Source organism: Nyctereutes procyonoides, unplaced genomic scaffold (genome assembly GCF_905146905.1).
Source record: "Nyctereutes procyonoides isolate TBG_1078 unplaced genomic scaffold, NYPRO_anot_genome, whole genome shotgun sequence".
Classification (NCBI taxonomy): domain Eukaryota; kingdom Metazoa; phylum Chordata; class Mammalia; order Carnivora; family Canidae; genus Nyctereutes; species Nyctereutes procyonoides.
The window spans coordinates 22,320,519-22,464,697 of NW_026575037.1; the positions used below are offsets into that span (position 1 = coordinate 22,320,519).

General features: G+C 42.8%; 2 protein-coding genes and 1 pseudogene across 5 annotated transcripts; 2 read left to right on the top strand and 1 right to left on the bottom strand.

Moving 5' to 3' along the window:
• Positions 1–468: 468 nt before the first annotated feature.
• On the bottom strand, positions 469–1,265 carry LOC129505877 (cofilin-1-like; annotated as a pseudogene).
• A 36,598-nt stretch (positions 1,266–37,863) lies between these two features.
• On the top strand, positions 37,864–42,819 carry CUNH1orf53 (chromosome unknown C1orf53 homolog). Its single transcript, XM_055319181.1, has 3 exons — positions 37,864–38,118; positions 41,108–41,209; positions 42,519–42,819. The coding sequence occupies exons 1-3, from the start codon at positions 37,864–37,866 to the stop codon at positions 42,588–42,590; spliced, it is 429 nt and encodes a 142-aa protein (XP_055175156.1). The 3' UTR covers positions 42,591–42,819.
• A 4,982-nt stretch (positions 42,820–47,801) lies between these two features.
• On the top strand, positions 47,802–66,995 carry LHX9 (LIM homeobox 9). Of its 4 annotated transcripts, none has more exons than XM_055319404.1 (6): positions 47,802–47,829; positions 53,017–53,135; positions 54,920–55,122; positions 56,351–56,706; positions 62,498–62,700; positions 63,934–64,191. In XM_055319404.1, exons 1-6 carry the CDS (start codon positions 47,802–47,804, stop codon positions 64,189–64,191), a joined length of 1,167 nt encoding a protein of 388 aa, XP_055175379.1. The 4 variants fall into 4 exon arrangements, with proteins under 4 accessions (XP_055175379.1, XP_055175381.1, XP_055175378.1 ...); XM_055319405.1 differs by lacking the exon at positions 47,802–47,829 and adding an exon at positions 58,444–58,449 and having other exon boundaries at positions 53,019–53,135; XM_055319406.1 differs by lacking the exons at positions 47,802–47,829; positions 63,934–64,191 and adding an exon at positions 66,900–66,995 and having other exon boundaries at positions 52,962–53,135.
• The last annotated feature ends 77,184 nt before the right edge of the window (positions 66,996–144,179 follow it).

Here is a 144,179-nt window from a genome sequence, read left to right on the forward strand (position 1 = left end):
TGTGTAAAGGTGAGTGGGGGGTACAGGAGACCAGTTATGGAATAAGTCATGAGGCTAAAAGGTGCAGCATCGGGAATAGAGTCGATGACATTGTAATTGTGTTGTGGTGACACAATTTATTTATTTATTTATTTATTTATTTTTTAGTGAGCCTTTTTATTGTTGTGTGTGTTGTTGGGTTTTTTTTAATTGAAGGTCCCTTACTGGTCCTGTTTCCATGAATGCGAAGACCAGGGGACAAGGGGAGGGGAACCAGGTAGCACAAGGAAGGGTCATTTCCACAACATTCCATTTATACACAGAACTAAACAGACAAGCACAGAGTCACTATTGCGGTTAGAAGTTGGCAGCATGGGAAAAGGGAGGAACAGGCGGGGAACTGGGGTGTCGTTAAAAAAATACAGGCCCCCCCAAACTGGGGTGCCTGGGGGGAACTTGGTCTGCTTCAACCCAAGAGGAATCAGAAGATCAAAAGCGGTTTGGGAAAGCCAGAACCGTTAGGGATAGAGAGAGGAGGAAGGTCCAGGGGGTGAGGGAGCTGTTTGGCAACTGGGGTGAAGGGATTGCCCTCCCCCTGCTGGGATCCCCCAGCCCCTCTGGTCTGGCAGGAAGGGGGCAGCTTGCAACCCCCATGGGCAGGTCGGGGGCTGCCAGATGCTCCAGGCAGGGAGCTGGAGGGCTTGCCCTCCAGGAGATGACGCCACTGCCCCCCAGTTTCTCTGCCAGGGTGCAGTGGTCCTTGACCTCCTTGTAGCAGTTTGCTTGTAACTCATGCTTGATCCCGGTCAGCTTTTTCTTGATGGCATCCTTGGAACTGGCATAAATCATTTTGCTCTTAAGGGGTACAGACTCAGGCGCCAGAATATAAACACCAGGTCCTCCTTCTTGCTCTCCTTGGTCTCATAGGTTGCGTCATAGAGGGCATAGCGGCAGTCCTTGTCTGGTAGCATCTTGACAAAGGTGGCGTAGGGGTTGTCTACAGTCTGGCCCACATCACCTACCAGGATCTCCTTGCCCTCCTCGAGGGCATAGCGGCAGTCCTTGTCTGGTAGCATCTTGACAAAGGTGGCGTAGGGGTTGTCTACAGTCTGGCCCACATCACCTACCAGGATCTCCTTGCCCTCCTCGAGGATGATGTTCTTCTTGTCCTCGCTCAGGCAGAAAAGTACTGCCTTCTTGCACTCCTTCACCTCCTCTGGTGTTGAAGACTTAGGCACCTTCATGTCATTGAACACTTTGATGACACCATCAGAAACCGCCATGCCAGAGGCTGGGGCGAGCTGAGCACAACACACAGAGATGCTGAATCACCGTGTTGTTGTTATAGACCTGAAACTAATGACGTTGTGTGTCAGCTATACTCAAAAAAGCTTTAAAAAAAAAAAAAAAAAGCTAGAGGTCTAGCTTTGAACTGATTACTATAGTGTTTTTCTTCATAAGGCAATTGAGTTAGTCCTACTCTGCTCCCTCGGTTCCTCAGACCATATCAGAGAAGAAATCTGCACTTCAACACTTACGCAGAGGAAGAGTGGTGTCAGAATAGATTATCTCATAATGCTCACGTCATAGTTTCCATATCCTACTGCTGATTAACATCAACTTGGCTTTCAAACTCAACTTGGATTCTTAAAATCTTCTATATATTTACCCACTTTCTCCAAACTTCTAAAACTACAGGACACGTAGGGGAGGATAGAATGTCCTTTTTATTTTTTCCTAGTTATTTTGAAAATAGTCACTTATTTATTTTGAATTCATTACTTCCCAGCTAGATGCTAAGGCAGGAGTTGCAAACTCAGAGGCTCAGGAAGCCTGTGCGTACCTCAAAGAAACAGTCAGTGGGGGCATGGGGATCATGGTGAACTGGACCACATAGGCTCCGGTCTAAAGGCTGCAGCTCTTGCTCAATTGCAGTTCGTTGAAATGTGGTAAGAATGTAGGCCCAGAATGGCCAAACTTCCAGTTTCCCAAGAGAAAACCAAAATATGGGATTTTTTTTAATGCGGCAATAGGAAGGCAATTTGGTACCCTATCCAGTATAAAATGTTTATACTCTTAACCTGTTGTTAAGAAACAAAATTCAACTGAGTAAATTGAAAGGTCTAATTGGCTTTATTGAATGATTCACAAATCAGGCAGCATGCCACCCACCAAGTAGAAGGGCACTCTGGGAAGTCATACAAAATGATGGGTTTTTATAGGAAGGAAGGTGGGGTGAGGAAGTTGTAAACAGAAGAAAAGAAAAGACTGTTCCAAGCAAGATCACCTTATGTTAGGGGGAAGGGCAGGAGGTGGGGGTTCTTACTAGGGAGATTACCTCATCTTCCCTTGGGGGTTGGAGAAGGCGCAAGGCACAGATTACCTCAGTGGTGCTTATCAAAAAATTCCTGATTGACAGGCTGAGACATATTTCTGGGGGAGGTTGAAACTGCAATTAGGTTAGGTAGTAAGCTCTGGGTTAGTAACTTGGGCTGGCCCAAGTAAAAGCCACTTTGGATCTAACAGCATCCTACAGAAAAAAAAATCCTATCAAGTACACAAAGATATATGTAGATTGCAGTTATTTGTAACAGTGAAAATGGGGGTTGGGGGCAGAAGTAAAGGGTCATCAATTGAGAATTGAATAAACCAATGGAGAACATCCACAAAATGGGGGGAAATATATGACTATCCTAGCAAAGCATTTTTCATTTTTCTTTTTTCCTTTTTCTTCTTCTTTCATCCTTTCTATCAGTCTATGTATCCTTCTTCTACAGTAGAAAAAGCAGCTAAGTGTCATTCCTTAAAGCACCTGTAATGCAGACCAAACAAATAAACAAGCAAAACGAGTAGCCTTGAAGCAACTGCACTCTTCCCTGTCCTTTGAGTGATAACCATTTAGTTAAGCAAATATATGGCAAGAAGTCCCCTGCCTCTGGGAAAATATAAGAGCATCTTTGTTTGGTCTGGCAAAGCTGCCCCTCCCTTTGATATATTAAAAAAAATTGCTTTGTTTAATAACATCTCCAAGAAGGAATCACCTGGAGAGGAAGGGCCTTGCCCTATCTGAGATAGCGGCCAAAGCTTTGGTTGGATTCTCCATGCTATGGACTAGACCCTCAAAAATAACTGCTTTTTCAGAAGAAAAAATTCCAGCAGACCAGAACATGTAGAGATATTTTGAAGAAGCTTTTGGGTATTTGAGCTGAGCTCAATAATAATTATCCTGGGAAAAATATTTTAGCTTTCTGTCTTAGGTAAAGCTTGACTAAAATAAGGTGAAAAAAAATCATGATAAATTTAATTCAATAAATATTTGTTGAGACAGTTATTGAATCTGCTAAGTGTAGAGGTGTATACTGGGCATGATAGGACATCTTTGGGTAAAAAAGATCTCCAAAAAATTACCCCTGGCTTCAGGGAACTTACTGTTTAAAAATGGACTAATATGTAGCCATTAGGTACACGTAGCTATTTAAATTTAAAGTAATTAAAATTAAATAAAATGTTGGATTGAGTATCTCAGTCACAGCAACCACATTTCAAGTGCTCTGTAGCCACATTTCCATCATCTGATCTAGAATAGGGGTGTGCAGTGCTTGTCAGCTTTGAGAGTCATACAGTCTCTGTTGCAACTACTCAGACCTGCTGTCGTAGTGGAAAAGCAGCTATAGACAATGAAGTAAGGAAACGGACATGGTTGTGTTCCAGTAAGCCTCGGTTGACAAAAATGGACAGCAGACCAGATTTGTCTTGTGGACCAAAGTTTGTTGATCTCTTGTCTAGAGAAAGAACTAACTTTAGTGTAAGGCTTTCACAGGGAATAGAGAATAAAGTAATTGCCTTTCTGTGGAAATTCAGAGTCTTTATGGATGCATTACCTACAATAATAAATGATTTTTGTTTTAAGTCACTGATATTTAGGAACTTTGCCATAGAGCAGTAGGTAACGGACACATTTCACCCTGCTATATCTCTAAGACCTTGCTTAAACAATGTTCTGAATACCAACATGTAGTATATTTATCGTATCTTTATATCTTTTAATGCTCAAAATCCACATCCTCTGTGGAAACTTTACCAACTTTTTCATGCAAATCTGTCAGGCTCTCCTCTAATGGCCATAAACATTTTAACATCGCTATTGCCATATGCTGAATTCCATTTGTTATATGCTTCTCTCTAAGTAGATAGGTAAGCATTTTAGGAAAAGAGTTTATGACTTTTTCATCTTTGAATCCCCAGCATTTAATACAGTTCAGCACCTAGTAGCTGTTCAGTAAATATTTGTTAAGTCAGTATAGCCATGATTGACATTATTGACAACACTTTCAGGGCCTACGTATTTGGCATTTTTATAAAAGTTCTGTGTTCTAGGTATTTTAAAGCGGTTGTTTAGCCATTGCTTAATCCCTGCATAGCTCAAGATGAAGTCTGTACAGATTCACTGAAGCTATGCGTTTCTATGCACTGCGTTTCATTCATCTAAATTTTCAATTTTGAATTCTTTTTATTCACAGATGTCAGGATCTCCAGACAGATCAGTCACTCGTTTATGCATATATACTTTTTCTAAAGAAAAAAATTATAGATATTATTTTGCAAAATGGCATGATTTTCATTTTTGAATTATGTGAAAGGCAGTTGTGTTTTCACCTAAATCTCCTGTGAATATATTTTTAAGTGACTATAATTTGCATATTAAATTTGCATTTTTATGACCGGGGGTTGTAACTGAAAACAAGGGAATTGGAAACAGAAATAATGAAAGATTATTATTACTATTACTTAATAATCCAACTGTATCTAGTTAGAAGCCCTTTTAACAAGGAAGAAGCATTCATAATATCAGATCACAAAAGATTACCAGTATGAAAAGTGTATTTTCATAAAAAGTACACAGGTAAATGACTGCATTCATCTTTCACAGGGGAGAAACCTATTCTGTTATATGGAATTGCATTATGTTAAAGGTCTAGAGAAATAACCAGATTTTTTATTATTCAAGAGAAATGACCTCTGCCCTAACACTACAATGCTTCTTAAAATTGATAAAGTTCATTATCTGATCTAACTTTAACATTTTAATTACATGTTTGAAAAATAAACCAGAAAATAAATGAAAGCAAAAAAAAGAATAATTTATATTGTAAGAGTTACACTTTTTACATCCATTTAGTTATTTCAAAATAGCTTTTAAAACCAGCTATTCATAATGACCTTCTAGAGTCACATAGGAATATGAACCAGATGACATAAAAGTGCCCTACATTGTATTTATTTTCTATATGTTAAATTCCATTACTATTAATTTGTATCAAATGTGACTTACTCTCAAAGCTTTCAAATTAATGAACACAAGCATAAGAGAAGAAAACTATTCTAGAAGTAAAAATGTAAAAAAAAAAAGAAGTAAAAATGTAAGTAACCAATTGTCTAAAATTCCTATCCCATGTAAATGTTTTATAGAATATATAAATCATTGTTTTCTATTCATATGTGGCTCCACTTTATAGCAGCTGCTACAGATGTGTCTTTTTCCTGGAACAAATTGATGCCACTGGCACATTGGATGCCAGAGCTATTGAAGTGGTAAGTATTTTGGTCTATACTGACAGTCAGAAGGCACAGAAGTAGTTGCCATTCACCTGGCAGGACAGCAGGACACCTTCACTGTCTTCTTCCACAGTGGTGACAACTCACTGCCACTACTGAATCCATGGATATGTATTGTCTCACCATCCCACAGGAGTTCATACAGTCCCCTCTATTGATGACAACATGCTGATAAGGGTCTAGGAAGCACGTAGTGGCAGCTGTGCAAGAAGCCTTGATAAGAGACTTGTGTGCCAAGGGATAGGATCTTAGTTCCAGGAAAATGCAGAGATTTGCTGCCTCAGTAAAATTTCTGGAGATCCAGTGAAATTGAGCATGTCTACATACCCTCTCCAAAGGGAAAGAGAAGTCCCGATACCTTTTCACCATCTACCATAAAGAAAGAGACACTGTGTGTAGTAAACATCTTTTGATTTTGGAAGTAACACGCATCACACGTAAGCATGCTGTTCCCATCCATTTAGCAGACTTGCCAAAAAGCCTTCATACTTCTAAGAGGTCGCAGTCAAACACTGGGGAAAACATGCTCAGCTTGCCTTCTACACTACCTATTTTTAGCAATAACAATCTTCTTTGAGAAATAGCTCTTGATTTGATCTACCTACCCCTGATGAAGAATGAGCGTCTGACTTTGGGACATCAGGTGACATGATGCCACTGTTGGTATCATAAACCAAGAGTTACCAGACTTCTTGGTCGCAGAGTTATATGTATCCAGTGACATTCCATTATTCAGGTGGAAGTAAAATATGCGAGTCCAGACATGGTAGACCTTGAAAGCACATGACAAAAATCTTAGCTTTATTTGTCCTTTATTTTGACTAATTCATATATTTTATTCTTTTTTTGCCCTTGCTCACATTAAGCTGGAGTCAAAAAATTTGACCTTTCTTTCAGAGCACTGGCCGTTGTTGCTGACCATAAGAAGAAATACTGCCGCTGCACTTCGTATATATTACATGTATATGTTTTTTAATACGTGTCTTTATTATATATTTTAAATATACATATATTTTTAGGCATATTGTTTTTGTGTTCTGTCTTCACAGCATAATCAGGAAATTCCATTTCGCTTAAAATGTTAGAGCTCCACTAATGGGGGGAGAACACCAGGGGGATTCTATTCTTCTGCTTAAAAAGTTTTGCAGTAAATACTTCATGCTTGAGATGAAAAGGGGGGAAATGTACACTTCCAGGTTCATAAAACACTCAACTTGTAATATGTTCCCACTTCCACAAAAATACCTTTGTTCTTTTGAGGGGATGTGGAGGATGAAAAGGGGCAAGAAAGAAAGTAGGGGTCGGGGACAAAGAAGAAGAAATGAATGCATATAAAGATAGGAAGTAGCTCTCTGAAGGAATTTGCAGGGTAGGTACATTTTTGTAATTATGAAGTCCTTCTTTAATGAAAACATTTTTAAAGTTTTTCATTCTGAAAAGCAATATGTATTCTGTAACGACGCATTAACATATATGGGAAACAACTGATTCCTTCCCAGCCTCCGTCCTGAGGTGACCTATGTCAGCAACCTGGCATGTGATGGTCCTCACCTCTCCCCTTATACGTATATAAGAACATTCAAAGGTATTTGGAAGTTTTTCATTTGTTTGCTGTTCCAAATATTAGATAATACTGTACACATTGTGCTGGAACTAAGTAAGATTCCATCATGAACATCTCAAGTCAATAGAAGTCGAAATCCTTCTTTTAAACAGTCACATAATACTCCATAGCAAAAACGTACTGCATTTAACTCTTGCCCTATTGATAGATAATGAGATTGTGTCCATTCTTTGGCCATCACAGTCAATGCTGCACCAAATATTGTTTAATGTGGCCTTGAAAAACGATGATTATATTTCTAGAAAAGCTATTCAAAAGTGGAGTTGGTAGGCCAAAGAGTATATGTATTTTAAATTCTAATAGACATTGCCAGATTTATGTCACAACTTATACTCCCAGGAACAATGAATGTATTACTGCTGTTTTCTCATTTATGTCTTAACCAACAAGGAGTGTTAGGACTTTTTGATTTTTGCCATCAAATAAGAAAGATTCTAGATTATCAAAAGAAGCATTTCTTCGTGTTTTCTCTGGATTGAACTTAGTATCTTTGCTCAGGTCTCTGGCATCTGTAGTAGGTTTGCTCCATGAAGTCAGCATGTGGACTGCACTGAAGCAGTGATGTTCTTTGCCCTACTCGGAGTCATAGATTGCCTCTAGGAGACTGTACCATCCGAATTGTACCACCAGGAAAAAAGCATGATATACAGGTTCTATACTACCTTTGTCATATATGAAAGATACCTTGATATTCACTGGAAACAAAATGATAGAAACAGAAAATCTCAGGGGTTGAAGGGGCTAGCCAACGCTTAAATCTTAATCTATAAAACCCCTACCAATTTATTATTCCAGCTCCGCTTAAATTCCTCTGATAGGGAACCTACAAAAGCAGACAGCCTATTCCATAATAAGAAAGCTAACTTTTACTGAACGTTTATTCTGTACCAGACACAATTGAAAGGGCTCGGCGGGAAGCATCTCATTTAATCCTTACAAAAACCCTATGGGGAGGCGTTACTATTACACCTATCTCACAGAATAAACCGAGGCACAGATCACAGGGCTAGGAAATGGTGAGAGTTAGTTTGAAGTCAATGGGAAGCCATACTCAACCTCTACACCCTACTGCCTCCCAGAGGCAGGTTTATAAAACTGTGAACACCAACCCTTTTGCTTTGCAGACCTAAACATTTCTTCCTGTACTTTTGCTTCACTGCTCCTACTTCTACTCCTCTTATTTCCATGAATCCCCCTAAAACCTTTTGCATACGAAAATACTAACTGAAAGTAGCTGTGAGGCTCTTTTCCTATTAGTCTTTGGTTCTAGAAACCAGAGTGTATTTAATGGAAGCTAAAGAAGGATCAACTCACAGCCCTCACCCAGTGGCAACAGTGAGAAAATGAGAGTGTCCCTAATCTCTTACTTACGACACGTCACAAATCAGGCCAACTGTGAGTCTTTACAGGAAACAGGCCTAAACATTTCCAGAGGAAGGATGAAGTACCCAGCATTAAAACACAAAACATTAATAGGAAACACTCACGTAACACCATTGTATTTTTGAAGTCTTGTCCATCACTGAAATGCATGCTCCTAAAAAGACTCCCACAGAATACCTCACATACCTAAGGGTTAACTCTTTTAAGAATACAATGACAGAAGAGAGTAGGGCCCAAGAAACAGGTTTAATAATGTCCCAGGTATAGGTATTCAAAGATAGTGGAAGATAGAATAATAAAATTAGCATCAAAACCACCAAAAATTTCCACATTTATCCTAAGAGGATGGATTCAGTGAAAATTCAAATAGAAAACAAAATTAGATAGTACAATGGAAGTAAAATATACCCATGATGAATATCGAGTATGTCAATCAAAGGTTAAGCAAGGATGTACTAATATAAGGTCTTTATTTTTTTATATATATATATTTTTATAAGGTCTTTAACTATGTTAATTTCACTGTTTAGAAAACCTATGATAAAAAAAAAAAAGAAAACCTATGATGTAGGTTGTAAGTTCCATTTATAATCTCCTGTATCAGAAGATTATTTTTTTTCTCACTTTTTCTCTATCCTTTGCACTTTCAGAAAGGCCAATCAAATTAGTTGTGTTCTTGAAATCTAGGCCATGTGAACAGTACAGCTTTTTTATTTTGCTAAGTTATTTGCACACATGTGAGGCCAAGAGCTCATGGAGCTTTATTCCTGTTGACTCCTCCACATTTTCTCACTGCTTACTCCTCAGTGCATTCATTGTCATTTCTTTAAACTTGAGAGGCCAACCTATATTGTTGTCTTGCATCAAAATAATTGAGAACCCAACACTAAGCACTCCACTCAAACAGTAAATACAAAAATTAGTAATGAAAATGTAACTTCACTGGGTGATTATGGGGTTTTTTTTGTTTATTTCTTATTTGCAAATCGTAAGCAATTTTGTATAATACTTCTATAAATTTGGTTCTACATTTTTAAAATTAATGAACTGTTAAGGTCATTGTTTAATCTACCTGAATATCGCTGTTATTGGTTAGCTTTGAACTAGCTTATTAATTATCAATTGAATAAATTGAAGATAATTCAACCACTTTGAAGACTTAATATTCAGTTTTCTAAATTTAAGTGAGGTGGATGGGCTATTTAATAATGTGGACTTCAAGAACAAATTAGGGGTTACCAGGTGTGTGAATGGGTGACATAGGTGAAGAGGATTAAGAGTATACTTATAATAACAAGTACTGGATAATGTATAGAATTGTTGAATAACTACATAGAAACTAATACTGAAACTAATACTGTATAGTAATTATACTGGAATTAAAATAATAATAAGTAAAAATAAAGTGTGTACTTTACTGAAAATTAGTTAATATATAAATTCTTGAACCACTGTTTTATACATAAATGCATAACCATTAGTGTGCCTAGTTATCTGAATTTTTCTATCAAATATTCCTGTAGAACATATACAGGGGATTGGCTAGCTTTGGACATTTCTTTAATTGATATATAATTGGCATTTAAAATTTATTATTAAAAATATATATAAAATTCGCATCTAGCATTGTATTAGTTCTAGGTACACAACACAATGATTTGAGATTATATATATATATATTTGTAAAATGATTACCACAATTAGTTAATATCCAGCATCATGTATCGTTGCAATCATTTTTTTTCTTGCGATGGGAACTTTTAAGACCTCCTCTCTTAGCAACTTTCAAATATATTATACAGTTACCATGCTGTGCTTTACATTCCAGGACATATTTATCTTAGGACTGGAAGTTCATATCTTTTGACCACCTTCACCCATTTTGCCAACCCCCCAGCTCCCACCTGAGGTGATCATCAATCTGTTCTCTGTTTCTATGAATTTGGTGTTTGTCTAAGTTCCACATATGAGTGAAATCATATCATATTTGTCTTTCTCTGACTTATTTTGCTAGCATAATGCTCTCAAGTTCCACCCATGTTGTCACAAATGGCAGGATTTCCTTCTTTTTATGGCTGAATAATATTCCATTATACATATATAAATACACACACACACGTATACCACATTTTCTTTATTCATTCATCCAACAGTGGACACTTAGGGGTTTTTTTCTTGGTCTTGACTATTGCGAATAGTGTTGCAATGAACATGAAGGGACAGGCATCTTTATGAGATAGTGATTTCATTTCCTTCAAATTAATACCCAGAAGTGGAATTACTGGTTCATATTTTGCCCTATGTAGTTTAATTTCCACAAATTTGTGAATTTTCCACTTTTCTTTCTGTATTAATTTCTAACTTCATCCCTCTGTAGCCAGAGAAGATACTTTGTGTGATATCTGTCTTTTAATATGTTGTAAGAATTTATGGCCTAACATATGGTTTAGCCTTGGAAAATGCCCCCATATACCCTTCAGGAAATGTATATCCTATTGTTGTTGATTATTTTATACATGGTAGATCTAGTTTTTGTGGTGTTAAGTCCTCGGCTTCCTTACTTTTATCTGGTTGTTCCATCCATTATCAAGAGTGAACTACAAAGTCTTCAAAGATAACTGTAGTTCTATTTCTCCCTTTAATTTTGTCAGTTTTGGTTTCATATATTTTTGTGATCTGTTATTAGGTGCATAAATATTTATAATTGCTATACACCTTATTGTACTGAACCTTGATTGATATATACTTAATATATTATTAATACACAATGTCCTTTGTCTCTTATAAGTTTTTTTGAACTAAAATCTATTTTGTCTGATCATAGTATAGCCATCCTTGTTCTCCTTTGATTACTGTTTTCATGATATATCCTTTTCCACACTCTAACTTTCAACATGTTTGTGTCTTTGGATCTAAAAGGAGTCTCATGTAGACAATATACAGTTGGATCATTTTTTAATCCATCCTCCCATCTTTTTTAAAAAAATTATTTATTCATGAGAGACACACAGAGAGAGGCAGAGACACAGGCAGAGAGAGAAGCAGGCTCCATGTGGGGAGCCTGATGTGGGACTCGATCCCGGAACTCCAGGATCAGGTCCTGGGCTGAAGGCAAATGCTCAATCCCTGAGCCACCCAGATGTCCCCAATCCTGCCATCCTTTTGATTGGAGATTAATTCACTTACATTTAAAGCAATTACTGATAAGGAGAGACTTCTGCCATTTTGCTTTTTAGTTTCTATATGCCTTATCCATTTTTTTTATCCCTCATTTCCCATCTTCTTTTGTATTGAAATTCTTCATAGTGGATTACTTGAATTCCCTTATCATTTTCTTTCGTGTGTATTCTTTAGCTGTTTTTTTTGTGTGTGTGGTTATCTGAGGATAAAATTTAAAATCATAAAATTATAGCACTCTCATTTGAACTTATATTAGCTTAACTTCAGTAATGTACAAAAACTATGTTCCTTTAACACTTCTGTCCCCAGGTTGTTGATGTCACAAAATTACATCTTTATACATTATGTGTCCCAAAACATAAACTAACAATTTTTAATGCATTAGCCTCTTAAATTATGTAAAAACAAACAAGGAACAAAATAAGGAGCTACAAACCAAAGTTACAATAATTGCTTTTAGACCAATAGTTTTTAAAAAATGTACTAGTCTCTTAAATCATGTAGAAAATAAAAAGTGGAGGTAAACACCACTGTTACAATAATACTAACTTTATAATTCCTCATGTAGTTACCTTTAGAGAGATCTTTGTTTCTTCATACAGCTTAGAGTTGCTATCTTGCAGGGCAGGCAGTGGTAATACACACCCTCAGCTTTTATTTATCTGGAAACGTATTTCTCTCTCTTCCGAGGGACAGTTTTTACAGATATAGGATTATGGGTCAATCATTTTTTTCTCTTAGTGCTTTTTACATATTAGCTTACTTCCCTCTAATCTCTAAAGTTTCTGATGACAAATCTTCTGACAATTATTGAGGATCCCTTGTAGGTGATAAATTGTTTCTCTCTTGCTGCTTTCAAAATTCTTTGTCTGTTTCTTTTGGTGTTTGATTATAATGTGTTTTAGTGTGAGTCTCTTTGAATTCATCCTACTTGGATTTCACCGAGCTTCTTGGACATTTATAGTCATGTCTTTCCTTACATCTGGAAAGTTTTCTGCTATTATTTCTTTAAGTATTCTCTCCTTACCTTCTGAGACTCCCACAATGCATATGTTGGTCTGTTCGATGATATCCCACAGGTTTCTTTGGCTCTGTTCATTTTTCTTCAATCATTTTTTTTCTTTCCGTTCCTCAGACTCAATAATTTCCATTGTCCCATCTTCAAGATTGAGGATTATTTTTTCTGCCTCTTCACATTTTTGAATCCCTCTAGTGAATTTTCCATTTCAATTATTGAATTTTCCAGTTGCAGAATTTCTTGTTTCTTTATAGGGTTTCCATGTCACTGTTGGTATTTCCAGGTCATATGTACATCTTTTTCTTGTCTTTCTCTAGGTTTTCCTTTAGTTCTTTGGGCATCTTTAAGGAAGTTATTTTAAAATTATCATCTAGTGGATCTACCATCAAATGTTTTTCAGGGACAGCTTCTGTTGGCTTGGGTTTTTCCCCCCCCTTTAAATGAGCCATACTTTCTGGTTTCCTTGTACCTCTTGTGATTTTTTTTGTGTCAAAAAGTACATATTTGAATCTCATAATATGGGAACTCGAAATTAGACTCTCTTCATTGCCACAGATTTACTGGATTTTGTTTTCATTTTTGTTTTTGGTTTTATTGTAGTAGGTTGTCTCTGTGCCAAGGATCAGCCCAGTGTGGGAGCTTAAGATCTCAAGTCTTTTGTGCGCGTACACCTTTCCCTGGACCTGCATGGTTACTTTCTAAATTCCCCTATATATGTAGTTGCTTTTGGATTGTCTATTCTTCAATGTTTGGCTCCCAAGAGGAGAAAAAGAAAAATGAATGGGGTAAGGGTGAAAGGCACCATTCCTTTAAACCCCCTGGAAACCACTTTGGCCAGAGTGAGAGGGGCTTGCAACAATAGGGGGAAGTGCAACAACAATGGCCACTGCTTCTTTGTCTGCCTTCTTGTGATCAGAAGCAGCACTCAGAGATCAGAACACAGATCTACAACATTTGGAACAGAAGGTCCTTTTGCCCACCCTCGCTCCTGCAAGCTACACCCAAAACACATGCACGGCTGCCTGCCACAGCGCTGAGGGGTGGAGGATGGGTAGCTGCTACTGTGCTAAGATTCAAAATCGAGCAAAATAAACTGCAATTTACTCTTTGAGACTTCCCCTGCAAGTTTCAATCTCCAGTAGACTGAAGAGTTCCGAAATAATTATGTCAGACGGATTCTTCCAGTGCAAGTTATTGTCTGGGTTAGAGAAAGATTTCTGGTACTCCCTACTCCACTATTTTCCCAGAATACTCCTCTTTTGCCTGTTTCTGAATTGGATTGTTTCTACTTTTCATTCATTTTAAAATATGAACAAGATTATGTTAGTTCTTATATTGGACCCCTCAATGCCTTCCCATCTCCGCATTGAATTCCAATCCTCTTACCCAGATTAACAAAAGCCTACGGGATCTTCATCCTGCTGCCTGTCTTTCTTAGCACCATTATGATCACTCTCCCCCTCACTAACTCCTCTCCTCTTATCTTCCTCACACTCCCCAAGTTCATTTTTTGCCTTAGGCCCTTACATGGGCTCTTTCCCCCCGCTGCACTTTCATAAATTGAGAGAGGGAGTGTAAATTGGTACAACCACTTTGGAAATTTCGAAGGGTCTCTTGAACTCTGAACTGAATCTCTAGAATGCTTTTTTCTGCAAATTTTCTCAGAGATCGTTCCTGACCATTTAATTCAAGTACTCTCCCACTCACTCCATCCTGTCACCTCTTTACATTTATTTTTGTGTAGCACATAGCTGCATGTTTAATAACTTACTTATTTCTTCAAAATGTATGTTTTTTTATTTTTTTATTTTTTTAATTTATGATAGTCACACACAGAGAGAGAGAGGCAGAGACACAGGCAGAGGGAGAAGCAGGGTCCATGCACCGGGAGCCCGACGTGGGATTCGATTCCGGGTCTCCAGGATCGCGCCCTGGGCCAAAGGCAAGCGCCAAACTGCTGCGCCACCCAGGGATCCCAAAATGTATGTTTATTTTAACCAGATTTTACCTATATGAAAAGGTGACTGGCAAGGGAATAGAGGGGGGAAAGTTTGGGAAAGAGTCCTGCCAAAGGAGCAAGGTATTTTCTGTGTTAATGATTAATTCAAAAAAAATTATTAAAAACCTACTATAAGCATAACGAAGAAGAAAAACTGCCTACTATCAGATATTACATTTTACTGGAGACTACTGACAATAAGTAAACAAATACACAAAAATATATAGTAATAATCACTAAGAAGGAAATAAAGCAGTAAAATAATAGAAAATGCTGCGGGGGAGAGCAGTCAGTTTTAGAGAAGGTTTAGTGGAGTATGGGGTTGAGAACAATAAAGGCAGATTCGACTAACCTGTAGAGCCAAAAGAAGTAAAAGAGATGAAAAGGGATAGGAGAGCTTGGTAGGTTTCAAATCTGCAAATTATGGAAATATATTGAAAATAGAATCTTCTTTTTTCTGGATCATTCTACAGTTTTAGTCTATAGCACTGAGATCCATTTCTTCAAATAGCCAGAGAAATAAATTTAAAAAAAATAATCTTTATCTACTGGGAAAAACTATAAGCTCATGGAATTGGAAGACACAGAGGGAAACGAGTCCAAGATTCTCATTTCAAAAGACTTCCAATTACTGACATATTTGGGGTAGAAGAATCCTATTTTCCTGAAACAAACCAATTAAGAAGCATTTCTCTAGTATTACAACACAGCCTTTCTTTCAAATGCCAACTAAGACTTTTGGAAAGATGTCTGAGGTGCATTTGGGCTTGAGTGATATCAGGCAAGTCATCTAATCTCTTTACAACTAGGCTCTTCATCTGCATCTGCACTGTGGTATAATAACATAAACTCTGAGGTATTTTGTAAGCACGTAAGTGTATTAGTTCAGGTTGCTCCTAGAAGCAGCTGCCAAGACAGGATTAGACATGCAAGAGATTTACTGGGGGAAGGAGCAGATGCTGGTTTGACCTGAGTAGAAGGAGCGGAAAGAAGGAGGAATGGGTGAGAAGAGTCTCAGACTACAGCTCAGCTCTAAGAAAAGTTCAGCCAGGAAGATGGGTTGTCCTTGCCCAGAGTGACCTGTGAAAGGGATTCCTCATCTCCCTGGAATGGGCCTGCTTCTGTAGCCTCATTATGCTTAGCCATTGGCGAGGAGAGGCTGGTGGGAAACACGGCATCTATGAGAACACAGGGGTGGACCCAGCGGAGATCCCAGCAGCACGTTTCAATGACTACAGCAATCCATCTTTGTGCCTCAAAGACCTATCACTCCAGTCAAGTTTAGGAAACAGCTAGCTACTCCATGGTTTCTGGAGGCTTCTTCTCCTGAGGGTAAACTTAGTAAAGGGAGGATAGTGGGACAAATTATACCTCCCATTGTTGTAGTTGGTTGGTCTCCTGGTCATAGCTGGTGGCTCACAGCTCACTTTTTACTATCCATTCTAGTGGGTCCCCTGGTTATGGTCCCCCTCCCACACCTTCACTGTGAACTGAGTCCCTGGGTTGGGTGCTATATTGTATGTGATTCCATGGCTGGGGATCAGGAGTTCAATCCAATCTGACCCTGGATTATGGTGCTGCCTGAGGGTCTGAGGGCAGAAATTCAAGCCCCTCCTATCTATCTATCTATCTATCTATCTATCTATCTATCTATCTATCATCTATCTATCATCTATCTATCTATCTATCTATCTATCTATCTATCTATCTCTTTGGAGATAAACCCCTGAACCTTCCAGCATGGAAAGGTCCCCGTGGAGTTGACTTGTCACCAAGCGGCTGGCTGGTCTCCTTGAGGGATAATGCCACATCAGGAGCTCAGCGTTGGTCTCTGTGGCTGAGACCAACAACAGATATTCAGAAGCAGCAATAGCTAGTTGAGTCTTACAAGTGGGAGTCTATTCCGTTGGGCCTATGTACATGGCCTCCCTCTCTACCAACATGTCATTTATTTGTCCATCACACCAACTCTATTAACTAGGTAAGTCATTTTGTCTGGTTGGTTGTTCAGTGTCTATTCCATGGTAAATTCTCTCTTGTGGTTATCGTAAAAAATCTTCACACTCTCTGCCTATTACCAGAGTCCATCATGACTAGCTCAAACTTCATCTCCAATCTTCTCCTCTTTTCCTTCTTGGCCCCTGACTAGATGGCAAAGTCACAGGCCCCTGTCCATGAGTCAATGTACATTCTAACCTCAGGCTACTTTTCTTTCCACACAAAATGAATGACCAGGTGCACTGCTAACAGCTCTATTAAGAACATTTTTCCATTTTACTGTCTTTTAAGACCACACCTGAAATGTGGCTAAATGCAGACACCATCCATTTTCTGCCTATACTCACAAGCCGGCCCATCTGCACACTAAGCATCAGCCTTTTCTCCCCCTTCATCTGGTCACGTGAAACCCTCCATATGGCCATAAGTATGACTGTGGAAGGGGCACTGGTGCAAATGTTGGGAGTAACATGGGGGCTGGGATGTCTGTTCATGCAGTTTACCCATGCCCTTCGGCCCTGCTTAAACTTGATCTCAGGTGTGCCATTACCATCTTATAACTTGCTGTCACTGGTCCCATCTGACTTTATGACTTGGTGGGTCTGATACAACATAGTTTATAATGGGCTACTCTAAATGCACAGTCCCTTAGGACCCCATGTTCAAGTACTACTTCTCTATCAGAGTCCAGGAATGTGTCAGAAGCTATTTTTCAAAAGCATATCATGCTCTGCTACAGATGTTGCTTGTTCCAGAATCCCAGAGGCCTGTGTTATGACTCTTTCCCTGGGGCTCTTTTCCCTCTGCTGACACCTGTAACATAATCAGGTTTGCTGGATTTTATGGCTCAAACGGTAGCACTGCTGCTTGCACTGTAGCCTAGACCCGCTATGCTATGGAACTCTCATGCTCTGGGCCACATTCAAAGCAAGAAGTCTTCCAGGTCACCCAACAGATCACCTCGACCGGTATCCTTACATGTGGATATGTTGCCTCCAGAAACCCGAGAGATCTGTCAGCTATTGTGCTGCCTGCTCTGCAGTTGGGGATGCAAAAATGTGGCAATTTGTAATTTATTTTGGGGGGAATATCCCAACATTCTCCTGATTACTGGACTTCTAGAAGCATCACCAAAGTGGCAGGTCTCTGAATCTGCATAGGATTAATGTCCCACTTCTTAGAGTATATGTGTCTTGCCAAGGCCTCCAGATTACTCACCACCTCTTGTTCGTTTTGTCCAATCATTACAATGATTGCGTGGATACCTATGCAGGTTCAGGCAGCCCAAATCTCTTTGGACTGTCTTACGATGGGAAGTGGAAGAGTTAAAGAGCCGTGATGCAAAACTGCAAATTATAATTGTTGTTCATCCAATGTCAATTCACACTGATTCTGGTCTTCTTTTCCACGGGTCAGCAAAATTTTCTATAAAGGGAAATAGTAAATGTTTGAGGCTCTGCAGGCCATATGGTCTCTGCTGCAATGACTCAACTCCGTCATTATAATGTGAAAACAAACAATAGATACATGAGCATGACCACGTTCCAGTAAAACTTTATTTACAAAGCAGAGAGCTGACCAGAGTTGATCCACAGGTTATATTTTTGTTTATTCCTTCTTTTTTCTAATCAGAATGGAAAACAGTGCATCCACTACTTCGATTCCACATACCATTTTCCTGTGACCTTACTAATCTGTTCTAGCCTTGGTACCACATCTGGCATAGCAGCAAGTTGAGGCCTGTTAATTTTACAGTAGTGTGTAGTCATTCTTCAGTTTCTATAGGAGCCAGACTGCTGGGCTGTTATGATATGGAAAGTTATGCCTGCATCCTTTAGGCCTTTAATGATGGCATTAACCTCTATCATGACCCCTGGGATCAATAATGGTATTGGTTATTTATTTTGGTGGAGAAGAGGGTTGTTGCACAGTTTTCCATTTGGTCTTCATCGCTGTAAGAGATTTTACTCCATAGGCTTAGAACCCTATGTTGGGGTTACTCCAGTTGTCAAGTATATCAAGACTGGTGACACATTCAGAACTTGGGGAAGTGACTACTGAGTGGATCTTCAGATCCATTGTGTCCTCAGTGGGTCAGACTCCCTGGGAGCCAGAAATTTATTTGAGGAGAAAATTTGGGCAAAAAAATGGATGGGGAGCCAAGAGAGGCTGGGAGAACCAATAGACCAGGATGTAGTTCTGACACCAAGTGAAGGAGAGGGGGCAGGAAGGTTGGGTGAGGTGTCAGTCCTGCCATCCTAAGCAAAGTTTGGCAAGGCTATCTGGGGATTCTCAACCCAAAAGTTGCCTGTGAGGGGAGTCCTTCACCTCCCAGGAATGGTCTTAACTTAGTATCTCTGCCATGCTTAGTCACTGGCTGCAAGCACCCAGGGAAAGCATAGCCTCAGCGTGAATATGGTGCTAGATTTTAGCGCTCAGCCAGTGGGGCTGTCAGCTAGTTATTCTCTCCAGGCACAGCTACTACAGTGCTTCAGCTGCAGTATTAAAGTCAGCTCAGACTCTGCATCCAGGAGACTCTTATAAAGTCTAGATATCCACCTCTTCTCATTAAGGAAGACCCAAGGGAATTATTGCACTATATGCTTGTCATGGAGTTGCATGGTTCTACTTCCTAGGAACCTGGCAACCTCTTCATTAATGGGTTCTGGATCCAAAAATTGATTGATTAGACATTTCATTGGGGTGACCATCCTGAGCATTATGTCTTCCCACTCTTACCATTTTTTGTTGTTTGTTTGCACATGTTAAGTAGCCGTTTTCTTGGCTTCCCACCCTCCAGGTTGCTGTTATCTATTAACTATCTATTAACTACCAACTATCTCCACAACTTCCTGTAGTTCAAACTCTCTTGGCTGTCCCTCAAACCTAGCCGGACATTACAGTAGTTGTGACCTTCTGGCTTCTGGGGTTTAAGTATCATCACCTGGCCTCTGTTACGTCAAAGCTCCATCATGTCCATGAATTTCAGCAAGCTCAGTACCATGATTATTTCCTTCTCCCTGGTTTAAGGAGGAGACACATCAATGATAACGTTGGTACCCCTCTCACCAGTGCATTCCCAGTGGCCTCAGTGAATAGTATCTCCTCTGGGTCATGACATTGAACATATTCTTTCTGGAGATTTTCTGGCCTCACAAAATTAACTCCCAGCATATTTACTTCCCTTCGCATCTTTATTCCTTCTTCCTTCTCCTAGGCCATCTTGAGCATTTATACTTCATTTGGCATTCTTTACTTTTTTAAAGACTTCTAAAAGCCATCCTAGCAATGAGTTTGCCAAATCCTAGGATCATTGAAAGGGTATTAAACTCCAAGAGTGATCGTTCATGGCAAAGAATTCTTATTTAGTCTGTCTTACTTTCTGGCCATGAAAAAAAATCCAATCCCAAGGATACTCACTGACTCCTCCTGGTATGCCTTATTACTAATTCCTGTACCTCCCTGGTGACTAGTCCCTTTCCTCACTTCTCAGTTTATCCTCAGGTGGGTTATGCTGAAATTTAACTCTAGATATCAACCTGGCAGCCAGGAAAGGAAGCTGGGGCAACTTCTGAGGGAGGCACCTGTTGCCTTGTAGAAGAAAAATTGCTAAGGCATCTTCCCAGCACAAGAGAATTGCTAGCTCTTACTAGAGAGCTCTGAGGTTTCAAGTCACTCTCTAGAATATCAGGGGCACCCACCTAGACATCTCCACCCCATGTTTAAAGGTTCCAGGTTTTCCCAGCCAGAGTAATGACATTAATATGCCAGACTTGCCTAGGCTGAGCATCCAAATGGATCCCATTAGACGACCTACAATCTGTTGCTCAGCTACATCTGCTTCCTACTACAGGAGATAACAGCCTCTTTATAAGGTACCCCAGAGTCCCTCTCGTTCTCACACCTGGCCTTTAACGGACTGTTAATGGCTCTCAGTTTCTCATTTTCCCTCTGCAGGGCACCAGTTCAGTATGGTCATAACCAGCCAATTTTACTGTCTATAAGCATTTTCCCCTAGTTTCTTTCAAATACCTTAATTATCACACATCCAAGGGCATTCTCCACCCCTGGGATGTTTTCCTGGGTCACTGGGATGTTTTCCTGGATCACTATTGGTGAAATATTTAGCAATTAGGCTACCATCTTGTGCCACGGACTATCCATGCACCTACCTACCTTTTTACTCCCCACTAGGGAGTGAGCAAACCAGTCACAAATCCCCATCTTACTATCTGTTTTCTCAGACCACCGTTGGCACCACTACGTATTTTGAATCTGCTGAGAGGCAAATGCCATGACAGCATTAGATGGGCAAGATATTTATTGGAAGAGACAGCAGGAGAAAGCAAGGAAAGCTTTAAGACCATATGCAGGTCTGACAACTATGGAAAGAGAGAAGGAAGGAAAGAAGATCGGGTAGGAAAAACTTCAGATAGTGCCGTTCTAAGAAAAGTTAACGCAGGCTCATTAAAAGAGTCCTACATCTTGCCCAAATGGACTTGCCCCTGTGGTGTCCAACGATTGGTCTCCACATTGACTCAGAGGGGCAGTGGCAGGATCACTTGTGCTCCCTAGAGATTTGAACAGCACATCTTTATGCCCCCCACATTTTTTAAGCAGGAAGAGTTCTTTTATCTGATACATACAGAAACCATATAAATATACAGATAATAAATAATTATCACTTTGATTTAGGTTCTCTGTAACAACTCAGTTCTCTGAGCTATCAAATGACTTAACAAATCAAATAATTTAATATCTATTACATCTAGTTGATAGGAGTTTTTGGAGACTCAAATATAACACTTCCTTTAAGGATGCACTTGAAAGTTTTAAAGGTAAAAAACAGTATTTGTGAAAGGTCCACACAACTGAGAACCGCTCTTAACGTTCCCCTTTTCGCTCGGGGAACAAGACCGAGATCGGATAAGGAGATAGGAAGCACCCTAACAAGCTGAACTCGAATAAATCTCTAAATATCAGTTGCAGTCGGAGAGCTAAGTCTTTGCTGACCATATATCCTGAAGAAATGCATTTAGAGTGTATCTTATCGAAGGTTTCAAATCTTGAAATCCTAAAACGAATGACATTACTTAAAAGAGTTTTCATCTGTTAAATTTTAAAGCAATGACAGGGGGATCCCTGGGTGGCTTAATGGTTTGGCGCCTGCATTCAGCCCAGGGCATGATCCTGGAGACCTGGGATCGAGTCCCGCATTGGGCTCCCTGCATGGAGCCTGCTTCTCCCTCTGCCTGTGCCTCTGCCTCTCTGCGTGTGTGTGTCTTTCATGAATAAATAAATAAGATCTTTAAAAAAATTTTTTTAAAAAAAGGCAATGACAGTAAACTGGTAAGATCTTTTACTTAAGCAAGTGCGGGTAAATGGAGCTAGAAATGAGACTTAACCATATGTGTACCGGTACGTAACAATCTGAGGCATACCATAAGGCAATGCCTTTCAAATCATTCCACCCAAGTATCCTTACCTGAAAAGGAAAGTAAGTTCAAAATCCAAAGAAGGATTGGTTGTCCTGGAACGTACTGGTAAGTGCTATGAGCCAGCGAGGCGTACCTACAGAGTCGTAACAACCTAATGCTCAGCAATAATATCCTCTTTCTAATTTTCTTCTACTTTTATCATTACAGAGGCAATATCATAAACGTTAATCAGAAGAACAGCATGAGGAACTCATAGAATCGCATCCACCCTGAGAAACTCAATTAGCACCTTGAGATCTTTTCCTGTGAGTCATGTTCCCATTCCCGGGAGCACTTCCCTCGTCTCTAGATGCGAACTTGCAGGCTAAGTGAATAGACCTTTGTCACAGAAAGACTGCGGTCCGTTTCTCAGTCTGCTGTATTTGCTGTGCCCTGGGAGTGGTGCCCTGCAACAATTGTCTTTCTGGTGGTGGGAGCCCTGCTGAGCTCTGGAATGCCAGCCCTCTAGGTCACCAGGGCCCAGTGATCAAGGGGCACCCCTGTGAGGATCTGGTGGCCCAGTGATCAAGGGGCACCCCTGTGAGGATCTGGTGGCCCAGTGATCAAGGGGCACCCCTGTGTGGGTCTGGTGGCCCAGTGATCAAGGGGCACCCCTGTGAGGATCTGCCCAGTGATCAAGGGGCACCCCTGTGAGGATCTGGTGGCCCAGTGATCAAGGGGCACCCCTGTGAGGATCTGGTGGCCCAGTGATCAAGGGGCACCCCTGTGAGGATCTGCCAGTGATCAAGGGGCACCCCTGTGAGGATCTGGTGGCCCAGTGATCAAGGGGCACCCCTGTGAGGATCTGGTGGCCCAGTGATCAAGGGGCACCCCTGTGAGGATCTGGCCCAGTGATCAAGGGGCACCCCTGTGAGGATCTGGTGGCCCAGTGATCAAGGGGCACCCCTGTGTGCCCCGCGCGTGACCACTGGCTTGAGCAAGGCAGCCAGAGCGCCGAGGAGCAGGGCACACTTGTGGGCTCGACTGCAGGCCCGCTGGCTTCGGCAGTGGGCTGGGGCCTGGCTTCGGCAGGCACGGCGTTGGGCTCTGGGTGGGAGCGGGGTGGGGGTGTCCCCGCTGCCTACGTGCACAGAGCTCAACTCGGAAGTGAGGGCTGCTTGCCCACCCCAGCCAGGGAGCTGGGCAGCACTGGACCTCTGAGCCCTGGGCTCCCTCCTGCCCACTCACCCCAGCAAGGTGATGGGTGCTGCTCCACCTGAACTTGCTCATGCCAGCAGAGCCTGGAGAGAGCACAGGAGAGCACCCCGGGGAGCGTCGCAACCGTACCCCTCCTCCTGCAATGCCCCGAGGTCAGCATATGAATCTCCCTCAGTGCATTTCAGACCTGCGGGTTTTACTCTGGCTCTGGGGGCTGGTGAGACCATCCTAAGGCCACCCTAGAGGGGAATCTCGGTTTCTAATACCACCTTGGGATCCCTGGGAGTCAGCCGCATGGGTTTTCCAAGCCAGACATTCCGGGGCCTCATCATTCCGGGGTGGATCCCAGGGGCCAGAGTGCCTGATGTGGGCGCCAACCTGCTGCTCCTCCAAGAGCAGCACCTGTCTGGGGAGATCCCTCCGTCTTGGGTGTCAGTGCAACTGGGGTGGAGTTTTGTGGGAGAGCACGTCTCTGCCTCTCCTACCCATGTCAGGGTCCTTTTATCCTTTGTTACGAAGAACAGTTCATTCTGTTTTCGGATCTTTCTTCACAGGGATATGATGCGTATGTAGCTGTAGTTTTTTTAAAAGATTTTAAGTCATCTACACCCAACGTGGGGCTCGAACTTACAACCCCGAGATCATGAGTCATGCTCTACCCAGCCAGGTGCCTCTGCTGCTGTGGAACTGGTGTGTCCCTGGGGGGAGGTGAGCTTGGGACCTTCCTACGCCACCATCTCAGCCCCTGCCTCCAATGAGTTTTTAATGTTAGTCATTCTGTTTTTCATTTGTGAATCTCCAGTTAGTTGTCATTACAATGTCTGGCTTTCAAAATCTTTTGTGTTGTGTCCGTCTCATGCTTTCAATGCCAATTTTTATTTCTTTAAGCATTTTAGATTGTTATTTTATATTCTGTAATCAATAACTTCACCGCTGTCTTTGGTTATCGGAGTTTAGTGTTTGTTATTTATGTCTGCTGTTGCTCAGGATTCCTTGATTCCTCATGTCCTTTGTAATTTCGTGCTGTGCAATCACATCAGCAGGATCTTTTCTATAGAAATCTTATGGGGCCAGGATCGAAATTTTATCTCCCTAGAAAGAATTTATTTCTCTCGTTTCTCTTCTATCAGACAACCAGGGGTTCTACTAACTTAGGATAAATTCTTGTTCTTATCTTGGCCTGGATTTTAATGGACTAAGTAGGTTTAACGAATTGAATTATGTACTTCCCTTAAATTCGTATGTTGAATCCTAACCCCCAATGTGGTTGCATTTGGAGATGGGGCCTTTTTATTAGGTTCAAGTGAGGTCATAATGGTGAGGCCCTAATCCAATGTGGCTGGTGTCCATACAGGGAGGAGAGGAAGAGACACCAGGGATGCATGTACCCAAAGGGAAGACCACGTGAATGAAGATAAGGGAAGAGAACAGTGATTTGCGAGCCAAGGAGAGAGGCCTCAGAAGAAACCACACCTGACAATATCTTAATCTTGAATTTCCAGCCTTCAGACTGCGAGAAAATACATTTCTATTGGTTGAGCAACCCAATCTGGGGAACTTTGTTATCACAGCCCTAGCAGGTTCATACAGTAGGAAATGAAGCTTTTGACCTCTAACTCATGGGTAGGTAGACCTTTCTTTATAAATTTTCAGGGAAGTCCAGGCAGAGAGACTCTCCCTACTGGTAGGCAGATTTGCTTTATAGTCCCCTTATTCACGAAGGGCAGGGCTATGAATAGGGCAAATGAAGTGTCTTATGGGCTTCATGGTGGGCCTGGCCCTGACTAAGGGTAGCTTAGCTTTTTGAATGTCTAAACTATATAACAGGATCTTGGCTGAAACCACTTATCTGGCATAGGCCAAGGCCAAGTCTCTTGACTTCATTCAGCCACTAAAACTCAGGCATTATCGTTACCAAGACTGACAAATTTCTTCAGAGCAACAATAGTGCCAGAGATGAACTACCACTTTGATGTCAGGCTCAGTTTTGGGTTTTTGCTACCTGGATGTTTTCTTCTTTTTCAGATTTACGCATTTAAAAATACACTTTAAAAAATTTTCCCATTGAGATTTTTTTGTGAAGGTTTTTTTTTAAAGCATATCTTCCTTCACTCAGCATAAGGCTGAGTGAAGTAAGTCAATCGGAGAAGGACAAACAGTGTATGTTCTCATTCATTTGGGGAATATGAATAATAGTGAAAGGGAATATAAGGGAAGGGAGAAGAAATGTGTGGGAAATATCAGAAAGGGACACAGAACATAGAGACTCCTGACTCTGGGAAACGAACTAGGGGTGGTGGAAGGGGAGGAGGGTGGGGGGTGGGGGTGAATGGGTGACGGGCACTGAGGGGGACACTTGACGGGATGAGCACTGGGTGTTATTCTGTATGTTGGTAAATTGAACACCAATAAAAATTAATTTATTAAAAAAAATTAAAAAATAAAGCCTATCTTCAGTGCTATATGCCTGGAAACCAAAGCATAAGAAAACCATTCCCAGAAGCCTCCCTACAGAATCCTCCCCCCCATGTTTCATTGGCCAGGAATTTGCATAAATCAATAAATGCAGGAAGAATCAATCTTTCCAAGATTGATTTAGACCGGTCAAAATTTTTCTCAGGGACCCACGTGGGAGGAATGGACAGTGAAACAAATTTGGGAAATAGGGAATGAATAACTGTTATGGAGACAAAATAGGATGCCTACACTACAGATAATTTAGGGGAGATTGAGTAGATTAGTCTGGCTAGTACAGAGTGACCTAGAGTGTAACAGGACCTAAGACTAGAAAGGTATTTCAGGGGTCACAGTATGGGAGTGCCATTAATGCCCAGCTAATGAGTCCATATTTTATCTTACATGTAAAGTTGTGACATTAGGGCTTTTTGAACCAGAAAATGACTATAAAACTGGTGTGGTAAATACTGTTATTTTGACAACAGTGTTAAGAGGTAATTAGGGAAGGAGGAGACTAGAGGCAGGAGTTATAATTCAGGAGTCTTTTCCAGTAACTTAGGCATAGAGCGACAATGACCTAAAACCAGGTAACACCGCAATAAGGATTTAAAGGACGGGAAACACATGATGAGAAAAGGATGAATAAAATTTGGTGACTGAATTGGAGACAGGATAAAGGCAAAGACTGAGTTCACTTAAATAAATATATCTGATAGCGTGATAGAGAATTAGAGTTAGGTATTGGGTGTGTCAGTCCCAGGTCGGCTATACCCTAGGTAGTAACTTGGGACAAATTACTCAGAAGTTTTGATCATCAGTTCTACGATTTGTGAAAATGAAGATAATTATATATCTACTACCCTAAAATTTTGTGAGAATTAAATGAAATAGAGTTTCTGAATGTACATTGAAAATTATATAAGGTCGTAAATGTCTACTAGGGCATCTCTACCATATACAACATTTAGATTGGGTGCTGCAACAGAAACTCGTAGATATGACTCCATTCTTTAAGGTTATGGCTCCGTGTGAAGACCCACATAATTATTCACATCCTGAGGAGGTATGAAGAACAAAGGGCTAGAGGGATAAGTCAGAGATGGCAAATATAGTTAAACGCATTTCCTATCTACTTTACATCTTGGTAAGGCGATATGGCCGGTGAACGAAGCCACTTCCAGGCTGAGACGGTCAAGTACCTTTCAGAAAACTTAGAGGTGATCTGTTAGAAAATAGTGCACCAAATGACGAAAGAAGACTTAATTCCTGCATCACTACTTGAAGGAGGGCTGACCATGAGAGCTGACCAGACACATCCTCAATGAATTTTACATGAGTAACAAATAAACCTTGATTGTGTAAATTCACTTGGACCTTGGTATTGTTTGTTGTTGGTTGCAATTAGCCTCCTTGGACTAAAACATGGAATTTAAGAGAGTGTTGCAGTCAATCATTGATGTAATGCCAATTACCTCAATATTCAGTGGGCTGAAGCCAACAACCACGTAAGTTGGTCCTGACTCTATGGGCAGCAATTTGGGCAGGCCCAGTTAAGCCGTTCTGTTCTCCCTAGAAGTCACTCATGAGGCTGTATTCATATGGCACATTTCCTGGGGCTGGGCCTTACTCACATGACTGTCAGTTGGTGCTGGATGTCAGCTAGGGTGCTTCGACTCTTCTTCTCCAGACCTCAGCCAAATCCTAACACGGGCTCGTCTGCATCATGATCTCATGCTTCCACGTAAAAAAGGGGAAGCTCCGTGTACAAATGCTATTTAAATAGCTGCTTGTGTCACATTTGCTAAAGTCACACTGGACAAAAGCAAGTAGTATAAAAGTTCCAATTCAAGAGGGAAAGCTCAACCCCACCACTTAGTGGGAGAAGATGCAAAAATCACAAAGTGAGGGAATATGAGTATATGGATAGGGGGATTCATTGAGGTCAGTTTTACAAACAAGCCATCCCAAAAATGGAGATTACATGATTTACATATGTGTGGAATTTTTGAAGGGAGAAATGGTATTTTAGGTGGGCCTGAAAAATATTTTATCAGACTTAAAACAACAATTTACTCTCTCAGAGTTTAGAGGACAAGAAGTCCAAAATCCAGGATGGCTGCACTCTCTCTGGGGGATCTAAGGGAGAATACATTCCTTTCCTCTTCCAGCTTCTCCTGGCTGTCCCGGCATTCCACCGCTATATCACTCCATGTCCACGTGGCCTTCTCCTCTCTTACAGACACTTGTCATTGGATTTAGACTCTTCTCAACTCCCAATCCCCTGATAATCCAGGATAATCTCATCTTAAAATCTTTAGCTTAATTGCATCGGAAACACCCTTTTCTTCCCCCCAGGAAGGTGATATTTACAGATTCCAGAGATTAAAACATGGACATATGTTTTGGAGGTCTGCCATTAACCCACTACAGGTCTAAATATCAATTAAAAGCAGAGACTGAAATCAGATCTAAAAAAAAGATCCAAGTCTGTGATGCCTATAAGAAACACGTTTTCAATAAAGACCCAAATAAGTTAAAAGTAAAAGGATCGGAGAAGATACACCATACCAACACTTACCAAAACAAAACAAAACAAAAACAAAAACAAAAACAACTGGAATGATTATATCAATATCTTACAAAACAGATTTCAGAACAAAGAAAAAAATTAGAAATGAAAAGGGGCATTATATAATGATAATGGGCTAAATTCATTAAGAGGACATAACAATCCTGTATGTTTATGCATCTAACAACAGAGCTTCAAAAACCCATAAAGCAAAAGCTGAAACAAGTGTAGAAATAGGCAAATCCATACTAATTGTCAGAGATTTCAATACTCTTAACAATTGATCGAAAAAGTAGAAAATTAGCAAGGACATAGAGGACTTGAACTCACTGACAAACAGCTCGGCCTAATTGATATTTATTGACTATTCCACCTAACAGCAAAATACACGTGCCATTCCGATGTGTGGTCAAAGGAAGGTTGGGAGGAAGGGATTACAAAAGGGCATAAGGAAACTTTGGGGTGATGAATATGTTCATTATCTCGTCATGATGATTTAATGATGTGTATATCTTATCAAACTGTGCCCTTTAAATAAGTTCAGTTTACTCTATGCCAGTTATACCTCAATAATGCTGTTTTCTAGAAAAGAGATAACCAGACTAACACATACCTACCTGGTAACAGTTATGTCCATGTTTTGGCTTTTGTAAATAATGCTGCAATGAAAATTGGGAGTGCAGACATATGTTCAAAATAGTGATTTCCTTTGGATATATACCAAGAAGTGGGACTGCTAGGTACATTTTCAATTTCTTGAGGAACCTCAATACTGTTTTCTACAAAGGCTGTATATTTTATATTCCTGCTAACAGTGCACAAGGGTTCCCTCTCCCCCACACCTTCGCCAACCCTTGTAATTTTTGTCTTTTTTGACAACACTCATCCTAAAAGGTATGAGGTACTACCTCATTGTGGTTTTGATTTGCATTTCTATAATGATTAGTGATGTCACGTACCTTTTCATATGCCTGTTGGACATTTTTATGTCTTCTTTGTAAAACTGTTTAATCCTTTGCCATTTCTTAACTGGGTCTTTTGGTTTTCTGCTATTGAGTTGTAGGAGTTTCTTACATAATTTGGATATGAACGCCTTATCCAATATTTGGTTTGTAAATCTTTTCTCCCGCCACACAGGTTGCCTTTGCATTCTGTTCATTGTTTCCGTTCGCTGTACAGAAGGTTTTAAGCTTGATGTCGATTTTTCTTTTATTTAATTGAAAAATGTTTAATCATGCACACAGCTAACAAGGTTTCGTCATTTACTAGTAAAAAAAGGAATAACTGGGATCCCTGGGTGGCGCAGCGGTTTGGCGCCTGCCTTTGGCCCAGGGTGCGATCCTGGAGACCCAGGATCGAATCCCACGTCGGGCTCCCGGTGCATGGAGCCTGCTTCTCCCTCTGTCTATGTCTCTGCGCCTCTCTCTCTCTCTCTCTCTCTGTGACTATCATAAATAAATAAAAATTTTAAAAAAAAATTAAAAAAAAAGGAATAACTGTTCAACCAAGCTAAGCCTCATGCCATAAAGGACTGACAGTAAGATAACCACGGAACTACTGAGCAGCTGGGAGCTAACATACAAGAGAACTGAAAGCACAAAAGCACTTTCCTAGTTCAACGGTAACAGCAGATTGTGAGCCTGGCACCATGCCAGATGCTCTGTATACAATATCTCATTTAACATTCACAGCAATTCAGCTCTGAGATAATTCTCACGTTCTACAGAGGAGGAAGCCCAAGGGTGGAGAATTCAAGTAATCTCAATGTCACCGAAGTAGGAAGTAGATTAAGATTCAATACTAGGAACTGAACAACACTATTTCCACGTGCTACCACGCAAGGATTTATTCATTATAAATAAATATAAATATAAATTTATTATGGGTCAGGTGCCGTTGATAACAGCAGAATTAAACGGCAGGCGGAATATATATATGTATATATTCCTACCATAACGGGATTTAGACTGGTGGATGAATTACTCGATTATATTCCACACGTACCACGATTTCAAAAAAAATCCCAATACGGACAGAGCGCTGTTGCCGTGTGCTGCTCAGTCAGCCACGGTATTCTGATTTTTCTGTGATTACTGCTCCTACGATGCAGTACAAACAGGCTCAGCTCGCAGCAACGCCATCTGAAACGTGCCATCAGACGATATCATCAGATAGAGCAACTGGCGCTGATGACACCCTTGCAGATTACACGAATATGACAATTCACAGGGCGATATTACAGTTTCACTACACGTGAAAGGTTCCCCTTCCACTGGATTTCAAAGAGGCATCAATTTTACACCTGGAGAAGACCTAAAGGGGCCGTGCGGCCTGTGTCGATCGCTGAGGCATATCAGCCGGGCCCACCACTGGGAAGATATTAACATGCATCATACTCGGCGGACTAGTCCTACACGTCCATGTCATGGGTATTCGACCTGAAACTCGGCGTGCCTTTCATTCCAGTCATGGAACAGTGGGCTTGCTCTTCTCCCTCAGGCAGCAACAGGGGTGCAGAGAACAACGCTCTGATTTGTATGTTGTATGTACGGCCTTCACCAAGATCTCTTTACTACTGTGCTGGTGTGTGGGAAATCCTACAAAACGGTGGCTGCCCATATCATTTTAAAATCACAATCCTAAAATAAATAAATAAATAAATAAATAGATAGATAAACAAATAAATAAATAAATAAGATCACAATACCGACCCATTTTTTTTTGTAATAAGGCAAAAATGGAATTACATACTTGTTGGGTTTTTGAAGTGATGTTTTTCTGCGTGCGGATTACCTTGTTAATATTGAGTATGCATGAGAGCAGGTTTCATTTCTAATACTTGCATAACAAAAGGGCCAGAAGTAATTAGTCTGGATATTTTATGTGACAGTGATTGTGTGCATGTACTTTATAATTGGAACGATTGTTCGGGGCTAACAAGGCTGTACTTCACTGTCAACACAAACTTACTTCATCTGAAACGCAGCCCATACACTGCACTTACCATTAATTCAATGACCGTTTGGGGGGACTTACTAAATAGATTGCCAAATAAACTCATAGTTACCTTGTTATCTTAGTTTATTGTGTCTCAGAACAATATCCTGGAAACAACTGATGTGTTGATAAAACTCAATACTGATTCTGAACTGGGATATAATAAGGGGGAAGGCATTTGTATCATTTCTTTACTACGTGACTCAGAGGTGAGGTTTTGTTCCCATTATTCATTCACCCACTCATTTCAACAAGCATTTCTTGTGCAGCCTTTCCTAAGTACTCGTGCCACTGGGCAATTACAAAGATAATTAAGACAGTATTTACGCTTAAAGATTTTACAATCTGGCAATCCAAAAAATGCCCTCAGGAACATAAAACTATACAACAAGAGGGGCACCTGGGTGGCTTGGTGGTGGTCGAGGGTCTGCCTTTGGCTCAGGTTGTGGTCCCGGGGTCCTGGGATCGAGTCCTACATTGGGCTCCCCGCAGGCAGCCGCTTCTCCCTCTGCCTATGTCTCTTCCTCTGTGTGTCTCTCATGAATAGATAAATAAAATATTTTTTTTTAAAAAAAAACCTATACAAGAAAGTACAATGTAACATGTTTTGGATAAACTGGGAGCACTGAGGTGGTACACCCAGCCCAGCGCAGCCTGCAGAGGAGCCGGAGAAACCCTAAACAAAGAGAACAGTCCGGGAGAGTTTCCCAGCGGGAGCAACAGAAGGGCTGCAGATTTAAGGATGGGTGTAACTTCACCAGTCCAAAAAAGATAAGGGTATTTTTTTATCAGAATAAATAGCACATATACACTTATGAAACAAGAAGTCTCTGGCATTCAGCAGAGGGGCCTGAATATAGAATAAGCCCTCATTATCTATTATTTACATCAGTGAATCATTCCGTCCTGGTTGTAGTCATGGGGAAAGAAGTGATAATGAACTGAACTACAGCAATGATGGGGGCAAAGGAGGATCGGTTTAGATGCAGATAAGCAAAACTGAAACTGGTAGGACTTGGTGATTGCAGGGGAATATGGGAAGCCTTAAGGGTCACTCTAAGATCTCTGAATTAGATGAATTGTTGGATGGCTGTATCTTTAAAATAGAAAATAAACAGGGATGATTTCAAAGGGGATGATGATTAAGTGCATTTTGGATATGAAGAGTTTGGGTTTGTTTTTTTTTTTAAGATTTTCTTTATTTGAGAGAGACTGAGACCCAGAGAGATCCCAGAGGGAGAGGGAGAAGCAGACTCGCCCGCTGAGCAGAGAACCCCGAGATCATGACCTGAGCCAAAGGCAGACAACCCAGTGAGCCACGCAGGTGCACGGAGTTTGGGGTATTTTTAAGTGTGTATGTCCAGCAGGTGGATGGATAGATAGGTGTGTTGCTCTCATACACAATGACTCTGAAGCAGAGACCATTAGCATATATGTAATAGATTAAAAACCTACGCATAGATATACTCAGGGAAATATTTTACAGGAAGAAGGACTGAGGACTACGGAAGAAGGGGAGACGATGGACTGCTTTAAAAGCAACATGCAATTTTAGTCAGGTAAGTAGTGTCTAAGTGCACTGGATTTAACCATCAAGTCATCGCTGTAGTTGGCCATCCGGGTGGAACACAGAACAACTATTCATTAAAGAATGACAGAGAGGATGGAAGAAGAGGTAAATGGCTGAGTTACTTCATACCGTGTAGCCCTTCTACAGCTCACCCAAGAAAACAAAACCAAAATAGGAACATAAGAGCCCGGTGGGGTAGCGCTCTGGGCACGTAGCAATTGGTGGAGGTGCATCCATTGTGAAGTCAGCGGAGGTTCGCTGGGCTTGCAAATAAAAATGTTTATAATTCCCCAAAGAATTTTCTAAGACCAGCTCTGTGAAACAAAGTGTGCTATTGGATGTCCCATTAAATGAAACAAAGATTCCCTATAGGCAACCTTAGGGGCATGTAACATTTGCTCTCAATCATAAGAATTGATAGTGAAAATGCACTCTCCATGGAGCAGGACATGTCATAACACACCATTTGGCTATTTGAAAAACATCAAATACATAAATCAGTGTCCAAAAAGAACTGTGCAAAACCGGCAGTATATGGACAAGAAATCTCTGGGCAGCTCTGTGATTCTAGCACTAGTTTGTCCACTAATAGGGCGATATGTTCATAATTTATTCAAAGGCAACACTTAAAATCATTTCGAGGCAGCATTTCAGGGGCTTTAGATCAAATAATTTGATAATGTATGCATCTGTCCCATTTGTCAGTAAAATGACCCCTTTGTTCTTTAATAAATACAACTTCAAAGTTAGTGTCTTTATCATCTAGTTTTTTTAAGTATTTATCTGTAACAAATCCTATAAATATTTTCAAATCTGCAAATGTATAGACTGTTAATTTAAAAATTTCATATGGAATTTTTGGCTAGTAGTTAGGTATATGGATTTTTTTTATGATTTATTTACGGAGAGAAAGGGAGAGAGCCCACAAGCCGGCAGGGGTGGGGGGCCGGGAGGGCAGAGGGAGAGGGAGAGAATCCCAAGCAGACTCCACCCTGAGCAAGAAGTCCCACCTGGGGCTTGATCTCAAGACCCTGAGATCATGACCTGTGCTGAAATCAATAGACGCTTAACCAACTGTGCCATCCAGGTGCCCCTTGGTATTTAGGAACATGTATTAGAGAATGAAGAACCGCTGACTCACTTATCCATTCGAAAATTCATTGTTTCTTATTCACTACGTGTCACAGAACCGTTAGAGGGGCCGAGGAGGTACAAAGATGAAAACGACATGTTATTGGCTCTCTTGTTTATGACTGTTGGGAAAACTGCAAAAAAAAAAAATCATAGGGAAAGCTAAAATGCAGCCAATAATTATGGGGTATCAAAAGAAGGATATGTAGAGAGGAACCAGAGGAACAATGAAAACACGTCTTAAATGACAAATACTAAATAGTCAAAGAATTGAGTAGGCTGGTAGAGTTTATTTCGCCTTTGCAAGTCACACCGTGGTGGACATTTGTTAATTCTGTCCCCAGTGTCACTACAGGCCATTCCCAGCCATGAGTTTGGGTGGGGTTGCCCCTCGGCAGCTCCAGGGAGAGGCCTTGGGGGGCTCATGGATAACAGGTACTCACAAAGACTGGCTCAGGAAAGGACACAGGGTGAAGTGATGGCTCTTAGGGCTTTGGGGGGCAGAAAGGTGTCTTCTTGTTTGGGTGTTCATAGTGAGACTCTCTTTTTAAGTGGACAAGGGTGAGAAAGGATGAAGCCCAAGGGGCTGGTTGCAGCCATCCGTCACCAGTGAGAAAAGAGCCTGCCTCAACAGGGAAGTAGCACTGAAGAGGCATAGCTGGAAAATGGGGAGACTGGGCCCTCGTAATATTGGTGAGCCCTGAACCAAGTCACGCTTCCTGGTTTTGTGAACAAATTCCTTTTAAGGCCACCAGATTAAGTTGTGAGACCCGTATCTTCCAACCTAGAGAAGCCTAACGTAACTATTTAAAAATTAAGATAGGTGAAGCTTAGGGGGAATGCATTTCTTTGAATTCCTCTCCTCCTCCTCCTCCCCAAAATGACCAGTAGGTTCGGTATCAACATAAACATGTCAAAGGATGGGAAGGATTATAAAATATATACGATCTCATGTTACATGCAGACGCATGACACAAAATAGCTCTTTCTAGAGCAAATCTGGATGTAAAGGCCTTGCAACTCAAGGGAGGACTACTTTACCATGCGAAGGCAGAACGTTACACCCCTACTCCCATATAGTTCTGTCTATGGTGAGCGTAGAGGATCTAAGAAAATGTACACACCCAAGCCCTGAGGAGGCTTTTTTAAAGCAAGAGACCGAATGAATGAAACTTAACTTGATGTGAAATGACCCTGACCCTAAAGTATGAAGATCAAATGAAAACTGAAAGAGGCAGATAATCTATTCAGTGCCTAAATGATACCCAGTTATTAAATGTTCGGAAATTATTCGTAATAATACATTTTACTGAACTCTTACTTAGACCTCTGTCATTTTATTTTATTTTTAAAGATTTTATTTATTTATTCATGAGAGACACACAGAGAGAGAGCGAGGCAGAGACACAGGCAGAGGGAGAAGCAGGCTCCATGCAGAAGCCCGATGTGGGACTTGATCCCGGGACCCTAGGATCATGCCTTGGACCAAAGGCAGGCGCTAAACCGCTGAGCCATCCAGGGATCCCCTGTCATTTTATTTTAAAAATAAAGTCTACGAGGATGTACACACAGGTAACCTGTGAACAGTACGGAAGAGCTTTCTCAGCTGTTTTGTGCCCAGAGGCCTTAACTGAAAAGGAAGATTTTTAAAAATAGATTTTATTTATTTATGATAGACAGAGATACAGAGAGAGGCAGACACAGGCAGAGGGAGAAGCAGGCACCATGCAGGGAGCCCGGTGTGGGACTCGATCCCGGGACCCCAGGATCAGGCCCTGGGCCAAAGGCAGGTGCTACACCGCTGAGCCACCCAGGGATCCCAGATTTTTTTTTTTTTAAAGACTTATTTGGGCAGCCCGGGTGGCTCAGCGGTGTAGCACCTCCTTCAGTCCAGGGCCTGATCCTGGGGTCCCGGGATCGAGTCCCACGTCGGGCTCCCTGCATGGAGCCTGCTTCTCCCTCTGCCTGTGTATCTGCCTCTCTCTCTCTCTCTCTGTGTGTGTGTGTCTCTCATGAATAAATAAATAAAATTTAAAAAAGAAATAATTATAGATTCACAAAAAGTTGCAAAGATATAGAGAGGTTCCTTCTACTCGGTTTTCCCCAGTGGTTGCATCTTACATCCTTACAACACAAAAACCAGGAATTTGACATGGGAACAAGGTGTATAGTCCATGTGTAGACATGTGTGACCATCATGATCAGATCACAGAACTACTGGGGCGACCTGGGGGGCTCAGTGGTTTAGTGCTGCCCTCGGGCCGGGGTGTGATCCTGGAGACCTGGGATCGAGTCCCATGTCGAGCTCCCTGCCTGTGTCTCTGCCTGTCTCTTTGTGTGTCTCACGAATAAGTAAATAAAATCTTAAAAAAAAAAAAAGGAATACAGAACTATTTTATTAACACAAAGATTTCCCTTGCTCTGCTCTTTACATTCACACCCACCCCATCCCTCAGTACAAAGGCCTTGTAACTCCGTTGTAAGATGAGTATTTGTTTTCTATTTGAACCTGGTCCAGTCTGTTTTCATTTCTGTAAAACACCGTTCCCATCCTTTGTTCCCATCCTTTGAATTCATGTCACGCTTAATAGGTCCTCAGCCTCGATTTCTTTTTCTTTCTTTCTTTCTTTCTTTCTTTCTTTCTTTCTTTCTTTCTTTCTTTCTTTTCTTTCTTTCTTTCTTTCTTTCTTTCTTTCTTTCTTTCTTTCTTTCTTTCTTTCTTTCTTTTTTCTTATCCTCAATTTCAGAGACAATGCAATCAACCCGCTCCTCCACTTATTTGCCTTATATTCCAGAATCCGGTTCGGGAGAAGACACACAAGTACACCTGACCTGGGGTGCACTCCCTTCTCAAGTCTGGGCCCACTTTTTCCTGCCTTTTTGCTAAGGGTCCCTCTTTGGTTTTCCTGGTTTCAGGCTCTTTTCTCACCTCACTGGCAAGTCTCCAGACCCTGATACCCTAATAATTCATTATTCCAACATAAAGGAACCAGATTTCCAAAACAGGACTGACTCCACGAATTCATTGATTCGCTGGGAGATTCACAGTGGACCAACAGGGTCGGTTCCACCCACTGAGAAAATTCGAAATACACTGGCAGGGTTGCATGCAGATATTTAAAAAAGAAAGAGAGAGAGTGATGGCCCTATGGTGGCTTAGTGGGACTTCGGTGCAGCTCAGGAAATGTGTGGGCCACAGGGCTCAACCGTGGCCCTCAAGTCTTCAAACCCGAAGGGCACTTAGGGGCGCTTGCTCTCCGACCGCCTTCCCCGGAGCGCGGGGCGCGGGCGGGGGGCGGCGGGCGGGGCGGGGGGGGGGGGAGGTCGCTCCGCTCCAACACCTGCCGCCGCCTCCCGGCCCTGCCTGCGCTCGCTTCCCCCCCGTGCAGTCCTGCGGGGGGGGGGGCCCGGGGCAACGTCTACCTCGCAGACAGGAGCCACGACTGCAGATTGGATGTTGCCAATACCGAGCCACGCGGAAACGCCGCCTTCCCCGAGCGGCCGCGCCTGCCCTGCGCCCCCGCCTGGGCCCCGCGCTCCCGCCTTCCCGCGGCCCCTGCGGGCGCTGCCGCGGCGCCGGGCATCACCGCACTCCCCCGCGCGCGCCGAGGCCCGCGGAATCCCGAGACCTCAGGCCCGCCCTCCGCGCGGCTTCGGGGCCGCCTCCGCCCGCCCCGCGCCCCCGGCCTCTCCCGCCGCCCGCGGCCATGGCGGCCCGGCGGGGCCCGGCGCTCGCGCTCGCGCTCGCCAGCCTCGGACGGCGGCCGCCCGCGCCGCTCGGGGTCGGAGGCCGGTGCCCGCGGGCCCGCGGCGCGGCCCTGTGCTCCGCTCCCGGGGGAGACCGCGGAGGCCCCGCGCCCCGCTCGCCGGAAGGACCGGCCGGCGCGGAGAGGCGCCCGGCGAGCGAAGAGTTAACGGCGGCCGAGCGGCGGATCGCGGACCTGCACGCCGCCGCCTGCGCGGTGAGGCCCCGCCCCCAGCCCCGCCCACCCGGCTTCGGGCCCCGCCCACCCGGCCTGCCCCGCCGGGCTTCGGCCCCGCCCACCCGACTCCGGCCACGCCCACCCGGCTCCGGCTCCGACTCCGGCTCCGGCTCCGGCCCCGCCCCGGGCCCCGTGCGCCTGCGCGCCGCCGGCCGCGGGGGAGGTCGCTGGAAGCCCGCGCCCTGCTCCCTCCGGCTTCCGACGAGCCCTCGCGCTTCCCGCTCCGACCCTCAGTTCCCTCTAATGGGCAAAGAGCTAACGCGCGTCTGCATTAAATGTGGGTCCTTTGTAATCAGCGGCCGAGCTAAACTCCGGTCCCAGTTTGGGCCCCATCAGGACGGCGTGTGCGCGTGTGCGCGCGCTGGGGGGGTCCCAGGGCGTTGGTGGAGGACGCAGAGCACCTGAGAAGTCACGGGAGAAATAGGCTGTGTGTTTGTACTCTCAGTTAAACATTTAGCCATCCAATGATACTAATAATGCAAATATTTTCTCTTTTTTTAATGCAAAATTTAAAAAAAAAACTTAATTTTTGCTTCTATCCGTTCGTCCCTTCTCTCCACCCTAACAGCACAGCTGTAAAGGAAACTCTAATCAGGCACTTGCATTCTTCCCAGACCCATCTTGAGCTCCCTTGTCTTCTGTTTGGAGGGTCAGGCCATCACTTACCAGTACCAATATCACCATCATCTCCCCCCAGGGTTGCTAACACCTCAGACTGTATCAGTTTGAAGGGAGCATTTTCATTCTCTTGAGAGAGCAAAAGATTTGTAGCATGAAGATGTAGAAAACGATGCAAAAGTAACCTATTTAATGCACTCTGTGTGACCAGTATTTGATGTCTGGTGTAGGTACAGTTACCTGGTGATGCTTGAGCCAAGGGAGTAGAGAACCTTGGAGATTTTCTAAAATTCTAATCTCCCCCCCCCCCTCCCCAGGCCCACTGCCAGTGAGTAGGCCCTGGAAATCCACTGTTTGGCTCATGGAAACGTTGAAACCTCTGCATAAAGATTCATCAGGAAATGACTGGCAGCTTTTGATTGATCTGTTTATAGTCGGTTAAAATAACGTGTACTTTGTTGCCAATCATCACCATATACTAGGGCGAATATATGCAAAAGTTTCATTCTTTATAGAGCAAAGAGCAGTGGCGTGTGAAGACTGGTCAGTCAGCCTGGGAAAGGAGAGGGATTTTTTTTCTCACTTAAGAAACCCACACTTGTTTCAGCTGTGTCGGTATCACAGGTGAAGTAGCTATCTTGGGGACCAGAAGTGAATATGAAAACAAGTCTGTGGTTTTGCTTTTTCAACAAATCAGAGCCCCCCACCCTACCCCGTCTTGTCCCCACACCTCCAGGCAGATGGGTCTCTTACCTTTCTCCCGGTGCTGATCTGCATCACTGGACCTCTTGTTTGCCAGCCACCGTCAGCATTCTGGTCACATCTTTGTTGCCACTATTACTTTAGGCTCCTTTCCTGGGGACAAATGAAGTTTGTGTGGGCAGCCTACAAGCTCAAAGTTTTGCAGTCAACACGGAGAGCAGGAGAGGCAGCACAAATGCAGGAGCAGTCTGTTCGTTAGGCTTGCAGGTTGCTAGATAATTGCCCTCAGAAGACTCTCAGAAACTATGAAAAGTGAAAAGAAGGCTGCTAACAGAACCCCCAGTGTTTGCTGGGTTTTCTTCCAAATCTTCAAACACAGGTTTCACAAGTAAAGAAGTAAGGTCTTGACAATTGGTCATTCTCAAGTAGTGTTTAGTGCCCCTGGTTTCGTGTCATCTGCTTCTGTGGTCCCCAAAGATTTGAGCGGCCCTATGGACTGACCTTGACACTTGCTTGCTGGATTTCTGCTGCCTGGGTCTGGCTTTGCTGGAATACCTTAGGCTAAGACCTAGACTTGAACTCTATATGTCTTTTTGCTTCCTGCCTCATTCATGGAGCACAGTTGGTTAAATTTTCAAGCAGATCAAAATCGTTAGCCATTAAGGAAGACACCCTGAAGAAGTAACTTGTGGCACATACAAAAATATGTTAGAAGACATTCACACGCCATGCATATTTTCACAAAAAGGTTCCATGCAAGAGTGATGCGGAGTTACTTCACGGTAAAAGGGTTATATAAAAAGCCCAAGAGACAGTTCCTCTACAGAATCTCAAGGATAAATATCACCCACATGGCCCAAATCCATCGAATAGGCTGCATTATTTCCTTTGCCTTCACACAGTGTACTTGGGATACTTAAAAAAACAAAACAAAACAAAACGTGTTTGAATGTCAGTAGAGTATGCTTCCTTGACATCTGAAGTGGTAAAGTAGTAAAAGTTACTTTTGATCAAACTTTGTGAAAGCAACGAGTGTTAATATGTTAAAACAATACTTTTTTTTACTTAAAAACAGAACTAACAACCGTCCCCCAAAAAGAAAATAGTGTAAAATGTGCCATGGAGTAACACATCATGAAGGTAAAGAAAAGTGTTCAATAATAGCAAGGTAATACTTTTCTGTAAGGACTGTTGGTTTTGATTAGCACCTTTTCTGTAAGTTTAAATCATTATCCACATATTTTAAGTACTGAAATTGCAACTGCAACTTCTGAGTGAAAGTTCATTTTCAGCCTCTTAAGCTCTTAAAGTCGTCTAAATCACCTGTTATTAAACTTGTTACCTAGAAACTGAATGAAAAATACCTGAGCAGTGGCTACGTAGTTATTGGGTATAGAGGAGTTCTTGTTTTTCCATCAACTTCTCATTTTTCTCAAACTGTATATTTTCTCCTTATGTCACATGAAGTTGGATTGTATATAATGTTGGAATGCGTTCAGCCTTTAATTGCAAGTGCCACCAAAATTGCTGGGAAGAAGTTCAATATTGTTTAAAGAAAATGTTTGCCGTGTTTTATGAGTAGAAATTATGGTGAGGAGATATGGTGAATATTGAGATTAATGAATTGTTTTATTTCATTATTCTTCAGGCTGGCCAGTTAAACTATGTGGATCCAGCTACTGGCTATGTTGTGCTCACGCAGCTCGCCCACTTGGAGAGAGGTGAATGCTGTGGCTCTGCCTGCAGACACGTGAGTAGCAAATTCTCGCATTACAGCAGCAGTTTTCCGTGCTTCTGTAGCTTTGTAAATACCTATTATTTGAAAAACAAGTCAAATAAAAAAGCTAAATAGACCTGGAGTGCACTTTTCACAAGCTACTTCAGCCAAGGACAATGAAGTCCTTAGGACCAACATAGGACCTTTAAAGTTAATGGAATTTTGTAGCATTTCACTGTGAGCATCAGCTCCTTGAAATGCTGTGATTTGAAATTCATGGGAGTTCTTTATTACAGGGAAACTTTTCACGAGGTTTCAAGTAAGTCCCGTTCACTAGGCAAGTACAGAGAGGGCAGGAAAAGAAATCCAGAATATTACAAACTAGATCACAGAAGGCGTTTTTGTCTTCACTAGTAGCTGAATAAATAGAAATTTGACCAGCATTGGGAAGTGGTTTTCCTTTAAATGATAATGATTCCTCCTTTCCTCCCTCCCTTCCGCCCTTTCCCCCTCCTTTCCTCCCTTCCTTTCTTTTCTTCTTCCCTTCCTTCTCTCTCTCTCTCTCTCTCTCTCTCTCTCTCTCTCTCTCTCTCTCTCTCTCTCTCTCTCCTCTCTCTCATTCTTCCCGTGGCTGTTCTGTACTCTAGCTTAAAAACAAACATGGTTAACCTACCCCAAACTTAGTGGTGGACATTTCCTAAAATGTATATTTCAGTGGATCTATCTCTGTGTTCACTGATGAAGATGAACTAATCCTTCCCTATCTTGAGCAAGGAAAAGAAATAGGATCGGGTTTGTCACTCTAACTTTTTAAAGGCATAGTAGTAAGGTAAATTGTTACAGCGTTGAGGTTATAAACAGGTAACAACCTCTGTTTACAGACCACTTGGACTCTACGTTGGGCAGCAAGAAGGCATTATTTCCTTTAACTGACCCACTTGACAATTAAGGACTAAGCACTAAATGCATAGGTTGGTTGTAGCCAGTATTGAAAAATTAAGCCTTCACTTTTATGTGTGTTCCTACCTGTGCCCTTAGCTGTTTCTAATCAAATGCATAAGAGCTTTGCGTAAATTGAGGACTTGAGAATTTTCTCAGAGTGAGTTTTTGACAGTAGAACTCTTAAAGTTGGAAGGATGCATTTAGGAAGTGATTCTTGGACCCTAATTAGGACCATTTGCCAGAGGTTGCCATTATTCTCCTCTTAGTCTGCAGGACCCAATAGATCAAATGATCTACATAACATGATTAGCAGGCTCCTTTTCCACCATGAGAAGTGTTGTACTTTTTTCAAGATGCTTGTGATATAATTTAACCATAGTTTGCTTTATTTCTTCCGCAGTGTCCCTATGGTCAAGTCAATGTTAAAGACCCATCTAAAAGGAAGAAATTCAATTCGTATTTTTATGTTTGACCACAACTGCATCTCTGTTCTCCATCTGATTGAGCCTAGATTTAAAAACAAACACCCTGATCCAGAACTGCTCTGAGTGCTGTGAGTGCTTGAGCACTAGTTTAATCATAAGTACATATATTAAAAGAACATCAATAAAATGAAAAAGCTAGCAAATGTTTGTGTGTTTCTGAAGTGGCACATTGATAGTTATTTTCCTTTCTTTTTGCTTCATTATCAGACACATATGTTGAAGAAAGAAAATAATGACTGTTCCATTAAATAAATAGAAGCAATCGGGTCACATTAGTCGCTCTCGATTTTTCTTATAGCCTCCGTTCGCCTACTGTTTTCTCCTCCGTGTTAGCAACCCAAGGGATGTTGCTGGCAAATACAAGAGTTTGAATGCATTCTTCATTTTATTTATATCTTGAGCTATAAGAAGATTGATATAATGCTATATTGTGCAGCATATGAGTGCCCAAGAAGTGCCATTCTGCTTCAAGAAATGCTCTCATCTTCCATCTGTTCTCTCAATAAAAACTCTAAATCATTCTGACTTGGAGGTCAGGCCGCATACGATGCCTCTGATTAGACCATTCTCACTTCTCTCCCCCACAGTTTCCTTCTCCTTGTCTTATGGCACTTCCCAGACAAGTCTGTCTTAGGACATTTTATTATCTTTATACCCATTCCATTCACCGCAGTGACACCTTTGGGCATCAGTATCCAACCTGGGTTAGGAGCCCACGGGGACTACTGTTTCTGCACTTTCTTCCCTGCTTCCCTCTGAGGACAATGGCCCTGGAAAGCCTTTGCCTTACCGGTGGAAGCTGTTCAGTAAAATGAGGCTGCTGCCCATTGGCAGGCTGCCTCTACGCAGAGCTGACCCTCAGCCTTTCCTCCCAATAGAACCTGAAAGGCTCTCAAACATCTCAGGGGCCTTCCTTAGTCTCTGCCTGTGGCCTGAATATGAGTTTTAGAGATCTGAAGCGACCAAAAGATTCTGGTGCTTTCTCACATATTAAAGTAAAAGCCATTCTAAACTATCAAGTAAGTGAAAAAGAAGCCCAGCAAAGTTCGGATTTTCCCCCTTGATTGTGATTTATGTTGTTATTTGCATGTCAAATATTAATTGCTTTCCCCAATTTTGCTAGTGCTCCCACTGTGGTGCCCTAAGTAACACTGCCGTGGGCTTGTGAGGTGTCCGCAGCTGCACTGGATTAAAAAAAAAAAAAAAACTCTTTGTGGTCTGGTGGTGTCCTCTCTAGAAACCATTTGGAGGAGGTGAATAGAAGAAGAGCGTCAGCATTGTGGAGGCAGTTTTATGGACTCCTGGGAGCCAATTTCCTTTCTATTCTCAGGTCAAGAAGCAACCAGATAGCTCAATGTTTTCCACTAGATTTGAAGATCACCAAGGCCATTTTCTGGGTGGGGGCTGGATGGTGCTTTCTTCAGCAGTCCCAAGAGGGAGAAGAGAAAGAAAAGGAGCCTGAAAAGGTCACGTTCCTGGAGAAACAAGAGGGAGAGGAAAGGAAGTTCACTGTGGAAAGGGTCCCCATTTGAGGCAGTGTTCTGAGAAAGCCCCATTGACAGATGGAAATAACTTCTAGGATGCCTCCTTCCTAGAGACAGCTCTTTCCTCCTCCTTGTGAACTTCCTGCGCTAGGGAACTGGCCCAGGGAAAAGGACTCTGACGTCCATCACGGCTGATTCTCCTGGGGGACTCTTCCTGGCAGACCTTCAAGACGCGCAGGCAACCCCGAAGGAGCCACTGTCTCCGGGTGGGGGGCGCTCTTACTCCCTCCGGCGTCTGGAGGGGGCCAGGGAGCCAAGGCCTGAAGTTCTCCGCTGTGGTTCCGAGGAGATGCTTGTGAACCACACATCAGGGGTGGCGGCAGGTTGGTGCTCCCACATTAAACACAATATGGCCACATAAATGGGCCTCGCTGCGAGAGCTTCAAGCTATATTGTATTCACACGTTGTAAAGTAAAAAATCAGGTTTCTTATTGGGTGGGTGTATACAAACACATGTGGATGCCAAGAAATAGAAACTTCTCAGTTTAAATCAGCTCTGGTGCTGCTCCACTTTCATGGTTCCTGGAGACTCCTATGGCAAGTCACGTAAATCAAGGGGCAGGGATTTCTCGATTGTTCCCAACCTAGGAAGACCTGACAGAAACTGGGGAATCTTCTAATGAGGTTTTCCCAGATGGAGGATGGGCACGGGTTCCTGCAGCGGCGGTGCTTCCCGTCTCTGGGGAAAGAGCCCAGTCCTGGAGGTCCTCCCTGCAGGTGGACCTCCACGCACACCTCCCTCTCTTCGGAAGACAAACTGGCCCCCTTGGTTTTGCAGAGCAAAGGAAGAGAAGAGCTCCCCCCTCTCGTCCAAGTGAAATTCGGGGTTCCCAAACCCTGTGTGTTTGGAAAGAAGGCTCCAGGAGAAGGGGAGGTGCTCCTGGGCCCGGCGCGGACCTTTGCTCCACGGCAGTGCCTCTTATCCAAAGGCAAAGTCTGTGCCCCAGGCCGGTCTCCACTGCGACAGGCCAGCCGGGCTTAAATTAATCTGCAGGCAGAGCTAGGGAAGCGGGCTCACTACCAGGCGAAGGGCAGCCAGCGTGCTCTACTCCTAGGAGCACTTAGAGACCTTGCGGGCGGCCGTGGCCAGCCTAGAAGGAACCCCCCCTCCGCTCCCCTCCCCTCCATACAGACACCTGCCATTTCACCTTCTCTACATTCGACCAAAGGCTGGAGTTTGTGGACGTCTGCTCCTGGTGGAAGATTTCAAAGTCGATGCTGTATTGCACCGCCCTGCAGCAACTAAAAGGTGCGTCCTGGTGCCCTAACTATCCCCTCCCCTCAAGGGGGGAAAAAAAAGTCAGAAGTTTAGGCGTGCGCGCCTGTGTGTAGGGGGAGGGGGTTGTCAAGACCTTGATTTCTGAGAAGAGGTTGGGGAGGAAGCCACAGATACCTCTACCTAGAGGTCACGTCGTTCCTGGGGTCTCTGGACACCCTGCTGCGGGCCGGCCCCGAGCACCCCGGGCGGGCGCTGAGCTGACCCTCCTCGTCCCTACAAAGGGTTTCAACGTTGGGCTCAGGACGCAAGATCTCCAGACTCACGCCCCACCCCCCGGTTTTTGAGACTATGGGTGTAAGAGAGAGTGGAAACCTGGGAGTCCCGGGCCGTAGAGGGATTGGGAGATTCGTGATGACCAAGTCTCCCCTCCCGAAATTTGTAGGAAAGTGTGGGCTCCGCGGTGCGCTTCGGTGCGCGTGCACCTCGCGCGCGCGCGCAGGATGGAGGCTCCCCCCCTCCCCAACATCTAAAAACGGTTCTCGACCCCAAAGAGGATAAAAACCGCTGCCTTGGACAGGAGTGGATGACAGCACCTAAGTGTCTGGGTCAGTATCGCCGTGCATCTGGGCGACGGCCTCGCGGGCGAGCGCAGGGGCTAAACCTGGGAGGCTGGTCCTTGGTCCTCTCCCTGGCGGCGGCGGGACCCAACCGGGGGCTCCCCAGGAGAGAAGGAGCTAAGGAGGCCCGGACGGGGAGAGGGACTTTAGGAGGTGCGCCGGTGCACTAGGGGGCCGGTGGGACTGGCCTGTGAAGCCCAGGGCTGCGGCGGAACCAGGGTGCCTGTCCCGGGGGCTCAGAGCCACAGTGCGGGGGTCGCGTGGACCGAGAAGAGCCCGGGAGGGCTTGGCCCCGCGGCTCCGGCTGCAGCCCTTCCCGAACCTGCGGGTCTGGCGAGGAGGTGGGTGCCCCCGCCCCGCACGGCCCCAGGCGCCCCGCAGCCCGCGCCGGGTTCTGGGGCGGCGGGGAGCAGCGCGGGCTCCCCAGCCCCCGGCGCGGCGGAGCAGCGGCTCAGGTGGCACCGCGGGCAGGGGCGGGAGGGGCGGGAGGGGCGGGGAGGGGCGGGCGGGGGGGCGGGGGGCCCAGCGGCCCCGGCCCGGCAGCCCCGCGCGGCCAATCTCGCGGCTCCCACCCCCTCCCCGCCGCGGCGCGGGAGCCTCCCAGCAACGCCCGCCCCCCGCTCCCACCGCCGGGAGCGCCCCGGGTGGGGGAGGGAGCGAGGAATTGGCCAGCGGCCCGGCCTCCCGGTTCTCCCTCCGCTTCCCCGCGGCCTGACTGCGCCCGGGGCTGCTGGGGCGCCGCAGCCCCTCGGGAACCTGAGATCAGGTAACCTGCCCCCCGCCCCCGCCCCATCCCGGGTCTGGGAGTCCGCGTTCCCGAGGAGGCGCATCTCCCCGGGCTCTCCCGGGTAACCTCCCCACCTCTCGCCGGGGCGGGCGGGAGAGCCCCCCGCAGCCCCCCGCGGACCCGCCCGGGAGCGCCGCGGCCGCGCGCGGAGCGCACCCCGAGCGCCGGGTGGCTGGCGCCCAGCCCGGGGGGGGGGCCGAGCGCGGAGCACCGGGCGGGGCCGCGGGGATGCGGCGGGGGCGCGGCGGGGGCGCCAGCAGCGGCTCAGCCCGGCTCCCCGCGGGGGCTGCCGCCCGTTCGCGCTCCACGCAGGCTCCAGCCGGCGGCAGCATCCTTTAGGTAGGAGCTCCAGGGGGGCAGAGGCGGGCCGGGGGGGGGGGAGCGCACCCCCGCTGCGCCCAAGCCCGGGGATGCTCGGGGCTTTACGAGGGTCGGTGACGGCCGCGTCCTCCACTAACCCCTCCCCGGGTCCGGAGGGGCCGCGAGCGCGGAACGCAGCCTCGGAGCGCGGCTCGGAGCGCCCGCCCGGTCCGCGCCCCCGCCCGCCCCTCCCTCCTCCTCCTCCGGGTCTGGAAGCGCAAACGGAAAATAAAAGACAGGTGGAAGGAGCTGCGGGTCGGAGGTGAGGGACCCGGGTCAGTGCCAGGAGAGAGCGACCGAGGAGAGGGAGGGAGGGAGGGAGGGAGGGAGGGAGGGAGGGAGGGAGGGGGAGGGGCAGAGAGAGACTCATCCATTCCACGGTTTATTATTTGGATTAGCGGAGGGACCCTCGGCGAGACCTGGGGAGCCGCCCGCACCTCTGGCCGCCGCCTGCCGCCCTCCCTCGCCAGGACCGGGGTCTTGGGGGGAAACGTCTGGACCCCAAGGTAGGATCCCACGGGGGGTGGGCTCGTCGGGGCGGCTGTCCGGCCGGGTTGTGCCCCGGAGCGTCTCGGTGCGGCGGCGGGCGGCCCGGCCGCGCCCGCTGACTTGCGCTCGTCTCCGCCAGCGCGGCCTCCGCTCCGGCGCGATCACCTCCTCCGCTCGAAGGATGCTGAACGGCACCACGCTAGAGGCAGGTGAGTTCCACGCCGGCTTCCTTCTCGTTTCCTGTGCCCCTTTCCTGGGGGGGGGGGGTGCGCACCGGGGTGTGCGCGCGTGTGCCCGTGCGCCTGTGTGTGTTACAAACTAAACCGCGCTTCCAAGGCTCTAAAATGCAGCCTCACCCAGTCTCCTACCGGGGCTCCTGAAAGCCGCGGTCCCCTCCTTTCGCCTTTGCCTTCAATGTCGTCGACTTTTTGGAGGCTGGAGAGGGGGAGGCGGAGGTCACCGCGAGTTGTCCGCCGCGTGAGGGATGCGCCCCCGACGCTCCGCGGTGCCGCTGGGGGCGTCTCCCCCGCTGCCAGGGGTGGGGGGCAGGGCTGACACCCTTTCCCACCTGCGTAGGGCTTGCCTGGAAACTGGCTTCCCCCGCATTTTTTGTTCAATGCAAACCCCGCGCAGCCGGTCCTGCGCGCGACCTCAGAGGACGCTGTGCGGGACCTCGGCCTCTATTCCTGGGGGGGCCGACGGCCCCGCGGAGCAGCCAAGGTCAGGTAAAGGGGCTTCGGTTTTCGGATGTGGCGACCGCGTCCCCCGTCCCCCCACCCGCCTCCCTCCCTGCAAAGGCAGCGGGGGACCAAGGAGGACGGAGACCTGAAGGGGACCAGCGACGGCCGGTGGCTCTGCGGGTGCAGAGGATGCGCGCGGAAGCGTAGGGCCTGGGGCGCTGCGGGGCGCAGCTGGGCGCAGCTGGGGCGCGGCTCTGAGGCTCCGGGGGGCGCAGGAGGGCTCCCCCGCCCCAGCTCAGCTCGGCCGCTCGCATCCGCCTGGACCGAGGCCCTCCCAGCAGGACTGAGCCCGGGACGCGGCCGTGCGGCAGTGCCAGGCTGGACCCGTTTGAACGGAGGGGGTCCCCAAGCCCACCGACCAGGGAAAGGCCTGGCGGCTCGGGACCATCCGCTCAGCCCCCGCCCGGCGCAGCCGGGGGGGGGGGGGACCGGGACTGGAGCGGTTCCCAGCTCCAGACGACGTCGACTTCCTTCCCCGGGCCCTGGGGTGCTCACGAGAGCCAAAAGCCAGACACGGCTTCAGGAGCTGCACCTTTCAGACCAAGGGGGCTCCTCAACCAGTTTAGCAGGGTCAGGAGGAAAGGTGACCTGTGCCCTGTGAAGGGCAAACCCAGGGCCCAGGATCTCGGCTTCCAAACGTCAGGTCTAAAGAGAACTTGAGTTGCTTATGCTCTCCAGAGCCGGGGGTCTGGGTTATCTTCCTCTCTGGATCCTAAAGCTACTGCTCCCCGGGCAGAGCCATGCATCCCCTTGATCTCCCCTCTCCTGCCCTCTGGGGAGTTTTTCTGGGCAAGGAGCCTGGGACAGACTTGCAGCCTACGTGGAGATTCCAGGACCTTGCACCATCCATCTCTGTCCTACTGCTCTGTCCCGCTAGAGACCAGCCACCCGCTTTTCTGAAAGCGGCAACAGTAGCCAGACTGGATGGATCGCAGAGCCAAGGAGAGAACGGATCGAGTGTGACCAGTTGTGAGGAGGGTTGCGCCGGGCCAGGGTTCTGACCCACTGCTCCGAACAGAGCCTTGAGTTGAGGGGGGAGAGTGGAGATCCTATTAAGGGTGGTGGTGGTGGTGGGGGGAGCCCCTTGCACCTGTCCCATTTAGAGAGGCAGAGCCCCAGGAAACGAATCAGGGAGCACTCCAACCTTTCTAGAGCACTCCTGGGCTATTCTGAGGGACATCGGGCTCTAGCCCCTCCTCTCAAGGGGTGAAAGAAGTCAGAGGTACAAAGGTGCTCTCCTTAAAGTGCTTACTGCCCTTTCTAAGAGTAGTTGGGGGGGCTCTTATGTAACCTCTGGGGCTCCAAGACAAAAAGGATACCCCAGATCACACACCCAATTCTTGGAGCATCTCCTCCCCACCGTGGGCATCCACTTTAAGGAGCTGTGAGAGGAGGAAGGGCTGGGCAGATGGGGAGCAGTTTCTGCGGAACTAAAAAGGACCTCCCAAACTCCAGCAGCACCCCCTGCCCCACCCCTAGCTTTCTGCAAACTTCCTGCATTGGCTGAGAAGGAAGACTCCTGGCAGTTCACTTCTTTATGGGAAGCAGCAACTTATAACCTGAGTTTTATAAGAAAAAGCAGGTATAGCTGGGATCCAACCCCGAAGCTCATTGTGGAAGGTGCTCTGCCCCGCCTGTACCTGATAGACGATTAACAAATATTTGTGGAACAGATGAAGGGATGAAGGATGCTTTACAGCACTTCTGTGATTGGCTTCCTTGGAGACTGCACAGAACTCTGGCTTTTTCCTGGAGTTGTTTGTTAAACTTTCACTTCATTAAGTCTCCACAGTTTCATCTCTTGCAAGAACAGGGTCGTGTTCCTGGGTTCTTTGTTGTTTTTGCTGAGCTGTACCAAAATCCAACAACAGCCAAACCCGATTCCAAACACCCCCATTTCGTAGGGGGGGGGGCGAAGAACGGTAGTTTAGTCCAGAAACTAGACAAAGCAAGTCCCTGGATTGAGGTCCCGAGTTTACTTTTTCCTTGGAGCTTCCTTGGGTTAAGTGACTGATTTTCTTCTGAGAGACCCCTTCTCTTCCCCTCCTCCCCCCTCCTTCCCCCTCCTCCTCTTTCTCCTCCTCCTCCTCCTCCTCCTCCTCCTCCTCCTCCTCCTCCTCCTCCTCCTCCTCCTCCGGGTCTGAGTCCATTTAGCTGCTGACTTGTGGGAAGGCAATCTGCCCTTTGTGAGAGGACCTGCTGTCTCTGAAAGGGTTGCTGCTCCCAGCCCCTCTTAGGGCCCCTTCGTTTGCGCACGTGGGTTTGAAAAGCTCATTGATTTCCATCCAAAGGGGCTAATTACATTACTTACAGTAAATAGCAGCCCTGCTGTCCGGTAGGGCTGCCAAAGTGAGGGGGGGAGGTCTCCAGCTTAGTTCACTTGATTGGCTTCATTTTTGTGTGAAATTGTGTTTTATGAGCTGCATTCTGGCACCCGGAGGACTGGAACAGCGTCCAGTCTGCAAATAACATTATTCTTGACCCTGAGAAAAGAGCAAGGGGAAGCAGTGGAGTCTTGGGTTTCATGGAAGAGGTGACTCCAGCAGCTTCAGAAGGCGATGCTTTGGGACAGGAAGTCAGACTGCGCTCGAGTAGTTCCCTTCCTCCCTCCGCACTAGTCTGCCTCCCTTCCCTCCTTCCCTCCTTCCCTCCTTCCCTGCTTCCCTCCCTCCCGCCTTCCCTCCTTCCTTCCTCCCCTCCCTTCCTTCCCTTCCCTCCTTCAGTCCCCCCCTCTCATTCGCAATCCCTCTCTCTTATTTCTTCCCCTTCCCCGTTTCCCTTTCCTCCCTCCTTGCTCCTCTCTCCCTCTCCCTCCGTCTCCCTGGATTTGGCCGCTGTGGGCCCCCAGGCTCCTGCCCGGGGTCCCTGGCCGTGCGGAGCCGAGCCCCGGCTGGAAGGCCAGCGATGGGGAGCGGTGGGAAACGGGCAGGAGGCTGCAGAGCTGCAGAGAGCCGCCCGCTCCCTCCTTTCTCGGCTTAAAGCCGGGCTGGTTCCTGCCGCTGCTGAGCCTCGGGCCCCCAGGGGGCTTCTGGTGGTTTGAATGAATCGACAATATCAGGGTATTGTGGACACTTTTTATAGGGCCAAGAGGGGCCCGCGAACGGAACAGAGGGAGACGGAACAATCCGGCCCCTTGTGAGGCTCAGGTCGCCGTTGGTGTGGGCTCTCACCTTCCCCCCTTTCCCATCCTCCTGCGTGCGAGGGGGCACCCAGTTGTACAAGCCCCCCCCCCCCGTCCTGCAAGGGCACTGGGAGCCCAGGCAAAAGGGCGCACCCCTCCTCCCACAGGGGGCCTCCACTTGCTGCCCACGCTGCCGAGGTGCCAGTGGGACCCCTGACTGGCCAGCAGGTCACCTTCAGGCCCGAGCCGGGGGAGAGAATACCTGGCCCTGGAGTCCTGGTTCCCAGCAGCGCTCTCCCCCTCCAAGTCCATGCCCTGTCCTCTCCGCATTCAGTTTTCAGACAAAACCTTTTTTTTTTTTTTTTTTTTTTTTGCCGAAAGTAAACTTGAGGATCTTCGGTTCTCAGAGCAGGAGCTTCACTTCGGGTGGTGCCCCAGGCCCCGGGAGGGTGGAGGGCCTCTAGGGGACGTGAGGCGACCTGCTTTTCAAGAGTGAGTTGAGGAAGAGGGGAAGGGAGGGATATCTAACATTTACTTATTGGGGAGGGGGGCTGTAAGTGAGGGACCATAAAGCCCACAAGGAGGGAACCCCAAGGTTGGAGCTCACCTTCTGTATGCCTGTCTGATCTTGAACTTGGACCAAATAGACCCGTCTTCTGCCTCCTGTAGCAGGGCGGGCACAATAAGGGCTCCTTCCCCCTCCCCCCCCTTTAAAATGTGATTACTGGGAACTCTTGGAAGGATGTGTGTGTGTGTGTGTGTGAGTGTGTGTGCTGGGGGGGGAACAAATGCCCCCTCCTACTACCCCCCCTCCAGCCCCCTCCCCTTTGTAATGTTTGTCCCTGCTTGCCCATCACCAGGGGGTTGAGAGGAGTATGACAGGTCTTTGTTGTCTGAATAAAAATCCGTGGCAGCTCCGGGGAGAGAACTCCTCCTACTAAATTATCAAAAATGGGCTGGCTTTAGTCTCTTAACAAATTGGACACAGCTACGGCAGGAGCAGTCCCCAACCCAACCTACAGGCACTGGGAACTTGCAAGCAGCCAGGGACCGCTGAAAATAGCACTTCTTTTTCTTTCTTTGTGTTCAAAACTATTTTTCTTTCTTCCCCAGATTTTGTTTTCCTCCCCCCGCTGCAGTTGTTTCACATTAGTAACTCGATCTCTCTCGGAGCAGTAAGATTCGCCTTCTCCGGCTCCTTTTTCCCTCCGCCCCTGTTTGTTTGTTTTCTGCACATCTTCAGGGAGCCACTGGGCTCCTTTCCCTCCTTCTTTTTTTCTTTTTCTTTTCTTTTCCTTTTCTTTTCCTCCCCCCCTTCCTTTTCCAAGCAGACCGCTTTGCGCCCCGTCTGCGTCTTTCTTCCTCCCTCTGTCCCTCCTGCCCTCCGTCCCCGAGCGTCGCTGCGCTCCTGCAACACGCAGCTCCCGGCCGCGCCTCTGCTCCTTCCCTCGGATGAGCTGAGAGCCGCGGGCGTGTGTATATGGAAATAGTGGGGTGCCGAGCGGAAGACAACTCGTGTCCTTTCCGTCCCCCAGCCATGCTCTTCCACGGGATCTCCGGAGGCCACATCCAAGGCATCATGGAGGAGATGGAGCGCAGATCCAAGACCGAGGCCCGCCTGGCCAAGGGCGCGCAGCTCAACGGCCGCGACGCGGTAAGGAGGGGCCCCCGGGCCGCGGCTGCCCGGCGCCCGTGCGCGCTCCGCGGGGTCGGGCCTCCAGTCCCCGCCGGCCGCGCGGAGGATGGGGGCGCCTCGGGACGTCCGCGCCCGGCGTGCGCGTGGCTCTCCTCCGCTCCGCCTGCCTGCCGGGCTGAGAACACCCCTCCTCGGACCAGAAACGTCTCCGCAACTGCGACCTTGAGCTCGCTCGTCTGCGCCGCCGCTGCTCCCGGCAGACCCGGGAGGGCCGGGAGCGAGACGCTGGGGCGCATGGGGCTGTCCCCCGCTGCAGACCTCAGACTCGGGGCTCCGGCGCCCCCCGCTTGCCCGCGGGCCAGGGGCGCGGCCGGGAGGGCGAGCTGGGCGCGCGCGGCCCCGCGGGACCCGGGTGGCTCGAGCCTCTGCGGGTGATGCCGGGGCTCGCCGGGGTCACCTTGAGCTCCCGGGACGCCCCGCGGTTCCCGGGGTCTCGGGCAGCCCGGCCCGGCCCCTCTAGAGAAACAGGCTGCGCGCGGCTTCCGGGCCCTGGCGGCTGTAACGTGGAGGGAGGGGGCTGGTAAGGAACACCCCGAGCCCACGCGCGACAACCCTCACGCGAGGTGATCGGCTCCCGCTGTTACTCCTACTCGTAGTAGTAAGATCCCTGTGCACTTGATAAAGGAGCCCGGCTACGGAGCATCGCGCTTCCCTTCCCCACTTAGGAGCCAGAGGGGGGGAAAGTGCAGAAGTCTCCGGAAATGCTTTCAGCCACACGGAGCTGTGTAGGTCCTTGGGCATCACCCCGGGAATTGCAGCTCGAACCTGCCCCGGGCGGCCCGGTGGTGCTTGGGGTTTGTGCTTCCACGTTTGCAGCACGAAGGGAGAGTGCAGGGCCCCTGGTCTGAGCAAAGGACCAGACTTTACCTTTCCAGGCCCGCGAAAGTTTTGTGGGGAAGTCCGCCCCGTTCCTGCTAGTCTGGAGGGAAGTGCCCAGGGGTCACTTTCTCCTTCCCCCTTCTCCTTGTTTGTGGCTCTCCTGTTGAACACCAAAAGGCAGCATCCCCCACCCGAATCGCGTGGCGGGGCTGGACTCCCCTTCAGCCGGGTCGGTGGGTCAGCGGGACGGGGGCGGGGGGTGACGCTTGGCTTGGGGCACTAAACAGATTTTCCGGACCCAGCTCTCGGGGTCTGTGAGTGCCGGGAAAGGGGGACTTGCTGGGGACGGGCGCTTTAGGCCCTTCCATCTCCCTGCAAATGAGACAACGGCCCCAAATACCCGGGTCGAGCACAGGTATCATCATCTCTGCCTTCCTTCCGACCGAAAGCTGCCTCTAAGAATTCAGAGAAACGGAATGGTTTTAAAGACCATCTGCGTTCGTTCAAAGCCCCTTTCCGCCCCCCCCCCCCCAGCAAAAGCCTCCGTTGTTTTATTTCGTGTGCGTCGAAAGCCACAGTTTCCTAGCACGTCTGCTCGAGGTGGGGAGCATCCGCCAAACGAGACCCCGGTGCGCTCCTGGCATTTTTAAGAACAGGCTCGAGGCGGACGGCACATCTCTAGGGCGTTAAGGGAGGATGGAGACGGCCGGCCTGCCTGGGGTTAATAGTCCCCGCAGAGCCGCTGCGGAAAGGGAGTGCGTGGTCGCGGGAGGGGAGCCTCGCGCCGGCTCCCTGCGTCCCTGCGTCCCCCCCCCCGTCCCTCCGCACCCCGGCCCCGGCCGCGCCCCCGGGGCTGCGGGACCCCGCGCGGCGGGGAGGGAGCTGCGCGGATGCTCAGCGGCGCGCCGTGCTTTGCCTTGCAGGGCATGCCCCCGCTCAGCCCGGAGAAGCCGGCCCTGTGCGCCGGCTGCGGGGGCAAGATCTCCGACAGGTACTACCTGCTGGCTGTGGACAAACAGTGGCACCTGAGATGCCTGAAGTGCTGTGAATGTAAGCTGGCCCTCGAGTCCGAGCTCACCTGCTTCGCCAAGGACGGTAGCATTTACTGCAAGGAGGATTACTACAGGTAGGCCCGCCCCCGGCCCTCCCGCCGCCCCGGTACACCTGGTACACCTGGCGGGGCCACCTGCCCCAGCCCGGGAGCCAGCCTCCCCGCGGCCCGCCCCCTCTCGCCCCCTCGGGGTGCAGCCCTCAGCCCCGAGCCCCGAGCCCCGAGCCCCGCCCGGCGGGCCACTGCGGACACCTTCACGCCGCGCCACCCCCCGGAGGGCGCCGAGGATGGGTGGGAGGGACACCCAAGGTCCGGAGCTACCGCTGAGCGTCTGTCACCCACTCCCGACACTTCGCAGCTCAGGAGGGGGAATCTGGAGAAGCCGGGAAATAGTGAATAGGTGTCTGTCCGCCGAGACGAAAGCGGGTGCTTTTTTCTCTTTTTTTCCTTTTTTTCCGTTTACTACGAACTGGATGAGATCCGCACCATGGACCTGAACCGGTGGCCGGGGCCGTCCACACCGCGTGTTAGGTGGCGGGAGACCACGTATAGGACCATGAAAAGGAAAAAATTGCGGCTGGTGAACCCAAGCCGCTCAGTTCTGAGTTCCATTTACTGCTAGTTGGGGCCGTGCCGGCTAGCCTGCAGTGTAAACCCCACGGATTCTTTTTTTCTTTTTTTTTTTTTTTGATGCTTCCCAGTTATTTTTCTGGAGTGGGGAAGAGAACTACGTGCAAGTGACCTAGCTCTGCTCTCAACCAAAGGGGGAGAGGCGACTTAGAAAGAATTAGATTTCCTCTGCAAAAGCGTCTGTCTGAATGCCTTCGTGCACACACAGCCGTAAATAATAACAATAATCATACCACCCTCCACAGAACGTTTTTTAACGGATGAAACTCTTTTCCTTTGGCATCACAGTTCAATATTCTTTACGGAGCGTTTGCGTTCGCTAGTGTGGCTTTTTTTTTGTTTTTGTTTTTGTTTTTGTTTTGTTTTGTTTTCCTGGCTTATTTGTTTGTTTGGGTTTTCCTTTTTAATCTTAACTTCCCAGAGAAGGAAACTGAGGATGTTCCCTGATGCTTCTAATTTTAATGTAAGAGTTCTTCGCCCTGCTCACCAGAGCGGGTCACTAAGCAAATAAAATTAATGACCAAATGGACCCGTGTGTCCTCTTCTCACCGTCGCCTCCTAGGCGTCAATCTTGGACCACTGCTGACCAAATCCCAGGTGTCAAGGGTGGGAGATGGCCCTGCCTTTGCCTCACCCAGGGCCCTGACTTCTTCTTCTTTTTTTTCCTCTCCAGAAGGTTCTCTGTGCAGAGATGTGCCCGCTGCCACCTTGGCATCTCCGCCTCCGAGATGGTCATGCGCGCCCGAGACTCCGTCTACCACCTGAGCTGTTTCACCTGCTCCACTTGCAACAAGACCCTGACCACGGGCGACCATTTCGGCATGAAGGACAGCCTGGTGTACTGTCGCGCCCACTTCGAGACCCTCTTGCAAGGGGAGTACCCACCGCAGCTGAGCTACACCGAGCTGGCGGCCAAGAGCGGCGGCTTGGCCCTGCCTTACTTCAATGGCACGGGCACCGTGCAGAAGGGGCGGCCTCGGAAGCGGAAGAGCCCGGCGCTGGGGGTGGACATCGTCAATTACAACTCAGGTGGGTCCTTCCTGCGGGGGCCCTGGCCCGGCGGGGTCCCGAGGAGGACTCCCTAGAGCGCCTTTCCCCTCCGAGACCCCAGATCCAGATCCGGTGGCCAGAGGGTGTTTGGCTTCCTCGGTACAGCTCCCTTTCACTCGGAGGGGGAGAGAGGGAGAGGAGGAGAGAGGGGAAGAAGGAGAAATGCAGAGGGGAGAGAGGGACCTTTATTTAGGTTGTGGCAAAAAAACACGTTCAAGACCAAGGGGCTGCAGTGACTTCCCCCAAACAGGCCGAGCCAAATCCTTGTTGCCCATTAGTTAATGAGCCCATTAGTTTCTGGTTCCCAGTTGGAGCAAAACAGCCCCAGGGCAATTCCTGTGTGGAGGCCAAATTATAGATCCTGGAGGAGGTTTTCCTATATACTGAAAAAAAAAAAAAAAGAAAGAAAGAAAGAAAGAATGAAAAAAGTGATCAGAGCCCAACTCCAGTCCGTCTAGAGGGAGCAGAGGCTGTGGTCAGCAGCCCAGAGTTAATCATGAACACAGTTGGCCAGAGTGTTGAAAACCAAGTCCCTGATGTTGGTGAAAAGCAGCTGTAGGGGTGGGAGTCCCTCGGCACAGCTGGCACAGCTGGCACGGCTGAGCTGGCTGCCCCCAGGTAGGTCAGGGGACTCATCCAGGCGCCCCGACAGCCGACAGCCGGGGCCACCCCAGGGCAGGCCGGCTGAGGAGGCGCAGCGGAGTGACAGGCTGCTCCTCTGGCCTCCACCCGCCTTCTAAGTAAAGACAAAATGCAGGCAGCAGGCCCGGAGCCACGTCCCTCCCCGCTCTGCGGGCCACCTACCGTTGTCAGTCTCTCGCGCCAGCTTCCCGGCTTCCCGCGGTTGGTGGTCTGCTCGGCTCCCCATCCCTCCGGCCGGATGCAGAGGCCGCTGTCCGTCGGTCTGACTCCAAGCAGGACGGAGGCTCCGACTTCCAGACCCTGGGCAAGGGCGCCTGGCCCGCCCCAGCCTAACTGTTAGGAAACCAAGGACTGCTGTCCCCAGGCAGGGTCCCCCGGCCCTGGGTGGGAATCTCAGAGGCAGGAGACTCAGGCTCGGGGGGCATTCTATCGGGAGGGAGCTTGAGGACCTCTCTGGGGACACCCCGCTCTGTTACCAGGAGCATCCAGATACCGGCCAGCACGTGGCCATCCCAGGACACAGATCTTGCTGGGGTTTGCCTTCTGGTGCCCCCTGCCTGGTACGGTGCCTGACCCTTTGATGCTCAGTGGTAGGGGACCGGGGTGCCCTCGGATCAGTGGTTCAGCTAGGCCGGTGTGAACCATTTGGAAGGAACAGTGGGGCTCGGAGCCCCGAGGTGTGCGGGCAAGCGGCTCCAGCCGGGGCGGGCTCTCCCCAGGCCGGGGCACAGCGGGTTAGGGACCCGGGAGGGTTCATAGGGCCCCCACCGGGACCGGGTCGCGTTAGGGCCGCGGCGCAGCCCCGGGTCCTGCCCCCCCTGTTGCGCCTCCGCCTGCGCCCTGGGTTGGGGGCCCCAGCGCCCCGCCACTCATTTCTTCTTCTTTGATGCAAGGTCCCCGAGCGGGACAGGCGGGGCACTAATTGTTCCTTATTAATGGAAGATGACATCGGAATCTCGAGCCACTCACCAAGGCCCTAAAGCCCTAATTAGACCGAGAGACCGAGACCGAGGGGCTGGGATTCCCCCCCACCTCCAAGGAGCGCAGGGCCTTCAGAGAGAGGGGATCCCTCAGCCCTGGGTGGAGATTTCTGGCTCCCCGAAGCAAGCCTGGTCATGTCATCTAACTAGCCAAATTGGATTTTGCCTTGGATCTTACTTTACGTTGGCAAGATCCGGGGAGCCTTAAGGACGGTGCAGTTTAGTTTCCCCTGCTTCTCGGAGGAGACCTAGAGCGTGCACATTTATTTCTTAAAAAAGAAGAAAAAAAGGGAGAAAGAAAGAGAGAAAGAAAGAAAGAAAGAAAGAAAGAAAGAAAGAAAGAAAGAAAGAAAGAAAATTTTCTTCCACTTAGGTCTTTAGTTTGCAAGTTAGTGCTGCTGCGAGGTTGATTGAGAAAGGTGATGCTGGTTTGCTCAGGCGGGAGGACAGGGTTCTGAGGCCTCCCCACCCTCAGTTTGCACGTCACACCACCCCAGACTGGATGCTTTTTTAATCAGCATCCACCCCATCCTTTCCGGTATTTTTCCTAGGGATGCAAATGAATAATAGATACTTCCTTAAAATCAGGTGAAAATAATCTGGAGAAATCGGGTTAAAGATATCCGACTAGAAATCAACCCCACTACTAAAAACTAAATGTTTGTGGATCCGATGCCGGTTTGTTACAGAAGTAGCCAAAGAAAAGCTTCAGCGAATTTAAGACATTTTAAAGGGTAGAAAGTAAAATGGACCACACGGTTTTAACTCGTTATTCTAGCTTTCTCTGGATCTTACATTGCCATCTCTGCTTAAACGTAAACCAGTCTCAGGAAGAGTAACATTGACACGAAACAAATATAACTTATACGTTCATATATATTTTTTTAAACGGTCAGAAAATGTGTTTAGGATTCAAAGACATCCAGAGAAGATGTGAATTTTGGCAAAGATCACGTAGTGCTTGACATCTGGCAAATGCCTTTTAATGAGAATATTCCTAATTTAGTTTATGCCTCCTTGTGCAGATACCGGGCAGATATTTCAGAAAGAGACATAGTTTATTTGGAATGCCGGATTGAAATGCAGCCCCCCCCGCCCCCCCCCCACCAGGGGTGAGACGAAGATTTCCTGAACGATAGGCAGCTTTGATTTGGGTAATTTAGCATTAATGGGGAGACTACTTTTTTTTTTTTTTTGCTAGTTAAAAAAAATCTCCCTTCCTTAGGTTTTCTTCTATTCCAAACTTCAAAAAGCTCCTGATGGTTGTTAAATTAGCCTGGCACTGACCCCTAGTGGTCTCCCAGGGATCAGTTGGTTCTCAGAAGGTTACACACCTTCAGAACAGAAACTCTCTTTCCTATAGGTGACCACTCCGTAAGTGACTGGAAAATAAAATATTTAGATCTTCTCACTGACTTTATAATGCCAGACGTGTACTTAGAGGTGTATGTTTAAAGGAGTTTTAAGAGCGTTATCATTTCATGTCATAATTCAGGGGGAAAAACACATATAGCTTTAGAAGTAGACCCTAGGGACACACAATCACTTGCAAGTTTGTATAATGCATTTGTAGTTAAACACAAGCAATTTAGGATAATGCACTGAGTTACTCTGTGGAAGACACAGATTGCTCTTTTAAGTTGAATAATACGATGACACCGTCGCAGGAAAAGCAGACAGTAATATCTGGGTAATGAACAGCTAACAATCCCCTTATACACGGGGTGGTAGTCTATGTGGAAACAAGTCTCATTATTGTGTTTAATGAACTCAGGTTATCTGCTGAGTTTTTACCCACCAATAATGAATATAGGATGCATACTCAGAAAAGCAATTTAATCAAACTGTTCTACGATTATTTTTCACAAACTTCATTTTTAAAGACTAATGAAGTACATAGTAAGGTTAGGACTCATATTCACCTCTAAAAAACATTATCTTGGGGTGAGGGAGAGTGGCTCAGGGGGTTATTTAAACACTAGGTCAAGTCTCCTATCCCAAGTGTAATATTGGATTTGATGTGCTGTTCAGGAAAAGTTACGTGTTACTGACATATGATGGGAGTGAAACCTTATTTGAAGAAGCCTCCAAAGACTGAGGTGCACCTCTTTGACCATTTTCTTGTGGGCACATTTGTAATCTGGTTGTGAAATATAGCTCAGTTTACTGGAGATAAGTATCGTTTTATGGTAGCTCATAAGATGCTGTTTCATCCATTGGAGGATATGAAAGTACAATTCTGTAGAATATTTGAACCCAACATATCCCCACTGGGCTAAAATAGGATAAAATGTAAAATATATTCTTTCTCTTATCTCTGAGTACATGTCACTTTTCCGCTGCAGTTTAGGAATTCTATATTCAACATTTGTATGTGTGTGTCTAGCTTGGATTTCATTCAAGTTGACTTGATTTCTCATCAATAGCCACTCAATTTTATTGATGATCAGAGATTCAAAATCCAGGGGAATGCTGTAGAGCCCTGGCCCTGTTGCTTGACTTAGGGGACCCAAAGGTGAATGTTACATGACCTTTTTCTCAGCAAATTCATCTGCTCTTTTGCCAAATGTGCCCTCCTACTTAGGTGTCTTGTGGAAATATAAACAGAGGAGACATTAACTCATGCTTAATGTAATGTCTTCTTACATTAGAGAGAATTTCTTGTTAAATGGGTTTTGTGAGGAAATGTGATGGCCTCTTGGTTGATGACCAAAACTACTGTTTCTGTATGTATGCTGACTTATCAAAAATAAGTTCTAGAACGTAATTCTGACCGGAGCATAGCAGACAAATAATATTTTATCAAGCAGAAGAGCTAATATAAAGCAATGCCTTACTTTCTTCAGAGTCAGGTTTGTCTGCCCCCCACCAAGTGACATGATCAGATTTATTTTAGATATTCTATTGTAATGTTCTAAAATGTAGTGCGAGCTGATCTGAAAATGCCCCATATAGGTAACTGAAGTAAGCATTCAAAGGGAAAAAAAATTGCCATGCCCCTTAAGTTGAGAAGTTGGCTAAATCAGTAAATATTTAGCCAAATATTTTCATTTTGTAATCCTATTTTCTTTGCAGAGCCAGTAGGTTATTGGGAATAGCCTCTTAAATGCGCGACTTTACATCCCGGGGATAAAAACTTTCAGGCTGGCTTCAAAGGCTGGGTTGTTTTGCCCTCAGTGCTGAGCAGGGCTTTTGCAAGGAGAGAGATGTTACCCTCTTCCTGCCAGGCCAGCCAGGGGGCACAGCTCAAATCCCACTCACACACATCCACAGCGAAAAGGGCCGAGATCTAAGTGGAGAAGTTAAGTGCCATCAGCGTCTCTGAACTGTGAGCTGTGGGGAGCGCTTCAGGCATGAACTGAGTGAAGAGAAGTCTGGGCTCCCTCTCTTTCAGAAATATTTATTAAAATAATGCCAAGGGAAAGCTGTTTTCTTCTTGGGATTGCCCAACATTAACCAGTTACAGCCAAAAAAAAAAAAATCTCAAAAATGATACTCTTGGGATTACAGAAGAAATCTACAAATTTGTATTTTGCAACTTCTCCCCTTTCTCCAGCCACTTTCTACCTTTTTCCCTGATTGCGAAGACTCTAGGAGTATCAGAAAAAGTGAAAACTTGGAACTGACTTACATTCTTCCTCAGTTGGGGGGCTCTCAGGATCTCTGATCCGCGAGAGGTGACATTACTGTTGGCATATCCCCCCTGGTAAAGAACAGGGCCTTCAGATAGTGCACCCATTTCACAAACAGACAAAACGTGGGGTCTCTAGAAACTGTGAGTGTGTGTGGAAGTGCAGGTGCCAACATGGATAAATATATTCGAGTTTTTCCTTTTCATTCTTGGGTGTTTCTTTCACACTTACGGCTTCTTGGTCTTCCCGAGCTTCCTAGCAGCCATTATGCAAGAGAGAGGATTTATCTAATATTTTTTTTCTATTACATCAACTTTGGTTGTGTCCATATTAAGAGACTGGGTTGGCTGACTTGGGCAATTCACCTCTTTGTTTTGTCTAGACACCGCTTATAATTGGGGGGGGGCAGCCTTTCCCACTGGTGCTTTATTATCGTAGCATCGTGCGGCCTGCCACCACCGCAGCTAATGCCCGACTTGCCCCTGAGCTGTTGTTTGCTCGCTGTTACCACAACAGGTTGTAACGAGAATGAGGCAGACCACCTGGACCGGGATCAGCAGCCTTACCCACCCTCGCAGAAGACCAAGCGCATGCGAACCTCCTTCAAGCACCACCAGCTCCGGACCATGAAATCCTACTTTGCCATCAACCACAACCCGGATGCCAAGGACCTCAAACAGCTTGCTCAGAAAACAGGCCTCACCAAAAGAGTCTTGCAGGTAAGAAACCTCCATCATTGGCTGTGTATACCTCTCCCTTACCCTCGCTGCCCTGTTCAGAGCAATACAGATATTTCCTGTGCTGCTCTTCATTAGTTTACCTTAGTTATCTCCCTAGAGGGTAGGCCGAAATTTTGCAGGGGCTTCCCGGAGGGGTGCCCCAAGACAGACCCAGGATCTTCTAAAATGCAGCCACCTTCTCCCTGTAGGTGGAGAGATGGGGCCACCAGAGCCAGCACAGCCTGCCTCCCTGCTCTGCTAATGTGGCTGATGTCATTTGTAAAATTGTGGCTTTAGAGCGTTCCATTCACACTAGGCTCAGTGCAGAGTTGAGGGGGACCTGCTGGTGCTGTTTTACCGCAGCAGCAAACTCTCGGCAGGCTCACTCACAGGACATGGCCTTCTAAATGCAGATGGACCCTGTATTTTCAACTCCGGAAAAGCCACAACCGCGGTCAGTGTCTCAGCAACCAGTTCTAGCAAGTGTCTTCCTGTTTCAATAAACCATATTTGGAAACTAAATATTAGGAGTTAGATCTGCTGTCCAGTTGTTCTCCTAAACTCATAGTGGTCAGAATAGACAGCTAATGAAATTAGTGTGGGTTGCTGTGGGTCACCTGTGATCTTTTTCTATTTCTTAGTGACAAATTACAGACCCTTAACATTTTACCGGTTTCTGGCTGCTTGGGGTCTGTGGCCCTGGGTTTTTCCTTACGCAAAGACTACTTCCTGAAATCCCTTTCCGTGATGTCCATTTCATACGGGTCATTCTTCCTTTGCGAAACTTTCAACGACCCTGCCTCTCCCCATCCTCAAAAGATCACCAACAGTCAAGGCATCAGGATATATATATTAATATATATATATATGTATATATATATATATCCCCCCTTTACCTGTGTGCCTCCATCTCTATGGTTTCTCCACTTAAGCATCCCAAGTGGCACTTGCAAATGCTGGGGTGGGGTGGGGAGGAGATTCTATGCAGTTGAGAGAGCATCTGTAGCCTCACTCTGTTTTAAAAGGAAGCAAAAAAAAAAAAAAAAAAAAGCCAGAAAAACAAACAATTCTATTTAAAAAGAAAACACACTCCCCCCCCCAAAAAAAAAATAAAATAAAAGGCAAGAAAAATAAAAGGCAAGACAAAAAATAATAAAGGAAAGAAAGAGACAGGAAAAAAAAAGGAGTATAAAATAAACATCGGTAAAGAAATCAATTGGGATTGGTTTGCAGGTTTGGTTCCAAAACGCTCGAGCCAAATTCAGAAGGAACCTTTTGCGGCAGGAGAATGGGGGTGTTGATAAAGCTGATGGCACGTCGCTTCCGGCCCCGCCTTCAGCAGACAGCGGCGCTCTTACTCCACCCGGCACTGCGACCACTTTAACAGACCTGACCAATCCCACTATCACTGTAGTGACATCCGTGACCTCTAACATGGACAGCCACGAATCTGGAAGCCCCTCACAAACTACCTTAACGAACCTTTTCTAACATTGGTTTTTTTTTTTTTTTTTTTTGGTTTTTAATTCTTCCTCCTCCTCCTCTTCTTCTTCTTCTTCTAATTATTATTATTTTATTATTTGCAAGATTTTTTTTTTTCCTGACCCACAAGATACTTGGGAAATAAGAACAACAGCTTGGTGTGTAGCATCTGCAGCCACTTGGCAAATGAGTTTACAGTATTGTCTCCTTGACAAAGTGGTTTTTTTTTTTTTTTTTTTTGTCTACAAAGTGTATTAGCTGTTTTTTTTTTTTTTTTTAATTAGATCTTTCAGCTGGTAAGGGGAGTTTTTTTGAATTATTCTAATAAGTGCCTCTTAAAATTGTATGTTACTTATTTCCAGAATCTCGAAGAAAAAAAAGAACTGGTATTTTGATGAGCAAATAATCATATTCCCAGTGAAATGATTAGGCTAATAAAGAATCAGATCATTAATTAAAGTCATTTTTTAAATCGTGCAATTCTGTGTGTACTTATGGAATTTTGAAAACGTCACATTGGTTTTTTTTTTTTGATTTTCAAACTGAAAGCATGTTTTGATTATTCTTTTTTTTTCTTACAAGTGAGGAATATGATTAAACGAAAGCATTATCTATAGCAGCTCCAAATATTAAAGATCAATTAGGTGGGAAATGTGTTCTGAGAATGTGATTTTTCCTTCTTTTGGGGATGTACATCCCAGCAAAACTTGTTAGTTAGTTACTGGCTTTTCAACATTTGAAAAATACTTAAACTCCCTGTGTATCTATGAAAATTCCATATCGTGTTTCAAATTCTATACTTTTAACCTAAAGCTAAAAATGATAGTCGTAAAACCGTTCTTTCTAAATTAATTTTTTTCCTAGGGAAAATGGAAATAAGCAAAATATAATTTTTTAAGAAGTTAAAAAATCAGTATAATTTAATTAATAGATCTATTAATTGGCTTCAGCTGTACCATGATATTGTATCTGGCATTCTATATGAATAATGTTTAAAAACAAAAAACCTTAGTAGACTATCAACAACAAGAAGTCTTTGGTTTGTTTTGCTTTATTTTACTTTTGCATAGGTTGATATATTTATCAGAAAAGAGAACCTTTTCTGACATTATAGATTTAAAGTTATTAGTCTTGAAGTAGATAAACTCAGAAGCCTTGTGGATGCTGATCTGAATATATTTCCTAGTTTACAGTAGCATTTTTTTTTCTTTTAATTTAAGCTAAAATCTTAATGGTCTGGGCAGTGGTGAATGTTCATCTATATGCTTCTGTTGTAGTTAAATACCAATTAGATTGTGGATTTCCTAAAAGAAAAATAAATAAAAAAGAAGTCAAGATATATGTCTTGCTTTAGTGGATTGTTAAGAATAACTTTGCACATATTTTCCACTTTTTGGACCCCTTAAATCTCCTTTGGTGGTCAAAGTGGCTATTTAATAGATTTTAAAGGTGTCCTTCTGGCTGTATAAATGTGTGGTTACATATTGACAGTTCACTGCCCACATTAAAGTGCATTATTGTAACTTTTGCTCAGGGTCTTTAGAAAATTAGCACAGAAAGTAGCTTATTTTTTAAAAAAAGATGATGGAAGATAAGTTAACACTGTAACAGAAGAAAGGTGTGATTGCCATTATATATTTAGCAAGTGTGGTTATCATCTTATATGGAGCTTAAATCTTGACTTTTCATATTTCTATTACATTTTGGGCATTTACCACTAACCAGACCAAACAACCTTGGTAAGGCTGAGATCTTATTAATACACTTTTACAGGTAAAATATTGATACTTATAAATTTTGTTCTTTGACAGAACAATGTATGGTACTATAGATCTACTTTATTAAGTAGACTAATTATAACTCAGTTCTCCTATGTGCCTTATGATATAACTTGGAAGTAAGTTTGTGAAAAATCAGGATATATGTGTTGTTTGTTAAATTAACTGTTTTAAGCCCTTTTGACACCTCACTAGTTTTGTACTGTTTTACCTCTTATTTCCGAAACTCTTTTTATGGTGTATCCTGTTAGAGGGGACAAACATGTCATAGAAAGCAGTTGTGCACTCTTTCAAATATAGTTGATAAATTCAATAATCTTATATATTGAGCTTCGTGTTTATAGTACAGTAAGTGGTCTAGCAAAATTGTCCATGTTTCTTTGTTTATTGATAAATGCATTGTATAGAAACTATTTCCCCTAAATATTTATGGACCAAACAATTGTGATATATCCTATTAAATTTGTGTGAATAAACCATTTTGAATCTAAGGAGTTTTATTTCCCCTCAGTTTTATTTAAGGTTTAACTGTACTAGTGTGTTTCCAATATCTATCTGTAAAAGCTATTAAGGTGGCAATACAGAAAATTTTTTAGATATTCAAACATACAAATAGTTTTCAGACTTCCAAACTTCTGATTCATTTTAAATGTACACATCATTGCATATGCAATGTAATTCAACTTAGAGTTACCTTTAAATATATTGTCTTATAATAAAAGTAATGCCCCACCGATTTGACTCCGCCCAATTTTTAGAATTAAAAACAAGATAATTAGCAGATAAAGTAATTGCATGAAAAGAAACTTAACTATGATTAAGATTTAATAGTAGGTCTATTGAGCACAAATGGATATTTGTAAATCAAAATAGAAATTGCAGACCCCTAAAAGCCAAGTTGCTCTGTAGTTAATAAATTGTCACTATGATTTTTTTCAGGGAGAACAAATCTTGGGGCATTACAGCCAAACATCCCGACGTTTGAAAATTCCCTAAAGTATTAAAAGAAGGGGAAAAGTTTGATCGGAAATCCACTGCAGTGAAGACAAAGACAATATTAGGTTATGATAATCATACATTTTAAAATCTATTGAGCCAAAAAAAAAAAAGAGAGAGAGAGAGAGACAGAGAGACAGAGAGACCTAAATGTCATATACTGAATGTTAACAAAAATTCTGTTCTTTATGGTGTCTAACACAAACAGAGGCTTAGAGTTATGTGGTTTAAAACAAGATTAGATAAGCCGTGTGTAAACCAGAGCAACCTGGCAGTAATATGCCCACCCCATATTTGAAGAAAATTATTATTGCTAAAAAAAATCCCACACATTTGTCAAGCACAGTAATTGTAAAATAAAGTCCAAAAACATCCATTTCACCTGCTTGCTAATGTGTATTAGTCCTATCTGTTAATGGCATTTTCCAATTGTAAATTCAAAGAGAAGCTATCACTCATTTGAGAGTATAGGATCAAAACCCAGTAATTTTAGTATTATTGTTTATTACTTCCTTTTTAAACAGAAATCTCTGCATGCACTTTTACATCTGTCACTTCTAGTGTACATCTCTGTATGATGACTTATCTTTGCTGTTTCTTGTATGATAAATAGCTTTCATTAATAAACATTTTATTTGATGCAAACATAGTTAACTTTATGTTAAATACACACTGTTGAAATTACTTTTGAACACTGTCTTAAGAGGCAGCACAATACATTTCCAACTTGTCATCCTTAGGAAAAGAAATCCAAACAATAGAAGGAGGTTAAATTCTGGTAGTCTAGGATAAAGTGACTTACTTGGTTTTTAACTATTCGTGACTTTTTTATTTGTTGTGGTCAACAGACCCATGTATTTAAAAAAAAAAAAAACAAAGAAAACACAAATTACAAAAAAAATCCTTGAAATAAACTATCATGTAAAATTTCAGCAACTTTTTTAGATTATTAAGGAAAAATTTATAGATCCTCTGTAAGTTTACATGTTTGCTATGCAATGAGCAAATTTATTGAAGTATTCAAATATATCCCGAACTATGAAAAGATCCAATCTTTGCATAGTTCAAATTACATATGATATTACAAACAAAGGAGCAAGTGGAAAGAAAAACAAATATTTAGGAATGAGGTTTTTTTTAATTGTTAAAAGGAATATTTGAAGAAAGAATTTTTTAACGATTCCTATTTAGCTGTATATCCAAAGCATATGTTAAACAAATTAACATATAACTTTCCAGAAAATTTTTCATTATGATGAAATTTTTATTATATACAAATGAACCATATGTAAATGATGTAACTTTTATGAATGACAGACATTAAATATTTCACTTACATGTATTCTCAGAACTTTGAATGTTTTCTTAAATGCTTTCACTTCCTGAACACTAAAAAAGGGAAAACAAATTTAAAAAGGGAGAGCAACTTCCAAAAAAAAAAAAGCAATGCACCATGACAAGCAGACTATTTTGAGTGATCATGAAACATGTTGGTTTTGTCAGTAACTTGAATGTTTATGCCTCATTGAAGCCTCGGCCATGGCTATAGCAACTTAAGTAGATTTTCCAATACATTTCCACCCAGTTTATTCAGCTCCCTGTCCTCCAGCTTTGCCTTCTTTCCCTGGGCTGTCACCTATGGCAGTTTTGGTTAGAAATATTTTGGAGCCTCGCCTGGTTTTACAGACCTTTAAATATTTGTCTGGTATGTGAAATGCAGGAGGAGACCAAAGAGGGAAAGAACATAACTGCAATTAGACATCTGAAAAAAATAGTACAAATTTGAAACAGGCACATTTCTAAAAAGCAAAAGAAAAGGGCTAATTATGTGAGTGGGAAGAGAAAAAAAAAAAAGCATGTGACGTAGAGTTGGAAGGCCTGTGATGCTTTCCTGTGATGTACAGCGGTTTTTGAGTCTGGGCAACCACACACTTATGTTGGGGCATAGAAGAGAAGGATGTGGACTTCTTAGAAGGGAGCAAGACACTAAACTCTCATAGTTTCTACCTCCCAGATGCCCGGGTTAGTCTAACTTCTGGCAAATTGATCTCGGGCACAAAAAGCTTTACGGAGAGTTAGCATCTGACAGCTTTGGCTGAGTGGCCACCTTCATGCTGACTTACAGAGTAAGTGGGTTTTTCATACCTCAAATAAGGATAAAATTCTATAATAAAGGACCCAAAGGAAACACTTTCAAGACCTTGGTGATTTTTCATCACCTGCAAAATAGCTTTATGGAACAAAACCCCTGTAGAATCCACAGCACATTCTTTTACATGAAACTTTCTTTGAAGTCAAAGTATTTTCTAAACCACATATCCCTATCATCTCATTTTCTGTTGCAGAGTGCTTGCAAAGGGCATCATGGAGAAAAGTGTTAGAAGTGGGAAGTTCTGGAATGGAAACGTGGAGTCATGTCATTCTAGGCTCTTACGGAGAATACTAGGGATGATACCGTTGTCACAAAAGATGGATATAAATACCCAGTTTGGTGTGAAGTTTTGCGATTTAATTTTCAGCTCTGCTTTAAACAAAGCTAGCTCGACTGGTGGAGAGTCTGTGGACTCTCAGGATGATTCAATACCTTTTACATGCTATTGTCCCTAGACACAAGGATTAGGTACGGGCACTGGGACTGAGTCCAAATTAGAGAAATGGCATCGTATGGTCTTTGAAGCCATGCATACATCAACTCTGGATTGGCCTTTTGGATTTTGTATTTTTAGCAATTGGGAACCAACTCTGAATGTTCGAATAAAGACAAGCCCTCTGATGTAAAGCCACAGTCTGCCTTATGGCCAATGTGAAAACAGACGTTATTGTCTTTATGACGTGCCATTGATTCTGAAACATTTTTATAATACCTACTCTGCCCTTCCAGCATTTCTTTAAGAATAATATTGCCACTTACCCTATTTTCAAAATAAATTATAATTGTAAGTTAACATATTATTTTGAATGCCCTCTGGGAAGATTTCCAGTCTATTTCGCCTGTTTCCAAAGCAAAAAAGTAAAAGGAAAAAAAAAATTTAAAAAGCTCAGAACCATGCATGGTACTCAAGGAAAAGTCTCTGAATATGATGTAAGTAGCAATATAATTACCACAATGAAATTTCTTTTTATCTGTGCTGCAAAATAGATATTTTTATCTAACATCACTTCCCACTTCCAACATTTCTTTATGAATATTAATATAGTAAACACTCCTTTATCATGCATCACATTAACAAGGTTTTCTTTCCTTGGATTATTAATTTTTGCTTCTTTGCACTGCATTTATCTTGTGCTGAAATGACAAAAAGCGGGCAAGAATAAAGATCCAGGTATTAGCCATATGTAGAAAGTTCCTGGTGTGCATTTCTGTGTACTTTCTCTTCACATATTAGAATTGTCAGGAACAATTTTTTTCCTTTGGAACTTCTTGTTTACATCTTGCATGATCTTATAAATTAATCTGAAGAGTAACTGGATACCTTTTATGGTTATTTGAAAATAAAATTTGCTACAAATAAGATGCTCCAGTCTCCGTTGCCTCATATTATGCATGAATATATTAACTTTCTTTCCGTATTTTCCCACTGAGCCAGAAAATATTAACCTCAAAGGATATTTAAATTGTTATTTATGACAAATACACAAAGATGAAGGAATTCAAAGGTGAAGTTGCCTTTACTGATTTTCATTCTCCTTCTCTTCCTTCTCCAAAGTAGCAAAAATCATGCAGGGCTATCTGCTTTAACTTTGACATTCAAGGGTTTTGACAGCTTGCATCATTTAAAGTTATATTTATTATTCAGTAAACTTTAATTCTGTAGAATAAATGCCCTTTATGAAGTGTGATTTTTTGAAAAGCACAAAGGTATTTCATCATTTCAAGCAGGAGAAGCTGTTTGAATTTGAGAGTAGTTTTTCAGAAGAAAAATATAATGGGGCATTATTTTAAACGTAATATTTGTAGCATCTTGCCAGATTGACCTAGATGCTCTGCAGGAATTTTAAAGAGCTAGAAAAACCTCCAAAGTGGTATATTGTAAATAATTAAATGATGGTATTTTTCTAGGATATAAATCGAGATAGCTTATTTTATAAATACAATTACACGGTCACTTTATTATTTCAGTGCATACATGAGGTCTCCTTCTGGCTATTTTGATGAGATCTTTATATTTCCAAGAGTTCTAATATAGCTTTTTATTCAGTTTTCTTCTCAAGTGTCACCAGCCAGTGCATGCAAGTGTGTGTGTGTGTGTGTGTGTGTGTGTGTGTTGTGTATTCTCTAACACCAGGAGAAGATATATATTTATATGAAAGATGGCTCATTTCTTGTAAACCAATTTTTAATTAAAAGCAAAATAATGGCCATTTTCCTTCAGTTGGAGATATTGTAATAGGCCTTCTTTTTGCTAAATGAACACGGAGCTATGCTCCCTGGAAGTGCTCCTGCTAATATGAATAACCTTTCTAGGTTCTGCATGGGTTACTGTCGTCACAGGGCTTGGCCATAACTTTGCTTCTTACTAGAATGATGTTGCTTCTTTGAACGTCTCTGTTCAACAAAGTTTGACTAATGCTAGCATATCAACACAAACAACCATAGCAACCACAAAGGGCAAATTTCGTTGGAATGAATAGTTTGATTTACTCCATCTATTAAAAGAGGCACCTTAGAAACAAACGTTCCTTTATAGTTTGAGGAGCATATTTTGGTTTAAATTGAGCATTATTAGTGTGTTAAGGTGACTGGACCTCCATGAGTTCATTAGTGAACGAGAAGTAGAAGTCGGTCCATCTACCCATATATATGTCCATGTAAGTATACCCTCCGGTATGCTAAATATGCATGTTCTATAATCGGCTGAGCTAGGTTCTGAGGCCTCCCAAGAGAATTTCACCATATATGCGTCTTCAATAGCCTGAAAACCTGACTATTAAGTGCCGCACTGTGAAGCATGCAATTTCAACTCTGGTATTCTCTATTCTTCTGGAGTACCTTGCATTGGAAGGCGTTACCAATAAAAATGATTGCCATGGGCTCTGTTTCTGTTTGAGTTTTGACTCGGGTACAGATAAACTCATGGAATCACCCTGTGTGCTGGAAAGAGCCTTTCTAGGCTGTCTGGTTCAAATTCCCACTTATTATTATTATTTTTAGCTGAAACAGGAAGCACTCAGGTGTTTAGTATTTTTAGCGCAGACAGTTGTGGACCTTCTTTGGAAAAGTATGGACATCAAGAGTTTCAGGTTAAAGCTCTGCAGATTTGCTTTTTCTTTTTTTTTTTTTTAAACCATTGCAGAGACAGTGTCATTGCAGCAATGTGGCCACTACTAATACCTCTTATCTGCCACTGCTGCATTGTTAGTGCAATCGACATTCCATTGAGAAACATGGCAATGATTACACAATATTGTCGGTTTCCACTTCATGGAATTTTCTATAAAGGTTCACAGCTTCTACTCAGCTCATCAGTTGCTCACCCCCAACCTCTAAAATTCTCTTTCATCTCGGTTCTATTCCCATTACAGTATTGAAACATTTTTCCTTCAAGTTAGCAATGATTTTTTTTTCTTACCAAAATCATGCCATTTTCCCTGTCTTTGTTCACATTTGCTTTCCTGCCAGATTTTACACCCCTTATTACTTGCATGTCTTTAAAACGATTTCCCTGATTGGCATTTGCCACAGGCAGCGCACCTGCTGCTTCTCTCGCCTGCTCTGCTGACTCAGAGCGAGTACATCACAGTCCAGCACCGCGTCTCCCCTTGGCCTGCTTCTCTCGAAGCTGCTTTCTTTCTTAAAGGCTCCACTTTTTTAGTGATGACTCCAAATATATTTCTTGGGAAATTTCCACCTAGCTGCTCTGTTAGTTGAGGTGCAGCATAAATGAAATAGAACACTTTTTCCCCCCCTCCTCTACCAACTGTCCTTCTGGAATTTCTCATTTCTGCAGATGATATCACTCTTTTCCCGGTGGGTCATGTAGGCTGAGAATCATCGAGTAAGCACTTTTTCTATTGCCTTCTCCTTGAAAAATTATTTCATACCATTTTGTTACCAAATCCTATTTATCCTTTCTTTATTGTATGTCTATGATCAACCTTGCTGATCTACCTCTTTTTGCCATGCCCGCTACCACTATCCTCACCGGAACTAGGTTTTCTTAGCTTGTGGGAAGATATTCTCTGTAGGAGGTCAGAAGATATTTCAGATACTATTTTGCTTCCCCATTCCTGTGCCCTGAGAGTAGAAACAATGGTTGGGGTTTTTTAAAAGATTATATTTAAATGAATTATATGAAATAGCTTTCTTACTGATGTAGAATCATATGAACTAAACAATGGTAAAACGAGCCTGGTTATCATTTATTTGGAGGAGCTGGAAGAGAGCGTTCACAGTCCATGTAAAACTGGAATGGAATATACCTATCATTAGTTTTAGTTGATAAAATTTTAAGTTGTTAATTGCATATTCAAAGAATAGGAGAAAATAAGGGTTGCTCAAATTAGGAACATAAAATCTTGTATTTCAAAGAACATTGTGGTCCCTAGGTGGGTCCCAGTTCCTTGGGAACAGTTAGGTGGAAGAGTGAGAAGTAGTGAAGTACAGACAGTCTCCAAGATTCTTTCTGGTTCCAACCATATGTGACAGGTGTATGTAGAAGCAGAATCATAGGCTTTGGACAGACAGACCTGAGTTCATAACCTACCTCTTCCCCCGAGGTGCTAGCCCAAGCCCTGATTTGTCCACATTCCCTATACTGCGATTACAACGTTGTGGGTCCCTTTGCTTCTCATTTCTCTCCACTCAGAATCCTTCCCGTATGGGGCAAGGGTGATCTTTCAAAATATTATCTTTCCACTACATTTTCTTGCTCAGGAATTTTAATGGATTCACATTGTAAATATGATTAAATATAAACTCTCGGAGACAGTTAAGATTCTTCATAGTATGACTGTCTTACTTTTTCAGTTTATTTTTCACTCCTTCCCAGCACTAATCCTTCATTGTCAGTATCACAGGCGTCTTCTCCCCATCACAGTTGTGCACACCGTATCTTCTCTAGCCATGTGACTTCTTATTCATCTACATCTTACAAATTCCTTTTTCTTCATTATTTGTTTCACATATAAAACTCACAAATCAACATTTCAGAAGAAGTAAAATCACTAATATCCCCAGACCATCATATAGCATCTACATAATCTTTTTCTATGTTCTTTTCCAGTCCTGGTATTTTTTTACAAAATTATAATAATTTTGTTAAAGCTCATGGTGTGGTACCTGAGACATGGGAAACAGTAAATGGTCACTGATTTAAATCTCAAAACCAGCATTTCTTTAAATTATTCTAATTGTATCACTATGACAATTATCTTCATTAGCACTTTTTATAAATTTTTTTTATTTTTAAAATATTTTTTTATTTATTCATGAGAGACACACACACAGAGAGAGAGAGAGGCAGACACAGGCAGAGGGAGAAGCAGGCTCCCTGCAGGGAGCCTGATACTGGACTGGATCCCAGGACCCCAGGATCACGACCTGAGCCAAAGGCAGACGCTCAACCACTGAGCCACCTACCCATCATCCATGTCTTCCTTCCTGACCATTGTATAACTCACTGTATGTCCCATACATTTGATGTGAGTAATATTAGGTCTTTATCATATACACATTGCATGTCTAATTATTTCTTATATTTCCCTCAAATATTATACCTTCCTCGAGAAAAGGGATGATGTCATATTTTTCTCTTGTCTTTCTAAACGTGCTAGGAAAATAGCAGCTGTTTGGTAAGCATTTTTCAAATTGAATCGTGAAGCATAGAGTAGTGGATAGGATAGGCTAAAGAAGACATTTTGACCTGAACTCCAGAGAAAAAGCAGCTTTTATGCTGACTTACCACTTAGGATTCTTCATGATGGAAGTCAGGGTTACAGATACGGGTCTAGCAGGACTTGCTCAAGTCTTATTCTCCTTCTTCGAAACCCATAAGTGTTTCTTGGAGTTAACATCTCCAGAATGATGAGCATATAATATGGCATATCATGTAGCATACAGCACCCACCATCATCATACATTTCTGACATGGAGAGCATTCAGGGGACCAGCCCTGGTGCCATGATTGGGAAGCCTGGGATCTCCTTACCCTAAGCCATTTGGTTATGTTACTACAGAAGTTCCATTTGGTTAAGAGCACTTTCCACTCTTAGTTTTTGAAGGCACATTTGAAAAGAATTAAAAAACTCAAAGAGCACTGATCACTACTGATGACAACACACTCATACTACTGAGTCATGATGCCTTACACGAAGAGGGAGGCATGCGGTCGTTGCACCTTTCACTTGTCCATCCTTCTGTACTGAGTCGTGGTTTGGGTAAGATTGTGTGCTGCCCTAACCAGACTTTTTAAATATAGTCACAAGGCAACTTTTGCATTTCAAGAAGCATAAATATTTTTTTGGTGCCAGATTAGTGTTAAGCTACATTTTCTCCTTTTACTGGCACCAAGTGTATCTGGCTTCACAAACCTCTCTAACGAATAGCATTATCTTATCAGTATATAAACGCAGAGCAAAAACAAATTTTACACATACATCAAAATTTGGCATCAAACTTTTGTGGTATTCACAGCCTAGCTTCCACAAACTACATCATTCTGGTTGAGAACTCCCGTGTTAGAGAAGGTAGCATGTTGGCTTTTTTCCCCAACAGGCTATAGCTCATGGGTGTTCATGGATCCTACTATTTTCCAAGGATGGTTGTTGGTTTTGATATTCTTCACAATAGAAAACAGATATTAATTTCCTCTACCAAATCTGTGTGAATAGCCCTTATTAAGCATGAACTTTTTGACATAAATGCTAACCAGCATACTGTTGGCCATCTTTCCATTAATAAAGTAAATATGACCTTTAGAGGAATACATGTAGGTGTTATTAGCAACAAGGGTTAATTAATATTGAAATAAGAGGCTCTGAAGCAGTTCTCTTTTTTGAGATAGGTGAAATTTCTTCTTTTTAAAGATTTTATTTATTTAATTTAGAGAGAGAGAAAGAGCCAGAGAGCAGATTGAGGAGCAGGGGAAAGAGGGAGAGGGAGAGAATTTCCAGCAGACTCTGCGCTGAGCGCAGAGCCCCCATGGGGCTCGATCCCACCGCCCCAAGATCACTACCTGAGCTGAGACTAAGAGTCTGATGCTCAACCAATTGAGCCACTGAGGTCGCCCATGATAGGTCACCCACACTTTTTAAGTATGATCAACTTTGCAGATGGGAATATTTTAGATTAGTTGCTCTCAAATCCTTTTAGGCATGAGAAGCTTTCTTGCTGAGCTTTTTTCACAGAACTGAATATATAAAACAGGTAAGAGTGGGGCTTGTTCTGGGGGAGAGAAAAAGGCATATGGAAAGTTGTAGTTCTATCATTGTCTCCCACCCCATTGGACGCAGCAACCCCGGGCCTTGCCATGCGGTCTAGGGGCTCTAGGGGCTCACTGCAGAAGCCAGCATTTTCGATCCAGTCCTAAGATCTGTTACAGGATTTGATAAAAGTGCAGAGAGAAACAAAACTGATTCTCTGTGGTAATCGGAGGGAGGGAAACGTTAAGTGAGTGTGTGACCTTGAGTGAATCACTTGAACAGAGATGGTATCAGTTTCAACATCTGTCAAAAAAGAAAGGCCACCCTGTTTGTAAAACTTAGCTGATCCTAAGGCTGACTTGGAGGGCTTCCTAAAAGAAGGGGGGACGGTCTTGTCCCACCCTTACTCCATGCAAGAGGTCTCAGAAATCTGTTATTTCATAGCTATTCTCAAGCAATCACGTAAATTTGGGAACAAAACACAGGCTTAGATACTTTCTTTGATAAACATTCATCGCCAGCCTTTGTTGGGATCCCACTCAGCCCCTCTATTTCTTCCATAACTTCTGTGATGGGGACATTTCTTTACGTTGATAAGGGTGCAGCAGCTCGGAAAGGCAGGAATGATGGCGCGATGGCAATTATATAAAAGTGTTTTCCTTCCACAAAACTCATCCCGACAACTGTCAGGAATCTTTCAGAAAGTAGCAAAGACTAGCAAAAAATTGGGGGTTCAATAAAATATTAATATCCTTTGCAGCCAAATGTGTACTGAATAATAAAACGAATATTTCTGCATCCGTCCAGGCCTCCTCGGTCTGGGGCTATGGAGGCATCCTGTTGACTTCAAATATTTAAATCTCAATGTTTCCCCGCATTGTGCTTCTAAAGGACTTCCACTGAGCTCTTAACCACCCCATCCTGGAAACATCTGGGAGTCCTCAGGGATGTTTTAGACATCCTAATTTATCAGTCCATCAGGTACATCATAGGAGGCGCCCTCATGTTCTCCCCTTCTGTTCTGGTTTCCTTGGGTGTCTTCTGCTTTTTGAGCTGAGCAAGCATGGCCACCATGGGAATGTGACATTTGTGCCAAAGGTGCTACTTCCCGAATCTTCCCAAAAGAGGAGAATGCCTTCTCCCTCACTCACTGGTGCGCTTTGTCACTTGGCACCTGAGTAGTGCTGTGAGAACCCCCTTGCCACAGTTGTCCCCTCAATATCTGCCTGTGGTCCCTTCTCTCCCCTGACTTCCATATCAGCTCACAGGACTGTGTGTGGGAGAAATACCATTTTCCTATCACCCACTGTTCATGCCCAGGGATCTGTTCCCAACCCTCCTTCCTCCCTCAGCCGCAAACAAAAGTCCTCAGACTCCTAACTCCTACAAATCTACTCTTCTCAGCCCTGTCCCTTTTGCCAGACATGAGTCAACGTATTTGAATCTTAATTTGGGCTCGAGGTGGGAGAGCCACTCTATATAGCTATGGAGATTGATAACTGATTTTAAAAACCCAGTCCCAGAGAGCACCAATGAATGAATTAATAGACCCCGAGGGAGGTGGCCAGGGGCTTTTTCAGAGACTCTGTGCTTTTCAACATTTATATTACGGAATTAGTTCGAGGACAGAGCTGTCAAGCTAATCACACTTGCAGATGGCACAAAGCTGGGAGGGACAGAAAATACAGTGGATGGAAAAATCAGAATTGAAAAGACACTTTGAGATTGGAAGGCTGGTTTTTACCCACGTAGGCCCTAAAATTGTCCTGCACAATTAGAATCGATGGTGGTGATGTTTACATTTATTTTACCATACAATACTTCCATGAAATAAAACCTTACCAGAATTCTCATATGTAAGGTAAAATCTGTTCTGGTTGAAGTGGGAGTGGAAGTTCTTGCCATCTCTCTCCAGAGCCTCTGTGTTTTGGTAAAACACTGCTTGAAAACGCTTAGACCCTGGGGTGGTGGGGAGAGTGTGGGGAGAAAGGGATGGGAGGATGGAACGTGACTAAGCAGCGGCAAATGTGAAAGAAACTCCGATCGGTTTTAGATCAAGGTGGACTCAATATAAGCCAATAGCGTGATGTGGTTGTTCGCTCGAATATGGGGGGTTAACAGGCTCAGAGAGGCAAGACGGGGAACGGGTCTCTGCTGGACAAACTGTGCAGGAAGGCTATGTTTTCACACCATTGTGATCAACTAGAAGGTGTAATTTTGCATCATGCTTTTTCATTCTTTTATTTTATTTTATTATTTATTTATTTATTTATTTTTATTTTATTTTATTTTTTTTTTGCATCATGCTTTTTCAGAAACATTTTGTCATTGTTGGAAGCTTAGACAGGGATGCCACGTATGGCTACACAGGTTGTGGACTATACAAGTCCAAGGACAGTATTTTCAGAGACTATAATGATAACAACAGGCTGTTCTTGATTTTTTTTCTCATATTTTTCCTTTACATTGCCTGCCATTCGGAGCTCTAAGATGGCTTCCTTTACAAAGATCAGACATATACCAATGGGTATGGCTGGAAAACGATATGAATTTTTTAAAAGGAGGCTTTTTGTTCCTCTGGGATTTAAAGAATTATAGTAACACCAGGGTGTGTTGCTTTCTCACTGGGCTGTGGGATAAGAGTAGCTGAGTCAATAAAATACTCCACACATGATCTTAGCCAAAAGGCCGAGAAGTGATATCAGAAAGGGAGACAGAACATGAGAGACTCCTAACTCTGGGAAACGAACTAGGGGTGGTGGAAGGGGAGGTGGGCAAGGGGTGGGGTGAATGGGTGACGGGCACTGAGGGGAGCACTTGATGGGATGAGCACTGGGTGTTATTCTATATGTTGGCAAATTGAACACCAATAAAAAATAAATTTATTTAAAAAAATACTCCACACAATTAAGTTTCCTAGTATTCTTTCTACAATCCACAAGGGAGATGGATTGTGTGTCTGTCTGTCTCTCCTAAAACACCAGAGTGGCTTCAGGTTTACCATTAACTTAGCCCTGGCCTCCTTTAACAGTTCCCTCATCTTAAAAAGAAGTGATCTGAATGGGATGATCTCTCGATGTCCCTTTTGACTTTAATGCTTCACAATCCTATTATAGCTTCCAGTCATCGAAAAACATGTCCTTCAGAGATGGAGGTGATAATACGCGGTGCCTTACGCTACAGTTCAATCTATCCATTCCATGTTGGACTCATCTGTATTGGCAGGGCACAATGGGCATGAAATGAGGGCCCAGTTTGTGATGGTGGTTGCAGAGTCTGGAAGCTGTGAGTGCTGAATGCCCCCCAAATTTGTGCATCTACTTGGAAATGCCTCATTACTTCTTTCCCTCTCTCTTAAAAATAATTCTTTTTAAAAACGTTTAAATTTTATTTAAATTCAACTTGCCAATATATAGTATAACACCCAGTGCTCATCTCATCATGTGCCCTCCTTAATGCCCGTCACCCAGTTACCCTATCCCCGCACCTACCTCCCCTTCTGCAATCTTTTGTTTGTTTCCCAGAGTAAGGAGTCTTTTTGGTTTGTCTTTAAAAATAATTCTTTGCTTAGATATTCACAATGCAGAAATCAGAGAAAGGAAAAGGATAGAAGAACTGAGTATACAAAAAAACTTGAATTTTTGTACTTTTATGTAACTTTTTATTTTCACGAAACTTCTTAATGATTTTTCATATGATTTCTGGCCTGCTGATTTCCTGATCTCTTTCCTTCCTTCCTTCCTTCCTTCCTTCCTTCCTTCCTTCCTTCCTTCCTTCCTTCCTTTTCCTCCCTCCCTCCCTCCCTTCCTTCCTTCCTTCCTTCCTTCCTTCTCTCCTTCCTTCCCTTCCCTTTATTCATTCTTTCTAACTTTTCCAGGGCCATATTCCTGTTTTTGTCTCAGAATGAGGATACACATCACCTAGGTGAGGCCGATGGAGGCCGGTTTCAACCCCTGCTGGAATACAGGCAGCATGAGAAAGGACGTGGTGGCTTTTATCAATGCCACAGGCATAACTCTGGCCCTTTCATTCCCAATCAGGTCACCAGTAATGAGATCCTGGAACCTTTCCCCAGGGTCAGCCCCTGATGTCAAAGTCTAGCTCACTGCAATTTTGGCTCATCAGATGGAATATGTGAAGAGGGGAGGTGACAGCCAAAATCCTAAGTGAATGTTGGAATAGTCAGACGAGGGCTGCCTTCAAGCAAGGTTAGTATGATATACAAGCACATGTAATGTGGTCTGGCTATGGTTATTTTCATACATGAATGTTCAAGAAACTAAGTTTAAACTATTTATGGAAGAGAATTCTTTCATCACTTATTCACTCACCCACTCATCCATCCACTTTGGCTAATACTCTAAGTTCTCTTGTTCCATCTTTTCATCACATTTGAGTGACAAACATTCAGCCTTGGTTGAGCCTCCCTATGCATTTTTTTTTTCTTCACGACCACAATAAAAGAGCTGAGCTCTGCAGGAGAGATTTGCACAGTAGGTCAGATAGATTTTGTGATAAATTCACAACGGAGACCTCAATATTTCCTGGGAGGCCAAGTATTCCTCTGATGCACGAGTCTCTTACCCTCTGCAACAATTCAGATCTGCTCCACTCTTGTCAAACCTCTGACATCTTCTCCTCCATGACACCACCCAGCTGCACATCTCACTCTTTGTAGGAGGATGACCTGGTTTATTTCTTAGGAAATATAAACTAGCAGACAGGACTACATCAACTTGCACTAAACCATACAGACCTCACCGCATCAGGATGCCAGCTCTCTTCTCTCCTGTCACAGCCTAGGAGGCTTACGTAACCTATATACAGTTCTTCCATCTATGGGTCCTTCTTCTCCGTGTTTTCAGGGTCATATGCAGCAATTTATTCCTCTTCTTTCTCATTTGTTGCCCAGTCTCATTATTTGTTTGTTTGTTTTTTTAATTTTAGGGACTGGCACCATCATTTACCCATTATGCAAGCCAGAAACCCTAGACCAATCCGCAACACTTAGCTTTCTTCATCTCTCATATCCAACCCATCATCACATTCTATCAATTTTTACCCCCAAATTTTTTTCAAATCCACCACCACCGTTGCCACCTCTGTGGTCTAAGCTTATGTCTTTCCTTTCCTGGATGACAGCGAAAATTCTTAACTGGTTCCTCCGCAGCTACTCGTACTTCCTTCAGTTCATGTCCCATACTGTGCGATCTGCTTGAGACAAGTCTAATCACGTCCCCATCCTCATCCCATTGGTCTTCCTGGTTTAGACTTTCTTAAATTGCTTCTTTAAAAAAAAAAAAAAAAAAAGACTGGCTTTTAACTTGGGATGGAAGGTCCGTCTTTCATCACACTCTTCCTGACTTTCTGTGCTCCGGCCACAGGGGCCACATTCCCCCCAACACAGGCCTTTGCGCACATGCTGTTCCCTCAGTCTGGAATGTGCATCAGTCCCTCTGCACCTGTTAGACACACATTCACCCTTCATTTCTAGCTTACGTGACACTTTTTCAGCAGCACAGCTTAGACAAGATCAATTCTCTACTATAAGGTTTCATAGCCTCATGTGCTTTTCCTTTATACAACTTACGACAGCTGCCATTTTATATTTATTTGTGAGATTACTTAATTATGTCTGCCTTCCTAAGTAGCCTACAAACTCATGAGGGCAGGGCCATTTCTGCTCGTGCACTATATCCCTAGCAAAATACCTGGCATGTAGTAGGCACTCCATAAATATTTATTGAATGAATGTGGATTGAATAAATAATAGTATGTTCAGGGCACTGGTTCTTAAACTTTAGCATCAGAATAACCTGAAGGCTTGTTAAAGCATAGATTGGTGGGCCTCAACTCCAGAATTTCTGATTCAGTAGGTCTTGGGTGTCACATAAGAATTTACATTTCTAACAAGTTCCAAGCTGAGGCTCATGTTGCTGGCCCGGGAAACCACAATTTGAGGACTATTGCTTTAGGGAATTAAATACACGATTGAGACCTGGTTCTCGTCTTCAAGAAATTTACGATTTTGTCCAGGCGCAAGCAGTAGATAAGAGAAACTTGAGTTAACAAAAACAAAAAAAACCCCAACAACATAGTATTTAAAAATCGTGGGAGCTAGGAATCGAAAAGACACGCCATGGTGTATTATCTATTGTTGATTGCTCCATCAATTTTACGGCCAATAATTGCTATGGGGTGTTTATGAAAAAGAAGAACCGTTTCAGGCTGAAATTATTATGAAAATAGTTGATAGGATCTAAAATTGGCTTTGCAGAAATTTAGGAAGGGTTGAGGAGTTGAATTCTCAGGGTGGGGCAGGATGAAAAATATGTGAAAGAGGGCTGGCTAGGATTTCAGTGATGAGGAGCAGAAGTACAGCCTGTACCTGGAGGTACAGAGAACAGGCTGGAACCTAGGATCCATGGAAAGGAGGAACATACAATGAGGCAGGAAGTGGAGAGAAAGGAGAAGGCTTTGAGCCGTGAGAGCAGCCTAATATAGGAAACGGTGGGCTAGTAACGTGTGTGCGTGGAGGGCGCCAAATTATGTCTATACTGACTTTGCAGTCGCTACTGGCTGCCTCCCTGATGGGGGAACGACGGTGCTGGGGACAACCAAAGGTTCCTCCTGGAAGGCAGAGGGTGTCGTACACTACCGCGTGTTCCATTCTACCCCTACGATCTCTAACATGGTGCTGATAGGGCCCCGTTGTAGGGATAAAAGTGGCAAAGTGTTTGTAATGCTTGGTTCTTAGGTGATAAAAACAGATCCTGGTACAAGTTTTCATAACCCATTAAGATTCTACTTTTTTTTATGAAAGGTGCTAAAACCTATTATTCCTCAGCTATTGTTGCATCAAACCGTTTTCAGAGATAAATTGCTGAGTACCCAGGGCTCCTGTAGGATGGGTGCTGCTCGGGACACGAGGACTCAGGTCATAGGGAAGTACGGTGCCTGGAAATGGGGCAAACGTTCACTGGTAACCACAACCGGGTGACAGGGTGTCAAGCCCCACACAGCCCGCTTGTCATTAATATCTTTAGAAACACAGCTGTTGGACTTACACATGGGGGGGGGGGCTCTTGGTTTTAGAACAGGTCACTTTGAACACACGGTATTTTTCCCAGTATAGTGAAAGATCAAAAAATTTGCATCATTTCCTCTGTGTAATGGACCCTCGGTAGATAGAGAATCGAACTAAATAAGGCGAGGGTTCTTTTAACAAAATAGCCAGATAATTGTAGCATTTTATTTCCTATGTTCATATGGGTTACGCAGTAAACACTATGCTACGGAATTTGCCAAATGTTTTGCATTCGTTCCAGTAAATTAGGCAGGAAAAAAAACACTTTTTTCCTCCGAAAGACCTTAAAAACTCCACTGCCCGTTCACAAGTGTGAAAGCAATATTTAAGGAAACATTTTGCCCTCTCGCACATTTACTTTACAAGATAACAGTTTGCCTCCTGTGTCAATTCCCTCTGGGGACTGACAATTTTGTCCTGATTTAAAACACACTGCGTGTACAACCAGGAGCATCCTTCCCCGTCCCCAGCCCCTTCTCCTTCCTAAAGCCTCCCGGTGTCCAGAGAGGGGTTCCCCGTTCCTCCCTGGTTAACACCAAGTGGTGGCGTGGGATGTTTCTGGAATCCTCATCGGGGCTGTTTTCTATCGGTTAGTTCTTCAAATTCACGTGGCAGATTTGATCAAAGTTGACTGAGGTTATAAACACCAACGTGCCTTCCCTACCTAGAAATGCCACCGAGAGCCTTCCTGCAGTTGAAACTGCACAGAAATCGCTGTACTTCTATGGCCCGCGCCGTCTGTGACACCGAATTTGCCACTGCCCTCTGTCATCCTGTCTTGGATCACTTTCGCTGCTATGCTCTGTGTAAGTCTTTTCTCCTCTCTGAGATCTCAAGCTTCTTAAACCCAGGGGACAGTGTTCTTCTGTGGGCTTTGTGGGCTGCATCTTTGTGCCCGAGCCCAGCACATCTTAGCAGATGGATGGATGGAGTAAGAAAGGCCACTTGCAGATCTTGGGCCACCTGTTTACTACTAAGGAATCAAAAAAAAAAAAAAAAAAAAGGGAATCAGATCATGACTAGAAGCCTGAGACTCCATTACTAGGTCGTGTTTTTGCTTTGTTTTGGCAAATGAGACGCTGCAACATACTTGAGCATTGAATTGGCCCACAATAATCATATCAGGAAGGAAAGGCATAATTATATCCATCCAAAGAGAAGAGATGGTGAGAGTGACTTTTCACCATTCTTGCTTTAAAGGCAAGACAGGGGCACCACCTCAGAGAGAGATGCACCGCAAACTAGAGCTGTATCACCTAACACAGTCCTTTATTTGCAGAACAGCTTTCCAGGGCTTACATGTGGCGGCACTGCTCCAGGTGCTGGGAAGCAAGCAGCGAGCAAAGACCCTGCCTTCGTGAGGCTTGTGTTCCAGCTCATTGGCTGTTATGGGGAAAGACAGCATGACCACAGACCTAAGATCTCTAGAGAAATAGTGTTGGGTGCTGATGATGCTGTGGAGAAGAATACAGCAAAGGGGTAGTGGAGGGGGCTGCTGGAAGGAGTCGGAATTTCAGAATGCTGAGCTTGCTGAGCCTGAATAAAGACCAGAAATGGGGAAAGGAAAGGGGCCACAGGGCTAACTGGGGAAAGGCAGTTCCTGGCCTGAGTGGCCGGAGTGTGCTGGAAGCACAGAAAGGAGGCCAGCCTGGCAGGAACAGGAAGCACAGAAAGGAGGCCCTCCTGCGTGGAGGGGATGCCAATCATTAGGGTCTTGAAGGGGATTCACTGGACTCTAGTTTTAACTCTGTGAGATGGGAAGCCATTGGAGGCCTCGCAGGTGAGGTGTGACGCACTATGTCTAATGTTTTACCATGATCACTTGCTCTGTTACATGGAAAAACAACCTGAAGGGAGCTGGGAGGCTTGTCAGGAGACCACTGTGACAGACCAGTTGAGAAACGGTGGGTTTAGGCAGACTGGAGCAATGGTGGTGGCAAGAAGCAATCAGATTTGGATGCCTTTTAAAGTAAGATGAAAACAGATTTGTTGACAGATTGGGAGAGGGCCATGAAGGAAAGGAATTAAGGCCGACTCAAAAAACTTTAATCTCAACAACTAGAAAAATGGAGATGCCATTGGCAACGGAAAAGCTATGAGAGGAAAGGTGTGGGGTGGGGGGTTAGGACACCAGGAGCTTGGATTTAGAAGAGTTAAGTTTGAGGTACTCAGTAGGTTTTCAGTGGGGGTGTTGAGTAAGTGAGGATGGAAGAGATGGCGTTATACGTGTTTGTGGGGGGGGGGGCGTGTGGCAGAGATGGGAAACATGGGAGCAGTGGGGAGGGGGAAGTTTGTTGGCGTGAATATTCTCCAGTAGGTGAGCAGGGATTGAGTGGCCCCCAGGGACATAGGCAGTTTCTTCGAAATAATAAGGAAAAGGCAGAGTCTGTAGCACACATACAAGGGGTGAGTTGATGTGATGGTGAAATGGGGGGTCGGTTAGAATGCTCTACTGATTAGTTCTGTTTTCTCAGTGGAAAAGGAAGCGAGGTGACAAGCTGGGAGAGACAATAGGTGAGGAGGTGTTGGAGGTTTGATGAAAAGCAGCTCCGGAGCAAGGGCCAGGCCTGCCAGCTGGGGGGGCCCTTGAAGGTCCTGGTGGCCAATTTCACCAGAGCCCAGCCGGGCTCTGCAGCCACAGTCAGCCGAGCAGGTGCAGGCCCGGATTAAGCAGGAGCTGGAGTTTTGCCAAGGATGGAAGACGAATTCGAGGGGGCCCTGGGAGCCAAGGCCTAACCAAGGGAGCAATGATGGTGCTGGACAAGGCGAGCTGAGCGGCTACGGGGGAAGAGTGATGACACGGAGGGGCCGGGGCCCTTGCAAAGGTGGCAGGATCAACAGATTGGGGTTCCCTAGACTCCCGAGGCGTTGCTGGAGCCCTGGGCCCGGGGGAGGCGAGCTGGCCTGACGGGAGGAGGAGACCAGACAGGGAGGGCCTGCTGACGGAGACTGCGTCTCATGGCCTGAATCCCCCAAATCCAACTTTACAGGTAAAATCCATTAACTACTATGAGTTTTAAATAAAGGCTGAGCGCTCCCCTAACTTCTATTTGTGACTGTTTCCACCAACAGGGGGGCAGGCAAATCAAACTGTTAGCGCATCTCTGGAAGTTCTTCATCATCAAACCATACGCCTGGAAGCATCTTCCAGACATCCCGGTTCAGATCGCCTCACTTTCTCCCAACAGGTGTGGACACCTTGGAAGGGAAATGCTGCCACCGAGCTAATTCAGCCCTCTGTCTGGTCTAGAAGTCTCCAGGTTATAGTTTTTGTAAAACACTTGGATTGAATTGGAAGCCCGTGCGCTTTAATTTTATTTTTTCCTTTAGGGGAGAGAAGAACGGGTCAAAATCAACTGATTAGTGACCCTTAAACTGGAAGGCAGTTGCCAGTTAGAGTTTGGTGTCTCCGAAGTATCACCTGGCAGGAGGCAGAGGAAGATCTCTCATGGTAAAAGCCCGGTGAGAAGGTTCATCATAGTGAATGGACACGAAATGTCTCTTTCCTCTATATTGAAAAAAAAAACAAAACCCAAGAGGCCCTTCATGACCTTCACGTGTATTTTCGAGAATACCACAAAGTCTCATTAGGAAAACCTGTGAGCCTCACCTCTCATAAAAGATTCAAATTTCCAAAACTCAATTTTTAATTACTATATTGATAAAAAATATCCATATGATGTCAGGGGTGGGAGCTGTCTCTGCTGATTCTCTGCATGGGCCTGAACTGTGCTCAGAACCTTCTGGTTGCCGGCTTCCAGCACAATCCTCTTCTCTGGTTTTGCAGGAATCTGAGGGAGCGCAGGTTGTTAGGGGCACTTGTTACGCAGTGAACCCGCTGACACAGGTGCTCTTGAGGGGAAGTTTATTCTGAGGACAAACTATTATTACAAGGCCTCATTTGGGTTTTCGGGCCTCGGGCTTTTTGGCAGGTCGATGTGCTAAATCAAAAAATATGGGAAGTCAGGGATCCCTGGGTGGCGCAGCGGTTTATCGCCTGCCTTTGGCCCAGGGCGCGATCCTGGAGACCCGGGATCGAATTCCACGTCGGGCTCCCGGTGCGTGGAGCCTGCTTCTCCCTCTGCCTGTGTCTCTGCCTCTCTCTCTCTCTCTCTCTGTGTGACTATCATAAATAAATAAAAATTTAAAAAAAAAATATGGGAAGTCAGATAGAAGGTCTTTGCTTTCTTTACCTTTTTTGTTTGTTTGTTTGTTTTTTAAGCCTGGAAACAAGCACCCCAGACGGACTCACCCGGAATCCAAGTGAAGGCAAAGCAGCTTGAAGGCCTGGTGGGTGCTGCAGCCAGTGGTCGTAGTCTGTGGGTCGCACGTTTCTGGTTCTGATGAGCAAGTAGACTTTTTTTAAAATTATTTTTTAAATTTTAATATATATATTTTTGATTTATTAATGAGAGACACTGGGAGAGAGAGAGGCAGGGACACAGGCCAAGGGAGAAGCAGCTCCATGCAGGGAGCCCCACGTGGAACTCGATGTCGGGACCCCGGGGTCACGCCCTGGGCCGAAGGCGGTGCTAAACCGCTGAGCCCCCCTCCCCCATCCCTGCAACAAGACTCTAATTTTTTTTTTAAATTTATGATAGTCACACACACACACACACACACACACAGAGAGAGAGAGAGGCAGAGACATAGGCAGAGGGAGAGGGAGAGGGAGAAGCAGGCTCCATGCACCGGGAGCCCGACGTGGGATTCGATCCGGAGTCTCCAGATCGCGCCCTGGGCCAAAGGCAGGCGCCAAACCGCTGCGCCACCCAGAGATCCCTGCAACTAGACTTGAAAAGGAAATATCTTTTCACCAAGGGGCCTACGAGTCCCAGATTCGAGAGTGAAGCAAGAACACAGACTGATTCATTTGCGGGGGCAACAGACACACCTGCTGGAATATGTTGAGAAGCTTCTGCCTGGAAACTGCGAGAAGGATGTGGCTGGGGAGGAGGAAGGAACACGCTGCGGTGCAGGTGGGGAGAAGGCAGCAGGGGTTAGGGACCTGGGAGGACCTGGGAGGACCTGGGAGAGGCAGGTGGGCGGAGCCGGAGTAGACCAGGGCATGGCTCACTCAAACCTGCCCACAGGGGTGGGGGTGGGGTGGGGGGGATTGCTATGGGGGACTGCAAGTGGGGGACTGCAAGTGGGGGGACTGCAAGTGGGGGGCCTGGGAGGGGGGACGGGGGACTGCAAGTGGAGCGACTGTGTGGGGGACTGCAAGTGGGGGACTACAAGTGGGGGGACTGGGAGGGGGGATGGGGGACTGCAAGTGGGGGACTGGGGGGACTGCAAGTGGGGGACTGGGGGGACTGCAAGTGGGGGACTACAAGTGGGGGGACTGGGAGGGGGGACAGGGGGACTGCAAGTGGGGGACTGCAAGTGGGGGACTGGGGGGGACTGGGGCGACTGCAAGTGGGGGGGACTGCAAGTGGGGGACTGGGGGGACTGCAAGTGGGGGACTGCAAGTGGGGGACTGGGGGAGACTGCAAGTGGGGGAGTGCAAGTGGGGGGACTGGGAGGGGGGACTGCAAGTGGGGGACTGCAAGTGGGGGACTGCAAGCAAGCGGGGGATCGCAAGTGGGGGACTACAAGTGGGGGGACTGGGAGGGGGGACGGGGGGACTGCAAGTGGGGGGACTGCAAGTGGGGGACTGCAAGTAGGGCGACTGCGTGGGGGACTGCAAGTGGGGGACTGGGGGTACTGCAAATGGGGGACTGGGGGGACTGCAAGAGTGGGGGACTACAAGTGGGGGGACTGGGAGGGGGGACGGGGGGACTGCAAGTGGGGGGGACTGCAAGTGGGGGACTGCAATAGGGCGACTGCGTGGGGGACTGCAAGTGGGGGACTGGGGGGACTGCAAGTGGGGGACTACAAGTGGGGGGACTGGGAGGGGGGACTGCAAGTGGGGGACTGCAAGTGGGGCGACTGTGTGGGGGACTGCAAGTGGGGAACTGGGGTACTGCAAGTGGGGGACTGGGGGGACTGCAAGTGGGGGACTGCAAGTGGGGGACTACAAGTGGGGGACTACAAGTGGGGGGACTGGGAGGGGGGACGGGGGGACTGCAAGTGGGGGACTGCAAGTGGGGGACTACAAGTGGGGGGACTGCAAGTGGGGGGACTGGGAGGGGGGATGGGGGACTGCAAGTGGGGGACTGCAAGTGGGGCGACTGCGTGGGGGACTGCAAGTGGGGGACTGGGGGGGACTGGGGCGACTGCAAGTGGGGGGACGGCAAGGGGGTGGTAGCATGATGCGGGAACCTCTCCCGGCCCCTCTCTAGGCCTGGCTGTGTGCCTCTGCCTCTTTCCTGTCCCCCCCTCCGCCGGTGGACCTGCCCCCTGCTCACCCCGCCACCGTCTTGGGGGGACCGTAGGCCATCCTCTGGCTCTTCTCCCGGGTGCATCACTGTGCTGCCCCCGCTCCACCCGCGACCCGACCCGCGACCAGACCCGGGAGGAGCAGGACTGCAGAGCTCACCGGCCGGCTGCTGAGGGGTCTGGGTGCCTTGGGGTGGGGGGTGGGGGTTGGGGGGCCCCTCGGGGCAGTGCTGGAGATCCCGGGCGGGCGGTACTAACGTGGAGTTCCTGTCTCTTTCATCTCTGATCACGTTAACGCCAATTTAGCAAATATTTATTTAAACGTGTCTGTTTCGTTAGGTCTAAAAATATATGAGGAAATCGCAGGACAAAAGATTTCCAAGAAATCTGACCGCAGGCCCGGTAAGTGGCATATTTCCACGGTAGAAAATAAGCAGATAAGCAGAAGGGAAATTTGCATTTTTAGGGGAGATGTCTGACTTTGATGAGTAACCTAGAAACTGTACCGAGTGGCTGTGTGTTTCTGCATCTGTTTGGATTAGTGTAGTAACAAAGGTGTGAAACCATGTAGTCTGTTGTGAGTCAAATATTGCTCTCTGGGGGCTGTAATACTTCACACATCCTTCGTTTTAAGAGAAAAGTGGGGAGGGGAGTGTCTCTCTCTTTCCGTAAGAGGATATATGTTTGAATCTAATAGATTTTGGAAATAAAGATTTAGGGCTCACTTTTCTTTTCCCAGTTTTGCATGCCTTTTGGCTCCTGGATTCGCGTTGCTGCAAAGCTTCTCGAAACCAATGGTCCGTATTTTGAGATGCCATCCTTAACCAAGAAGCAAACTGTGAAACTCCCTGTAATTCTTTGGTTTAAAATACTTGGGAAGCATTTAGCTTGTGTTTGGTGGTGTTGATTTGATTACATTTTAAAAATAGAATGCTAGATTCCATTTTCACTTAAACAACTTTAAAACACCTTTTGTGGGTGAGTTGTTAGAAACATCTCAGTAAGGACCAGACTGGAAAGATAAAGGATAGCCTCTCTTTTATTTTACTAGCCCAAGTTTTAGGGGCATGTAGGTTACTTTATGACATGTGTAGAGTATACCAAGACTAATCTACCTGTTGAGGCATTATTCATGTAACCTTCCCTACTATTGGCCTGTCAGCAATAGTAAATAATATTTTATATGGGAAAATGACTATCCATATAAAAGTGGGCTTGAGATAGCATCAGTGTAGGATGGTGCAAAGGATTTTCAACCCTGTTCTGTTAACATTTGATGTACGGACTTCAGCAAGATACCTGATATTCTTCGGAGAGTCTTCTTGTTCCATGTGTGAGAAAGAGAGTGGCATCTTATGACCATCTTTTTTAGGGCTGAAAGTCCTCAAACTGAGTCATTCATACTACACTTTAGTGGTTGGTGTTAGAGACATGCTGTCAGAGTAGAGCTGTCTGGGAGCTAAGTGGACTGGCCAGCTGGACAGGTTTTCTTAGGGAAACAGTTGTATGGTAGAGTTTTCCTCTTTCTTTCTTTCTTTCTTTCTTTCTTTCTTTCTTTCTTTCTTTCTTTCTTTCCTTTCTTTCTTTCTTTCTTTATTTTGATTTTATTTATCTATTTGAGAGAGGGAGAGAAAGAGAGCTGCACCTGTGCGCACAAGCCAGGGGGAGGAGCAGAAGGAGAAGGAGGAGCAAACTCCCCACTGAGCAGGGAGCCCATTGCGGGGCTCTGTCCCAGGGTTCTGGGATCACGACATGAGCCAAAGGAAGATGCTTAAATGACTGAGCCACCAGGTGCCCCATGGCGGGGTTTTCCTACCCAGAGAACATTTCCCCTGGTTTGAAACCGAAGCATCCTGATTTTTGGCCAATGTCTTCATGCTCTTCAAGTTCGGCTCATGTTAACAACAGCAACAAGCATCTAATTTTATTAAAGGCAATAATTTAATTTCTATGAATATGCCCTTCTAATATCCAGGTATTTGTTTCTGCCACTCAAGGATGGCAGTTCCTGGAATTAAGGTACAAGGGAGGATGCATTAATAAATGGAATATTGCTTGGGGTTGGATTCCTTTGAATGACATTTTAATGATGTCATGGTGAATCCTGGTGAATTTTCTCTGCTGCTCTACAGCGTATACTTCTGTTGTGACTCATCTTCCAGGCGCAGTGTCTCTTTTACTCCTTTCTGACTCAGAGTTGGATAAACACTGTCAAAATCTTGAATCTGGTGTTTCCATGAATTTCACATTCTATGCAGATTACAGCCCTTCTGTTGGCACATTCTGTTAGTAAATCATTGCTGTTTTTTTCCCAGGCAATCATATTTTCCTGTAGCTGGGTGCCTAGTAAGATTGACTGACGTGGCGGTTCTAAACGTTTCTCAACAATCTACTTTTAGACCATATTTCAAGGTGGGCTTCTTTCACAGATGGATGATGTCATGGTAATAATCACTGTCATTTTTTTGAGGCTATAAGACATCACTAGACTCATATGATCTCTTACAGGTTTGCGGACTATGTATTATAACAGCCGTTGTAGAGGTAAGGAAACCAAAGCTAGAGGAGGTTGAATGACTTGCTGAAGGTTGCAGAGCTTGGCTTTGGACTGAGTTGGGAGTCGAAACCAGTTCTGTCTGACTCAAAAAGATTTTTTTCCTTTTTTTACTGTCAGGGATAACTCCTATCTAAAGTTTTGTAAGAACCCTAATCTTAATGGTAAATGCCCTTAAATCCTGATTATAGTAGAAGTCTTATACTTTGACAGAAAAATATGTTAATGCAGGGTCTTCACAACAACATAAGTTTTATGTAGCTAACATTTGTTGAGCACTTAATATGTACTCGACATTATTGAACATGCTCGACGTGGGTAAGTTTATTTACTCCTAGGGACAGTTCTTTGAAGTGGATAGTACTTTCAGCAACAGTGTGTGGTTTAGGAGATTGAGTCGCAGAGAAGATAGACAAGCCCTCAGAGTGACATAAACCATGATTCGAATCTATGCCGTCTGAGCAGGTTTGACCTCTTACCTGTTACTGTCCTGTTGGTTAATAGAAACTTTAGAACTTGAGGTCCGAAGATCATAATGCCTGAATTGTTTTTACTGGAAGTTTCATTCAACAAAATCTGTATCTACTCCATACCAGGCCCAGTGCCAAAATAGAATACGAAAGAAGTTTCCTTTAAAAATGTTATTGACACGTAAGCGACATAACCATAACACAAAGTGATAAGTAAGGAAGTGTATGAGGCCATGAGAATACAGATGAGGAGGAAATTAATTCTGCCTGAGGGAGGGGGCTGGGAGGGCGCTGCAGGTAGGAAATGAGAAGTGATGAGTAAGGTGAGTCCTAAAGTGAAGTAGGACTCAGCAGGGGGGGAGGGGGGACTGTGAGAGAGAAATATCATATTAGGCAGCGGCAAGAGGCCTGGGGGCAGGAAAACACAGGGCTTGTTGTAGGAGAGCGGGCGGGGTAAGCTGCTGGAACAAGCCAGAAGAGGGTGCTGCTGGTGGATGACAGGAAAATCAGACTGGGAGGTCACAATAGGAGCAGATTTTGAAGAGCTTTTTACACGTGGGGTTTGGATACTGTAGGCAGGTTTTTAAGCATCATGATGACATGATGGGATGAGGTGCATGTGGCAAATGGGGAAGTTGGAGGGGAAGGAATCCTGTGATTAAAAGAGCAGCCTAATGATAACTCAGGGAAGAATGAGGGACGAGTGTCTGGTCTAGGAAAGCAATGATGGACATGGAGATCACTAAAGTAGAGTCTACAGGAACAGGGTGGTTGGTTAAATGGGGCCAGGGAACCAAGGATGATGTTGGGATTTCCAGTTTGGGCAATGGAATGAATGGTGATAATCTTAACCAATATGAACAATTGAAGAAAAGAAGCATTTTGGCAACAATGATGTTTTTGTCGTTTTTTGTTTGTTGACATCAATAATTTTCAAGTGTATCTTGAAAATTCTGAGGTCGTTAGTGTAAGTTTTAGTTTGTGAGGTCTTAGTTTTGGGGTTTTTTCCCCCCTCCTCTGACATAATATTCTAGTTTTGCTCAAAATACTTCTAGAAGATGATAGTTCAAATTAGACTTTTATTAAGTAGATACATGCAAGATACATGGTAGGTATTTGATGTACAACAGCCATTCAATCTCAAGGTGATGCAAAGGCAGGTCATGGTTGAGAAGCCTCAGTGGTTTGCTGGTCAGTCAGCTCCTGATCATGAGGGAATATTACAAGACCTACTCACATCCTACTCCCTGACGTACAAAGTCCCTCCTGTATTCTTTGGACTGCACAAATCTGACATTTCTCATAACAACCTGCCAACCACTTCAAGATGACTAATTAATCCTTTCTCAGACTAATCATTTTCATCCAGAAGGTTTTATTTTCAGTCTTGCATAAGAATTTGCCTCCAGAAATTTATTTTTCACGTGGTCATGAGGTTAATCCTGGTTCTTCAAACCTGGATCAGCCTATAACAAAAACTGGACTTTGGAAACCTAGAGAGAAGATTCTAGCAATGAGAAAAAGGCATTTATTTTATTCTTCTCTTTTCTGATTTTTGAACTCTTTCTAGATACACTGATCTAAGATCATTGTTTTTTTTCAAAGTTGTACCAGTCTATATCGATTCACTAACTGCTGTCAAAGTGGCATTTAGTGAGTAAGACGTCTGCCGAAAATGTATCATTGTGCTTTCAAGGGATCCCAGGCACAGGGTTTGAGGGTGGAAAGACTATATTTTGATGATCATTGCTTATGAATTAAAAAAGATTCTTTTCTATTCCATGAAGGGAAAGCAAACTCAACTCAGGCTTTTGATTTGTGCTGGGTGGCTGCTAACATAGGCCATGAAAGCAGGTGGCCTGGTGAGATCAGACACCAGCCGGGGGAAAGCAGTAAGGCGGGTCTGCTCTCCTCTCCCCAGGAACTGGGAATCCTTGCTTCAAGGATCCCCCATAACCAGGGGTATGCCCACATCATCACCAACACTTGTTGTTATCTGACTTTTTCATTATAGTCATTCTAGTGGGTATGAAGTGGTATTTCATTGTGCTTTCAATTTGCATTTTTCTGGTGACTAATGATATCAAGCATTGTTTCATGTGCTCATTGACTATTGTCATATCTTCTTTGAACCAATATCCTTACCTGTTTTTTTAAAATGAGTTGTCTTTTATTTTAAAGACTAGATATAAGATATCAGTCTTTATCAGATATATGATTTGCAAATATTTTCTCCCATTCCTGGATTATCTTTTTACTTGCTTAATGATATCATTTGAAACATAATGGTTTCTAATTTTTTTAAAAAAAGATTTTATTTATTTATTCATAAGAGTCACAGAGAGAGAAAGAGAGAGGCAGAGACAGGCAGAGGGAGAATCAGGCTCCATGCAGGGAGCCCGATCCCGGGACTCCAGATCACACCCTGGGCCAAAGGCATGTGTTAAACCGCTGAGCCACCCAGGGATCGCCTGAAAAAGCTACTCTTTACCCATTGAATGGTCTCAGCGCCCTTGTAGAAAATCAGTTGCCATAGACACAACTCTTAGAATTTCCACTTGATTCTTTTTATTGATATTTTCTATTTGATGTGACATTATCATTATATTTTCCTTTAATTCTTTAATCATGGTTTCCTTTACCTCATTGAACATATTTATAATGACTACTTTGAAATCTTTATCTGTCAAATCCAATATCTGATGACTCTTGATAAGTAGTTTCTGTTGCCTACTTCCGCACCCCCACCCCAATGTATTATTCATACTTTCCAGATTTGAGATTCTAGCTAATATTGCAACACTGGGTACTAGTTTCCCCTCAACTAGGGCTTGTTATTTTTTTTTTATTTGTAGTGACTGGCTGAATTATTATAGTGAAGTCTATTTCCATCCACATTGTGAAGCTTCTGAGGTTTCTCTTCAAGGTGAAGCCTTGGATATGCCCATAGTCACCTTTGGATGATGGTGGTTTTGACAAGCTTCTTTCTGACTCTTCCTGACCACACCAGGTGTTAACTCCACTGCAGGCTCCATTGTTTTCAACAATGCCCCTGGCATAAATTGTTACACAGATGGATCCAATCAAATGCAGGCTCCTTTGACAGAATAATCCTTGTGGTTAGGGTTTGAGATTTGTTCTGACCTCAGGAGGGCTCCTCCCAGCTGTCTTATTCCTCAGCTGTCTTCGGAAAACTAGAAAGCTTACAGCGTAGCCCGGATCTCCAGTGAATTTACCAATCCTCCCAATTACGGAAAGAGATATGGAGTTCTCTGTTTTTCAACTTGCTTCTCCTCCCCTGCCCTCCCACATCCCTGCCAAATCTCCGAGCCATGACTCTGAAGCTGGGGGTTGGGACAATGGCATGCTTTTCTCTTAATTACATCTTCTCTTTAGGAACTGAGTGCTCCATGGACAGGAGATCTGTAGGTTCTGATTTTCTTGCTTGCCTCTCCAAGTGTAGAACTTCCATTTTATAAGCTTGGGCCAGAGCAAATGGTGCTCCAGAATTGTGGTAGTTGGGGGCATGCTGAGAAATGCTGATATCCTGCTTCTCCCCTGCCGCATCCCCTTCCTAAGAACATAGGCCTCGACTAGGAACTGAGGGGAAAGGAAGCGCAGTGTTCCTGGCTCTGTCAGTCTGGAGTAAAGTTTCAGTCAGTGAGCTGAGAGTGGGGGAGAATGGAGTAAGTCCTTGTCAAATACTACTAACTTCTCATTGTTCTTACAGAGTTTTTATAGATTTTCTTGAATAAATGGTTTTTCACTTGCTATATGACTTTAAGGCCCTTTCCAGAGAATTTAACTGTTGTTTGGCTTTTTAAAACAATAATTTTTGGGGATCCCTGGGTGGTGCAGCGGTTTAGCGCCTGCCTTTGGCCCAGGGCACGATCCTGGAGACCCGGGATCGAATCCCACATCGGGCTCCCAGTGCATGGAGCCTGCTTCTCCCTCTGCCTGTGTCTCTGCCTCTCTCTCTCTCTCTCTGTGTGACTATCATAAATAAATAAAAAAATTAAAAAAAATAATTTTCACCAGTTTTACTAGAGAGTGTGTCTTTGGAAGTCCTGATACTGTCATGCTGAAAGTGGAACTCACTTCTAGACCGTTGTTTCTTACATATTATCATTCTTCTAGAATAAGTGACAACACAATTCCTTTGGGTTATTTAGAAATAATACTGTATCTTTATATGGTAGCCTACCTCTTCAATAGTAGTGTTTTTTTTAAAATAACATTTCTCTTTCATGTCTATGTTTATAAGCGCCCATCTAGATTAAAAAGAAACTGCTTCCTATAACAACGTTCTTGCTCTTACAAATGTTCCTTTCGAATCCCAAACAACTTCCTTTCATCTTTATACTGACTACCCTTCCTTACACGAGCAGCAGTCACCCATGGGATCGGTTGGCCTTCTTGTGACACTTTGAATAAGCAGAGAGCATACATTCAGTCATGGAATTGAGCTTCTCTTTTCCCTTTTCTATGAGGACTCCAAGTACTTCTGCCTGCCTCATAGTCCAAAGGAAGGACTCAGAGGAAACCATTCCTGCATAGAGGACTCTCCAAATTCTTCTTAATCAATACAGTATCATTTCCTCACTTAACAGTTTTCCAGTTTCTACTGTTGTCTTTGGCTTTCCTCTCAGATTTGGGCATTTGTGGGCATGGAATCTGTATAGACATACTGTGCCTCATGCTAAGAAGGCCCTGGCTATTGGTTTGATACTCTGCTATTACTATTTTGAAATTCTTAATGATTTTTGGGCAAAGGATCTGCTCTAAAAAATATAAAAAACTAAAATCCCATTGAAAGGGATCAAAGTATAGTTAAGTTGATAAAATTATAATTGTGTTTTATTCCAAGGAATGTTTAGAATATCTAAGAAATATTTGTATCACATAAGATATTAATAGATGATATACTAAAGAAAAGTGGAAGTTACTACGAAATAGTAAGTTTGAAAATCACTGAGCCAACAGGTTCTACACTCTATGAGTTTATAGAGACTTTTACATAATTATGTGCATCTTGAATCTCTTCATATTTTTTAAAGAAACATCTTTTTTCTTAAAAAAACGGCCAATTATTGCTCAGCTACTTTGTATGAGGTATTGACATTGTTGCTCCTTCCAATGAAGAAATTAAATGAGAGGATTTTTTTTTAATTTATTTATGATAGTCACACACACACACAGAGAGAGAGAGAGAGAGAGAGAGAGAGGCAGAGACACAGGCAGAGGGAGAAGCAGGCTCCATGCACCGGGAGCCCGACGTGGGATTCGATCCCAGGTCTCCAGGATCGCGCCCTGGGCCAAAGGCAGGCGCTAAACCGCTGCGCCACCCAGGGATCCCTAAATGAGAGGATTTAATGGGGTTTCTCAAGTATAAGAACTTGTGACTCAAGCTCAGTTCTGGTGCCTTCACATTTCTGATTCACAAACAAACTAATGAATGAATAAATCTGGATAGATCTTTTGAGTTGGTTTTTAGGATACGGAATTGTATATAGTATTAGCATATGAACTTAAGAAAAGAAATACTGTCTTTAAACATCATAATTCTCAAAAAATTCAAGAGTTTGACCAAGTAGCTATTACTTATTATGTCTAAGTTCAAAGAATAGTGTAAATATCTCAAGGAAGATAAAATTTTGCTTTGGTTACTCCTTTTTCAGATTTCTTTTGGTTACTTAACTGCCAGGACTTATTCTTTAAGTATCAGACGTTCTTATTTGATACTTGGTATGCTCTGTGGCAGCTTTGTGGAAACTAGCTGTTTGAAAAATTTTCTTTATCTGAAAATAACTTAAAGACTCTCATTATGGACATTACTTGAATATTTGTAGATTCCTGGTGGATATGACTTCAGAGTGTTATTTAAGTTGTTATTTTGTTGTGAACAACTAGAGACCAAAGAGAGAGAAGAACCTATGACCATCTGAAAAATTATGATAAAGCTAGGGTTGGATCTTCCTCTAGTCCTTTGTATTAAGAAATATCAACTATCGGTTAAGTAAATAGTAGACATATTCATTCATATTAAAGAAACACTGTTTACATCTTTCAATACACTAGCGTTCTGTAGAAGACAGTTTGGAAAATGATGATTTGGAGACTAATGTAAGTCCTCATTTGTTTAAAATCCAAAATTTGTGGAATAGGTAACACATGATAATTTATAAGATGATAGAGTCCATGTGGTACGAAATTGTCATAATAAGCATCTTGTAATTGGAAGGGCCATTGGTGTCAAGATTTGCACAGTTGAGACCTCTGTGACAGGCAGCGGGGGAAGAAAGGAAGAAGCCAGAGCAGAAGGAATTAAGGCCAAGAGAAATGACGGAGTAGGTAACAGGTATACAAATACAACTTCCCGGCAGAGCTGATCCTTGAAGCAAGAGAATGGCAACAACATGGTCCCTAATGTTGTATTTAGGAACATAATCCAAGACAATACCTGAGGCTGGCCTCATGGCATTCCTGTCTTTGGTTACACACACAGACACATATATATACATACCCTCTGCCCCGCCCCCCCACATACACACATTATATAATCTCCATTCCTATCCTCCTGTCCCTATCCCCACCCACATCCAGGGTAAGCAATGTTAACTATCTGATCTGTATCTTTCCATATTTTAGTTATTATAAACAATATTTCAGTAAATTCTCTTATGTACAGTCTTTTTTTTTAAAAAGTACTTGATTGCAAAATAGTTGATGTTTATTAGAGAATGGAATATAAAGAAAAGGATAATGAAGAAAATAAAAAGGAAAAGGAAAACAAGCACACTCTATCTTTGAGAAATAGGCACTTCCCAATTTTGGTGACTATTTCATTTTTTTCCCTATGCTTGCTTGAATGCATGTGTGGGCACACATTTCTTTTATAATGTTGGCATCACACCATATGGCTGCTTTGTGACTTTTCCCTCTAAGTTTTCTATGTTGTCAATATTTTACCATATTACTAAAGAATCCTCTTTATTTAAAAAATGCTTTTTTCCTCTGAGTGTAAAAATGATACATACTCATTATATGTACATGTATGTGTGTATATGAAAAGGATGCATACATATATGTACTGATTGTAGATCAGACTTCATATTTAAAATATGGATCGTAATTATATGTGCATATAGATAACATCAGGCATGAGATCATATGATGCCTACTGGTCAACAAATCACATTTTTCACTAGAGAATATATCTTGAAAGAGTCAATTTATGAAGAGCTGTAGCCCATATTCATTAATCAATTTCTTACCAACAAGTTATCAATTAGCAATTAGCCATCAGTAGATGAGCATTTTAATTATAACGGTTCTTTTTTCTTACAAAGAATGTCAAATGAATAACTGATCAAATATCTTTGGGCATTAATGACAGCATTTCAGTTGGCATAATCCCTAGACATTTCTTGTTCGGTCCCTAGAATGTTCATATCTTATCATTTCTATGCCTCACAGAAAATAAACCAACCCAAGTTTTTATTAAATAATCTTCCTTAAATCATCTAAACGTATCATGCATTAGACTGTTTTTAAGGATCTAAATGAACTGAATATAATTAATAAACATTATCTCATTTTTTAACAAATGATGAAATATTCCACCTTTAGCTGAATGCTGCTGTAGATTATAATTAAGACTCAAACTAAACTTTCCTTAGATGAACAGGTTTGACTTCTAGCAGTTGCAGAAGTGCATCTGGCTGAAGCAAGAAGAGAGGCAAATTTCACTGGCAGCAGTAAAAAAAAAAAAAAAAAATCAAAGAAACAGGCAACCTAGTGTGAGCGCTATGCATCCTGGCATCCTGTTAGCAATCAATAAATTTGTGCTGACTATGGACTGTAAGAATTATTTTATGCATATATGAAGAGGTAAAGGTCAAGAAAAAGCAGTCCTCGGATCTGTCCTATTAAAGGGGCCATTTCTGATAACAGAAACTTGAACCCAGAGAGAAAAATTACTCAACAAAAAGAATGAAGGCTTTCTAACCGTGAGCCATCTCTGAGCAGGCAATGCCTGGAATCAGCGCCAGGAATAGCCAAGTTGTCAAGGAAGACTTATTGGAGTTTGCTATTTATAAATCACATATTTGTTCAGTTATTTCTTCAAATCATTCAACCATTATAGCGTGGCATCAGAGTATTTCACCTAGAATCAGAGTCCTCTCTGTGTTTTCTTTAGAAAAAGTTGAAGCTCCTTTTCTCCTTTTTTTAGGTGTGGAAGTCCTAGGGGGTCACCTTCAGTGTTATAGGTAATAAATCATAGCAAAAACATTATTTAAAATATGTTGCTTTAGCATAATGCGCTGCACCTTCCCTTATATAAACAAAATGCTTCTATAACATGAGCAATGTATATTTTGTTGACTTGCAAAAGAAGGCCCTTATTAGCATGTAACTAAATATGCATTATAATTATTTATTGAAGGTGGATGTAAAATGTTATTTACATAAACAAAATCATAAAAGATGCGTATCTGAAGCATCCCTATCTAGGTTTAAGATAGGTATAGTGAAGGTGGCTTCTCAACTAGTGACACTTTCAGGAAAATATATTGTGTGCCAATGTATGCTGGTCAAAGCTCTTGGGTAAATGATTTTCTTAATTATGATGGCTGTGAAAGAGAAAAACTAGTGAAAACATCAACTCTCTCCTGGTTTCAAAAAAAATTGACTTTTTTCCCCCAGTAAAAGTAGAGACACTTCAGATTTTAGGACCCTGTTGGCTCCTAAAACCTAAGTGCTGCTTGAAAAATGGCCCTTTCAGCTTTTAGCCAGCAGCCACAGCTTAAATCCACAAGAGAGGCGCCTTACAACTCTGCTTTCAATGGCAGTCTGCCATTTCGGAAAATTGTAGCTTTTGAAAGAAGAAGAAAAAGAAAACTAGTAAGCCATTTGATTCACCACCTTGGAACTGGTGTTAGTTAAGGAAAAAAATAAGTGGGGTGAGCAAAAGAGATGCCTAATTCCTATTTTAAAACTCTTTCAGCATTTGGTAGAAGTAGAGTCAAAGTCACAGCATCCACAGTAGTTGTTCAAACAGAATAATTTTAAAGAACTCAGACCTTCTTAGAGCAAAGAAATATGGATACTGTTCTTCCACTTGTATCTGGACACACTGAGAATCAGCAAACAACTAAGGAAAGGGCAACCTTGAAATGGTATAACTCTTAAATCTGGGGAAAAATATTTAACACTATATTCCAAATTTCTTTTCTGTGATATTTGCTGCATATATATCTGGTCCTCTGTATGTATGTATGTGTGTGTGTGTATATATATATATATATGATATATATGATATATATATATCTTATATATATATATATATGATAGAAAAAAAGAGAGAGATGCCTTATCAAAAATGGCTCCTAAAAATGAGAGCACACTTATGACCTGTCAATGTTCATAAAGGGAAAGAATAAGTTCATTTAAGATTCCATTCCAAGTCTAAGTCTATGACTGCCAATGTGACATCATAAAATGTGATTGGAGACCCTGTGGATGAAAGATATTCTAAATTCTAATATCCTCCAAAAATACATAGTAATCTTTCTAAGTGTGTGCATTTCTGTCTGTGTGCATGACTGTCAACATCCCATATGTGTTTATTGAGCACCTACATTGAGCAGGATCATGTGTTTAAGCACTGGTGACACAAGATAAGCTAGAAATCTTCTCTGTTTTTAAGACTTTAAGTTATAGCAGTAAGCACACCACAGATCTTGGTTTCCAAATTCCATTTGATCCTCTTAAAGGAAATAGGCTCTATTGAGATTCCATGGTGATTCCATGCCTGGGGCAAGGAAAAATACAATGTAAGCCTAGAATGTTTTGTTGTTTCAGAAAGCAAGAGAGTACACAAAGAGTGTTTGTCAAAAGAGTACAAGAGCTATGTAGAGAGGATCCAACAAACCAAACATAGGACAATCTGAACATCCATAAAGAAAACAAGAGAAATTAATGTATGATAGCCATGAATAAACAAGAATGTTTATATTAAGGATATTTTTTAATGAGTGGGAATAGGAGTTCTGTGCAGAACAATACTGGTTTATAAATGTAAAAGGAATAATAGAATTTTTTTAAAAAAAATCACTATTCCGCAACTACCTATATAACCAACTCAGGCAAGGATTATCAATGGGTATGAAACTTATTAGGTAAACATTTTTTTTGGGGGGGGGTCAAAATAATCCCGTAGTCTTAAATTATTAACCACAGATTAAGTGTTAAATACAAACAAGGGAAAAGTACCTTTAAAATAGATAAATCTGGTAGATACCATGTTAAAGAAGAGATCAAATGTAGGGCACCAGTGATGGAATAAATTCACATGATGTGTCTCCTGATGTGATGCCATGGGATGGACATACCGTCACCCAGGTAGTACTCTTTCAAAGAATGTGCAACCTGAATATAATCACAAAGTAAGAATCAGAAAAATCCAGATCATGAAATTTTCGACATCTTCAAGACAATTAGCTGGATTCTTCAAAAATATCAATGTCAGGAAAGACTATACAAGACAGGGGAACTATCCTAGGTTTATATAATTTTTAAAGATTTAATTTATTTGTTAGAACGTGTGTGCAGATGCATGAATGCAGGCATGGGGGGAGGAGCTGAGGAAAGAAAGAGAATCTCAAGCGGACTCTGGGCTGAGTGTGGAGATGGATGCAGGGCTGGATCTCTCGACCCTGCATGACCTGAGCAGAAACCTAGAGTCTGTCACTTAAGCAACTGGGCCACTCAGGCACCCCTAGAGAAGTCATTTTTTTAAAAAAGAGACTTTGCAACCAAAAGTAAGGTGTATTCCTTGATTGGATTCTGGACACCACATACACAGACCTGTACACACACACACACAGAAGAGCTAGAAAGAAAAGGAAACTAAGGAAATTTGAATGTGGACTTACATTTTAAAATGTTATTTTGTAATATTACATTTATTTAGTATGATAATATTATGGTTGCAAGGGACACTATCCTTGCTCTTAGGAGATACATACAGAGGAATTTAGGGCTTATCATGTTTGTAACTTATTTTATATTGGTTGAGAAGAAATGGAAATACATATATGTATACATATGATATATAATATGTATATATATAAAACATGTATGTATTATATATAATATGTGTATATATAAAATGCACACAGATATTTGAGAAAGAAATAAAGCAAAAATAACAAGATACTGAAAATTGGTAACCCTAGGTGAACAACAAATGAGTGTTCATTATACTACTTCGACATCATTGTAGGTTTGAAAATTTTCAAAATAAAATTTTGGGGAAATAAAAAAGAGTTGAAGTCTAATGGGAACTTAGTTAAAAAAAAAAAAAAGTTCTTCCTTTGCCTGAAAATGAACATATAAACAGGGCTGGATTTGGCTCACAATGTGAGTGAGATGGATTCTCACTCCCACCCCCTCCTGTCCATTTTACAGTTCTGGTGTTTATATATAAGTATGTTCAGCAAAATTAGAATCACTTACGTTAAAGGAATTGCAGAGATACTGTGTGTTCTAATTTCTCAACCAGAAAATTATTGAAGAAACATGTTATGGTTGGTATTTTTCTATAGCCTTATGGCTCTCATTAATTTATATGTCCACTCAGCCAATGAGTATTTGGGGTCAAAGCCAGTGCTGGGCACCAGGAACCCAAGACAGGGATCTGACCATCTGGGAGCCCCACTCTCTAGTTAGAATTACTTTAAATCTCATGTAAGCATACCTTAGTGTTTAGGTGAATGGAAAGTAGATATTAAAGAAATCTACTTTCATAAATTTTATAACAATAAGTATTTTGTATCTGATGAATCAGAATGTCTATAACAGAAAAAGGATGTAGAACCATGGCATCCTTTTGGAAGTGGCAGCCTTCGTTGTTTGCTGAGATGAAAATGTGGCTTAAGATTGATTACGTAGAGATGCTTATCTCACTCGGTGGAAATTTTATCAAAAATCTCTTAGCTCTCATCAGGAATTGTCGTCTGAAAACCATGAATAACTTTTTGGAGAAAGAATTTGTCCATTGAGAAATGAAGGCCAAGTTTATCTCAAATTTTTCACATAGTAGTCTGCATGGACATGCTATCTTATTTTTTTATCATGATAGGTGCTCTTTTTAAATTTTTTTCCTAAATATTTTATTTACTCATTCATGAGAAACACAGAGAGGAGAGAGAGAGAGGCAGAGACACAGGAAGAGGGAGAAGCAGGCTCCATGCAGGGAGCCCAACATGGGACTCGACCCTGGGTCTCCAGGATCAGGCCTTGGGCTGAAGGCAGCGCTAAACCGCTGAGCCACCCAGGCTGCCCGATATATGTTCTTTTTAATCCCCATCCACTATTTCTGTCTCCTCCAACTCCCTTCTGATAACGACCGGATTGTTCTCTATAGTTTAGGAGCCTGTTTTTGGTTTGTTTCTCTTTCTTTTCCCCTTTGCTTATTTGCTTGGTTTCTTCGGTTCCACGTATGAGTGAGATCATCTGATATTCGTCTTTCTTTGACTTATTTTGTTTAGCATTATACTTTCCAGTTCTATCCATGTTGTTACAAATGGTAAGATTTCATTCTTTTTTATGGCTGAGTAATAGTCCACTGTGTGTGTGTGGGGTGTGTGTGTGTGTGTGTGTGTGTGTGCGCGCCTTCTTTATCCATTTATCTCTTGATAGATACTTGGGCTGCTTCCATAGTTTGGCTATTGCAAATAATGCTGCAATAAATGCACATATCCCTTTGAATTAGTGTGTCTGTATTTTGGGCAGGGGGTGCGGATACCCAGTAGTGTAATTACTATACAGGTTGTATAGTAGTTCTATTTTTTTTTCTTTTTTTTTAAATTTATTATAGTCACAGAGAGAGAGAGAGAGAGGCAGAGACACAGGCAGACGGAGAAGCAGGCTCCATGCACCGGGAGCCCGATGTGGGATTCGATCCCGGGTCTCCAGGACCGCGCCCTGGGCCAAAGGCAGGCGCCAAACCGCTGCGCCACCCAGGGATCCCTAGTAGTTCTATTTTTAATTTTTTAAGGAACCTCCATACTGTTTTCCACTATGCCTGCACCAGTTTGCATTCCCACCAACGGTGCGAGAGGGTTCCCTTTCTCCACATCTTTACCAACACTTGTTATTTCTCGTGTTTTTGGTTTTAGCCATTCTGACAAATGTGAGATGATATCTCCTTGTAGTTTTGAGCATCTTTCCATGTGTCTATTGGCAAAGACAGGGATATTTCTAAAACAAGAGGATAGAATACAGAGATTGATAAGCCTATGGCTGTGACATCTGTCACATAGTGATCAGATGGTTTGTGTAACAGATCTAGCTTTCTAAGTTGGGGTCTAATTCATTACTTCAATACAAATTTATTGAGCACCTATGAATGTCAATGCTGTGCTGGACACTTGGAATGCAAAAATAAATAAGACTAATTACCCACCTTGGAAGAAATTATAGACTGGTGAGAGGAAAGGGAAGAGGACACAGATATGTAAACAAAATAAATGTAAAGTTGTTATTCATTCTATGATAGAAGTACATTGAGGGCATTACCTTAAAGTAAATCATAAAATCTTAATTTCAGGTAAATGAGGGGGAGGAGAGAGTATTACCAGAGGAAGGAGCAGTGTGAGAAGAGGCATATTTGGCGACTGTCTGTAGTATATACTTGGAAGCTGGGACATAGGAAGCTATGTACATGAAGCTGGAAGTGTAGATAGAAGTTCAACCATGGAGACCCTTAGAGACCATACCATGTCTAGACATTAGATGATGGGAGTGACTGGAAATTTTAATAGTTTAAGTATAAAAACAAACTATCAGAGTTGCATTTTGTTGTTCTGACAAACATCACTGTGGGTGGGAAGGAGGGAATAAATGACTGAGGTATCGAGAACATGGAATCCAGAGGTCTCAGCAATAGATCAACTGTCAGGGATGAGGAGTTGAGAGTGACTCCCAGGTTTGTGGCTTGGGTGTCTAAGAGTCATGGAGAGTGGCTTTCAGTGAAAGTGGGGTATGGGATGAAAACAGGTTTAAGTCAACATACTGTTTCGCCATGTGAAATTTTAGGCACCGCTGGCTCAGCCAACAGATAGTTGGATACACAAGTCTTAAAGACTAGAGAGTAGCTTCACCAAAAGAGATGTGGATTGATGGGTCATCAAAACATGACTGTTGAAAGGGTAAGAATAGATAAGATGACCTAAAGAGAGTGCACAGAACCAGAGTTGAAGTCAAAAAACCTGACTTTAAAAAGTGAGTGAAGGACCAAGAGACGTTAGAGAAGACCCATCAGAATCTTGAACTTGTAGGACTGTTTTAAAGTCCAGAGTGTCATCCCAAGTCAGATGGCCAACAGAGGGTCTCTACTGCAGCACCACCCTGTAGCTACATGGTTTTATTTCCACTGAAATGACTGATGGAAAGAGCATTGGAATTAGCAAACCTGGGAAGGAATCCCAATTCTTCCCTTGTTGCATGATCTTGAGCATGTCATTCATTCAACTTCTGAGCCTCAGTTTTTCATTCATAAATTGGGGAGTGAGATAGTATATAATGCTTGTTATTCCTATTTCATGGGGTTGTTGACAGAGAACACTTTTGATGACGATTAATAAACTACAAAGTGCATTAGAATTGGAGGCTCTATGATCAACCATTGGAGCTTTGGAGTGTACTTTGGCTTACATTCTTAGACTGGAATAGAGTGGGGCAAATTGGGGCAGCGACTTGTTTAATTTTCTGCCTTTTCTTTAAGTGAGGGCATTCCTCAAAGACTGCAAAGCAGGCAGCCAGGAAACATATGCTAGTTTATTTCTTTATTTGACTTTTAAACATTTAATCTCATGAATGTACAAATAGGTTTTCTTTTCTTTTTTTAAAGATTTTATTTATTCATGAGACACACATACACACACACAGAGAGAGAGACAGAGACAGAGACAGAGACACAGGCAGAGGGAGAAGCAGGCTCCATGCAGAGAGCCCGATGTGGGACTCGATCCCGGGACTCCAGGATCACAACCTGGGCCAAAGGCACTTATTAAACCACTGAGCCACCCAGGGATCCCCAACGAATAGGTTTTCTTATGAAGTTGGGTTCATTGGCATCTCGTAAGATGTGTGAAGATAGTGGACACTGTCAGTGCTCCACTCAGATTCTCTTGGGTCCCTTTATCCCTTCTTGTTCCTGTTGCTCAGTGCTCCCTCCTCCTACCCACCTCCCCCACATCTGTGTGTTTGGGGTTTTTATAGCCCACCTGCCACTTTCTCTGGAGGACTGCCTTGGGCCTACTGGAGCTGCTTGGTCTACTTGCCACAGAGTCTAAGAGTGGAGTTTATATTCTCCACTCTTTCAACCTCCAGTCTGTAGCCCAATTCTAAAGACTAAAGGGTGAAACACCCAGCTCTCTTGCCTTGAGCAAGGATACCCAACCCTGGTGCATAATTTGTACTCCAGAGCTCCCCTATGGGACCAGGGAGGCTGGATATGGCTTGAAGTGGCTCCTTGCTTCACTTCTTCCTTTTCCTATCCACCCCTCTGTCTTACTGGTTCTTCTGAGAATGCTTCCCTAATAAATCCCTTGCATATTCTTTCTCAGGGCAGCATCTACTTCTGGGACACCTTCGTGACAATGACATTTAACGTGAATAACTGAATATATTTTTTTCTGCGTGATCCCTTCTAGTACCAAACCATTTTAAGGTTCAGTTTACATGATAGTTTTGTTTTTATTTTATACATTTTTTACATTAAAGTCATAATGGTGATATTGGTATAAAGAAGTTAATGGATAAATTGATAGACCTAACCTAGAATCCTGAAGATTATTCTCTTATAAGTGTCTCTTGCAGTTTTGGAAGTCTAACCTAAATCATTATAACTATGTAATATTTTCATTTAAATCTATAATGTTGGGCAGCCCAGGTGGCTCAGCGGTTTATTGCTGCCTTCAGCCCAGGGCCTGATCTTGGAGACCTGGGATCGAGTCCCATGTCGGGCTCCCTGCATGGAGCCTGCTTCTCTCTCTGCCTCTCTCTCTCTCTCTCTCTGTGTGTGTGTCTCTCATAAATAAATAAATAAATAAATAAAATCAAAATCTTTTAAAAAAATCTATAATGTTAACTCCAAGTGTTAATGCACGCTGTACGTCAGGCACTGCGATCGCTGCTTTGCCTGTTATTATCTTATTTACCCTTCTTAGCCAATCTATAAGGTTAGTCTCTATCTCCAATTTACAGATGAAGAAACTAAGACTCTACGGTTAAGTAACTTACCCCAGATGGCAGGGGAGATGGCTGGATCCTGAGTTTGAACTTCCGAGCCCATATACTTGCCATCAAATTTCATTGCATCAAAATGTGTGAAATAGCAAGAAATATTTGAGTACAGTTCCTTCCACGTTTAATTAGAGTCCAACAGGGATGTGTTCTTTTGAAGCATTCTTGTTCTGAAATCATTCATGATCCTATGAAAACTTAAAGTATGGGAAGTTTCTCATCAGTAATCTTTTCCTTAACAGTGGTTTGGAAAGGAGTGCTCTCCTGTAGTAATGATAGAAGCCTTCGCGAAAAGACTCTGAGACAGTACGTCTACATGAAGAAACAACTCTCTGAAAAATGATCGTTTTGGTGTTTTAGGCCACTTAAAAATACTATATCAGCTCCTTTCAGACATTTGACTGATGAGATGGTAGAAACCGTAAGTCAAGAAAGATAGCCACTTGAGTCACTAGATTTTTTGTGTCTCCAGCTATCTACACAATGGATTAAATAGTGCTTTTCTTTGGAGGGTGTTTTAAGAGTTGTTAGACACACTGTTTTCATAACTTCTAATCAGTTTCCATATCATTCCTTTGCCCCAAGAAAGGCTATTGATAGAATTCAATCAGGCAGAGAAAGGGTCATGGTACTTGCTCTGGGAGTTGTTTGAAAACTCTCAGAGGACATGTGGTCAACTCCGCTTTCGTGTGATGACAGATGGGCCGTATATTTCTCTCCAAAGCTAGCCGTTGGCCGTAGATGCTATGTTTTAGCAATGAAAACTGCAGAAGTTTATCAAGAGGGATTGCGTGTAACCTTACAAAATACATGGCAACTAAATAAAAACAGTGTTACTGAAAACACTAAAAAAATATCCATGTGCCAGTGGAGGGTAAGACTAAAGACGAGGAAAGCAGGTTTAGAGACAGCCTGGCCCTGAAAGTCTGATTTAGCCTCTTGCCTGGGAGTTGAGTGTATAAATGAAAGAGGCATGCTCTCCAATGTGCTGAGAGGAAAAGAATTAAGAACATCTGAGTTTCTGTGAGAGGAGAAATGGCCTTCCAAACCCACTCATTTCTATGGGAAGTAGCTGCACAAATGTTTTACCATTCAATAAAAGTTCCCAACCATGTGCTTGTTCCTGTTGTTTTTAATGTGCTGGTTGAGTGCTATACCTGAACTAGCTTTTGTAGACCGGTATCTGATATGTGTGCCTTGTAACTGGAAGCAGTCATGAGAGCAGGGTAGTCGTGTGGGTGTTTGGGAGAACAGGGGACGTGGACGTTGGAGTCATTTGGAAAACTGGTGCATCCAGGTGAGCCAGAGAAACGATAGGATGGATGGTGAGGAGAGGAAGGAACCTATAAAAAAGAACAGGGACAAGAAAGCAGGAAAGGAGGACAAAGGAATTGGGGAAACGAGCTCAAAATAGGTAATCATACTTGTGAAGAAAATCCCCAACTTCAAATTAGGTCTTTTTATTTTGAAATCCATCCTCACGTACTTGGCAGACCTCTTTGTGTTTGAATATTGTCCCTGTTTTTGACCCTTGCGCCTTTTCTAAATCTTTAGCCTTCCATCCTTAAAATTTTACTTAAAGTGGTTCACTTCAAGATAGATCTTGCATAGGGAGAAGCATATCCAAATTCATATGACAGATTTGAAATCATATTTATTTAAATAGACACTCTATTTCCATGAGACTTCTCTGGACACTGAAAAAAAGAAAAAAAAAAAGTAGCTCTCCTCATTAAAATATCTCTTCCTGTGTGTGCCCAGAATGTCAAATGGCCACTGCATTCTCCTCCAGGGAGTTTATAATCAAGCCCAGGACCCAGTTAGATGAAGAAAAAAAAAAAAAAGGCTTTTTTTAGGCTTAACAAAGTCATATTCTTTCTTCCACCAATCCTTGCCCTCTGTAAAAAATAAAATAAAAATTTTAAACCTGTTTATAAAAAAATGTTTCCACCTATTAGGCCATAATAAGGAACAGGAGTTTTATTTAGTATGGAGGCAAAATAAAGTCATATTTTGACTCTGTCCTGCACACATGCCTAAGAAACTCTACGAAGCATAGACTTTCTGATAATTGTTTTTTTCTCAAATATTAAGCATTTGCCAAATTCGTACAATACTCAATGCCTACACTGTTTGAGATGTTCGGAAACTTGCAGCAGATGTTAGACATATCCTACCTTCAATTCACAATATGATAGACATACAAACCCGAGGGTCAATATGGAAGTATTTTTGCATAAAATTCAGAGATGCAAATTCAAATGCCTACAGAGGCCAGACAAGTAATATAAAGGTGTGAATGTTAGTATATGTAAGGCATCTGGGATCGGTGAGACCTATGGTGAAACCGAAGACATTGAAATAATAATAATAATAATAATAATAATAGTAATAGTAATAATAATAATAAATCTGAACAAAGCACTGCCCACAGAGCAGCATCAGATTCGGCAGATGTAGACCGCAACTGTAAGCGTGCAGCGTCTGGCATAGATAAATGGAATGCTTATGTGATTATATGAATGCAGTGAGCAGAAATAAAGAAACGGATTAAAAATAGTGCTAGTAGGTTGAAGATTAAGTGACCTTTATCAAGGAAGATTTCCTGGAAAAAAAAGTCATGAGCTGTGGTCTAAAAGGAGCATGCATTTTATTGCATTAAAGACCTTGAGAATGCAGGAGAAATTTGTAGGTTGAATGGCTTGTTCAAATTGGTTTTCCTCTGCTAAATATCCCTCTTACTCCATCACGTTCTCTTAGCTGATGCCACAGATTTTATTTATTTATTTATTTATTTATTTATTTATTTATTTATTTATTTATTTAGAGTCTGGGCAAAGTCAAAGAAGAGAGATGATGGCAAGAAGAGATGGTGGGGCTGAGACCAGGGGGAAGAACCTTTTTCTCTTTTCCCAACCAAATTGTACATAGAAAGGGAGAAAAACAGCCTCTATTTTTCAGAGTCTTGCCCATTGAGAGGTATCAAAATCAGCTGTTCATTGCAGTGGAAGTAAACCAAGTAGCTGAGTGCTCATTCTTAATTCTCTGATGATGAATCACATATATTTATTTTAGTGTCAGAGAAAAATTTCCTGAGAATCTTCTGTGAGCATTAGGATGCCATTTATTTCAAGGGGAAGGAGGCTCAAGTATTTATCTCTCTGAAGGCATATTATTCTCCAACACATTAATTGGCCGTGTTAGATTGATTTTTGAAAAATGTTACGTTTCTGGGGAAAAACTCTGATTTCCTGGTGCAATTATCTTCTGAGTACTTATCTTTCCAGTAAAAGCTCTCCACCAAAAGCTTTTCAGTGGCTAACTCCAATGAAGGTTTTTAAAACACGTTTTTAAAGAACATTTTAAAGAAGAGATAAGAATGGTTGAGTATTTAAACTTTTTATTTTTTAAAAGTTTTTATTTGTTTATTTGAGAAAGAGAGAGAGAGAACACGAATGTAAGCAGTGGGGAGGAGCAGAGGGAGAGGGACAAGCGGACTTTTCCACTGAGCCCAGAGCCCGATGTGGGGCTGGATCTCATGACCCTGAGATCATGACCTGAGCCAAAGTCAAGAGTCAGATGTTTTACCCACTGAGCCACCCAGGTGCCCCTAAATTTTTCTTTAAAAGAATTTCAGGTGTTGGGCAATTGCCTGAATACCAGAGGCCTGAAATAATTTAGCAAAGATGTCTAAAAAACTAGAGAGGTGAATCCGCTAAGAGCCTCCATGTCTTCAGAGGTGATTCACATGGTCCAATTCTCTCTCCAAGGCTTGAGTTTCTCCTACCATATCTTGATTGGTAATCCAGCTTCTGCTGGATTTGTCTGTCTACCAATTGTCTCAACGTCTTCCAGTGTTGAGAGAAAATTTACTATCTCTTAATGAAACTCATTCCATTTTTGTTGACTTTTCAAGTCTTTCAGAAATTCGTCCTTAAAGTGAAGTAGTAGGACTTTTTATTCCTTCCAGTTACTATGGAACACACTAAATAAGGTTGAATCTTTTTGTAAACAGATTTCATATATTTGAAGATAATACTTATCACACACTAGATAGAAACACTGAATCTTGTTTCCCTTTCTGTTTCATTTTTCCAGTTCAATTGTGAGATTGCTAGTTATAGAAGATGGAGGATTATTTTCTATGGTCAGATGGCTGGTTTTTCTAAACTCAGGAGCGAGATGGAGTGGATGTACAAAGTCTGTGTCTATCAAGATCACTCTCCTGGACTAGAGGTTTGGGGAAGAAACAAAATTAATGATAGATCTGAATCCTGGGCTTGTGAGTTCTAGCATTTAAAGGAGAGATACAATGCATTGTTAAGGGCTACTTCATGAAAGAGCACTTGAGGATGAATAGCCTGCAAACTCTCAGGTGAGGTTAATCTGGGAAAGCTTCAAGAAGGAGGTGAGATGTATTTAGGAATTAGAAGACCATGAGGTACGTTGTTAACATTAACTCTGGGTTGCAGATAAGATATTAAGAGTCACTCTCCAAGTAATTGTGCTTATTTACTATCTGCTTCACAGAGACTGGTAAATAAAATCAAAGCAAGTTTCGGCAAAGCCCAAAATTCATTTTACTATTTGTTACCAAAGCTTTGTGTGTCTACAAGTTTTTGAGAATTTGTCAGGTGGTTACAAACGTAGTCAATATCCTTATCTGAGTATACACCAACATAGATTTTTATCTTAGAGTGAAATAAATTTCCTCAAATAATTTAATAATTTTCCTTAGTATGTAACAAATTCATATAGAGATTTTAACAAATATTTTAGATTAACCGTGTATCCTCAAAATAATTTCTTTGTGATAAAATTTTCAAAGACCATTTTTTTTTTTTTACCCTTCATAAATCATTAGTCCTTTTTGAGCATTTTCTTCAACTCCTCAACAGTGTTTCCCCTTTGGCCCAAAACCAAGCATGGAAAATTTCACCTTCCCAGACAGGCCTATTTGGAAACCATAAGCGGTGGTAAGGGAGTTTAAATTTATATTTAACTTCAAATGCTTTTTACCACAAATGATATAACATGGGGTACTGAGCAATCATTTTTTGGTATAATTGAGCTAGCTTGTTGGTTTATTCAATTATTTATGAGCCACTTAAAGATTTATTTAGGTATTTCAGTATGCTCTGACTCCATATCCCAGAATTGAACATCTACAGCTTCTATTTTTCCTTTTTTTGGGTACATACATAAGAGGATTTCATACCCTTAAAAAACATTTCCATGATGCAAAACAATAAGGTGATTATGTATTATATGAGGTTGTTGGGAACCCCCAAACATAAAGAATATAGGAATAAAATGGCATAGATCTCAAATATACTCCATGTTGATATGATTTGAGCCTGAATTAAAGAAAGCAGTAGAAAGCAATGTAGTGAGAGTGAGGCATTTGCTTCTTTTTTTACTTCCTCATTTAAGGTTTTGTGGTTTTAAAAAAAATGGACAAAATAGGGGTTTTGGGAAATTGGAATATTAAGCCAAAAGTGGCAAATTCATACTCAATAGAAGTGCCAAGAATTACACATTAAGACTAGGGTCCTGATTATTTACTTATTCTTTATTTGTATTTACGTATTTATTTACTCATCATTTTGAGTCATTTGGATACAAACTACTACAATGTAGGAACTGAATCACGACAGAAGGGGAGAAAAAAGTGGGAAGAGGAGAAAAAATTAAGAAGTCATAAAGGAAACTTGATGAAAATCTAGAATACTTTTGATTAGATACAGGAGGCAGTGGGAAGTAATAACTTTGATCAGGACTGCCTTTTTGTTATAGGTGTCTTGGAATTCTTTGGGAAGGTGTAGACAGAGCGAGGTCATGGAAGTCATAAGTATTTGGAATGAAATGAGGAACAATGCTAGTGGAGCAATTGCCACTTATAACTGCTGGAAGGTGTGCCCTGAATCTGTCAGCAGGATTTCTGTCTGGGTTGAGTTGTATAAACAGCAGGGCAAGGAGATCAAACCTAACTTATTTTTACTCTGGGTCTTCATCGGCCCCTGGAGAAAGTGACAATCTCACTTACATTATTTTTCTATTATGACTTTTTGGCCTTAATTCTGCTTAACTTCTTCAATGCAGGTCTCAGGATTGGGGTTTTTGGGCCTTATATGGGATTAGCACCTTTTCATGCCTATGGTTTACCCTCACCTGCCTACAGCTATCACAGCATCAATTATAATTTGTTAATTTTAGAATTTTTGATCACATCGCTTATGGTATTTCACTTGGTAGCTCATAGGACAGCTCTGATTATTATAGATGATCCCCTCCTTCACCACAGCTTTGTGTGGCTAATTTCCTCCCTGTCTCCCTCCCCCATACGCTGCCAAGCGAAGGCTCTCCTCAGAGAAACTTCAGAATGAAAAAGATCACAAAACTAACCCCCAAAGTGTCAAAATGGCAGGGCATGTCCTGACTGACCTCTAAATAGTAACAGTTATTTACTAAATCAAAGAGAGAGGAATAAAAAAAATCACCACCACAACAAAAATCACAACAGGACAGGATTTAGGTAGAGACTTTTTATTAATAATTTATTGTAGGAATTCAATATCCTACATTATAAGTCCCCAATAAAGGATTCTGTGTTCCACGTTCTCCCCCAACTTATTTCAGATTAAACTGATTTTTGGCAGAACATCTAATAGAGACAATATTTAGCAGAACATGCTTTGAGAAACGTTGCCTTACATTAAATGATTATAGCTTTTCAATTTCCAGAGAAGAACCTTGCTTTTAATATAAGAAAATTCCTACATACTTCGAATTATAAAATAAATAAATCATGGATGTGAGGTGCACAGACATATACATTTACTAATAGAGTAATTCTTAAAAATTCTCAACACACACATACACACACACAATTTAACTACAAATGGTGCCAGATGTTAACTAGACTTATTGTGGTGATTATTTTGCAGGATATACAAATATCAAATTGATGTGTTGTATACCTAAAATTAATATAATGCTATATATCAATTACACCTCAATAAAAAAAAAAGACGACTTAATGCAGGAATCTGGTTATAATTTCCCCACTCTGGATTTGCCAAGTCATTTCAGCTATGAATGGGCAGTTCTTCATTTTCCCCTTGTCCTAGAGCCTCCGGTGGGCCTGGAGCCCTTGGGGAAGGTCAGGTGACTCTAGTTCTGGACGTGTATTTTATGTCACCCGCACGACACTCCTGAGCGTCTCTCTCACACTTGGAGGCAACATAATTTGCCTGATGACATTTCAACACAAGCCACATTTGCAAATGCCAACTCATCAAAGAATCAATTCACCCAAGGGCCAATTATCTAACTGATTTCAAGACACTTGTTTCTTGTAACAATAAGAAAGATATTCACAAACTTCATGGATATTTCTGTAGAATAAAATGCTTTCAGATTTTTTTTTGAGAATTTTTTAAAAGTTCTAGTTGATAGGTTTTCAAAACTACATTTAAATATTTAATCTGTCTCTGGCTCAGCTTCCCATTGCCCCATGTGAAGGACTGGGCACACAAGGGGGGGTACTTTATGTGGGGGAATGGGACAGAAATAGCTGAGACACAGCGCTTTTCTGAGCTGTTTGGGGACTAGGGGGACTGAGGAGCAGATTCGGGGAAACTGAGTATCTGAGAGAGGAGGAGACTGAGGGTCAGAGAGGAGGGAAGATGTTCAGAGAAAGGGGGAGATAAAAATCCAACAGAAGACTATGAAGAATCGAGAACAATTAGAGGAAAGAGGAGGCTTTAGTTCAGGGAAGAGGGTGCCAACCCATCCAATGTGAATTTCTCTGAACTTTAAAATATATAAATTTTTAAATTTTTTATTGGTGTTCAATTTGCCAACATATAGAGTAACACCCATCTCATCAAGTGACCCCCTATTTTTAAAGTGTAGTAAACTAGATTTGATGGATAAAGTCATACATGACTACTTTAGTCCACTGGTTTTTGGTGACGTAACCGGGAGCCTGAAGCTCACGGCCTGCAACATTATGGCCAAGTGTCAGTGTTTTCTTCTTGCAAGTCAACAGGCTCATACACAGCGAGGCAAAGCAATACAGAGTTAAGAGAATAAAGACAAGAATACATAGATGAAGGCGTGAAGTAGCTGGAGCTGAAGTCTGGTGATACTCCATTTGGCCTTCTCTATGCGTAGACCTACTGTGGACAACTGAACAAACTGATTTTGTCTGTGCCCCTTTAGCGATCTTAAGAAGACATCTGTAAGACACAAAAGGAACAGAATGTTAATAAAATCTAATTGCCATTTAAAGAGAGAAAGTGTGGTGTCTGGCAGTCTTTCAAATTATGTCTGAAACAAATCCACTTGCTTATTTCTCCATCTTGCCCTTTTATTTAGTTTATACTGCCAATAGAATTCTTTCTACTTCATTGATAAACAACTGCTGGGACTCCTGTTATTTAACCGCTCGTGTCCTTCACAAGGAATTTGATTTCTTAAAAATCACTGCTTTCAGTAATTAGTTCAGTTCAAAGTGGATGCTCTTTCCAGCTGCTGGCCCCCTCCCCACCATTTTGGTAATGACCTCAGCTCTGGAACATTGAAATCTGACTCACACTCAGGTTCTATACTTTAATTTGCTTTCATCTCAGTGGTTTATACTCATTTAATTTTATGTTTTGATGATCGTTATTGCTTCCCTTTTCAGTAACATAAGACTTTTTTTTATGAACCAAATGAGATTTTATGCATCACTGAATAAGCTAATTTTTTAATAACTTTAACTTCTCGTGACTTCCTTCACCAAATTGTGCATGATATACACTGATGCAGAATGATTGGTATAGAGGAGCTCTTTTTGAAGCGAATAGTTTTTTAAAAACACTTCTGATGAAAGATTTCATTTCAGAAAATGAAGAGACTAGTATAATGAGCGCACATGTATTCGCCACACTTGTACAAATAAATTTTAAAAACCTCATTTAAAGTGGAGTTGGGAAACCCTGAAGGGGAGCTCTGAAGCACATACCACTCACCGTAGCCTGCATAATCAGGAGGAAGGAGGACACAAGAATTATCTTAACAAGGGAGGACATTTTTTTATAAAGGAATTTATCTCCTGCTTTTAAGAAGAAAAAGGAAGATCCCTCTCTCCCTGCAGTTGCAACAATGCACCAACTGCCACTTGCAGCCAATGAGAACCTGCCCCAACCTCCAGCTGTAATTCTTGCCCAATGAGCTTTTGTTACAAACAACTCTCCCTAATTTCTTCCTAAAACCTAAAAAAGCTTCCCTTTGTCTCTCTGGACTCACCTAGGGTTTGTCATAGTGTATTTATCCCAGATTGCAATTTCTCTGTTATTCCCAATAAATACAATCTCCAAGTAAAATAACTGACCATTTTATTTTTCAGCTCGACACCCTGCTTTGACAATCTTGTTTCATCTGTAGCCACCCACCTCTACTGGATTATTTTGAAGCAAATCCCAGATGTCCTATCATTTATCCCTGGATATTTCAGAATGTATCCCTTAAGGATAAGGACTCTTGAAAAAGTATAACCATGGTACTATTGTCAATTTTAAAAGTTAAAAATTGGCTAATATGAAATATCCAGTTTTTAAATTTTTTTTTGAAGTTTTAAATTTTCCTTGATTATGTCATGACATCTTTTTTTTAAAAAAAGATTTTATTTATTTATTTGACAGAGAAAGAGAGAGCAAAAGCAGGAGGGAGAAAATGTCTAGCAGATTCCCTGCTGAGCATGGAGCCCAACACAGGGCTTGAGCCCAGAACCCAGAGATCACGACCTAAGCCAAAACCAACAGTCAGATGCTGAACTGACTGAGCCACCCAGGCACCATCGGGATAGTTTTTAACAACCTGCTCCGATTAGGACCCACATGCATTTGAATAGGCTTGAAATTTCAGGTAATTTCTGCTTGGTTAATCCATTCTATTTGAAATAATAAAATGTTAAATATTTAATGGGCTTCTTTTCTGAGTCTCTGGGACATAGAAGATTATCTGTCCTGACAGGTGTTTAGAAGTCTTTTGCTGTTATTGTTACTGTAATATTTGTAATTGTATAGGCATAATTTATCTTATTGTGCTTCTCAGAAATTATTATTATTTTTTTTACAAATTGAAGGTTTGTGGCAATTCTGTGCCAGTCAAGTCTGTCAGTTTCATTTTTCCAACAGCATTTGCTCACATTTTGGTCATTCTCATAATATTTCAGATTTTTCGTTATTATTATAATTTGTTATGGTGATCTGTGATCAGTGATCTCTGATGTCAGGATTATGATTGTTTTGGGGTGCTGCAAGGCACCCCCATGTCAGATGACAACTTTATTGATAAATGTTGTACATGTTCTAACTGCTCCACTGACCAATCATTCCCCATCTCTCTCTCTCTCTCTCAGCCTCCCTATTCCCTGAGACACAAGATTGGAATTAGGCCAATGAATAACCCTGCCCTGGCCTCTAGGTGTTCAAGAAAAAGGAAGATCCACGCATTTCTCATGTTATATCAAAAGCTAGAAATGATTAAGCTTAGTGAAGAAGGTATATATGTCAAAAGCCAAGATTGGGCGCCTGGGTGGCTCAGTTGGTTAAGCATCTGCCTTCGGCCTAGGTCATGATCCTGGGGTCCTGGGATCGAGCCCCACATTGGGCTCCCTGCTCTTCGGAGAATGGGTTCCCCTTTCCCTCTGCCCCTCTCCCCTCACTCATGCTCTTTCTCTCAAATGAATAAGTGAAATAAAAATAAAAAAAAAAAAGCCAAGGTAGACTGAAAGCTCGGTCTCTTGCACCAACAGCCAAGTTGTGAATGCAAAAGAAACGTCCCTAAAGGAAATTAAAAGTGCTGCTCCAGTGAATACACAAATGATAAGAAAGCACAACAGCTTTATGGCTGATCTGAAGAAAGCTTGAGTGGTCTGAACAGAAGATCAAACCAGAGCAAAGCACTGCTTCTCTTCAATTCTATGAAGGCTGAGGGAGGTGAGGAAGCTGGGCAAGAAAAGTTTGAAGCAGCAGAGGTTGATTTATGAAGTTGAAGAAGAGAAGCCGTCTCCATAGCAGAAAAGTTTGAGGTGAAGCAGCAAGTTACCCAAAAGATCTAGATAAGAGAATTAATGAAGGTGGCTACACCAAACAACCGATTTTAAATTTAGACAAAAGAGCCTTCAATTGGAAGAAGACGCCATTGAGGACTTTCCTAGTTAGAGAGAAGGCAATGCCTGGCTTAAAGCTTCAAGGAACAGACTGACTGTCTTGTTAGGGCTAATGGAACTGGAGACTCAGAGTTGAAGCCAGTGCTCATTCACCATTCTGAAAATCCCAGGACCCTTAAGAATGATGCTAATCTATGCTGTCTATGCTGTATCAGTGAAACAACAAAGCCTGGATGACAGCACATCTGCTTACAACGTGGTTTCCTGAATAGTTTAAGCCCAGTGTTGAGATCTGCTCAGAAAAAAAGATTCTGTTGAAAATATTAGTGCTCATTGACAATGTACCTGGTCACCCAAGAGCTCTGATGGAGATGTTCAACAAGATTAATGTTGTCATGCCTGCTAACACACCGTCCACTCTGCAGCCCATCAGGACTTCCAAGTCTTATTACTAAGAAATATATTTTGTAAGGCTCTAGCCGCCATTGGTAGTGATTCCTCTGATGGGTCTAGGCAAAGCAGGAAAGTGAAAACCTCTAGAAAGGATTCACCATTCCAGAGGCCATTAAGAACATTCATGATTCATGGGAAGAAGTCAAATATCAACACTAACTGGAATTTGGAAGAAGCTGATTCCAATCCTCATGGAGGACTTTGAGGGCTTCAAGAGCTCAGGGAAGGACGTAACTGCAGATATGGTGGAAATAGTAAGAGAACTAAGAATTAGAGGGGGAGCCTGAGGAAGATGGGACTGAATTGCTACAATCTCATGATAAAACTTGATAAACACGTACAAACATGATAAGACAGATGAGGAGCTGCTTCTTATGGATGAGCAAAGAAAATGGTTTCTTGGAATCTACTCCTGGTGAGGATGCTGTGAGGATTATTGAAATGACAACCAAGGACTATGAATATTACCTCAATTTAGCTGATGAAGCCCCAGCAGAGTTTGAGACGGGTGAGTCTGATTTTGAAGGATGTTCTATTGTAGGTAACGTTTGGTCCAATAGCATCGCGTTGTACACAGATTTATGAAAAGAAAGCAAACATCACTGTTGTCTTATTTCAAGAAATTGCCACAGCCACCTTGATAGGCTCGCAGTCAGCCATTAACACGGGGGCAACACACTCCACCAGCACAGAGATTATAACTCATTGAAAGCTCAAGGGATGGTTGGCATTTTTTAACAATAGAGTATTTTTAAGTTGAGGCATGTACGTTTTTTTTTTTTTAGACACAATGCTATTTCACACTTAATAGACTACAGTATAGTGTAAATATAACTTTTATATGCACTGGGAAACCCAAAATTTCATTTGACTTGCTTTATTGCGATATTGGCTTTATGGTGGTGGTCTGGAACTGAACCTGCAAGGTCTCTGAGCTATGCCGTGTGAGTGATTGTTGTTGTAGTGTTTTCACTAATTTGGTGTAGTTATGCTATTAGAATTAGGTTTAATCTTTTGGGCTGCTCTGATTGTTCCCAAACCTTAATTCAGAATCAGCTTTAGTTATGTTTTTATCATGCGGTATAATTGAATACAACTAAAGCACCCATACAACAGTTGGAAACATATTTAGCTACAAGAAGGACTATTTATATCAGTGATTCTGGTGCAAGCTTTTCCGATTTTAATTATACCCAAGGGAAATAGTTGTACTCAGCAATATATCAAACTTTTGATTCCTGTGGAGTTCATTACCATACAATAATCGCATTATCTGTCACACCTTATTGCTTAATTTTTGCTTTTCAAAGCTTCTTTATTGGCTGCATTACTTGGTAGTAACAAAACAAAAAGGGGCTGCTATAATTGTAAACCTAGTTTCTCATGCAGGTGGAGTACTGAAATTATTTTTTTTTTTAACTCAAAAGCTGCTTCCTAGATTTTGCTCATGAAAAACTGACTTGGAAACACTGTCTGCAGTCAAGTAGAGATCAGTAATTAACTCCCCCCCCCACAAAACCCCCAAACTTTCTCTACTATGTAAGCAATATTCATTATAAAACAATTAGGAAATAGAGGTAGGCTCAAATAAAAAAAAATCACTAGAAATAACAACTGGAAACCTTCTATTAAGTGGGTAGACTTTTTCTAATAATATAGTATATAAAATATAATATAAATCACATTTATCTTTATATTCATTTTACAGTTTAAACTCTACAAACTGTTACTATTCTTTTTTCACTTAGTATGTCATGAGCATCTTTTCATACACGGCTACTTAATCATTCTTTATTGCTGCATAATAGTTTACTGTTAGACTCCCATTACATACACATTTACACTGTCTCTAATTTTTTTTGAAATATTTTATTTACTTTTTTCATGAGAGACACACAGAGAGAGTCAGAGACACAGACAGAGGGAGAAGCAGGGTCCCTGCAGGAAGCCTGATCCAGGACTCAATCCCAGGACCTCAGGATCATGCCCTGAGCCAAAGGCAGATGCTCAACCACTGAGACACCCAGGCACCTCTCTAATTTTTTTGAAAAGATTTTTATTTTTAAGTAATCTCTACACCCAACCTGGGGCTTGAATTTGCAAGCTTGGTATCGAGAATCACATGGTCTACCCACTGAGCCAAGCCAGGTGTCCCTATACTGCCTGCCTCTAACTTTTTATTCTTTTAAACAACTAGACAAGAAACATCCCTGTATATACAACTTGTCCAGTTAAATTTTTATGATAAATTATTAAAAGGAGAATTGTCCAAAGTTGCCAATTTTAAAGGTTTTGAATCGCAATGGAAAAATGGCTTCCATAAGAGCTATACCAAAATATTCCTCTATGCTTTCCTGTGGATAAGGGATTCTGATTTCCCTATAGGCTCACTAACTCTGGGTAGTTGATTTTTAATCCTTGTCAATCCGATAATAAAAATTTCATCTTGTTGTTCGTATGTGCTTTAGTTAAATCACTAGAGAGAATAATTTTTTGAATATTTATTAGACATTTGTATTTTTCCTCCAGTGCATTGCTGGCTTTGCATTTTTAGAATTGTTTCCTTCTGGAGCATTTACCTTTTTTCTTAATAATTTGAAAAGCTTTTGACATATTGAGGAGATAGTCTTTTTTTTTTTTTAAAGATTTTATTTATTCATGAGAGACAGAGAGAGAGGCAGGGACATAGGCAGAGGGAGAAGCCGGCTCCCTGTGGGGAGGGATTCAGGGATCCCTCAATCCCAGGACCCCGGGATCACGGCCTGACCCAAAGGCAGATGCTCAACCGCTGAGCCACCCAGGTGCCCTGAGGAGGTAATCTTTTGAGTATAATGCATTTTGCAAATGTTATTGTACTTCATACTTCAACTTTATGGGTTTTTGTTGTTGTTTTTGTTATATAGAAGTTAATAGTTCCATGAAGGAAATTTTACTGATTTTTTTCAATATGATAGAGGCAATAGTTATTTCTTATGTGTCCTTAAGCCTCTTTCTGGAATTTCTGTTTTTTCTATTCCTAGTGCTTTCAGCATTTGCATGTTTTATTGTCTGGTAGGTAAGGCCCCCTTCCTGATGCTTCTTTGTTTTTTATTTTGCTTTGTTTTAAAAAATATTTTGACTACTTGACAAATTTATTTTTCACTAACAATTATTTTTAGATAAAATTTAAAATCTTTTCATTGATCAGAGTTGGAACTGTGACTGTGTTAATTAAGTAGCTATATTTGGGGAGAATTAACATCTCTAGTGAGGAAACATGGTATCTGTCTTCAGATAGTCAATTTTGCATTTATTTATGACTCTCAAGAATACTTGAGAATTTTATCTATATGGATTGTTTTTATTCCTTTAATAAATATTTATTGAGCACTTACTCTGTGCCAGGCTCAATGCTGAGGATTTAATGGTGAAGCAGACAGGTGGGCTTATGTTCTTTTTTTTTTCCTTAAAGATTTTTATTTATTTATTCATGAGAGACACAGAGACACACAGAGAGAATGAGAGACACAAGCGAGGGAGAAGCAGGCTCCATGCAGGCAGCCAGACATGGGACTCGATCCCGGGTCTCCAGGCTCATGCCCTGGGCTGAAGGTGGCGCCAAACCGCTGAGCCACTTGGGCTGCCCTGCGGGCTTATGTTCTTATGAGGAGATAGAAAATAAACATATGAGCCAATCAATAAAATTTAAAAGCCCAGTATGGGAAGTAGTAAGGTGGCAGTAAACAGGGTAGTGTGATAGAGCGCAATTAGGGAAAGGGGAGCAGCTCTAGCAGGTGGCCAGGGAGCCTCCTCTAGAGATGATGCTTGAATAGAGATTTTGAATTCTGATAAAGATCCTGTCTTCTGGGAAAACATTTCAGGAGAGGGCAAGCAAACGTAGGACAGATTAGGTGACATTTGCTGTGTTTGAGTCAGCAAGAAGGGGGTGTGATGGAGCAGATTGAGCAGGGGAACAGGTAATAGGGAGTTGAGATCTGAAGCAGGCAGGATGCAGATCATGTCAGAACTTATAATCTGGGAAGAGGAGTTTGGCTTTACCACCTTATTACATCAGGAAGTCACTGAAGAGCTTTCAGCAAGGAGGGATATGGTCAGATTTGTGTTTTAAAAATATGCTGGCTGCAATGTGGAAAGTGGGCCGTCGTGTAGCATGGAAGGATGCAAAGAGGCTCGTTAGAAGGCACTTGCAAGCCTTTGAGGGCAGAACAGAGGCGAAGATGAAACCAGCAGCCGCTGTGAGCAAGAACGGGTCACTCAGGTAACCTGAATACTTAATTCACCAGAGGAAAATCAGGACAGAGGAACATCAGGACTGACTTCCCGAGAGGTTGCCTTCAAAGCAGTCTCTGATGCCTCACAGGGAAGAGACGGAGGAATGGACCAGGGAGGCAGGGACAGAGGAGCTTTGGTAAGGCTACAGCAAAATTACCCAGTGATACCAGGTAGCTATTTTGAGACTATGTTTTCTGTTTTAAGGGAGATACGTAATTATTTTCTAAACTTCCTCTGATTTTTCAATATCTCCTATCAATGTAATTCATGAAATTGCATTTTGATCAAGACAGTGACTAATAGAGCTACATTTCCAAGACTACACATAACAGAGGAGAAACTATAACAACCCTGGAAATCAGTAGTACAAAGAATGCACAAATATTAGCCAATGACAACTTTAGAACCTGGCAGGTACTATGCTTTCATTGGAGACTGAAAAATGTCTGTGTATTGCTAATAAAGATTCGTATAAAGGAACAGATAATGGTGCAGTCCATTGACAAAAATATTTTTTTCTCATGACAGTTGTAGAGAACCTAAAATGTCTACCCTTAAGTTCATTAGTTATCATTTTTAATAATTTTGCATTATTTTGGTTGTTTTAGTAATTTTTCCTAGTATTTTATAGTTGACAAATTTATTTAGCTCACATTTAGTTTCTTCTATTATGTTGTAAGCTTATATTTTCTTATTTTCATTTCACAAGTGAGAAAAAACTCAGAGACAAGGAATTGCCCATTAAAGGTCATTCAGTTGAAAAGTGATCGGCAAGTTACTCATATCCTGGCCTTCTCCTTTCAAGATCAGACTATGTTTCCACTGGTCACTGTCTAAAGACATTGACATAATATTGTTTTACACGGAAAAATAACTCATGGTAGGCGAAGTCCCAAGGGGATGCTGCAGGTTTTATAGGGGGTGGAACAAGCAGGATTCTGAGGGTGGGAAGATTGGTGCTATCTGGATGTGAAGCATTCAACAATTTTGTAGGGCCCCGGGCTCCATCTGAGACTAACCTCTAGGACCCCCACCTGAAAATCAGCATAATGATCTGAGGCACCCTGGACCCTGCTCTGGGGGATAGGGAAGCGAGCACCTGATTTCCCATTTTGCCCTTGAATTCACAAAGAGAAATTGTCTGAATGCTTATAGACAAATTTGCAGTTTTTAATTGATATTGATAGATTTATCAATCAAATCCTTACCACTGTTACACGACGTTGCCCTTGAAGTCAACAAGCTACTCAGGTCATGGATAGCTCTAAGCATCTTCAGACACCCTCCATGTCTCAGCCATTGTCACCCTTGAACCTTTACCAAGAAATATTCTTTCCTCCTTTGTGGTACCATACCAGCTAACTTGACAGAGAAGAATTTACCGTGCAAATGTTATTGCCAGGTTAAATACTTTCCTGGTGATGCCCTGCTCATAGCCCCTGAGGACCACTGTATCCATAATGCAATCACAGCTTATTTGGACATTGATTTACTAGCACCTTTATGCCTAAATCAAGCCCAAACAAAAGATCTCAAGGAGGTGCAGGCTTTTAAGAGGACAAAAAGTTCCACAGATATAAGCAGGGTTATTGGGGCTGCACTTATCAAGGTTCAGGTTGATTCTTTTAAATCTCTATGCCAACTTGCACCATACCTTCTTAAGCTAGAAGCTGAAAAAAGACTAAAACTAATAGCTGAAAGGATAATAATTAAAGGATCCATCAGACCTTGCACAGCCCTTGTGACTCTCTGATCTTCCCCATTAAAATTCCCAGTAGGTGGGGTTAAAGGCCTTCTATGAGACCTCAGGACACTGTCAGAATAGTCATTCTCTGCGTCCCTGTTGGACTAAACCCAAATGTTTCATCTCTGGTGCCTCTTGAGGTGGCATATTTTACAGTTGTAGATTAGCGTTATGTGGAAATTTCTTTAATGTTCCTTTAGATTCTAAAGTTTAAGTCAAAATAGTCATTATTTTTTTTTCCCTGTCTCCTGGGAAAGTCAACAATATACCTGGGCTATTGGGTCTAAAAATGTGCTGAGGCACCATCCTACTTCAAGGACATAAATTTCATTGTGATTCTAATTTTATCTAATGCATGAATGACCTTCATTGTGTTTCAAAGGTAAGGTCAACTCTGAGTCCCCCTAGGAGCTTACTGTTTTGTTTTAGCTCAGAAAGGACAAAAGTTTCCCACAGAGAAGTTACCATTTCCTCAAAGCGAAATTTGTTATCTAGGACATGATTTATCCCAAGGCAATGAATTCCTTATCTCTGACAGACCATAGTTTGTTCACAGTTTTCCTATGTGAGTAACTAAGAGACAGTCAAGTGGATGTCTGAGGCTCACTGGCTACTCTAGGCAATGGTTTTGCAACTTTTCTGAAATTCTTATACCCCCCAGTCCTTGGTAGTGGAGGCTCATTTCTCGGAATCTACACATGAACGGAACTTTTGTGACTTAATTGTCATTAGACTTTCTCTCTATTTGTATATGAGATATATGGATAAGCCTTTGGACTTCTGATTCAATTTCATAGTAATTATCAAAGATCAGTGGTCTCTCTCTTGAGCTTCTAGTGGCAAAAGTCTACTCACCTTGTCTAAATGCATTAGTAGGAGCTCCTAAACTAGTGGAGGTTTCTACTGACTTGATCTTAGGCTTCCCTTTAAATTTGATGGTCTTTTGTGATGTAGAGTCTGTTGCTGAAAACGCATTTACCAACAAGTAGCCTGACCACCAATGAAATCTTATTTTTCTGCTCACGTATTTCCATATATCATTGTAATATTTTGAATTCTGATATCTTTCTTCTGTAACTTGAAGAAGAGGAGATCCGTGACCACTTAACCTCTAGTTAGGAGCTAGCGATACTCAAATGTGTTAGAAATGCTTTTAGAAAACACAAACTTAATCTCCTGTCTCGTGGGTCATGTCTTCCAGCTGAAACAGAAAAATGTAAGACAATCTGCTATAACAGATTTTACTTCTAGAATATGACTTCTTGCCAGTGGTAAAATCTGCCCAGATGGCAGTACTTATTGTGCACACCAGGCTTGTTGTTAGCTAGAGATGAATAAATGTACAGATAAGATACCCTTTTGGGGTGGTACATGGTTTTGGAATGTTTTGGAACAAAATGGGATCCTGACCTTATTAAGAACCCCAGTTAAGAATACTCTGCAACCAACAGAACTTTAGAGTGTTATAGAGCTTCCTAAGATGTCTGTTACAAAAGTAAGTGCTTGTATAAAAGTAGGTGCTCTTGTAAGAGTGGGTGCTTATGGCCACCATGAAGACGGAACAAATAAAATGAAATGCCTTGATTGATCATTATGCCAGGCAGGTAGACTTCCCTAGGAGCCTAATTAAATCTCTGGAAAGGTTCAAAGAGACTATTATAAAATGCTTGCATCCAGCTCATTAGAAAATAGATACCCGGAGAAATGTGGGTGTAAGTTAGGTGTGCACCAGCTATCTTTTTTCCTCTTTTGCAATTTAGAGTTACTTTTATCTATGTTACTCACAAAGCCACCATTCTTCATGCTGCTGCTTGCATCCTCAGTCGTTCCTTGATATGATCCCAGTACCATACTATGCTTAATTAGTGAACTGACAGTGGGGTTTGTGCCCATTTTTACTTAGGAGTGTGTCTGTTTCCCGGGGGCTGCCGTAACAAATGACCACAAATCAGGTGGCTTGAAAAAAAACAGCAATTTATTGTCTCATAGTTCTGGAGGCTCTAAGTCCAATATCAAGGTGTTAGTAAGGTCTGTCTGCTCCTTCTGAAGACTACAAAGGAGAGTCTTTCCCTTGCCTCTCTCCCTCTCCTGGCAGCGGCGAGGGGCAGATAAGAGATCCCCACCACCCCCATGCAGTATGATTGCATCTTAGCTTGAGTACATCCTCAAAGGCCCTACTACAAAATATATTCACACTCACAGGTTCCAGATGGACAATAATTTGGGGGGGGGGCACTATTCAACCTAGCAGAAGGGGGCCACACAGCTGCCTTTGGCTCCAGTTCTTTACAGTAATCAGATGATATCTTGGATAAATGAATTCAATGACTATGACTTTTTAGATGGAAACTAGCACAACAGGCCAAGTGACCAGAAACCCCAAATTCCCTAGTAGGTTATACCTAGAAAAAGAGGTTCTTGTCTCCACTGAAAAATACTCAGCAACCTTCTGGGGAGATCGGCTTCCCTAATTAGACCTTCACAGAAATAAAATTTGAAGGGGGACTAAGGAAGAGATGGTGTATATTTGGAGGTTATCTCATAAGTAAGATACACCCTAGTTTTTTTTTTTTTAAGATTTATTTATTTTGGAGAGAGCATTTGCATATGGGGTGGCGGAGGGGCAGAGAGAGAGAGAGAGAGAGAGAGAGAGAAGGAGAGAGAATCTTAGGCAGACCCTGGCTCAACACAGAGCCCAACACGGGGCTCTATCCCACAACCCTGAGATTGTGACCCTGAGATCACTACCTGAGCCGAGACCAAGAGTTGGATGCTTAACTGACTGTGCCACCCAGGTGCCTGATACATTCTGCTTTTGATCCACCTGATGATCTCTACACTATAGATTTCATTGCATGGCACAAAACTCTTCTTGATAACAACGTATCGCAACACTATTTGACAATCAAATAGATACATTTCAGCTACAAGTGGGTCATTGGATGACCTCAATGACTGGTTTTGATTTTGCAGTGCCACAGCCTGCTAGCTGCTACCTATAAATTGGGTAGCAACTCATTACCTTGGTAAATGGTGCCTCCTTTCAGTATAGTTCCTGACATCACTCAGGGCCTACTTTGGCCCACATTTCTCCTTAGAACAAGTAGGGATTCTGAGGAAGACAAGGGACAGTGGAGGCAGAGTGACAAATGGTGAGTTTGAGGCATCCAGGTACCCTTGCCCAAAGAGAATAGGATCAAAGAAAACCAGGAAAAAGTGAGAGGTGGTGCTAGTGGAGGGGAAAAAGTGATGACAAACCTCAATTGCATTATAAATAAATATTTGATCTTGATGTCAATGCTAATTACTTATTGTCTTAGTTCAGGCCGTTATAATGAATGACTACAGACTGGATGGCTTACACAACAAATGTTTATTTCTCTGTCCTGGAGGCTGGAAGTCTGGAATCAGGGTGCCAGCATGGTGGGATTCTGGTGAAGACCCTCTTCCAGGTGGCAGACAACCAACTTCTTATACCCTTACATGGTAGAAAGGACTAGCTAGCTCCACACCCCCCCCCCAGCTTTTTTTAACTAAGGGCATTAATTACCTCCAAAGGCCTCTTTTCCAAGTGTTATCCTATTGGGATGAGATTTCAACACATGGATTTTGGAAGGACACAAATATTCCGTTTGTGATACTTCCATTGCAATTTGGAAATCCATATAAATATGTCCTCTAGGCTCGCTACTCTAAGGATAATCCTGTGGATGGAGAGCATGAGAGCTTAGTAGAAATTCAGCCACCCAGACCACACTCCCAAGAACAACTGAATCAGAATCTGCACTTTGACACCTCCCAGGGGGGCTTATATGCACAGTCAAGTCTGAGAAATGCTAGAGTACAGTAGATCTTGAACGGAGCTGAGGAACTTCATGCAGATGCTCAGGCCCTCCTGGGGCAGAATGCACCAGAATTCTTGTGTGCAAAGTCCCAGAAAAGGGAGATCGGTTTAGGTCACCCTTGGAAATCGAAGCAAGTAAATCAACACGTTATAGGTGGGATTTGTCATTGCTAGAAGGGGCAGGAGACTACCGTGGAACAAAATCAGAGGATTCTGAGTTCAGGTTCTGTTTTTGTTTTTCCATTTATCATCTGGTAACCATAAGCTACTCCTTATTTACATTTTGAGCTTCAGTTTCTTGTATTGACATGAGAGATAACATCTCTCTCTCTCTCTCTCTCTTTTAATAACATCTTCTTGAGGAAGGTCTTATAAGAGTTAAATGCAGGTCTAGATGAAAAGTACTTTGCAAGCTATAAATTCTTATGAACATGTAAATCAGTAAAATTATGTTATTGACAAGAACTTTATTCTAGAGATGGTTTACACTTACATTCATGATAATGGTCTGTTTTTAAATTATCCAACTGTGATCTCTAGGTGAGAAAATTTGAATATGACTGATATTTTTTAGATATTTTCTGCAAGTCAGTTGTTTACTTCTGTGGATTTTCTTAGAAGAATAAGATCACATGGACAGATTTTCTTTTCTTTTTCTTTCTTTCTTTTTTTCTTTCTTTCTTTCTTTCTTTCTTTCTTTCTTTCTTTCTTTCTTTCTCTTTTCCCCTTCTTTCTCTCTTTCTCTCTCTCTCCCTTTCTTTCTCTCTCTCTGTCTCAGTCTCTCAATCTCTCTCTCTCATTTCATTCTGCAATTATTTATGAACATACGACACTATTCTAGACACTACACTGAGAATACAGTGGTGACTAGGGTTGACAAGCTTCCTGTCCTTGAACTTGTATTCTAGTAGGGAAAACAGATTATTAAAAACAATGAGAATATAATTTCAATGGAGTGACTTTTCTGTGAATATACTGAAGTTGAATTGGGGCATAGAAGGGATGGGGTATGCGAGTAGGTGAGGAAAAGCATGTTATTTTAGATGAAGTGATCAAGAAAAGGCCATCGGATGCCTAAATAAAATGAGAGTGAGCTATATTAAGATCTGAATCAGGAGGACTTTAGATGGAGATGGAGGGAAAAGCAATTGTCACATCCTGTTTACTGACTGTGTTTGACAAAGAACAAGGATGCCGTTCTGGCTGGAGTGGAGTGAGCAGGGAGGGCAGTGCCTGGAGGTGAGGTTAGGGAGGAGGCCAGAAGAGCCAGGCCACTCAGGGCCTAGTGGCAGGTGTAAGGAGTTTGGAGATTTTCCTAAGTGGGCAGGAATTTCTGTCTATAAGTAGATATACTGCCTTGCGCGCATTTGTCTGATTTGAACTAGTTCCTACAGGGCCTAGACAACTTTTGATAAACAAAAATAATAATAATGAAGTTCTGCTCTGCCATCTGACCCTTCATGGATCAGGCAGGTTGTGGCTTTCTTTGATTTTTTTTCTTTAAATTTGTCAAGATTATTTTTATCTTAAGGTATAGAAACCTACCAGCAAATCTGTCCTAAATTTTTGCCCTGAAGAGGAAAGAGTTGATTCTCTAAAGAGAAATCTGGGTGTTTTGGCAGAAGCGGGGGGAGGCGGGGGGTGGGGAATCCATACCTGATGGACACCAAAAGATAAATACTAGGCCCAAACCGGGCACAGGATAGCCTGTGGGCCAAATGCCACCCAGCACCTATTTAATACAGCCCAGGAGAAAAAAGTGGTTTGTACTTTTTTAAATGACTGAAAAAATGCAAAAAGAAAAATTATATTTTGTGACACATGAAAATCACATCAAATTTAAATTTTGTGGTCCACAGTAAAAGTTTCACTGGAACACACTTATTTATTATATATTGTCCTCAGCTGCTTTCATGCCACAGTAGTTGCAATAGAAATCATGTGGCTCGCAGAGCTTAAGTAAAGCCTGCTTACTGTCTGGCTCTTTAGAGAAAAAGTTTGCCAATCTCAGTACTAGACCATCTAAATTAGCTTAAGCACACACGCACACACTATGGGGTGTGAGGAGTAAATGGCCAACGCAACTGAAAATTACAGAGGTGGATACATTTTCAGGCCTGGCTAGAACTAGGTCCCCAAGATTTTTCTTCTCGGTCTCATTCTTATTCTCACTCTTGCTCTTACACATTCTTCCTTTCCTGCCAACCCTCAGCTCTGCTTTTTTCTAGGCTAGTTTTGCTGGCAGGGATGTTCTTCCCAAGTGGTAGCGAATATACCACTCAGCAATTAAAATCTAGAGCTCTGCACTTAAATTGTTCTTACAGTTAGTGAACCCAGAAAGTGTGCATCTCCCAAGAGCTTTAGCAAAAGCCCAGACGAAAATTCTGATAGCTCTGCCTTGGAACCATAGCTCATTGATGGAGTGGATCTCTGGGCCTGGAGAGGGAAGGATTTTGATTAGCCAGCCTGGGTGCTGTTGGCTCAACCCTGTATCTGAGTTCCTGAGGCCAGAGGCCAGATAGCCCCACAGGTGGAAAATGGAATTGCCCAGAGGGGAAGATGCTAGAAGAGGAAAAGCACCAGATGTTTGCTAAAAACTCCACCCTTTCAATGATTTAAAAGATTAATTTTGTTCTGATAGGTATTAATCAAATCACCGATCCTATTTCAATAAGCTTGGTTTTAAACAGTGTTTCTTTCAGTAGGTGTGTATGGTAAAAATGTGTTGAGGGGCGCCTCTTTCAAATCTTGAGGAATTATGTTGGATCTATTCTGTGATAAGGAGCTGATACCGTAAAGTAGATTTTTTTTCCCCAGAGCCGGTTCAAGGGAATCTATGTCTGCTTATCCAGTCGAAGCATGAAACAAAAGGGAATGTTTTCACAGCCAACAGCTTTTCAAGAGAGAACAGTTGCTTGGGCAGTTTTTAGGAGCAATGGGATTTAGATGTGGTGGAAAATACATAAGGCCCAAATACCTGATGAAACTTGTCAACACTTTTAATTCTACATCTGTTGTTGATCACACTATGGGACTTGTTAATATGTTTATGATCATGTTGCCACAATGGGAAACACCAAGTTAAATTGTCATGTCTAGTCAGGTAGGGCACCAGGTCCTTCATGTATATTTGATGACAAACAATTCTACTAAAACACGGCTGGGTTATTTCATTAATGTAACTTATAGGAAACCTTGTGTTGGGTTTTGTTATTCTTTATGCCCCAGGCATAAGCAAATAGAAGAATTCAAGACATTTAAGCCAAGAAAGTGGCATAGTAATTAGCTCCCCCATTAACAAAACATCAGTTTTGTGTGAAGTGCTAGTTGGGTTTTCAGGGTTGTCATCTCTCATCTGGTTAGCAAGTGAACAGGAAAGGTGGCTCTTTGATATGGAATGTGCTAGAGTTCAGGTACTTGCTAAGCACTTCTAGTTGTTAAAATTGAGAAAATACTGGGGGCTTTTACTATTATATTGTAATTAACATTTCCTATCAACACTGAACTAACCCTTTTTAAACAATAAAATAGATCCCCCCCCCCAACTGGTAATATGTCGGCCCTCTTTGTTCCCTCACAAGTTTGCCTTTGAGTGAGTTATGAATGAGAAGTATAGTTACCATCCAATATAGCCTACGAGGCTTGAACACACCACAGGAGATTTCATGGGATGTGTTACTTAAAGTACTTCATGCTTGGGGCACCTGGATGGCTCAGTCAGTTGAGTGTCCAACTCTTGATCTTGGCTCAAGTCTTAATCTCACAGTTGTGAGTTCGAGCCCTGTGCTGAAGCCTACTTAAAAAAAAATGAATTTCATGCTTAAATAGAATAACTGATGAAATCCATTTAAAGTAATCAAAGAGAATGAAATTTAGAGTTGCACAGACAAGTACCATCTCTAAGCTTCAGGTAACTGAACTCTCATAGACTTCAGCAATCCCAGACCTTCCAGAAGGACCGTATTTGATTTACCCTTGTATACCAAGTGCCTTGCAGAGAGCCTGGCACACAACAAGCACCACATAAATGAATATATAAAACTCTAATCTCTCTATGCACACATCAATTTCCAGGTTGTTATAGTTTTGTATATGTCTTAACTTCCACAGTAAAAGCTATGGTCCTTGAAAGCAGAATCGATTATGAAACTCAGCATAGTTCCTTTGATGTCTAGTGTGCATGAAATACCTATTTTGAAGTGAAAATATGACATTTATTACATCTAAAATACGTTGCCCATAGGAAATAGAAAATGGTGTATATATTCTGATTTCCTCTTAATAATGGCTTATTTTCTCATGAGAACTATTTTTTATTGTCTTCATTAATGATCTGGACAAGGTAGAGGGATTTAAGCAGATGGTACCCATAGCTGCTCTTTTATGCTCAAATATTTAAAATAAAATGAAGGGTGGGATAAAGTTGTAAAACAGGAAGGCACGAAATCCCAAGTTGAAATGCTCCCTGGTGTTTTTCAGCTGCTCTGTTTGGGAATGATCTTTCCCCTAATGTCTACTGGTTGGAAGATCAAGTGAGGAAAAAGTCTCTCAGATGGATACCTAGGTAGAAAACAAATATCCTGGTGAGACAAATTCTAAGAATGTATTTACAAGATTTGACTACGGGTAGAAAATAAGAAATGAGAGGCAATGGGGAAAATGAAAAGAATGGACATCTATAAAAACAATCCAGATGGTAGATATTATAGCCCAAAGAGGAAAAACCAAAATCAAAACAAGTTTCACAGAATTTTACAGCAAAATGTGACGCAGTAGATTCATGCCATTTGTGTTTTTAGTTCCTTGACTATAAGCTCGATGAGATTGGGGCAGTGCCCATTTTTGCTTACTTACTATAATGCCTGACATATGGTAGCTACTTCACAAATATTTGATGAATGAATAAATGATTTCTAGAGTCAGAAGCCTAGTCTCAAACTCTGCATAGCCATGGTGCTGAGTTATCAACAATATGAAGACAGAGAAGCACCCAGAGTCACTGAGCATTGGGAGGAAATTTAACACTTTTTATAGTCTTGGGTTTTTTTCCCCAGGATTTCTCTCATTTGCAATCTCTTCTGCCTTCTCAAACCTCTTATTCTTTTTTTTTTTTTACATAAAAATTTTTTTCAAATACTTACAAAAGTATTGCTTAAGGAGAGCAACTTTCCTTTCAAGATCCATATAGGCTTTTGGTAATATGAACATACACTTTGAATAATTAATTTTTTTTTAGATTTGTAGAACACCTTTCCACTGGAGAATATTGTTTTGGTTTAAGAATTTCCACTTTTTTGTAAACAGAACAAAATCAGCCTCCTTTGTGGCAAGGACTTGAAAAAAGAATTATTCCCAAATAGGTCTCATTAAGACAACAAAATCAGTTTACGTCCCAAGAGCTTCTCTCTCTGCACCATCTTGCAGCAATCCCATCTGTTTTTGACTGTTGGTATAACAGTTAAAGTAATCTTTTAAGTTAATACACAGCAACAAGCTAATTTAGCAGACATGGTAAAACAATATGTTTTTTGTAAAAGTTTGCTTGTCAAATTTGATGGAGTTTGACTAAGAAAAATGGTAGAGGATGATCTAGCCATTAAAACTAATGTTTACCTTTACAATTAATATCTGTAACAGTGAAGGAAAGAGCCATCATAAACAGATGATTTAAAATGGATAACATGCTCCTAAATGCTCATTTCATGGGACATAGCCCAGCACTTAAATTTATCGTCAGTGAAATAATAAGATAGGCTCACTTGTGCTCCTGGTACTATGCTGGACTCAAAGAATAATGTCTTGAACTTCCTCCTCTTTCTTTGACCTCTTCCCATAAAGCATAAGGGTTACTAAGCACCAAACAATGTCTACCACCATTTTTCAAGCTGACTGGGCATTTAATATAAACAAACCTTGCAATTTTTTGCCTTCTATGAGTAAAACCTTGCCAGGGTTTTTTTATATTGGCTAGTGTATAAACATAATCATTATTTTTTGCCTTCAAAATTATCTTAGCAAGTGCTATAAATTTAAGATATGCAAATATGCAGTGAACAGGTACTATCTGCAAGCGAAGTGAAATATGGTGAGAAGAGTAAGATTTACTATTTAAGTCATCTCTAACTTCACAAAGATTTAGGCAGAATGTTCATCTATCTCATTTGAAAATGGAAGAAATGATGCCCACGTCACGTATTTCTAAAAGACGTAAGGCACAAATGATGTGATTATGTGTTAAAGTATGTGTCAAGTACTATACAAATAGAGGATATTGTTGTAATACCTGTCATTAAATAATACTACGTATTGCTAAATGTTTTCAAAATTCTTTTTAACTGGATTATTTTAACTCCTCAATTTCAGAGCCAAAGGTAAAGTATATCTGGAAATTTTGGAATTTGGGGATATTAGCAGGCACTGTATTTAGGCTGGATGATTTTAGTTCAAAGTATCAGAAATCTTCCCCTTGATCTGACTTAAATAACAGATATTTGTTATTTCACAAACAAGCAGTACAGACTTATGGAAAGATCATCCAGACTCTTCTTTGCCACACTTTTTCTCTGCCTATTCTCAGATCCTCAGACACGATTGCACACAAAGGGGAAGAAAGGGGGCAGTCTCTCCATATCTCTTTCTAGGAGTGAGGAAATCTTTCCTAGAAGCCCCCAATAGACTTTACCTCATGTTTCCTCACAAGAATGATGTCACAAATCCAGTCAGTGCCAAAGAGAACTGGACTCTAAGTGTTGGCTTAGACAAACTAGGCTCTACCCCTAGGTCCAGGACAGGGCCCATGAGCAGAGAGAGATTCCCTCAGAAGGAGGAGTTGGGGGATGAACATTGGGTGAATAACCAACAGAATCCATTCTATCCGGGTCTGAGTTCTTGGCCCCTTCTCGCTGAATTTTAATTCACTCATCAATTTTTCATTTACTCTTAATTTTCCTCATTGTTTTAATTAACTCATGAGTTTATTATTTCTCTGAGAGTGACTCTTGAACTTCAGATTCATGTTGCCAAGATTCTACGAGATATCACAAATTTGATATTAATAAAACAAATCTCATCATCTAAACTTTTAAGCCTGTATATCCTTGACTTTGGTTAGTAATAGCTTTTTTCCAGGGTGGCCATTTTAAATATAGCCTCAAATTCCTTGACACCTTAATGGAAGGGGTGGAGTTTATATCCCTTCCCTGTGAATTTGCATATGTTTAACATGCTTTGACCAATAGACTACCATGAAAGTGATGCAATGTGACTTCCAAGGCTTGTAATAGGCCATGAACTTCTTCCTTATTGTAGTGGAACATTTGTTCTTGGAGCCCTGAGACACAAAGTATGAAGTCTAACTTTCCTGAGGAAGCCATGGAGGAGCCACATGGATAGTCTCCAAGGAAAGATAGAGAGAGGCACCATAAGCTCCAGCCATTAGTCACACTAGACTTGGTACCAGACATGAGCATAAAGAAGCTTTTAGATGATTCCAGCTCCCAGCCATCAAATCAATCCCAGTCATGTCACTCTTTCTGGTTGAAGCTCCAGATATTGCAGAGCAGGGATAGACCATCCCTATTGTGCCCTGTTCGAATTCTTGACCCACAGATTTCATGAGTGTGGCAGATTGTGTCTTCCAAAGATGACTACGACAAAACTTTCCATTCTAGATGCTCTTTTGCACTGATTCTCCTCCTATAGAGTGGTACGGTTTAGGTCCCCTACCCTTGAATCTGGATAGGCTCTCAACTGCTTTATCAATTGAATACAGAAGAAATGCTGCTCTGCGGCTTCTGAGGCTAGGTTTTAATATAGCACACAGCTTCTGCCTTGGTCTCATGCTCTCTAGATGTTCCCTTTTGGGATTCTTTCACTCAAAGTCCAGCTATCATGCTGAGAGGCATTCAAGCCACATGGAGAGGCCACATGTAGGTGCTTTGGTCAACCATTCCAACCGAGTCCAGCTTTTGAATCATTCCAGTCCAAGTAGCAGATATGTGAATAGACAAGCTTCCAAATAGCTCTGGGTCTAGCTGTTTAAGTTACTACCAGACATTAAAAACTTCCCAGATGGGGCCCCAGACATTATAGAACTGAAACAAGCCATCCCCACTGTGCCCTATCTAAAATCCTGCTATCTTATATCTTATTGTGGATGGACAGATGGACAGTTGGATGGATGATAGAAGGATGGATAATCATGGATGCCCAATGCCCTGCACACAAAAACCACTGAGTGGAAACATTTCAGTGAGTGTGACAGCCTATGGCAGGAGCACATGTGTGTCTGTGTGGACAAAATCTTTACACTCTAAGGTTTGGAAATATTCAAGACAAAATGTCATGGAAACAATGAAATCAAGGGCAGAGCCACATCTGGATTCCAATTCTCAGGATGTGTGGAGGCTGTGCTTGAAGGCCTTGATGAGTTATCTATTCAGGCCTTGGTTCAGTAAAGCACTGAGCAAGCTAAAATATATATAATCTTGTAGTACACATAATCTAGCAGTACAATTAAATAATTGTTGTTTTGTGACATCGACTTTGGGGTGGCTTTTTACGCAGCAATGGATATCCGATATCTGAGTATAATAAGGTGTTTCTCATCTTAAGCCATTAAGGTTTGGGATGGTTTGTTCTGCAGTAACAGACAACAAAAAAACAGCTACTCAGAGTTAAAAATGTTTCACTCTCCCCTTTATTTTACTATGTGCTCACTCAGAATTCTTATTCCAAGAACTCTACTTTTACTAGTTCCTTGAGTTTACCTTCTCCTTTTCATTACCATTGCCCCTGCTTTGTTCAGGTCTTTTGGCCCCTTTTCAGGTAATTACAATAGTCTCCTAGCTGATCTGCTTGCTTCTCAGCTCTCCTCCCTATGATTTCTCTGCCCTCTGCCCAGTCTGTCCCATATGCTGCCACCAGGGTTGTCACTATAAACAGAGAGCTCAATGATCATGCAGTGCTCCTACTCAAAAGCTTGCAATGACTCCCCACCACATACAGAAGAAAGTCTAGATTCCTCGTATGGCATTCAAAGATCCTCACAATTTTTGTTCTAGCTGGAGCAATTGTATAGCTCTTCCCTGAAAGTGCCTGTCTTTGTCTTTACTCAAGATGTCTTTTGCCCTGGGGTCCTTCTTCTCCAGTGTCCACTCCTCAAAGTCTAATTCAAACTCTACCATCTTCCAAAATGGTCACGAAGGCTTCCTAGATCTCCAAAGGAGAGAGGTTGTTTCATATCCCTAGAAGACTTCATTTGTACTACTTTTAAAGGATTTATCACATCTGCCTCATATTGCAATTATCTATGTAAATATTATGTCTTCTCTCACCACATTGAGTTTTCACAAAGGCAAGAATTATGTTTTATTCATCTTAAAACTTCTAAACTGGGGCATCACACAGTTGTTAACTCAACAAACATTTGCTAAAATGAATGGAATCACTGGGGTGCCCGAGCGGCTCAGTTGATTGAACGTCCAACTCTAGGTTTCCAGCTCAGGTCAGGATCTCAGGGTCATGGGATCGAGTCCCACATCAGTTCCATGCTCAACACAGAGTCTGCTTGAGAGTCTTTCCTTCTCCCTCTCCTCTCTGTTCCTCCCCCTGCTTGTGCTTTCTAAAATAAAATCTTTTTAAAAATTGAATGAAATTATTTATTTATTCTATGTGTTATCAGGAGATTCCTTTATCATACATTGACCCTTCAATTAACTCCTTGTATTGGTTCCCAGAGCTAATAAATTACCACAAACCTGGTAGCTTAAAACAACAAACATTCTCTTCCAATTTTGGAGGCTGAAAATCTGCAACTGAGGTGTTGGCAGGGCTGCACTTTCTTGGAGGTTCTAGAAGGAGTCTATTTCCTGCCTCTTACAGCTTCTAGTGGCTGCCTAACATTCCTTAGTTCTTGGCTTGTGGCCACATCACTCATTGGAGTGAGTGCCTCTGTCTTCACATCACTTCTCCACCATGAGTCTGTGTCCAGTCTCCTACCTCTATTTTGTAAGGATCCTCTTCAAGATCCTTAACCTAATATCATTTACAATAGAAGGTAATATTCATTGGTTCCAGGGATTTAATGTGAATATCCTTGGGGGGCAGTGGTGGTATTTTTTTTTTTTTGGCTTACTACACTCCTTGAAGCTGCTAAGATTTGCTTTCTTTATTATCTCTTTTCCTGCTTTTGTTGACAACCCCCCTTTTCTCAGAATTCTTATTGAATTGTAAATATTTACAAGTACTTTTTCATGTTTGCTTTTTGCCTTAAATCTCCTACCAACTCTTTCAAATTTTAAGCATTATGAGTGGATATTTAGTGGCAGTGAAATATATATTTTATCTCATTGGTCTTTTCCTGGCTTTCATTGACAAATGTTGGAACAAATGAAATTCATTTGCAGCACTTGCATGCTGAGTTTGGATTTCCAAGCAAAGCAGGAACTTCAAAGAGCAGGGCAAGCAAGCCCATTATCTCTTTTACAGGCAAAAAGAACTAGAAGGGAAGAGTAGTTAGAAATCCCTCATCTATGTGTAACAGAAAACCAACTTACAATGGCCTAAATAAATGGGAATTTGTTGTTTTCACAATGTTGCTGTTGGCCATGTGGCTGAGAGGTCAGTTAATGATCCCTTAGATTCTCATGAATTTTCCTCAGCATCAAGAAATGGCTTCCCCAGCAGCTCTCAGTATCATATCTATGTTCAAGGCAGGAAAACAAGTATAGCACTTGTCATATTTGCTTCTGTTAATAAAAATAAAAAAGGAAGTGCCCTCTAAAGTACCCAGTAAACTTGCAGTTTTACCTTATTGGCTTGAACTTCTCCTGGTTTTATGGAAAGTGGTATTTATCCTCTATAGTGAAGGTGGCAAAGCAGAGGGTTTGGAATAGCTTGCTAGAACAGGCAAAAACAAAATTATGCCTTAGAGTCAAAACTGATCCTGTTACAGAATTAGCATCCCAAGCTTTATTTATCAAAGATAGAACTGGTCCTGACTTTTAAGTCTCATAGAAGTATTGATCACAGAAAGCTCTTATTAAATATTAGAATTTGTTTTTAGAGATTTATTTACTTATTTTAGAGAGAGGGAGACAGAGAGAGCACATGCATGCCTGTGAGTCAGAAGAGGGGCAGAGAGAAGGAATCTTCAGCCAGAGTCCCCAGTGAGCATGGAGTGCCATGGTGGGGCTCAGTCTCACAACCTGTGAGATCATGACCTGAGCTGAAACCAAGAGTCTGATGCTCAACTGGCTGAACCCAAAAAAACAAAACAAAACAACCCCAAAACTAGAGTTTAGTCTCCACCACTTAAGTGACCTGCCAAAATACCTTCTTTCTTTCCTGTAAATAACAAAATAATCACATCAAAGAGCTTCTTTTGTTCATAAGAGTTAAAGGACTACTCTAATATCAAAAATTGGGAAGGTTCCAAGATTTTACCCTACTTGCAGGGAAACGAGTTAGCTTGCCATTTACATGGATGCTGGGAGCAGACACAAGACTGGTGAATCAAAGACAAAGGACTTTATTACTCATAGCATTAGCAGTAGCTGGAGTATCAGCATTTTCTTGCTCTACATTCCCTGATCTCCTCTGAACCCCCATTCCTACCGGGAGATATGAAAAGGGTCAGATGACACCTGCACATATATTGGGTTGGAGTAGGAGCCCTAAGCTTATAGAACCCAAATATTTTATACTGAGGAGTATATATATCCACCCTTTGCTCTTATCTTTACCTTCCAAAAATGTTTGCTATGAACACCCTTGAAATGGTAGTCTCAAACAAAGGCAGCTGATTCCTGTACTTGAAAGATATGCAGAAAAAAAAAAAATCCAAGGGACACAGTCATCAGCATTCTAGTCCATCACACACAACTTTGTCTGTTTATCCTACTCTAATTGGACAGTACCACCTCTATTACAAGAACCAACAAAATTGGCTTGCATACGACATATCATTTTTGGAAGCTTGGTGATTCTTGTTTTAATGGATCCCATGTGGTCACGTACTCCAAATCCAAACCACTTACCACCTCCCAGTTCTTCCAAGGAAGATGTGCTTCTAGCGCAACCATAGGCACTTTCACTAGCATTGAGACAAGTGTTACTTTCAAATTTGTGTACTGAATAAGTTATTTAACTGAAAGACAAAGATTCTGACCTGATCAAAGAGTATATAAATTATACTGTCCATAATGAGCATGCTGTTAATTAAAACTTTGGACAACTGGGAGGTAGTAATTTATCATCTCTGTAAAAAGAATGATGAATGATTGGGGACCACAGTCTGCCAACTTGAGTTAAATGGACTCAGGGTGAATCTGATTGTAGAAGATTTACAGAAGGTCATCTTTAACTGAGCAATATAGCTGCCCACTGACTAATAATAACATTGGATTCCTGTAGAAAGCAGAAATAGCTGGATGAGACTTTTTAATTTTTTCTCAAGGTTGGAAATAGGTTTTAAGAAGTTAAATTTGTTCTGTTTTTGTTGATCTAAAATTTTTTGCTGGTAATAACATCTCTGGGAAAAGAAAACTGTCCAGTTATCCTTAAGATGCAAAGGAAAACATACAGATTATATGGTAGAGGAGGCCTTTCAATATTTTATTTAGCATATATGAAAAAGCTGGATAAAGAGCTTCCACTAGAAATTTCAATAGTACCAGAAAATAACAGTACTAGAAAGGCATTCATTTTTAGATCAGGACACACTCTGTAATGTTGTTTGGGAGTGAGCATTTAGTGAGTGATCGTCAGCCAGTAAATCATGATTCGTGGTCAACTGAAAGGCCTTTGAAAAAATTTGTTCTGCATCCCGAGGCTCCAGTCCCTTCATTTATCAGGAATCATGTCTGAGAAAAGAATGTATCTGGAATGGTAGCCTTTTCCACCACACTCTCCCAGCATCTTTTTTGATAGATTCCTATGATGATCCCAGATGTTTAAGGATTTGACAGGTAGCTTTTTGACACAAGAGGTCAAGGACCTTGTTCTGAACAGCCATCTAGACGAACGCTTCCATAAACGTGCTGATGCGTCTGACCTCATCTATTCCTATTCTACAGCCAAACCACTTCCTTACCACCCACTCTCTAAACCACATACTTCCCTGTCCACTCCATGGTTTTGCCCTTTTCAGACAACCCTTCCATCTTCTTTCCACCTGTAGAAACCTGCTATTTTCACCAATCCAAGGTTCACCTTACTTCCTCCAAGAATGTCCTTTCTTTGCCTTCCTCAGCGTCATGGTTAGTTTACTACATTACCAGCTCACATTTTGTTGTTGGTGTGTCACTTCTATTTTCTACTCCCTGATAAGAAAGTCTCAGCATCTATTATAGTGCTGGGCACTTGCAAAATGTATGCCTTTTAAATCCACCAAAAGCCAAGAGGTGGAAACAAAAGCTCAAAAAAAATCAGTCTTATCATTCGGAGATCAACAGAGCAGCTGAAGAGATTTTCACCCTTGTGTGAGTCATGCTTGCTGCCATCTACCAAATGCAGGGAAGCTTGATGCAGCTGGGAGTGCAAAAGAAGGATGAAAAGTAGTTTCTTTCCCATATTCTTAGGAAACATGAATTCAGTTATTTTCTCATTGAGATATTGGTGCTGGGTCAATGCCACCTATT

Coding starts and splice junctions, on each gene's coding strand:
- CUNH1orf53 (XM_055319181.1), top strand. CDS start 37,864: ATGGCGGCCCGGCGGGGCCCGGCGCTCGCGCTCGCGCTCGCCAGCCTC. Junction 38,119..41,107: donor TGCACGCCGCCGCCTGCGCG/GTGAGGCCCCGC, acceptor ATTATTCTTCAG/GCTGGCCAGTTAAACTATGT. Junction 41,210..42,518: donor GTGGCTCTGCCTGCAGACAC/GTGAGTAGCAAA, acceptor TTTCTTCCGCAG/TGTCCCTATGGTCAAGTCAA.
- LHX9 (XM_055319403.1), top strand. CDS start 52,962: ATGGAAATAGTGGGGTGCCGAGCGGAAGACAACTCGTGTCCTTTCCGT. Junction 53,136..54,919: donor AGCTCAACGGCCGCGACGCG/GTAAGGAGGGGC, acceptor TTTGCCTTGCAG/GGCATGCCCCCGCTCAGCCC. Junction 56,707..62,497: donor CATCGTCAATTACAACTCAG/GTGGGTCCTTCC, acceptor TTACCACAACAG/GTTGTAACGAGAATGAGGCA.